Source organism: Pipistrellus hanaki (genome assembly GCF_964339955.1).
Source record: "Pipistrellus hanaki genome assembly, contig: scaffold_24, whole genome shotgun sequence".
Taxonomy (NCBI): Eukaryota; Metazoa; Chordata; class Mammalia; order Chiroptera; family Vespertilionidae; genus Pipistrellus; species Pipistrellus hanaki.
In genome coordinates, this window is record NW_028182302.1 from 5,489,508 (window position 1) to 5,633,686 (window position 144,179).

Below are 144,179 nucleotides of genomic sequence, written 5' to 3' on the forward strand. Positions count from 1 at the left end.
AATTCGAGTTAAGATAACATCAAACACTGTATGAATCCTATATTCATGACTTAAAGGAGACTAGAGTGGTAAATGTGTGTTATACAAGGCAGAATACCATTGAAATAGAGAAATAAACACGTTCGGCAGCTTTGGAAAGCCTTACACTTCACTGAAATGTAGTACTACACTCTATAACACAGTTGAGAGACAATGTTCCTGAGCTGCCTCATTTCATAACAGTGTGTAGGAAGTTGTTTGATAAAGTGGGCAAAGCTTATACTTGGACCAGAAGGCAGAATATAGGAAACTACATGAAAACATGGATAATTCAGAGAAAATGACTGTAAACAGATGACAACTTGTTTAGGACAGCTGTAAGAGATTCTCCACGTCAGTTCTTAGTGTAGAAAAGGTAGCTAAGATCCGGGAAATCCTTAATTTAAGTTAAGATGACATGAAACACTGTATGAATCCTATATTCTTTACTTAAAGGAGACTAGAGTGGTAAATGTGTGTTATACAAGGCAGAATACCATTGAAATAGAGAAAGAAACACGTTCGGCAGCTTTGGAAAGCCTTACACTTCACTGAAATGTAGTACTACACTCTATAACACAGTTGAGAGACAATGTTCCCGAGCTGCCTCAGTTCATAACAATGTGTAGGAAGTTGTTTGATAAAGTGGGCAAAGCTTATACTTGGGCCAGAAAGCAGAATATAGGAAACTACATGAAAACATGAATAATTCAGTGAAAATGACTGTATACAGATGAGAACTTGTTTAAAACAGCTGAAGGAGAATCTCCAAGTCAGTTCTTAGTGTAGAAAAGGTACCTAAGATAAGGGAAATCCTTAATTCTACTTAAGATTACATCAAACACTGTATGAATCCTATATTCATTACTTAAAGGAGACTAGAGTGGTAAATGTGTGTTATACAAGCCAGAATACCATTGAAATAGAGAAAGAAACACGTTCGGCAGCTTTGGAAAGCCTTACACTTCACTGAAATGTAGTACTACACTCTATAACACAGTTGAGAGACAATGTTCCTGAGCTGCCTCAGTTCATAACAGTGTGTAGGAAGGTGTTTGATAAAGAGGGCAAAGCTTATACTTGGGCCAGAAGGCAGAATATAGGAAACTACATGAAAACATGAATAATTCAGTGAAAATGACTGTAAACAGATGAGAACTTGTTTAGAACAGCTGAAAGAGAATCTCCAAGTCAGTTCTTAGTGTAGAAAAGGTAGCTAAGATAAGGAAAATCCTTAATTCCAGTTAAGATCACATGAAACACGGTATGAATCCTATATTCTTTACTTAAAGGAGACTAGACTGGTAAATGTGTGTTATACAAGGCAGAATACCATTGAAATAGATAAAGAAACACGTTCCGCAGCTTTGGAAAGCCTTACACTTCACTGAAATGTAGTACTACACTCTATAACACAGTTGAGAGATAATATTCCCGAGCTGCCTCAGTTCATAACAGTGTGTTGGAAGTTGTTTGATAAAGTTGGCAAAGCTTATACTTGGACCAGAAGGCAGAATATAGGAAACTACATGAAAACATGGATAATTCAGAGAAAATGACTGTAAACAGATGACAACTTGTTTAGAACAGCTGAAAGAGATTCTCCAAGTCAGTTCTTAGTGTAGAAAAGGTAGCTAAGATCCGGGAATTCCTTAATTTAAGTTAAGATGACATGAAACACTGTATGAATCCTATATTCTTTACTTAAAGGAGACTAGAGTGGTAAATGTGTGTTATACAAGGCAGAATACCATTGAAATAGAGAAAGAAACACGTTCGGCAGCTTTGAAAAGCCTTACACTTCACTGAAATGTAGTACTACACTTTGTAACACAGTTGAGAGACAATGTTCCCGAACTGCCTCAGTTCATAACAGTGTGTAGGAAGTTGTTTGATAAAGTGGGCAAAGCTTATACTTGGACCAGAAGGCAGAATATAGGAAACTACATGAAAACATGATTAATTCAGTGAAAATGACTGTAAACAGATGAGAACTTGTTTAGAACAGCTGAAAGAGATTCTCCAAATCAGTTCTCAGTGTAGCAAAGGTAGCTAAGATCCGGGAAATCCTTATTTCGCGTTAAGATCACATGAAACACTGTATTAATCCTATATTCTTTACTTAAAGGAGACTAGAGTGGTAAATGTGTGTTATACAAGGCAGAATACCATTGAAATAGAGAAAGAAACACGTTCGGCAGCTTTGGAAAGCCTTACACTTCACTGAAATGTAGTACTACACTCTATAACACAGTTGAGAGACAATGTTCCCGAGCTGCCTCAGTTCATAACAGTGTGTAGGAAGGTGTTTGATAACGTGGGCAAAGCTTATACTTGGGCCAGAAAGCAGAATATAGGAAACAACATGAAAACATGAATAATTCAGTGAAAATGACTGTATACAGATGAGAACTTGTTTAGAACAGCTGAAAGAGAATCTCCAAGTCAGTTCTTAGTGTAGAAAAGGTAGCTAAGATAAGGGAAATGCTTAATTCGAGTTAAGATAACATCAAACACTGTATGAATCCTATATTCATGACTTAAAGGAGACTAGAGTGGTAAATGTGTGTTATACAAGGCAGAATACCATTGAAATAGAGAAATAAACACGTTCGGCAGCTTTGGAAAGCCTTACACTTCACTGAAATGTAGTACTACACTCTATAACACAGTTGAGAGACAATGTTCCTCAGCTGCCTCATTTCATAACAGTGTGTAGGAAGTTGTTTGATAAAGTGGGCAAAGCTTATACTTGGACCAGAAGGCAGAATATAGGAAACTACATGAAAACATGGATAATTCAGAGAAAATGACTGTAAACAGATGACAACTTGTTTAGAACAGCTGAAAGGGATTCTCCAAGTCAGTTCTTAGTGTAGAAAAGGTAGTTAAGATCCGGGAAATCCTTAATTTAAGTTAAGATGACATGAAACACTGTATGAATCCTATATTCTTTACTTAAAGGAGACTAGAGTGGTAAATGTGTGTTATACAAGCCAGAATACCATTGAAATAGAGAAAGAAACACGTTCGGCAGCTTTGAAAGCCTTACCCGTCACTGAAATGTAGTACTACACTCTATAACACAGTTGAGAGACAATGTTCCCGAGCTGCCTCAGTTCATAACAGTGTGTAGGAAATTGTTTGATAACGTGGGCAAAGCTTATACTTGGGCCAGAAAGCAGAATATAGGAAACTACATGAAAACATGAATAATTCAGTGAAAATGACTGTATACAGATGAGAACTTGTTTAGAACAGCTGAAAGAGAATCTCCAAGTCAGTTCTTAGTGTAGAAAAGGTAGCTAAGATAAGGGAAATCCTTAATTCGAGTTAAGATAACATCAAACACTGTATGAATCCTATATTCATGACTTAAAGGAGACTAGAGTGGTAAATGTGTGTTATACAAGGCAGAATACCATTGAAATAGAGAAAGAAACACGTTCGGCAGCTTTGGAAAGCCTTACACTTCACTGAAATGTAGTACTACACTCTATAACACAGTTGAGAGACAATGTTCCTGAGCTGCCTCATTTCATAACAGTGTGTAGGAAGTTGTTTGATAAAGTGGGCAAAGCTTATACTTGGACCAGAAGGCAGAATATAGGAAACTACATGAAAACATGGATAATTCAGAGAAAATGACTGTAAACAGATGACAACTTGTTTAGAACAGCTGAAAGAGATTCTCCAAGTCAGTTCTTAGTGTAGAAAAGGTAGCTAAGATCCGGGAATTCCTTAATTTAAGATGACATGAAACACTGTATGAATCCTATATTCTTTACTTAAAGGAGACTAGAGTGGTAAATGTGTGTTATACAAGGCAGAATACCATTGAAATAGAGAAAGAAACACGTTCGGCAGCTTTGAAAAGCCTTACACTTCACTGAAATGTAGTACTACACTTTGTAACACAGTTGAGAGACAATTTTCCCGAGCTGCCTCAGTTCATAACAGTGTGTAGGAAGTTGTTTGATAAAGTGGGCAAAGCTTATACTTGGACCAGAAGGCAGAATATAGGAAACTACATGAAAACATGATTAATTCAGTGAAAATGACTGTAAACAGATGAGAACTTGTTTAGAACAGCTGAAAGAGATTCTCCAAATCAGTTCTCAGTGTAGCAAAGGTAGCTAAGATCCGGGAAATCCTTATTTCGCGTTAAGATCACATGAAACACTGTATTAATCCTATATTCTTTACTTAAAGGAGACTAGAGTGGTAAATGTGTGTTATACAAGGCAGAATACCATTGAAATAGAGAAAGAAACACGTTCGGCAGCTTTGGAAAGCCTTACACTTCACTGAAATGTAGTACTACACTCTATAACACAGTTGAGAGACAATGTTCCCGAGCTGCCTCAGTTCATAACAGTGTGTAGGAAGGTGTTTGATAACGTGGGCAAAGCTTATACTTGGGCCAGAAAGCAGAATATAGGAAACAACATGAAAACATGAATAATTCAGTGAAAATGACTGTATACAGATGAGAACTTGTTTAGAACAGCTGAAAGAGAATCTCCAAGTCAGTTCTTAGTGTAGAAAAGGTAGCTAAGATAAGGGAAATCCTTAATTCGAGTTAAGATAACATCAAACACTGTATGAATCCTATATTCATGACTTAAAGGAGACTAGAGTGGTAAATGTGTGTTATACAAGGCAGAATACCATTGAAATAGAGAAATAAACACGTTCGGCAGCTTTGGAAAGCCTTACACTTCACTGAAATGTAGTACTACACTCTATAACACAGTTGAGAGACAATGTTCCTCAGCTGCCTCATTTCATAACAGTGTGTAGGAAGTTGTTTGATAAAGTGGGCAAAGCTTATACTTGGACCAGAAGGCAGAATATAGGAAACTACATGAAAACATGGATAATTCAGAGAAAATGACTGTAAACAGATGACAACTTGTTTAGAACAGCTGAAAGAGATTCTCCAAGTCAGTTCTTAGTGTAGAAAAGGTAGCTAAGATCCGGGAAATCCTTAATTTAAGTTAAGATGACATGAAACACTGTATGAATCCTATATTCTTTACTTAAAGGAGACTAGAGTGGTAAATGTGTGTTATACAAGCCAGAATACCATTGAAATAGAGAAAGAAACACGTTCGGCAGCTTTGAAAGCCTTACCCGTCACTGAAATGTAGTACTACACTCTATAACACAGTTGAGAGACAATGTTCCCGAGCTGCCTCAGTTCATAACAGTGTGTAGGAAGTTGTTTGATAACGTGGGCAAAGCTTATACTTGGGCCAGAAAGCAGAATATAGGAAACTACATGAAAACATGAATAATTCAGTGAAAATGACTGTATACAGATGAGAACTTGTTTAGAACAGCAGAAAGAGAATCTCCAAGTCAGTTCTAAGTGTAGAAAAGGTAGCTAAGATAAGGGAAATCCTTAATTCGAGTTAAGATAACATCAAACACTGTATGAATCCTATATTCATGACTTAAAGGAGACTACAGTGGTAAATGTGTGTTATACAAGGCAGAATACCATTGAAATAGAGAAAGAAACACGTTCGGCAGCTTTGGAAAGCCTTACACTTCACTGAAATGTAGTACTACACTCTATAACACAGTTGAGAGACAATGTTCCCGAGCTGCCTCAGTTCATAACAGTGTGTAGGAAGTTGTTTGATAACGTGGGCAAAGCTTATACTTGGGCCAGAAAGCAGAATATAGGAAACTACATGAAAACATGAATAATTCAGTGAAAATGACTGTATACAGATGAGAACTTGTTTAGAACAGCTGAAAGAGAATCTCCAAGTCAGTTCTTAGTGTAGAAAAGGTAGCTAAGATAAGGGAAATCCTTAATTCGAGTTAAGATAACATCAAACACTGTATGAATCCTATATTCATGACTTAAAGGAGACTAGAGTGGTAAATGTGTGTTATACAAGGCAGAATACCATTGAAATAGAGAAAGAAACACGTTCGGCAGCTTTGGAAAGCCTTACACTTCACTGAAATGTAGTACTACACTCTATAACACAGTTGAGAGACAATGTTCCTGAGCTGCCTCATTTCATAACAGTGTGTAGGAAGTTGTTTGATAAAGTGGGCAAAGCTTATACTTGGACCAGAAGGCAGAATATAGGAAACTACATGAAAACATGGATAATTCAGAGAAAATGACTGTAAACAGATGACAACTTGTTTAGAACAGCTGAAAGACATTCTCCAAGTCAGTTCTTAGTGTAGAAAAGGTAGCTAAGATCCGGGAATTCCTTAATTTAAGTTAAGATGACATGAAACACTGTATGAATCCTATATTCTTTACTTAAAGGAGACTAGAGTGGTAAATGTGTGTTATACAAGGCAGAATACCATTGAAATAGAGAAAGAAACACGTTCGGCAGCTTTGAAAAGCCTTACACTTCACTGAAATGTAGTACTACACTTTGTAACACAGTTGAGAGACAATGTTCCCGAGCTGCCTCAGTTCATAACAGTGTGTAGGAAGTTGTTTGATAAAGTGGGCAAAGCTTATACTTGGACCAGAAGGCAGAATATAGGAAACTACATGAAAACATGATTAATTCAGTGAAAATGACTGTAAACAGATGAGAACTTGTTTAGAACAGCTGAAAGAGATTCTCCAAATCAGTTCTCAGTGTAGCAAAGGTAGCTAAGATCCGGGAAATCCTTATTTCGCGTTAAGATCACATGAAACACTGTATTAATCCTATATTCTTTACTTAAAGGAGACTAGAGTGGTAAATGTGTGTTATACAAGGCAGAATACCATTGAAATAGAGAAAGAAACACGTTCGGCAGCTTTGAAAGCCTTACACTTCACTGAAATGTAGTACTACACTCTATAACACAGTTGAGAGACAATGTTCCCGAGCTGCCTCAGTTCATAACAGTGTGTAGGAAGGTGTTTGATAACGTGGGCAAAGCTTATACTTGGGCCAGAAAGCAGAATATAGGAAACAACATGAAAACATGAATAATTCAGTGAAAATGACTGTATACAGATGAGAACTTGTTTAGAACAGCTGAAAGAGAATCTCCAAGTCAGTTCTTAGTGTAGAAAAGGTAGCTAAGATAAGGGAAATCCTTAATTCGAGTTAAGATAACATCAAACACTGTATGAATCCTATATTCATGACTTAAAGGAGACTAGAGTGGTAAATGTGTGTTATACAAGGCAGAATACCATTGAAATAGAGAAAGAAACACGTTCGGCAGCTTTGAAAGCCTTACACGTCACTGAAATGTAGTACTACACTCTATAACACAGTTGAGAGACAATGTTCCCTGGCTGCCTCAGTTCATAACAGTGTGTAGGAAGTTGTTTGATAACGTGGGCAAAGCTTATACTTGGGCCAGAAGGCAGAATATAGGAAACTACATGAAAACATGAATAATTCAGTGAAAATGACTGTATACAGATGAGAACTTGTTTAGAATAGCTGAAAGAGAATCTCTAAGTCAGTTCTAAGTGTAGAAAAGGTAGCTAAGATAAGGGAAATCCTTAATTCGAGTTAAGATAACATCAAACACTGTATGAATCCTTTATTCATTACTTAAAGGAGACTAGAGTGGTAAATGTGTGTTATACAAGGCAGAATACCATTGAAATAGAGAAAGAAACACGTTCGGCAGCTTTGGAAAGCCTTACACTTCACTGAAATGTAGTACTACACTCTATAACACAGTTGAGAGACAATGTTCCTAAGCTGCGTCATTTCATAACAGTGTGTAGGAAGTTGTTTGATAAAGTGGGCAAAGCTTATACTTGGACCAGAAGGCAGAATATAGGAAACTACATGAAAACATGGATAATTCAGTGAAAATGACTGTATACAGATGAGAACTTGTTTAGAACAGCTGAAAGAGAATCTCCAAGTCAGTTCTAAGTGTAGAAAAGGTAGCTAAGATAAGGGAAATCCTTAATTTAAGTTAAGATGACATGAAACACTGTATGAATCCTATATTCTTTACTTAAAGGAGACTAGAGTGGTAAATGTGTGTTATACAAGCCAGAATACCATTGAAATAGAGAAAGAAACACGTTCAGCAGCTTTGAAAGCCTTACACGTCACTGAAATGTAGTACTACACTCTATAACACAGTTGAGAGACAATGTTCCCCAGCTGCCTCAGTTAATAACAGTTTGTAGGAAGTTGTTTGATAAAGTGGGCAAAGCTTATACTTGGGCCAGAAAGCAGAATATAGGAAACTACATGAAAACATGAATAATTCAGTGAAAATGACTGTATACAGATGAGAACTTGTTTAGAACAGCTGAAAGAGAATCTCCAAGTCAGTTCTAAGTGTAGAAAAGGTAGCTAAGATAAGGGAAATCCTTAATTCGAGTTAAGATAACATCAAACACTGTATGAATCCTATATTCATTACTTAAAGGAGACTAGAGTGGTAAATGTGTGTTATACAAGGCAGAATACCATTGAAATAGAGAAAGAAACACGTTCGGCAGCTTTGAAAAGCCTTACACTTCACTGAAATGTAGTACTACACTCTGTAACACAGTTGAGAGACAATGTTCCCGAGCTGCCTCAGTTCATAACAGTGTGTAGGAAGTTGTTTGATAAAGTGGGCAAAGCTTATACTTGGACCAGAAGGCAGAATATAGGAAACTACATGAAAACATGATTAATTCAGTGAAAATGACTGTAAACAGATGAGAACTTGTTTAGAACAGCTGAAAGACATTCTCCAAATCAGTTCTCAGTGTAGCAAAGGTAGCTAAGATCCGGGAAATCCTTATTTCGCGTTAAGATCACATGAAACACTGTATTAATCCTATATTCTTTACTTAAAGGAGACTAGAGTGGTAAATGTGTGTTATACAAGGCAGAATACCATTGAAATAGAGAAAGAAACACGTTCGGCAGCTTTGGAAAGCCTTACACTTCACTGAAATGTAGTACTACACTCTATAACACAGTTGAGAGACAATGTTCCCGAGCTGCCTCAGTTCATAACAGTGTGTAGGAAGGTGTTTGATAACGTGGGCAAAGCTTATACTTGGGCCAGAAAGCAGAATATAGGAAACAACATGAAAACATGAATAATTCAGTGAAAATGACTGTATACAGATGAGAACTTGTTTAGAACAGCTGAAAGAGAATCTCCAAGTCAGTTCTTAGTGTAGAAAAGGTAGCTAAGATAAGGGAAATCCTTAATTCGAGTTAAGATAACATCAAACACTGTATGAATCCTATATTCATGACTTAAAGGAGACTAGAGTGGTAAATGTGTGTTATACAAGGCAGAATACCATTGAAATAGAGAAATAAACACGTTCGGCAGCTTTGGAAAGCCTTACACTTCACTGAAATGTAGTACTACACTCTATAACACAGTTGAGAGACAATGTTCCTCAGCTGCCTCATTTCATAACAGTGTGTAGGAAGTTGTTTGATAAAGTGGGCAAAGCTTATACTTGGACCAGAAGGCAGAATATAGGAAACTACATGAAAACATGGATAATTCAGAGAAAATGACTGTAAACAGATGACAACTTGTTTAGAACAGCTGAAAGGGATTCTCCAAGTCAGTTCTTAGTGTAGAAAAGGTAGTTAAGATCCGGGAAATCCTTAATTTAAGTTAAGATGACATGAAACACTGTATGAATCCTATATTCTTTACTTAAAGGAGACTAGAGTGGTAAATGTGTGTTATACAAGCCAGAATACCATTGAAATAGAGAAAGAAACACGTTCGGCAGCTTTGAAAGCCTTACCCGTCACTGAAATGTAGTACTACACTCTATAACACAGTTGAGAGACAATGTTCCCGAGCTGCCTCAGTTCATAACAGTGTGTAGGAAATTGTTTGATAACGTGGGCAAAGCTTATACTTGGGCCAGAAAGCAGAATATAGGAAACTACATGAAAACATGAATAATTCAGTGAAAATGACTGTATACAGATGAGAACTTGTTTAGAACAGCTGAAAGAGAATCTCCAAGTCAGTTCTTAGTGTAGAAAATGTAGCTAAGATAAGGGAAATCCTTAATTCGAGTTAAGATAACATCAAACACTGTATGAATCCTATATTCATGACTTAAAGGAGACTAGAGTGGTAAATGTGTGTTATACAAGGCAGAATACCATTGAAATAGAGAAAGAAACACGTTCGGCAGCTTTGGAAAGCCTTACACTTCACTGAAATGTAGTACTACACTCTATAACACAGTTGAGAGACAATGTTCCTGAGCTGCCTCATTTCATAACAGTGTGTAGGAAGTTGTTTGATAAAGTGGGCAAAGCTTATACTTGGACCAGAAGGCAGAATATAGGAAACTACATGAAAACATGGATAATTCAGAGAAAATGACTGTAAACAGATGACAACTTGTTTAGAACAGCTGAAAGAGATTCTCCAAGTCAGTTCTTAGTGTAGAAAAGGTAGCTAAGATCCGGGAATTCCTTAATTTAAGATGACATGAAACACTGTATGAATCCTATATTCTTTACTTAAAGGAGACTAGAGTGGTAAATGTGTGTTATACAAGGCAGAATACCATTGAAATAGAGAAAGAAACACGTTCGGCAGCTTTGAAAAGCCTTACACTTCACTGAAATGTAGTACTACACTTTGTAACACAGTTGAGAGACAATGTTCCCGAGCTGCCTCAGTTCATAACAGTGTGTAGGAAGTTGTTTGATAAAGTGGGCAAAGCTTATACTTGGACCAGAAGGCAGAATATAGGAAACTACATGAAAACATGATTAATTCAGTGAAAATGACTGTAAACAGATGAGAACTTGTTTAGAACAGCTGAAAGAGATTCTCCAAATCAGTTCTCAGTGTAGCAAAGGTAGCTAAGATCCGGGAAATCCTTATTTCGCGTTAAGATCACATGAAACACTGTATTAATCCTATATTCTTTACTTAAAGGAGACTAGAGTGGTAAATGTGTGTTATACAAGGCAGAATACCATTGAAATAGAGAAAGAAACACGTTCGGCAGCTTTGGAAAGCCTTACACTTCACTGAAATGTAGTACTACACTCTATAACACAGTTGAGAGACAATGTTCCCGAGCTGCCTCAGTTCATAACAGTGTGTAGGAAGGTGTTTGATAACGTGGGCAAAGCTTATACTTGGGCCAGAAAGCAGAATATAGGAAACAACATGAAAACATGAATAATTCAGTGAAAATGACTGTATACAGATGAGAACTTGTTTAGAACAGCTGAAAGAGAATCTCCAAGTCAGTTCTTAGTGTAGAAAAGGTAGCTAAGATAAGGGAAATCCTTAATTCGAGTTAAGATAACATCAAACACTGTATGAATCCTATATTCATGACTTAAAGGAGACTAGAGTGGTAAATGTGTGTTATACAAGGCAGAATACCATTGAAATAGAGAAATAAACACGTTCGGCAGCTTTGGAAAGCCTTACACTTCACTGAAATGTAGTACTACACTCTATAACACAGTTGAGAGACAATGTTCCTCAGCTGCCTCATTTCATAACAGTGTGTAGGAAGTTGTTTGATAAAGTGGGCAAAGCTTATACTTGGACCAGAAGGCAGAATATAGGAAACTACATGAAAACATGGATAATTCAGAGAAAATGACTGTAAACAGATGACAACTTGTTTAGAACAGCTGAAAGAGATTCTCCAAGTCAGTTCTTAGTGTAGAAAAGGTAGCTAAGATCTGGGAAATCCTTAATTTAAGTTAAGATGACATGAAACACTGTATGAATCCTATATTCTTTACTTAAAGGAGACTAGAGTGGTAAATGTGTGTTATACAAGCCAGAATACCATTGAAATAGAGAAAGAAACACGTTCGGCAGCTTTGAAAGCCTTACCCGTCACTGAAATGTAGTACTACACTCTATAACACAGTTGAGAGACAATGTTCCCGAGCTGCCTCAGTTCATAACAGTGTGTAGGAAGTTGTTTGATAACGTGGGCAAAGCTTATACTTGGGCCAGAAAGCAGAATATAGGAAACTACATGAAAACATGAATAATTCAGTGAAAATGACTGTATACAGATGAGAACTTGTTTAGAACAGCAGAAAGAGAATCTCCAAGTCAGTTCTAAGTGTAGAAAAGGTAGCTAAGATAAGGGAAATCCTTAATTCGAGTTAAGATAACATCAAACACTGTATGAATCCTATATTCATGACTTAAAGGAGACTACAGTGGTAAATGTGTGTTATACAAGGCAGAATACCATTGAAATAGAGAAAGAAACACGTTCGGCAGCTTTGGAAAGCCTTACACTTCACTGAAATGTAGTACTACACTCTATAACACAGTTGAGAGACAATGTTCCCGAGCTGCCTCAGTTCATAACAGTGTGTAGGAAGTTGTTTGATAACGTGGGCAAAGCTTATACTTGGGCCAGAAAGCAGAATATAGGAAACTACATGAAAACATGAATAATTCAGTGAAAATGACTGTATACAGATGAGAACTTGTTTAGAACAGCTGAAAGAGAATCTCCAAGTCAGTTCTTAGTGTAGAAAAAGTAGCTAAGATAAGGGAAATCCTTAATTCGAGTTAAGATAACATCAAACACTGTATGAATCCTATATTCATGACTTAAAGGAGACTAGAGTGGTAAATGTGTGTTATACAAGGCAGAATACCATTGAAATAGAGAAAGAAACACGTTCGGCAGCTTTGGAAAGCCTTACACTTCACTGAAATGTAGTACTACACTCTATAACACAGTTGAGAGACAATGTTCCTGAGCTGCCTCATTTCATAACAGTGTGTAGGAAGTTGTTTGATAAAGTGGGCAAAGCTTATACTTGGACCAGAAGGCAGAATATAGGAAACTACATGAAAACATGGATAATTCAGAGAAAATGACTGTAAACAGATGACAACTTGTTTAGAACAGCTGAAAGACATTCTCCAAGTCAGTTCTTAGTGTAGAAAAGGTAGCTAAGATCCGGGAATTCCTTAATTTAAGTTAAGATGACATGAAACACTGTATGAATCCTATATTCTTTACTTAAAGGAGACTAGAGTGGTAAATGTGTGTTATACAAGGCAGAATACCATTGAAATAGAGAAAGAAACACGTTCGGCAGCTTTGAAAAGCCTTACACTTCACTGAAATGTAGTACTACACTTTGTAACACAGTTGAGAGACAATGTTCCCGAGCTGCCTCAGTTCATAACAGTGTGTAGGAAGTTGTTTGATAAAGTGGGCAAAGCTTATACTTGGACCAGAAGGCAGAATATAGGAAACTACATGAAAACATGATTAATTCAGTGAAAATGACTGTAAACAGATGAGAACTTGTTTAGAACAGCTGAAAGAGATTCTCCAAATCAGTTCTCAGTGTAGCAAAGGTAGCTAAGATCCGGGAAATCCTTATTTCGCGTTAAGATCACATGAAACACTGTATTAATCCTATATTCTTTACTTAAAGGAGACTAGAGTGGTAAATGTGTGTTATACAAGGCAGAATACCATTGAAATAGAGAAAGAAACACGTTCGGCAGCTTTGAAAGCCTTACACTTCACTGAAATGTAGTACTACACTCTATAACACAGTTGAGAGACAATGTTCCTGAGCTGCCTCAGTTCATAACAGTGTGTAGGAAGGTGTTTGATAACGTGGGCAAAGCTTATACTTGGGCCAGAAAGCAGAATATAGGAAACAACATGAAAACATGAATAATTCAGTGAAAATGACTGTATACAGATGAGAACTTGTTTAGAACAGCTGAAAGAGAATCTCCAAGTCAGTTCTTAGTGTAGAAAAGGTAGCTAAGATAAGGGAAATCCTTAATTCGAGTTAAGATAACATCAAACACTGTATGAATCCTATATTCATGACTTAAAGGAGACTAGAGTGGTAAATGTGTGTTATACAAGGCAGAATACCATTGAAATAGAGAAAGAAACACGTTCGGCAGCTTTGAAAGCCTTACACGTCACTGAAATGTAGTACTACACTCTATAACACAGTTGAGAGACAATGTTCCCTGGCTGCCTCAGTTCATAACAGTGTGTAGGAAGTTGTTTGATAACGTGGGCAAAGCTTATACTTGGGCCAGAAGGCAGAATATAGGAAACTACATGAAAACATGAATAATTCAGTGAAAATGACTGTATACAGATGAGAACTTGTTTAGAATAGCTGAAAGAGAATCTCTAAGTCAGTTCTAAGTGTAGAAAAGGTAGCTAAGATAAGGGAAATCCTTAATTCGAGTTAAGATAACATCAAACACTGTATGAATCCTTTATTCATTACTTAAAGGAGACTAGAGTGGTAAATGTGTGTTATACAAGGCAGAATACCATTGAAATAGAGAAAGAAACACGTTCGGCAGCTTTGGAAAGCCTTACACTTCACTGAAATGTAGTACTACACTCTATAACACAGTTGAGAGACAATGTTCCTAAGCTGCGTCATTTCATAACAGTGTGTAGGAAGTTGTTTGATAAAGTGGGCAAAGCTTATACTTGGACCAGAAGGCAGAATATAGGAAACTACATGAAAACATGGATAATTCAGAGAAAATGACTGTAAACAGATAACAACTTGTTTAGAACAGCTGAAAGAGATTCTACAAGTCAGTTCTTAGTGTAGAAAAGGTAGCTAAGATCCGGGAAATCCTTAATTTAAGTTAAGATGACATGAAACACTGTATGAATCCTATATTCTTTACTTAAAGGAGACTAGAGTGGTAAATGTGTGTTATACAAGCCAGAATACCATTGAAATAGAGAAAGAAACACGTTCAGCAGCTTTGAAAGCCTTACACGTCACTGAAATGTAGTACTACACTCTATAACACAGTTGAGAGACAATGTTCCCCAGCTGCCTCAGTTAATAACAGTTTGTAGGAAGTTGTTTGATAAAGTGGGCAAAGCTTATACTTGGGCCAGAAAGCAGAATATAGGAAACTACATGAAAACATGAATAATTCAGTGAAAATGACTGTATACAGATGAGAACTTGTTTAGAACAGCTGAAAGAGAATCTCCAAGTCAGTTCTAAGTGTAGAAAAGGTAGCTAAGATAAGGGAAATCCTTAATTCGAGTTAAGATAACATCAAACACTGTATGAATCCTATATTCATTACTTAAAGGAGACTAGAGTGGTAAATGTGTGTTATACAAGGCAGAATACCATTGAAATAGAGAAAGAAACACGTTCGGCAGCTTTGAAAAGCCTTACACTTCACTGAAATGTAGTACTACACTCTGTAACACAGTTGAGAGACAATGTTCCCGAGCTGCCTCAGTTCATAACAGTGTGTAGGAAGTTGTTTGATAAAGTGGGCAAAGCTTATACTTGGACCAGAAGGCAGAATATAGGAAACTACATGAAAACATGATTAATTCAGTGAAAATGACTGTAAACAGATGAGAACTTGTTTAGAACAGCTGAAAGAGATTCTCCAAGTCAGTTCTCAATGTAGAAAAGGTAGTTAAGATCCGGGAAATCCTTAATTCGAGTTAAGATCACATGAAACACTGTATGAATCCTATATTCTTTACTTAAAGGAGACGAGAGTGGTAAATGTGTGTTATACAAGGCAGAATACCATTGAAATAGAGAAAGAAACACGTTTGGCAGCTTTGGAAAGCCTTACACTTCACTGAAATGTAGTACTACACTCTATAACAGAGTTGAGAGACAATTTTCCCGAGCTGCCTCAGTTCATAACAGTGTGTAGGAAGTTGTTTGATAACGTGGGCAAAGCTTATACTTGGGCCAGAAAGCAGAATATAGGAAACTACATGAAAACATGAATAATTCAGTGAAAATGACTGTATACAGATGAGAACTTGTTTAGAACAGCTGAAAGAGAATCTCCAAGTCAGTTCTTAGTGTAGAAAAGGTAGCTAAGATAAGGGAAATCCTTAATTCGAGTTAAGATAACATCAAACACTGTATGAATCCTATATTCATGACTTAAAGGAGACTAGAGTGGTAAATGTGTGTTATACAAGGCAGAATACCATTGAAATAGAGAAATAAACACGTTCGGCAGCTTTGGAAAGCCCTACACTTCACTGAAATGTAGTACTATACTCTATAACACAGTTGAGAGACAATGTTCCCGAGCTGCCTCAGTTCATAACAGTGTGTAGGAAGTTGTTTGATAAAGTGGGCAAAGCTTATACTTGGACCAGAAGGCAGAATATAGGAAACTACATGAAAACATGATTAATTCAGTGAAAATGACTGTAAACAGATGAGAACTTGTTTAGAACAGCTGAAAGAGATTCTCCAAGTCAGTTCTCAGTGTAGAAAAGGTAGTTAAGATCCGGGAAATCCTTAATTCGAGTTAAGATCACATGAAACACTGTATGAATCCTATATTCTTTACTTAAAGGAGACGAGAGTGGTAAATGTGTGTTATACAAGGCAGAATACCATTGAAATAGAGAAAGAAACACGTTTGGCAGCTTTGGAAAGCCTTATACTTCACTGAAATGTAGTACTACACTCTATAACAGAGTTGAGAGACAATGTTCCCGAGCTGCCTCAGTTCATAACAGTGTGTAGGAAGTTGTTTGATAAAGTGGGCAAAGCTTATACTTGGACCAGAAGGCAGAATATAGGAAACTACATGAAAACATGGATAATTCAGAGAAAATGACTGTAAACTGATGACAACTTGTTTAGAACAGCTGAAAGAGATTCTCCAAGTCAGTTCTTAGTGTAGAAAAGGTAGCTAAGATCCGGGAAATCCTTAATTTAAGTTAAGATGACATGAAACACTGTATGAATCCTATATTCTTTACTTAAAGGAGACTAGAGTGGTAAATGTGTGTTATACAAGCCAGAATACCATTGAAATAGAGAAAGAAACACGTTCTGCAGCTTTGAAAGCCTTACAGGTCACTGAAATGTAGTACTACACTCTATAACACAGTTGAGAGACAATGTTCCCCAGCTGCCTCAGTTCATAACAGTGTGTAGGAAGTTGTTTGATAACGTGGGCAAAGCTTATACTTGGGCCAGAAAGCAGAATATAGGAAACTACATGAAAACATGAATAATTCAGTGAAAATGACTGTATACAGATGAGAACTTGTTTAGAACAGCTGAAAGAGAATCTCCAAGTCAGTTCTAAGTGTAGAAAAGGTAGCTAAGATAAGGGAAATCCTTAATTCGAGTTAAGATAACATCAAACACTGTATGAATCCTATATTCATTACTTAAAGGAGACTAGAGTGGTAAATGTGTGTTATACAAAGCAGAATACCATTGAAATAGAGAAAGAAACACGTTCGGCAGCTTTGAAAAGCCTTACACTTCACTGAAATGTAGTACTACACTCTGTAACACAGTTGAGAGACAATGTTCCCGAGCTGCCTCAGTTCATAACAGTGTGTAGGAAGTTGTTTGATAAAGTGGGCAAAGCTTATACTTGGACCAGAAGGCAGAATATAGGAAACTACATGAAAACATTATTAATTCAGTGAAAATGACTGTAAACAGATGAGAACTTGTTTAGAACAGCTGAAAGAGATTCTCCAAGTCAGTTCTCAGTGTAGAAAAGGTAGTTAAGATCCGGGAAATCCTTAATTCGAGTTAAGATCACATGAAACACTGTATGAATCCTATATTCTTTACTTAAAGGAGACGAGAGTGGTAAATGTGTGTTATACAAGGCTGAATACCATTGAAATAGAGAAAGAAACACGTTTGGCAGCTTTGGAAAGCCTTACACTTCACTGAAATGTAGTACTACACTCTATAACAGAGTTGAGAGACAATGTTCCCGAGCTGCCTCAGTTCATAACAGTGTGTAGGAAGTTGTTTGATAACGTGGGCAAAGCTTATACTTGGGCCAGAAAGCAGAATATAGGAAACTACATGAAAACATGAATAATTCATTGAAAATGAGTGTATACAGATGAGAACTTGTTTAGAACAGCTGAAAGAGATTCTCCAAGTCAGTTCTCAGTGTAGAAAAGGTAGTTAAGATCCGGGAAATCCTTAATTCGAGTTAAGATCACATGAAACACTGTATGAATCCTATATTCTTTACTTAAAGGAGACGAGAGTGGTAAATGTGTGTTATACAAGGCAGAATACCATTGAAATAGAGAAATAAACACGTTCGGCAGCTTTGGAAAGCCCTACACTTCACTGAAATGTAGTACTATACTCTATAACACAGTTGAGAGACAATGTTCCCGAGCTGCCTCAGTTCATAACAGTGTGTAGGAAGTTGTTTGATAAAGTGGGCAAAGCTTATACTTGGACCAGAAGGCAGAATATAGGAAACTACATGAAAACATGATTAATTCAGTGAAAATGACTGTAAACAGATGAGAACTTGTTTAGAACAGCTGAAAGAGATTCTCCAAGTCAGTTCTCAGTGTAGAAAAGGTAGTTAAGATCCGGGAAATCCTTAATTCGAGTTAAGATCACATGAAACACTGTATGAATCCTATATTCTTTACTTAAAGGAGACGAGAGTGGTAAATGTGTGTTATACAAGGCAGAATACCATTGAAATAGAGAAAGAAACACGTTTGGCAGCTTTGGAAAGCCTTACACTTCACTGAAATGTAGTACTACACTCTATAACAGAGTTGAGAGACAATGTTCCTGAGCTGCCTCAGTTCATAACAGTGTGTAGGAAGTTGTTTGATAACGTGGGCAAAGCTTATACTTGGGCCAGAAAGCAGAATATAGGAAACTACATGAAAACATGAATAATTCAGTGAAAATGACTGTATACAGATGAGAACTTGTTTAGAACAGCTGAAAGAGAATCTCCAAGTCAGTTCTTAGTGTAGAAAAGGTAGCTAAGATAAGGGAAATCCTTAATTCGAGTTAAGATAACATCAAACACTGTATGAATCCTATATTCATGACTTAAAGGAGACTAGAGTGGTAAATGTGTGTTATACAAGGCAGAATACCATTGAAATAGAGAAATAAACACGTTCGGCAGCTTTGGAAAGCCTTACACTTCACTGAAATGTAGTACTATACTCTATAACACAGTTGAGAGACAATGTTCCTCAGCTGCCTCATTTCATAACAGTGTGTAGGAAGTTGTTTGATAAAGTGGGCAAAGCTTATACTTGGACCAGAAGGCAGAATATAGGAAACTACATGAAAACATGGATAATTCAGAGAAAATGACTGTAAACTGATGACAACTTGTTTAGAACAGCTGAAAGAGATTCTCCAAGTCAGTTCTTAGTGTAGAAAAGGTAGCTAAGAATTGGGAAATCCTTAATTTAAGTTAAGATGACATGAAACACTGTATGAATCCTATATTCTTTACTTAAAGGAGACTAGAGTGGTAAATGTGTGTTATACAAGCCAGAATACCATTGAAATAGAGAAAGAAACACGTTCTGCAGCTTTGAAAGCCTTACACGTCACTGAAATGTAGTACTACACTCTATAACACAGTTGAGAGACAATGTTCCCCAGCTGCCTCAGTTCATAACAGTGTGTAGGAAGTTGTTTGATAACGTGGGCAAAGCTTATACTTGGGCCAGAAAGCAGAATATAGGAAACTACATGAAAACATGAATAATTCAGTGAAAATGACTGTATACAGATGAGAACTTGTTTAGAACAGCTGAAAGAGAATCTCCAAGTCAGTTCTAAGTGTAGAAAAGGTAGCTAAGATAAGGGAAATCCTTAATTCGAGTTAAGATAACATCAAACACTGTATGAATCCTATATTCATTACTTAAAGGAGACTAGAGTGGTAAATGTGTGTTATACAAGGCAGAATACCATTGAAATAGAGAAAGAAACACGTTCGGCAGCTTTGAAAAGCCTTACACTTCACTGAAATGTAGTACTACACTCTGTAACACAGTTGAGAGACAATGTTCCCGAGCTGCCTCAGTTCATAACAGTGTGTAGGAAGTTGTTTGATAAAGTGGGCAAAGCTTATACTTGGACCAGAAGGCAGAATATAGGAAACTACATGAAAACATGATTAATTCAGTGAAAATGACTGTAAACAGATGAGAACTTGTTTAGAACAGCTGAAAGAGATTCTCCAAGTCAGTTCTCAGTGTAGAAAAGGTAGTTAAGATCCGGGAAATCCTTAATTGGAGTTAAGATCACATGAAACACTGTATGAATCCTATATTCTTTACTTAAAGGAGACGAGAGTGGTAAATGTGTGTTATACAAGGCAGAATACCATTGAAATAGAGAAATAAACACGTTCGGCAGCTTTGGAAAGCCCTACACTTCACTGAAATGTAGTACTATACTCTATAACACAGTTGAGAGACAATGTTCCCGAGCTGCCTCAGTTCATAACAGTGTGTAGGAAGTTGTTTGATAAAGTGGGCAAAGCTTATACTTGGACCAGAAGGCAGAATATAGGAAACTACATGAAAACATGATTAATTCAGTGAAAATGACTGTAAACAGATGAGAACTTGTTTAGAACAGCTGAAAGAGATTCTCCAAGTCAGTTCTCAGTGTAGAAAAGGTAGTTAAGATCCGGGAAATCCTTAATTCGAGTTAAGATCACATGAAACACTGTATGAATCCTATATTCTTTACTTAAAGGAGACGAGAGTGGTAAATGTGTGTTATACAAGGCAGAATACCATTGAAATAGAGAAAGAAACACGTTTGGCAGCTTTGGAAAGCCTTACACTTCACTGAAATGTAGTACTACACTCTATAACAGAGTTGAGAGACAATGTTCCCGAGCTGCCTCAGTTCATAACAGTGTGTAGGAAGTTGTTTGATAACGTGGGCAAAGCTTATACTTGGGCCAGAAAGCAGAATATAGGAAACTACATGAAAACATGAATAATTCAGTGAAAATGACTGTATACAGATGAGAACTTGTTTAGAACAGCTGAAAGAGAATCTCCAAGTCAGTTCTTAGTGTAGAAAAGGTAGCTAAGATAAGGGAAATCCTTAATTCGAGTTAAGATAACATCAAACACTGTATGAATCCTATATTCATGACTTAAAGGAGACTAGAGTGGTAAATGTGTGTTATACAAGGCAGAATACCATTGAAATAGAGAAATAAACACGTTCGGCAGCTTTGGAAAGCCTTACACTTCACTGAAATGTAGTACTATACTCTATAACACAGTTGAGAGACAATGTTCCTCAGCTGCCTCATTTCATAACAGTGTGTAGGAAGTTGTTTGATAAAGTGGGCAAAGCTTATACTTGGACCAGAAGGCAGAATATAGGAAACTACATGAAAACATGGATAATTCAGAGAAAATGACTGTAAACTGATGACAACTTGTTTAGAACAGCTGAAAGAGATTCTCCAAGTCAGTTCTTAGTGTAGAAAAGGTAGCTAAGAATTGGGAAATCCTTAATTTAAGTTAAGATGACATGAAACACTGTATGAATCCTATATTCTTTACTTAAAGGAGACTAGAGTGGTAAATGTGTGTTATACAAGCCAGAATACCATTGAAATAGAGAAAGAAACACGTTCTGCAGCTTTGAAAGCCTTACACGTCACTGAAATGTAGTACTACACTCTATAACACAGTTGAGAGACAATGTTCCCCAGCTGCCTCAGTTCATAACAGTGTGTAGGAAGTTGTTTGATAACGTGGGCAAAGCTTATACTTGGGCCAGAAAGCAGAATATAGGAAACTACATGAAAACATGAATAATTCAGTGAAAATGACTGTATACAGATGAGAACTTGTTTAGAACAGCTGAAAGAGAATCTCCAAGTCAGTTCTAAGTGTAGAAAAGGTAGCTAAGATAAGGGAAATCCTTAATTCGAGTTAAGATAACATCAAACACTGTATGAATCCTATATTCATTACTTAAAGGAGACTAGAGTGGTAAATGTGTGTTATACAAGGCAGAATACCATTGAAATAGAGAAAGAAACACGTTCGGCAGCTTTGAAAAGCCTTACACTTCACTGAAATGTAGTACTACACTCTGTAACACAGTTGAGAGACAATGTTCCCGAGCTGCCTCAGTTCATAACAGTGTGTAGGAAGTTGTTTGATAAAGTGGGCAAAGCTTATACTTGGACCAGAAGGCAGAATATAGGAAACTACATGAAAACATGATTAATTCAGTGAAAATGACTGTAAACAGATGAGAACTTGTTTAGAACAGCTGAAAGAGATTCTCCAAGTCAGTTCTCAGTGTAGAAAAGGTAGTTAAGATCCGGGAAATCCTTAATTGGAGTTAAGATCACATGAAACACTGTATGAATCCTATATTCTTTACTTAAAGGAGACGAGAGTGGTAAATGTGTGTTATACAAGGCAGAATACCATTGAAATAGAGAAATAAACACGTTCGGCAGCTTTGGAAAGCCCTACACTTCACTGAAATGTAGTACTATACTCTATAACACAGTTGAGAGACAATGTTCCCGAGCTGCCTCAGTTCATAACAGTGTGTAGGAAGTTGTTTGATAAAGTGGGCAAAGCTTATACTTGGACCAGAAGGCAGAATATAGGAAACTACATGAAAACATGATTAATTCAGTGAAAATGACTGTAAACAGATGAGAACTTGTTTAGAACAGCTGAAAGAGATTCTCCAAGTCAGTTCTCAGTGTAGAAAAGGTAGTTAAGATCCGGGAAATCCTTAATTCGAGTTAAGATCACATGAAACACTGTATGAATCCTATATTCTTTACTTAAAGGAGACGAGAGTGGTAAATGTGTGTTATACAAGGCAGAATACCATTGAAATAGAGAAAGAAACACGTTTGGCAGCTTTGGAAAGCCTTACACTTCACTGAAATGTAGTACTACACTCTATAACAGAGTTGAGAGACAATGTTCCCGAGCTGCCTCAGTTCATAACAGTGTGTAGGAAGTTGTTTGATAACGTGGGCAAAGCTTATACTTGGGCCAGAAAGCAGAATATAGGAAACTACATGAAAACATGAATAATTCAGTGAAAATGACTGTATACAGATGAGAACTTGTTTAGAACAGCTGAAAGAGAATCTCCAAGTCAGTTCTTAGTGTAGAAAAGGTAGCTAAGATAAGGGAAATCCTTAATTCGAGTTAAGATAACATCAAACACTGTATGAATCCTATATTCATGACTTAAAGGAGACTAGAGTGGTAAATGTGTGTTATACAAGGCAGAATACCATTGAAATAGAGAAATAAACACGTTCGGCAGCTTTGGAAAGCCTTACACTTCACTGAAATGTAGTACTATACTCTATAACACAGTTGAGAGACAATGTTCCTCAGCTGCCTCATTTCATAACAGTGTGTAGGAAGTTGTTTGATAAAGTGGGCAAAGCTTATACTTGGACCAGAAGGCAGAATATAGGAAACTACATGAAAACATGGATAATTCAGAGAAAATGACTGTAAACTGATGACAACTTGTTTAGAACAGCTGAAAGAGATTCTCCAAGTCAGTTCTTAGTGTAGAAAAGGTAGCTAAGATTTGGGAAATCCTTAATTTAAGTTAAGATGACATGAAACACTGTATGAATCCTATATTCTTTACTTAAAGGAGACTAGAGTGGTAAATGTGTGTTATACAAGCCAGAATACCATTGAAATAGAGAAAGAAACACGTTCTGCAGCTTTGAAAGCCTTACACGTCACTGAAATGTAGTACTACACTCTATAACACAGTTGAGAGACAATGTTCCCCAGCTGCCTCAGTTCATAACAGTGTGTAGGAAGTTGTTTGATAACGTGGGCAAAGCTTATACTTGGGCCAGAAAGCAGAATATAGGAAACTACATGAAAACATGAATAATTCAGTGAAAATGACTGTATACAGATGAGAACTTGTTTAGAACAGCTGAAAGAGAATCTCCAAGTCAGTTCTAAGTGTAGAAAAGGTAGCTAAGATAAGGGAAATCCTTAATTCGAGTTAAGATAACATCAAACACTGTATGAATCCTATATTCATTACTTAAAGGAGACTAGAGTGGTAAATGTGTGTTATACAAGGCAGAATACCATTGAAATAGAGAAAGAAACACGTTTGGCAGCTTTGAAAAGCCTTACACTTCACTGAAATGTAGTACTACACTCTGTAACACAGTTGAGAGACAATGTTCCCGAGCTGCCTCAGTTCATAACAGTGTGTAGGAAGTTGTTTGATAAAGTGGGCAAAGCTTATACTTGGACCAGAAGGCAGAATATAGGAAACTACATGAAAACATGATTAATTCAGTGAAAATGACTGTAAACAGATGAGAACTTGTTTAGAACAGCTGAAAGAGATTCTCCAAGTCAGTTCTCAGTGTAGAAAAGGTAGTTAAGATCCGGGAAATCCTTAATTCGAGTTAAGATCACATGAAACACTGTATGAATCCTATATTCTTTACTTAAAGGAGACGAGAGTGGTAAATGTGTGTTATACAAGGCAGAATACCATTGAAATAGAGAAAGAAACACGTTTGGCAGCTTTGGAAAGCCTTACACTTCACTGAAATGTAGTACTACACTCTATAACAGAGTTGAGAGACAATGTTCCCGAGCTGCCTCAGTTCATAACAGTGTGTAGGAAGTTGTTTGATAACGTGGGCAAAGCTTATACTTAGGCCAGAAAGCAGAATATAGGAAACTACATGAAAACATGAATAATTCAGTGAAAATGACTGTATACAGATGAGAACTTGTTTAGAACAGCTGAAAGAGAATCTCCAAGTCAGTTCTTAGTGTAGAAAAGGTAGCTAAGATAAGGGAAATCCTTAATTCGAGTTAAGATAACATCAAACACTGTATGAATCCTATATTCATGACTTAAAGGAGACTAGAGTGGTAAATGTGTGTTATACAAGGCAGAATACCATTGAAATAGAGAAATAAACACGTTCGGCAGCTTTGGAAAGCCTTACACTTCACTGAAATGTAGTACTATACTCTATAAAACAGTTGAGAGACAATGTTCCTCAGCTGCCTCATTTCATAACAGTGTGTAGGAAGTTGTTTGATAAAGTGGGCAAAGCTTATACTTGGACCAGAAGACAGAATATAGGAAACTACATGAAAACATGGATAATTCAGAGAAAATGACTGTAAACTGATGACAACTTGTTTAGAACAGCTGAAAGAGATTCTCCAAGTCAGTTCTTAGTGTAGAAAAGGTAGCTAAGATCCGGGAAATCCTTAATTTAAGTTAAGATGACATGAAACACTGTATGAATCCTATATTCTTTACTTAAAGGAGACTAGAGTGGTAAATGTGTGTTATACAAGCCAGAATACCATTGAAATAGAGAAAGAAACACGTTCTGCAGCTTTGAAAGCCTTACACGTCACTGAAATGTTGTACTACACTCTATAACACAGTTGAGAGACAATGTTCCCCAGCTGCCTCAGTTCATAACAGTGTGTAGGAAGTTGTTTGATAACGTGGGCAAAGCTTATACTTGGGCCAGAAAGCAGAATATAGGAAACTACATGAAAACATGAATAATTCAGTGAAAATGACTGTATACAGATGAGAACTTGTTTAGAACAGCTGAAAGAGAATCTCCAAGTCAGTTCTAAGTGTAGAAAAGGTAGCTAAGATAAGGGAAATCCTTAATTCGAGTTAAGATAACATCAAACACTGTATGAATCCTATATTCATTACTTAAAGGAGACTAGAGTGGTAAATGTGTGTTATACAAGGCAGAATACCATTGAAATAGAGAAAGAAACACGTTCGGCAGCTTTGAAAAGCCTTACACTTCACTGAAATGTAGTACTACACTCTGTAACACAGTTGAGAGACAATGTTCCCGAGCTGCCTCAGTTCATAACAGTGTGTAGGAAGTTGTTTGATAAAGTGGGCAAAGCTTATACTTGGACCAGAAGGCAGAATATAGGAAACTACATGAAAACATGATTAATTCAGTGAAAATGACTGTAAACAGATGAGAACTTGTTTAGAACAGCTGAAAGAGATTCTCCAAGTCAGTTCTCAGTGTAGAAAAGGTAGTTAAGATCCGGGAAATCCTTAATTCGAGTTAAGATCACATGAAACACTGTATGAATCCTATATTCTTTACTTAAAGGAGACGAGAGTGGTAAATGTGTGTTATACAAGGCAGAATACCATTGAAATAGAGAAAGAAACACGTTTGGCAGCTTTGGAAAGCCTTACACTTCACTGAAATGTAGTACTACACTCTATAACAGAGTTGAGAGACAATGTTCCCGAGCTGCCTCAGTTCATAACAGTGTGTAGGAAGTTGTTTGATAACGTGGGCAAAGCTTATACTTGGGCCAGAAAGCAGAATATAGGAAACTACATGAAAACATGAATAATTCAGTGAAAATGACTGTATACAGATGAGAACTTGTTTAGAACAGCTGAAAGAGAATCTCCAAGTCAGTTCTAAGTGTAGAAAAGGTAGCTAAGATAAGGGAAATCCTTAATTCGAGTTAAGATAACATCAAACACTGTATGAATCCTATATTCATGACTTAAAGGAGACTAGAGTGGTAAATGTGTGTTATACAAGGCAGAATACCATTGAAATAGAGAAAGAAACACGTTCGGCAGCTTTGAAAAGCCTTACACTTCACTGAAATGTAGTACTACAGTCTGTAACACAGTTGAGAGACAATGTTCCCGAGCTGCCTCAGTTCATAACAGTGTGTAGGAAGTTGTTTGATAAAGTGGGCAAAGCTTATACTTGGACCAGAAGGCAGAATATAGGAAACTACATGAAAACATGATTAATTCAGTGAAAATGACTGTAAACAGATGAGAACTTGTTTAGAACAGCTGAAAGAGATTCTCCAAGTCAGTTCTCAGTGTAGAAAAGGTAGTTAAGATCCGGGAAATCCTTAATTCGAGTTAAGATCACATGAAACACTGTATGAATACTATATTTTTTACTTAAAGGAGACGAGAGTGGTAAATGTGTGTTATACAAGGCAGAATACCATTGAAATAGAGAAAGAAACACGTTTGGCAGCTTTGGAAAGCCTTACACTTCACTGAAATGTAGTACTACACTCTATAACAGAGTTGAGAGACAATGTTCCCGAGCTGCCTCAGTTCATAACAGTGTGTAGGAAGTTGTTTGATAACGTGGGCAAAGCTTATACTTGGGCCAGAAAGCAGAATATAGGAAACTACATGAAAACATGAATAATTCAGTGAAAATGACTGTATACAGATGAGAACTTGTTTAGAACAGCTGAAAGAGAATCTCCAAGTCAGTTCTTAGTGTAGAAAAGGTAGCTAAGATAAGGGAAATCCTTAATTCGAGTTAAGATAACATCAAACACTGTATGAATCCTATATTCATGACTTAAAGGAGACTAGAGTGGTAAATGTGTGTTATACAAGGCAGAATACCATTGAAATAGAGAAATAAACACGTTCGGCAGCTTTGGAAAGCCCTACACTTCACTGAAATGTAGTACTATACTCTATAACACAGTTGAGAGACAATGTTCCCGAGCTGCCTCAGTTCATAACAGTGTGTAGGAAGTTGTTTGATAAAGTGGGCAAAGCTTATACTTGGACCAGAAGGCAGAATATAGGAAACTACATGAAAACATGATTAATTCAGTGAAAATGACTGTAAACAGATGAGAACTTGTTTAGAACAGCTGAAAGAGATTCTCCAAGTCAGTTCTCAGTGTAGAAAAGGTAGTTAAGATCCGGGAAATCCTTAATTCGAGTTAAGATCACATGAAACACTGTATGAATCCTATATTCTTTACTTAAAGGAGACGAGAGTGGTAAATGTGTGTTATACAAGGCAGAATACCATTGAAATAGAGAAAGAAACACGTTTGGCTGCTTTGGAAAGCCTTACACTTCACTGAAATGTAGTACTACACTCTATAACAGAGTTGAGAGACAATGTTCCCGAGCTGCCTCAGTTCATAACAGTGTGTAGGAAGTTGTTTGATAACGTGGGCAAAGCTTATACTTGGGCCAGAAAGCAGAATATAGGAAACTACATGAAAACATGAATAATTCAGTGAAAATGACTGTATACGGATGAGAACTTGTTTAGAACAGCTGAAAGAGAATCTCCAAGTCAGTTCTTAGTGTAGAAAAGGTAGCTAAGATAAGGGAAATCCTTAATTCGAGTTAAGATAACATCAAACACTGTATGAATCCTATATTCATGACTTAAAGGAGACTAGAGTGGTAAATGTGTGTTATACAAGGCAGAATACCATTGAAATAGAGAAATAAACACGTTCGGCAGCTTTGGAAAGCCCTACACTTCACTGAAATGTAGTACTATACTCTATAACACAGTTGAGAGACAATGTTCCCGAGCTGCCTCAGTTCATAACAGTGTGTAGGAAGTTGTTTGATAAAGTGGGCAAAGCTTATACTTGGACCAGAAGGCAGAATATAGGAAACTACATGAAAACATGATTAATTCAGTGAAAATGACTGTAAACAGATGAGAACTTGTTTAGAACAGCTGAAAGAGATTCTCCAAGTCAGTTCTCAGTGTAGAAAAGGTAGCTAAGATAAGGGAAATCCTTAATTCGAGTTAAGATAACATCAAACACTGTATGAATCCTATATTCATGACTTAAAGGAGACTAGAGTGGTAAATGTGTGTTATACAAGGCAGAATACCATTGAAATAGAGAAATAAACACGTTCGGCAGCTTTGGAAAGCCTTACACTTCACTGAAATGTAGTACTATACTCTATAACACAGTTGAGAGACAATGTTCCTCAGCTGCCTCATTTCATAACAGTGTGTAGGAAGTTGTTTGATAAAGTGGGCAAAGCTTATACTTGGACCAGAAGGCAGAATATAGGAAACTACATGAAAACATGGATAATTCAGAGAAAATGACTGTAAACTGATGACAACTTGTTTAGAACAGCTGAAAGAGATTCTCCAAGTCAGTTCTTAGTGTAGTAAAGGTAGCTAAGATCCGGGAAATCCTTAATTTAAGTTAAGATGACATGAAACACTGTATGAATCCTATATTCTTTACTTAAAGGAGACTAGAGTGGTAAATGTGTGTTATACAAGCCAGAATACCATTGAAATAGAGAAAGAAACACGTTCTGCAGCTTTGAAAGCCTTACACGTCACTGAAATTTAGTACTACACTCTATAACACAGTTGAGAGACAATGTTCCCCAGCTGCCTCAGTTCATAACAGTGTGTAGGAAGTTGTTTGATAACGTGGGCAAAGCTTATACTTGGGCCAGAAAGCAGAATATAGGAAACTACATGAAAACATGAATAATTCAGTGAAAATGACTGTATACAGATGAGAACTTGTTTAGAACAGCTGAAAGAGAATCTCCAAGTCAGTTCTAAGTGTAGAAAAGGTAGCTAAGATAAGGGAAATCCTTAATTCGAGTTAAGATAACATCAAACACTGTATGAATCCTATATTCATTACTTAAAGGAGACTAGAGTGGTAAATGTGTGTTATACAAGGCAGAATACCATTGAAATAGAGAAAGAAACACGTTCGGCAGCTTTGAAAAGCCTTACACTTCACTGAAATGTAGTACTACACTCTATAACACAGTTGAGAGACAATGTTCCCGAGCTGCCTCAGTTCATAACAGTGTGTAGGAAGTTGTTTGATAAAGTGGGCAAAGCTTATACTTGGACCAGAAGGCAGAATATAGGAAACTACATGAAAACATGATTAATTCAGTGAAAATGACTGTAAACAGATGAGAACTTGTTTAGAACAGCTGAAAGAGATTCTCCAAGTCAGTTCTCAGTGTAGAAAAGGTAGTTAAGATCCGGGAAATCCTTAATTCGAGTTAAGATCACATGAAACACTGTATGAATCCTATATTCTTTACTTAAAGGAGACGAGAGTGGTAAATGTGTGTTATACAAGGCAGAATACCATTGAAATAGAGAAAGAAACACGTTTGGCAGCTTTGGAAAGCCTTACACTTCACTGAAATGTAGTACTACACTCTATAACAGATTTGAGAGACAATGTTCCCGAGCTGCCTCAGTTCATAACAGTGTGTAGGAAGTTGTTTGATAACGTGGGCAAAGCTTATACTTAGGCCAGAAAGCAGAATATAGGAAACTACATGAAAACATGAATAATTCAGTGAAAATGACTGTATACAGATGAGAACTTGTTTAGAACAGCTGAAAGAGAATCTCCAAGTCAGTTCTTAGTGTAGAAAAGGTAGCTAAGATAAGGGAAATCCTTAATTCGAGTTAAGATAACATCAAACACTGTATGAATCCTATATTCATGACTTAAAGGAGACTAGAGTGGTAAATGTGTGTTATACAAGGCAGAATACCATTGAAATAGAGAAATAAACACGTTCGGCAGCTTTGGAAAGCCTTACACTTCACTGAAATGTAGTACTATACTCTATAACACAGTTGAGAGACAATGTTCCTCAGCTGCCTCATTTCATAACAGTGTGTAGGAAGTTGTTTGATAAAGTGGGCAAAGCTTATACTTGGACCAGAAGGCAGAATATAGGAAACTACATGAAAACATGGATAAGTCAGAGAAAATGACTGTAAACTGATGACAACTTGTTTAGAACAGCTGAAAGAGATTCTCCAAGTCAGTTCTTAGTGTAGTAAAGGTAGCTAAGATCCGGGAAATCCTTAATTTAAGTTAAGATGACATGAAACACTGTATGAATCCTATATTCTTTACTTAAAGGAGACTAGAGTGGTAAATGTGTGTTATACAAGCCAGAATACCATTGAAATAGAGAAAGAAACACGTTCTGCAGCTTTGAAAGCCTTACACGTCACTGAAATGTAGTACTACACTCTATAACACAGTTGAGAGACAATGTTCCCCAGCTGCCTCAGTTCATAACAGTGTGTAGGAAGTTGTTTGATAACGTGGGCAAAGCTTATACTTGGGCCAGAAAGCAGAATATAGGAAACTACATGAAAACATGAATAATTCAGTGAAAATGACTGTATACAGATGAGAACTTGTTTAGAACAGCTGAAAGAGAATCTCCAAGTCAGTTCTAAGTGTAGAAAAGGTAGCTAAGATAAGGGAAATCCTTAATTCGAGTTAAGATAACATCAAACACTGTATGAATCCTATATTCATTACTTAAAGGAGACTAGAGTGGTAAATGTGTGTTATACAAGGCAGAATACCATTGAAATAGAGAAAGAAACACGTTTGGCAGCTTTGAAAAGCCTTACACTTCACTGAAATGTAGTACTACACTCTGTAACACAGTTGAGAGACAATGTTCCCGAGCTGCCTCAGTTCATAACAGTGTGTAGGAAGTTGTTTGATAAAGTGGGCAAAGCTTATACTTGGACCAGAAGGCAGAATATAGGAAACTACATGAAAACATGATTAATTCAGTGAAAATGACTGTAAACAGATGAGAACTTGTTTAGAACAGCTGAAAGAGATTCTCCAAGTCAGTTCTCAGTGTAGAAAAGGTAGTTAAGATCCGGGAAATCCTTAATTCGAGTTAAGATCACATGAAACACTGTATGAATCCTATATTCTTTACTTAAAGGAGACGAGAGGGGTAAATGTGTGTTATACAAGGCAGAATACCATTGAAATAGAGAAAGAAACACGTTTGGCAGCTTTGGAAAGCCTTACACTTCACTGAAATGTAGTACTACACTCTATAACAGAGTTGAGAGACAATGTTCCCGAGCTGCCTCAGTTCATAACAGTGTGTAGGAAGTTGTTTGATAACGTGGGCAAAGCTTATACTTGGGCCAGAAAGCAGAATATAGGAAACTACATGAAAACATGAATAATTCAGTGAAAATGACTGTATACAGATGAGAACTTGTTTAGAACAGCTGAAAGAGAATCTCCAAGTCAGTTCTTAGTGTAGAAAAGGTAGCTAAGATAAGGGAAATCCTTAATTCGAGTTAAGATAACATCAAACACTGTATGAATCCTATATTCATGACTTAAAGGAGACTAGAGTGGTAAATGTGTGTTATACAAGGCAGAATACCATTGAAATAGAGAAATAAACACGTTCGGCAGCTTTGGAAAGCCCTACACTTCACTGAAATGTAGTACTATACTCTATAACACAGTTGAGAGACAATGTTCCCGAGCTGCCTCAGTTCATAACAGTGTGTAGGAAGTTGTTTGATAAAGTGGGCAAAGCTTATACTTGGACCAGAAGGCAGAATATAGGAAACTACATGAAAACATGATTAATTCAGTGAAAATGACTGTAAACAGATGAGAACTTGTGTAGAACAGCTGAAAGAGATTCTCCAAGTCAGTTCTCAGTGTAGAAAAGGTAGTTAAGATCCGGGAAATCCTTAATTCGAGTTAAGATCACATGAAACACTGTATGAATCCTATATTCTTTACTTAAAGGAGACGAGAGTGGTAAATGTGTGTTATACAAGGCAGAATACCATTGAAATAGAGAAAGAAACACGTTTGGCAGCTTTGGAAAGCCTTACACTTCACTGAAATGTAGTACTACACTCTATAACAGAGTTGAGAGACAATGTTCCCGAGCTGCCTCAGTTCATAACAGTGTGTAGGAAGTTGTTTGATAACGTGGGCAAAGCTTATACTTGGGCCAGAAAGCAGAATATAGGAAACTACATGAAAACATGAATAATTCAGTGAAAATGACTGTATACAGATGAGAACTTGTTTAGAACAGCTGAAAGAGAATCTCCAAGTCAGTTCTTAGTGTAGAAAAGGTAGCTAAGATAAGGGAAATCCTTAATTCGAGTTAAGATAACATCAAACACTGTATGAATCCTATATTCATGACTTAAAGGAGACTAGAGTGGTAAATGTGTGTTATACAAGGCAGAATACCATTGAAATAGAGAAATAAACACGTTCGGCAGCTTTGGAAAGCCCTACACTTCACTGAAATGTAGTACTATACTCTATAACACAGTTGAGAGACAATGTTCCCGAGCTGCCTCAGTTCATAACAGTGTGTAGGAAGTTGTTTGATAAAGTGGGCAAAGCTTATACTTGGACCAGAAGGCAGAATATAGGAAACTACATGAAAACATGATTAATTTAGTGAAAATGACTGTAAACAGATGAGAACTTGTTTAGAACAGCTGAAAGAGATTCTCCAAGTCAGTTCTCAGTGTAGAAAAGGTAGTTAAGATCCGGGAAATCCTTAATTCGAGTTAAGATCACATGAAACACTGTATGAATCCTATATTCTTTACTTAAAGGAGACGAGAGTGGTAAATGTGTGTTATACAAGGCAGAATACCATTGAAATAGAGAAAGAAACACGTTTGGCAGCTTTGGAAAGCCTTACACTTCACTGAAATGTAGTACTACACTCTATAACAGAGTTGAGAGACAATGTTCCCGAGCTGCCTCAGTTCATAACAGTGTGTAGGAAGTTGTTTGATAACGTGGGCAAAGCTTATACTTAGGCCAGAAAGCAGAATATAGGAAACTACATGAAAACATGAATAATTCAGTGAAAATGACTGTATACAGATGAGAACTTGTTTAGAACAGCTGAAAGAGAATCTCCAAGTCAGTTCTTAGTGTAGAAAAGGTAGCTAAGATAAGGGAAATCCTTAATTCGAGTTAAGATAACATCAAACACTGTATGAATCCTATATTCATGACTTAAAGGAGACTAGAGTGGTAAATGTGTGTTATACAAGGCAGAATACCATTGAAATAGAGAAATAAACACGTTCGGCAGCTTTGGAAAGCCTTACACTTCACTGAAATGTAGTACTATACTCTATAACACAGTTGAGAGACAATGTTCCTCAGCTGCCTCATTTCATAACAGTGTGTAGGAAGTTGTTTGATAAAGTGGGCAAAGCTTATACTTGGACCAGAAGGCAGAATATAGGAAACTACATGAAAACATGGATAATTCAGAGAAAATGACTGTAAACTGATGACAACTTGTTTAGAACAGCTGAAAGAGATTCTCCAAGTCAGTTCTTAGTGTAGTAAAGGTAGCTAAGATCCGGGAAATCCTTAATTTAAGTTAAGATGACATGAAACACTGTATGAATCCTATATTCTTTACTTAAAGGAGACTAGAGTGGTAAATGTGTGTTATACAAGCCAGAATACCATTGAAATAGAGAAAGAAACACGTTCTGCAGCTTTGAAAGCCTTACACGTCACTGAAATTTAGTACTACACTCTATAACACAGTTGAGAGACAATGTTCCCCAGCTGCCTCAGTTCATAACAGTGTGTAGGAAGTTGTTTGATAACGTGGGCAAAGCTTATACTTGGGCCAGAAAGCAGAATATAGGAAACTACATGAAAACATGATTAATTTAGTGAAAATGACTGTAAACAGATGAGAACTTGTTTAGAACAGCTGAAAGAGATTCTCCAAGTCAGTTCTCAGTGTAGAAAAGGTAGTTAAGATCCGGGAAATCCTTAATTCGAGTTAAGATCACATGAAACACTGTATGAATCCTATATTCTTTACTTAAAGGAGACGAGAGTGGTAAATGTGTGTTATACAAGGCAGAATACCATTGAAATAGAGAAAGAAACACGTTTGGCAGCTTTGGAAAGCCTTACACTTCACTGAAATGTAGTACTACACTCTATAACAGAGTTGAGAGACAATGTTCCCGAGCTGCCTCAGTTCATAACAGTGTGTAGGAAGTTGTTTGATAACGTGGGCAAAGCTTATACTTAGGCCAGAAAGCAGAATATAGGAAACTACATGAAAACATGAATAATTCAGTGAAAATGACTGTATACAGATGAGAACTTGTTTAGAACAGCTGAAAGAGAATCTCCAAGTCAGTTCTTAGTGTAGAAAAGGTAGCTAAGATAAGGGAAATCCTTAATTCGAGTTAAGATAACATCAAACACTGTATGAATCCTATATTCATGACTTAAAGGAGACTAGAGTGGTAAATGTGTGTTATACAAGGCAGAATACCATTGAAATAGAGAAATAAACACGTTCGGCAGCTTTGGAAAGCCTTACACTTCACTGAAATGTAGTACTATACTCTATAACACAGTTGAGAGACAATGTTCCTCAGCTGCCTCATTTCATAACAGTGTGTAGGAAGTTGTTTGATAAAGTGGGCAAAGCTTATACTTGGACCAGAAGGCAGAATATAGGAAACTACATGAAAACATGGATAATTCAGAGAAAATGACTGTAAACTGATGACAACTTGTTTAGAACAGCTGAAAGAGATTCTCCAAGTCAGTTCTTAGTGTAGTAAAGGTAGCTAAGATCCGGGAAATCCTTAATTTAAGTTAAGATGACATGAAACACTGTATGAATCCTATATTCTTTACTTAAAGGAGACTAGAGTGGTAAATGTGTGTTATACAAGCCAGAATACCATTGAAATAGAGAAAGAAACACGTTCTGCAGCTTTGAAAGCCTTACACGTCACTGAAATTTAGTACTACACTCTATAACACAGTTGAGAGACAATGTTCCCCAGCTGCCTCAGTTCATAACAGTGTGTAGGAAGTTGTTTGATAACGTGGGCAAAGCTTATACTTGGGCCAGAAAGCAGAATATAGGAAACTACATGAAAACATGAATAATTCAGTGAAAATGACTGTATACAGATGAGAACTTGTTTAGAACAGCTGAAAGAGAATCTCCAAGTCAGTTCTAAATGTAGAAAAGGTAGCTAAGATAAGGGAAATCCTTAATTCGAGTTAAGATAACATCAAACACTGTATGAATCCTATATTCATTACTTAAAGGAGACTAGAGTGGTAAATGTGTGTTATACAAGGCAGAATACCATTGAAATAGAGAAAGAAACACGTTCGGCATCTTTGAAAAGCCTTACACTTCACTGAAATGTAGTACTACACTCTGTAACACAGTTGAGAGACAATGTTCCCGAGCTGCCTCAGTTCATAACAGTGTGTAGGAAGTTGTTTGATAAAGTGGGCAAAGCTTATACTTGGACCAGAAGGCAGAATATAGGAAACTACATGAAAACATGATTAATTCAGTGAAAATGACTGTAAACAGATGAGAACTTGTTTAGAACAGCTGAAAGAGATTCTCCAAGTCAGTTCTCAGTGTAGAAAAGGTAGTTAAGATCCGGGAAATCCTTAATTCGAGTTAAGATCACATGAAACACTGTATGAATCCTATATTCTTTACTTAAAGGAGATGAGAGTGGTAAATGTGTGTTATACAAGGCAGAATACCATTGAAATAGAGAAAGAAACACGTTTGGCAGCTTTGGAAAGCCTTACACTTCACTGAAATGTAGTACTACACTCTATAACAGAGTTGAGAGACAATGTTCCCGAGCTGCCTCAGTTCATAACAGTGTGTAGGAAGTTGTTTGATAACGTGGGCAAAGCTTATACTTGGGCCAGAAAGCAGAATATAGGAAACTACATGAAAACATGAATAATTCAGTGAAAATGACTGTATACAGATGAGAACTTGTTTAGAACAGCTGAAAGAGAATCTCCAAGTCAGTTCTTAGTGTAGAAAAGGTAGCTAAGATAAGGGAAATCCTTAATTCGAGTTAAGATAACATCAAACACTGTATGAATCCTATATTCATGACTTAAAGGACACTAGAGTGGTAAATGTGTGTTATACAAGGCAGAATACCATTGAAATAGAGAAATAAACACGTTCGGCAGCTTTGGAAAGCCCTACACTTCACTGAAATGTAGTACTACACTCTATAACAGAGTTGAGAGACAATGTTCCCGAGCTGCCTCAGTTCATAACAGTGTGTAGGAAGTTGTTTGATAACGTGGGCAAAGCTTATACTTGGGCCAGAAAGCAGAATATAGGAAACTACATGAACACATGAATAATTCAGTGAAAATGACTGTATACAGATGAGAACTTGTTTAGAACAGCTGAAAGAGAATCTCCAAGTCAGTTCTTAGTGTAGAAAAGGTAGCTAAGATAAGGGAAATCCTTAATTCGAGTTAAGATAACATCAAACACTGTATGAATCCTATATTCATGACTTAAAGGAGACTAGAGTGGTAAATGTGTGTTATACAAGGCAGAATACCATTGAAATAGAGAAATAAACACGTTCGGCAGCTTTGGAAAGCCCTACACTTCACTGAAATGTAGTACTATACTCTATAACACAGTTGAGAGACAATGTTCCCGAGCTGCCTCAGTTCATAACAGTGTGTAGGAAGTTGTTTGATAAAGTGGGCAAAGCTTATACTTGGACCAGAAGGCAGAATATAGGAAACTACATGAAAACATGATTAATTCAGTGAAAATGACTGTAAACAGATGAGAACTTGTTTAGAACAGCTGAAAGAGATTCTCCAAGTCAGTTCTCAGTGTAGAAAAGGTAGTTAAGATCCGGGAAATCCTTAATTCGAGTTAAGATCACATGAAACACTGTATGTATCCTATATTCTTTACTTAAAGGAGACGAGAGTGGTAAATGTGTGTTATACAAGGCAGAATACCATTGAAATAGAGAAAGAAACACGTTTGGCAGCTTTGGAAAGCCTTACACTTCACTGAAATGTAGTACTACACTCTATAACAGAGTTGAGAGACAATGTTCCCGAGCTGCCTCAGTTCATAACAGTGTGTAGGAAGTTGTTTGATAACGTGGGCAAAGCTTATACTTAGGCCAGAAAGCAGAATATAGGAAACTACATGAAAACATGAATAATTCAGTGAAAATGACTGTATACAGATGAGAACTTGTTTAGAACAGCTGAAAGAGAATCTCCAAGTCAGTTCTTAGTGTATAAAAGGTAGCTAAGATAAGGGAAATCCTTAATTCGAGTTAAGATAACATCAAACACTGTATGAATCCTATATTCATGACTTAAAGGAGACTAGAGTGGTAAATGTGTGTTATACAAGGCAGAATACCATTGAAATAGAGAAATAAACACGTTCGGCAGCTTTGGAAAGCCTTACACTTCACTGAAATGTAGTACTATACTCTATAACACAGTTGAGAGACAATGTTCCTCAGCTGCCTCATTTCATAACAGTGTGTAGGAAGTTGTTTGATAAAGTGGGCAAAGCTTATACTTGGACCAGAAGGCAGAATATAGGAAACTACATGAAAACATGGATAATTCAGAGAAAATGACTGTAAACTGATGACAACTTGTTTAGAACAGCTGAAAGAGATTCTCCAAGTCAGTTCTTAGTGTATAAAAGGTAGCTAAGATCCTGGAAATCCTTAATTTAAGTTAGGATGACATGAAACACTGTATGAATCCTATATTCTTTACTTAAAGGAGACTAGAGTGGTAAATGTTTGTTATACAACCCAGAATACCATTGAAATAGAGAAAGAAACACGTTCGGCAGCTTTGAAAGCCTTACACGTCACTGAAATGTAGTACTACACTCTATAACACAGTTGAGAGACAATGTTCCCGAGCTGCCTCAGTTCATAACAGTGTGTAGGAATTTGTTTGATAACGTGGGCAAAGCTTATACTTGGGCCAGAAAGCAGAATATAGGAAACTACATGAAAACATGAATAATTCAGTGAAAATGACTGTATACAGATGAGAACTTGTTTAAAAACAGCTGAAAGAGAATCTCCAAGTCAGTTCTTAGTGTAGAAAAAGTAGCTAAGATAAGGGAAATCCTTAATTCGAGTTAAGATAACAGCAAACACTGTATGAATCCTATATTCATTACTTAAAGGAGACTAGAGTGGTAAATGTGTGTTATACAAGGCAGAATACCATTGAAATAGAGTAAGAAACACGTTCGGCAGCTTTGAAAAGCCTTACACTTCACTGAAATGTAGTACTACACTCTGTAACACAGTTGAGAGACAATGTTCCCGAGCTGCCTCAGTTCATAACAGTGTGTAGGAAGTTGTTTGATAAAGTGGGCAAAGCTCATACTTGGACCAGAAGGCAGAATATAGGAAACTACATGAAAACATGATTAATTCAGTGAAAATGACTGTAAACAGATGAGAACTTGTTTAGAACAGCTGAAAGAGATTCTCCAAGTCAGTTCTCAGTGTAGAAAAGGTAGTTAAGATCCGGGAAATCCTTAATTCGAGTTAAGATCACATGAAACACTGTATGAATCCTATATTCTTTACTTAAAGGAGACGAGAGTGGTAAATGTGTGTTATACAAGGCAGAATACCATTGAAATAGAGAAAGAAACACGTTTGGCAGCTTTGGAAAGCCTTACACGTCACTGAAATGTAGTACTACACTCTATAACAGAGTTGAGAGACAATGTTCCCGAGCTGCCTCAGTTCATAACAGTGTGTAGGAAGTTTTTTGATAACGTGGGCAAAGCTTATACTTGGGCCAGAAAGCAGAATATAGGAAACTACATGAAAACATGAATAATTCAGTGAAAATGACTGTATACAGATGAGAACTTGTTTAGAACAGCTGAAAGAGAATCTCCAAGTCAGTTCTTAGTGTAGAAAAGGTAGCTAAGATAAGGGAAATCCTTAATTCGAGTTAAGATAACATCAAACACTGTATGAATCCTATATTCATGACTTAAAGGAGACTAGAGTGGTAAATGTGTGTTATACAAGGCAGAATACCATTGAAATAGAGAAATAAACACGTTCGGCAGCATTGGAAAGCCTTACACTTCACTGAAATGTAGTACTACACTCTATAACACAGTTGAGAGACAATGTTCCTGAGCTGCCTCATTTCATAACAGTGTGTAGGAAGTTGTTTGATAAAGTGGGCAAAGCTTATACTTGGACCAGAAGGCAGAATATAGGAAACTACATGAAAACATGATTAATTCAGTGAAAATGACTGTAAACAGATGAGAACTTGTTTAGAACAGCTGAAAGAGATTCTCCAAGTCAGTTCTCAGTGTAGAAAAGGTAGTTAAGATCCGGGAAATCCTTAATTCGAGTTAAGATCACATGAAACACTGTATGAATCCTATATTCTTTACTTAAAGGAGACGAGAGTGGTAAATGTGTGTTATACAAGGCAGAATACCATTGAAATAGAGAAAGAAACACGTTTGGCAGCTTTGGAAAGCCTTACACGTCACTGAAATGTAGTACTACACTCTATAACAGAGTTGAGAGACAATGTTCCCGAGCTGCCTCAGTTCATAACAGTGTGTAGGAAGTTGTTTGATAACGTGGGCAAAGCTTATACTTGGGCCAGAAAGCAGAATATAGGAAACTACATGAAAACATGAATAATTCAGTGAAAATGACTGTATACAGATGAGAACTTGTTTAGAACAGCTGAAAGAGAATCTCCAAGTCAGTTCTTAGTGTAGAAAAGGTAGCTAAGATAAGGGAAATCCTTAATTCGAGTTAAGATAACATCAAACACTGTATGAATCCTATATTCATGACTTAAAGGAAACTAGAGTGGTAAATGTGTGTTATACAAGGCAGAATACCATTGAAATAGAGAAATAAACACGTTCGGCAGCTTTGGAAAGCCTTACACTTCACTGAAATGTAGTACTACACTCTATAACACAGGTGAGAGACAATGTTCCTCAGCTGCCTCATTTCATAACAGTGTGTAGGAAGTTGTTTGATAAAGTGGGCAAAGCTTATACTTGGACCAGAAGGCAGAATATAGGAAACTACATGAAAACATGGATAATTCAGAGAAAATGACTGTAAACAGATGACAACTTGTTTAGAACAGCTGAAAGAGATTCTCCAAGTCAGTTCATAGTGTAGAAAAGGTAGCTAAGATCCGGGAAATCCTTAATTTAAGTTAAGATGACATGAAACACTGTATGAATCCTATATTCTTTACTTAAAGGAGACTAGAGTGGTAAATGTGTGTTATACAAGCCAGAATACCATTGAAATAGAGAAAGAAACACGTTCTGCAGCTTTGAAAGCCTTACACATCACTGAAATGTAGTACTACACTCTATAACACAGTTGAGAGACAATGTTCCCGAGCTGCCTCAGTTCATAACAGTGTGTAGGAAGTTGTTTGATAACGTGGGCAAAGCTTATCCTTGGGCCAGAAAGCAGAATATAGGAAACTACATGAAAACATGAATAATTCAGTGAAAATGACTGTATACAGATGAGAACTTGTTTAGAACAGCTGAAAGAGAATCTCCAAGTCAGTTCTTAGTGTAGAAAAGGTAGCTAAGATAAGGGAAATCCTTAATTCGAGTTAAGATAACATCAAACACTGTATGAATCCTATATTCATGACTTAAAGGAGACTAGAGTGGTAAATGTGTGTTATACAAGGCAGAATACCATTGAAATAGAGAAATAAACACGTTCGGCAGCATTGGAAAGTCTTACACTTCACTGAAATGTAGTACTACACTCTATAACACAGTTGAGAGACAATGTTCAATAGCTGCCTCAGTTCATAACAGTGTGTAGGAAGTTGTTTGATAAAGTGGGCAAAGCTTATACTTGGACCAGAAGGCAGAATATAGGAAACTACATGAAAACATGGATAATTCAGAGAAAATGACTGTAAACAGATGAGAACTTGTTTAGAACAGCTGAAAGAGATTCTCCAAGTCAGTTCTTAGTGTAGAAAAGGTAGCTAAGATAAGGGAAATCCTTTATTCCAGTTAAGATCACATGAAACACTGTATGAATCCTATATTCTTTACTTAAAGGAGACTAGAGTGGTAAATGTGTGTTATACAAGGCAGAATACCATTGAAATAGAGAAAGAAACACGTTCGGCAGCTTTGGAAAGCCTTACACTTCACTGAAATGTAGTACTACACTCTATAACACAGTTGAGAGACAATGTTCCCAAGCTGCCTCAGTTCATAACAGTGTGTAGGAAGGTGTTTGATAAAGAGGGCAAAGCTTATACTTGGGCCAGAAGGCAGAATATAGGCAACAACATGAAAACATGAATAATTCAGTGAAAATGACTGTAAACAGATGAGAACTTGTTTAGAACAGCTGAAAGAAAATCTCCAAGTCAGTTCTTAGTGTAGAAAAGATAGCTAAGATAAGGGAAATCCTTAATTCCAGTTAAGATCACATGAAACACTGTATGAATCCTATATTGTTTACTTAAAGGAGACTAGAGTGGTAAATGTGTGTTATACAAGGCAGAATACCATTGAAATAGAGAAAGAAACACGTTTGGCAGCTTTGGAAAGCCTTACACTTCACTGAAATGTAGTACTACACTCTATAACACAGGTGAGAGACAATGTTCCTCAGCTGCCTCATTTCATAACAGTGTGTAGGAAGTTGTTTGATAAAGTGGGCAAAGCTTATACTTGGACCAGAAGGCAGAATATAGGAAACTACATGAAAACATGGATAATTCAGAGAAAATGACTGTAAACAGATGACAACTTGTTTAGAACAGCTGAAAGAGATTCTCCAAGTCAGTTCATAGTGTAGAAAAGGTAGCTAAGATCCGGGAAATCCTTAATTTAAGTTAAGATGACATGAAACACTGTATGAATCCTATATTCTTTACTTAAAGGAGACTAGAGTGGTAAATGTGTGTTATACAAGCCAGAATACCATTGAAATAGAGAAAGAAACACGTTCTGCAGCTTTGAAAGCCTTACACATCACTGAAATGTAGTACTACACTCTATAACACAGTTGAGAGACAATGTTCCCGAGCTGCCTCAGTTAATAACAGTGTGTAGGAAGTTGTTTGATAACGTGGGCAAAGCTTATCCTTGGGCCAGAAAGCAGAATATAGGAAACTACATGAAAACATGAATAATTCAGTGAAAATGACTGTATACAGATGAGAACTTGTTTAGAACAGCTGAAAGAGAATCTCCAAGTCAGTTCTTAGTGTAGAAAAGGTAGCTAAGATAAGGGAAATCCTTAATTCGAGTTAAGATAACATCAAACACTGTATGAATCCTATATTCATGACTTAAAGGAGACTAGAGTGGTAAATGTGTGTTATACAAGGCAGAATACCATTGAAATAGAGAAATAAACACGTTCGGCAGCATTGGAAAGTCTTACACTTCACTGAAATGTAGTACTACACTCTATAACACAGTTGAGAGACAATGTTCAATAGCTGCCTCAGTTCATAACAGTGTGTAGGAAGTTGTTTGATAAAGTGGGCAAAGCTTATACTTGGACCAGAAGGCAGAATATAGGAAACTACATGAAAACATGGATAATTCAGAGAAAATGACTGTAAACAGATGAGAACTTGTTTAGAACAGCTGAAAGAGATTCTCCAAGTCAGTTCTTAGTGTAGAAAAGGTAGCTAAGATAAGGGAAATCCTTTATTCCAGTTAAGATCACATGAAACACTGTATGAATCCTATATTCTTTACTTAAAGGAGACTAGAGTGGTAAATGTGTGTTATACAAGGCAGAATACCATTGAAATAGAGAAAGAAACACGTTCGGCAGCTTTGGAAAGCCTTACACTTCACTGAAATGTAGTACTACACTCTATAACACAGTTGAGAGACAATGTTCCCAAGCTGCCTCAGTTCATAACAGTGTGTAGGAAGGTGTTTGATAAAGAGGGCAAAGCTTATACTTGGGCCAGAAGGCAGAATATAGGCAACAACATGAAAACATGAATAATTCAGTGAAAATGACTGTAAACAGATGAGAACTTGTTTAGAACAGCTGAAAGAAAATCTCCAAGTCAGTTCTTAGTGTAGAAAAGATAGCTAAGATAAGGGAAATCCTTAATTCCAGTTAAGATCACATGAAACACTGTATGAATCCTATATTGTTTACTTAAAGGAGACTAGAGTGGTAAATGTGTGTTATACAAGGCAGAATACCATTGAAATAGAGAAAGAAACACGTTTGGCAGCTTTGGAAAGCCTTACACTTCACTGAAATGTAGTACTACACTCTATAACACAGTTGAGAGACAATGTTCCCGAGCTGCCTCAGTTCATAACAGTGTGTAGGAAGTTGTTTGATAAAGTGGGCAAAGCTTATACTTGCGCCAGAAGGCAGAATATAGGAAACTACATGAAAACATGAATAATTCAGTGAAAATGACTGTATACAGATGAGAAATTGTTTAGAACAGCTGAAAGAGAATCTCCAAGTCAGTTATTAGTGTAGAAAAGGTAGCTAAGATAAGGGAAATACTTAATTCGAATTAAGATAACATTAAACACTGTATGAATCCTATATTCATTACTTAAAGGAGACTACAGAGGTAAATGTGTGTTATACAAGGCAGAATACCATTGAAATAGAGAAATAAACACGTTCGGCAGCTTTGGAAAGCCTTACACTTCACTGAAATGTAGTACTACACTCTATAACACAGTTGAGAGACAATGTTCCTGAGCTGCCTCATTTCATAACAGTGTGTAGGAAGTTGTTTGATAAAGTGGGCAAAGCTTATACTTGGACCAGAAGGCAGAATATAGGAAACTACATGAAAACATGGATAATTCAGAGAAAATGACTGTAAACAGATGAGAACTTTTTTAGAACAGCTGAAAGAGATTCTCCAAGTCAGTTCTTAGTGTAGAAAGGTAGCTAAGATAAGGGAAATCCTTAATTCCAGTTAAGATCACATGAAACACTGTATGAATCCTATATTCTTTTCTTAAAGGACACTAGAGTGGTGAATGTGTGTTATACAAGGCAGAATACCATTGAAATAGAGAAAGAAACACGTTCGGCAGCTTTGGAAAGCCTTACACTTCACTGAAATGTAGTACTACACTCTATAACACAGTTGAGAGACAATGTTCAATAGCTGCCTCAGTACTTAACAGTGTGTTGGAAGTTGTTTGATAAAGTGGGCAAAGCTTATACTTGGACCAGAAGGCAGACTATAGGAAACTACATGAAAACATGAATAATTCAGTGAAAGTGACAGTAAACAGATGAGAACTTGTTTAGAACAGCTGAAAGAAAATCTCCAAGTCAGTTCTTAGTGTAGAAAAAATAGCTAAGATAAGGGAAATCCTTAATTCCAGTTAAGATCACATGAAACACTGTATGAATCCTATATTGTTTACTTAAAGGAGACTAGAGTGGTAAATGTGTGTTATACAAGGCAGAATACCATTGAAATAGATAAAGAAACACGTTCGGCAGCTTTGGAAAGCCTTACACTTCACTGAAATGTAGTACAACACTCTATATAACACAGTTGAGAGACAATGTCCCCTAGCTCCCTCAGTTCATAGCAGTGTGTAGGAAGTTGTTTGATAAAGTGGGCAAAGCTTATACTTGGGCTAGAAGGCAGAATATAGGAAACTACATGAAAACATGAATAATTCAGTGAAAATGACTGTAAACAGATGAGAACTTGTTTAGAACAGCTGAAAGAGATTCTCCAAGTCAGTTCTTAGTGTAGAAAAGGTAGCTAAGATCTGGGAAATCCTTAATTAGAGTTAAGATCACATGAAACACTGTATGAATCCTATATTCTTTACTTAAAGGAGACTAGAGTGGTAAATGTGTGTTATACAAGGCAGAATACCATTGAAATAGAGAAAGAAACACGTTCGGCAGCTTTGGAAAGCCTTACACTTCACTGAAATGTAGTACTACACTCTATAACACAGTTGAGAGACAATGTTCAATAGCTGCCTCAGTACTTAACAGTGTGTTGGAAGTTGTTTGATAAAGTGGGCAAAGCTTATACTTGGGCCAGAAGGCAGAATATAGGCAACTACATGAAAACATGAATAATTCAGTGAAAATGACTGTAAACAGATGAGAACTTGTTTAGAACAGCTGAAAGAAAATCTCCAAGTCAGTTCTTAGTGTAGAACAGATAGCTAAGTTAAGGGAAATCCTTAATTCCAGTTAAGATCACATGAAACACTGTATGAATCCTATATTGTTTACTTAAAGGAGACTAGAGTGGTAAATGTGTGTTATACAAGGCAGAATACCATTGAAATAGAGAAAGAAACACGTTCGGCAGCTTTGGAAAGCCTTACACTTCACTGAAATGTAGTACTACACTCTATAACACAGTTGAGAGACAATGTTCCCGAGCTGCCTCAGTTCATAACAGTGTGTAGGAAGTTGTTTGATAAAGTGGGCAAAGCTTATACTTGCGCCAGAAGGCAGAATATAGGAAACTACATGAAAACATGAATAATTCAGTGAAAATGACTGTATACAGATGAGAAATTGTTTAGAACAGCTGAAAGAGAATCTCCAAGTCAGTTATTAGTGTAGAAAAGGTAGCTAACATAAGGGAAATACTTAATTCGAATTAAGATAACATTAAACACTGTATGAATCCTATATTCATTACTTAAAGGAGACTAGAGAGGTAAATGTGTGTTATACAAGGCAGAATACCATTGAAATAGAGAAATAAACACGTTCGGCAGCTTTGGAAAGCCTTACACTTCACTGAAATGTAGTACTACACTCTATAACACAGTTGAGAGACAATGTTCCTGAGCTGCCTCATTTCATAACAGTGTGTAGGAAGTTGTTTGATAAAGTGGGCAAAGCTTATACTTGGACCAGAAGGCAGAATATAGGAAACTACATGAAAACATGGATAATTCAGAGAAAATGACTGTAAACAGATGAGAACTTGTTTAGAACAGCTGAAAGAGATTCTCCAAGTCAGTTCTTAGTGTAGAAAAGGTAGCTAAGATAAGGGAAATCCTTTATTCCAGTTAAGATCACATGAAACACTGTATGAATCCTATATTCTTTACTTAAAGGAGACTAGAGTGGTAAATGTGTGTTATACAAGGCAGAATACCATTGAAATAGAGAAAGAAACACGTTCGGCAGCTTTGGAAAGCCTTACACTTCACTGAAATGTAGTACTACACTCTATAACACAGTTGAGAGACAATGTTCAATAGCTGCCTCAGTACTTAACAGTGTGTTGGAAGTTGTTTGATAAAGTGGGCAAAGCTTATACTTGGACCAGAAGGCAGAATATAGGAAACTACATGAAAACATGAATAATTCAGTGAAAGTGACAGTAAACAGATGAGAACTTGTTTTAGAACAGCCGAAAGAGATCCTCCAAGTCAGTTCTTAGTGTAGAAAAGGTAGCTAAATGCGGAAAATCCTTAATTCCAGTTAAGATCACATGAAACACTGTATGAATCCTATATTCTTTACTTAAAGGAGACTAGAGTGGTAAATGTGTGTTATACAAGGCAGAATACCATTGAAATAGAGAAAGAAACACGTTCGGCAGCTTTGGAAAGCCTTACACTTCACTGAAATGTAGTACTACACTCTATAACACAGTTGAGAGACAATGTTCCCAAGCTGCCTCAGTTCATAACAGTGTGTAGGAAGGTGTTTGATAAAGAGGGCAAAGCTTATACTTGGGCCAGAAGGCAGAATATAGGCAACAACATGAAAACATGAATAATTCAGTGAAAATGACTGTAAACAGATGAGAACTTGTTTAGAACAGCTGAAAGAAAATCTCCAAGTCAGTTCTTAGTGTAGAAAAGATAGCTAAGATAAGGGAAATCCTTAATTCCAGTTAAGATCACATGAAACACTGTATGAATCCTATATTGTTTACTTAAAGGAGACTAGAGTGGTAAATGTGTGTTATACAAGGCAGAATACCATTGAAATAGAGAAAGAAACACGTTTGGCAGCTTTGGAAAGCCTTACACTTCACTGAAATGTAGTACTACACTCTATAACACAGTTGAGAGACAATGTTCCCGAGCTGCCTCAGTTCATAACAGTGTGTAGGAAGTTGCTTGATAAAGTGGGCAAAGCTTATACTTGCGCCAGAAGGCAGAATATAGGAAACTACATGAAAACATGAATAATTCAGTGAAAATGACTGTATACAGATGAGAAATTGTTTAGAACAGCTGAAAGAGAATCTCCAAGTCAGTTATTAGTGTAGAAAAGGTAGCTAAGATAAGGGAAATACTTAATTCGAATTAAGATAACATTAAACACTGTATGAATCCTATATTCATTACTTAAAGGAGACTAGAGAGGTAAATGTGTGTTATACAAGGCAGAATACCATTGAAATAGAGAAATAAACACGTTCGGCAGCTTTGGAAAGCCTTACACTTCACTGAAATGTAGTACTACACTCTATAACACAGTTGAGAGACAATGTTCCTGAGCTGCCTCATTTCATAACAGTGTGTAGGAAGTTGTTTGATAAAGTGGGCAAAGCTTATACTTGGACCAGAAGGCAGAATATAGGAAACTACATGAAAACATGGATAATTCAGAGAAAATGACTGTAAACAGATGAGAACTTGTTTAGAACAGCTGAAAGAGATTCTCCAAGTCAGTTCTTAGTGTAGAAAAGGTAGCTAAGATAAGGGAAATCCTTAATTCCAGTTAAGATCACATGAAACACTGTATGAATCCTATATTCTTTTCTTAAAGGAGACTAGAGTGGTAAATGTGTGTTATACAAGGCAGAATACCATTGAAATAGAGAAAGAAACACGTTCGGCAGCTTTGGAAAGCCTTACACTTCACTGAAATGTAGTACTACACTCTATAACACAGTTGAGAGACAATGTTCAATAGCTGCCTCAGTACTTAACAGTGTGTTGGAAGTTGTTTGATAAAGTGGGCAAAGCTTATACTTGGACCAGAAGGCAGAATATAGGAAACTACATGAAAACATGAATAATTCAGTGAAAATGACTGTAAACAGATGAGAACTTGTTTAGAACAGCTGAAAGAAAATCTCCAAGTCAGTTCTTAGTGTAGAAAAGATAGCTAAGATAAGGGAAATCCTTAATTCCAGTTAAGATCACATGAAACACTGTATGAATCCTATATTGTTTACTTAAAGGAGACTAGAGTGGTAAATGTGTGTTATACAAGGCAGAATACCATTGAAATAGAGAAATAAACAGGTTCGGCAGCTTTGGAAAGCCTTACACTTCACTGAAATGTAGTACAACACTCTATATAACACAGTTGAGAGACAATGTTCCCTAGCTCCCTCAGTTCATAGCAGTGTGTAGGAAGTTGTTTGATAAAGTGGGCAAAGCTTATACTTGGGCCAGAAGGCAGAATATAGGATACTACATGAAAACATGAATAATTCAGTGAAAATGACTGTAAACAGATGAGAACTTGTTTAGAACAGCTGAAAGAGATTCTCCAAGTCAGTTCTTAGTGTAGAAAAGGTAGCTAAGATCTGGGAAATCCTTAATTAGAGTTAAGATTACATGAAACACTGTATGAATCCTATATTCTTTACTTAAAGGAGACTAGAGTGGTAAATGTGTGTTATACAAGGCAGAATACCATTGAAATAGAGAAAGAAACACGTTCAGCAGCTTTGGAAAGCCTTACACTTCACTGAAATGTAGTACTACACTCTATAACACAGTTGAGAGACAATGTTCCTGAGCTGCCTCAGTTCATAACAGTGTGTAGGAAGTTGTTTGATAAAGTGGGCAAAGCTTATACTTGGGCCAGAAGGCAGAATATAGGAAACTACATGAAAACATGAATAATTCAGTGAAAATCACTGTAAACAGATGAGAACTTGTTTAGAACAGCTGAAAGGGAATCTCCAAGTCAGTTCTTAGTGTAGAAAAGGTAGCTAAGATAAGGGAAATCCTTAATTCCAGTTAAGATCACATGAAACACTGTATGAATCCTATATTCTTTACTTAAAGGAGACTAGAGTGGTAAATGTGTGTTATACAAGGCAGATTACCATTGAAATAGAGAAAGAAACACGTTCAGCAGCTTTGGAAAGCCTTACACTTCACTGAAATGTAGTACTACACTCTATAACACAGTTGAGAGACAATGTTCAATAGCTGCCTCAGTACTTAACAGTGTGTTGGAAGTTGTTTGATAAAGTGGGCAAAGCTTATACTTGGACCAGAAGGCAGAATATAGGAAACTACATGAAAACATGAATAATTCAGTGAAAGTGACAGTAAACAGATGAGAACTTGTTTTAGAACAGCTGAAAGAGATCCTCCAAGTCAGTTCTTAGTGTAGAAAAGGTAGCTAAATGCGGAAAATCCTTAATTCCAGTTAAGATCACATGAAACACTGTATGAATCCTATATTCTTTACTTAAAGGAGATTAGAGTGGTAAATGTGTGTTATACAAGGCAGAATACCATTGAAATAGAGAAAGAAACACGTTCGGCAGCTTTGGAAAGCCTTACACTTCACTGAAATGTAGTACTACACTCTATAACACAGTTGAGAGACAATGTTCCCAAGCTGCCTCAGTTCATAACAGTGTGTAGGAAGGTGTTTGATAAAGAGGGCAAAGCTTATACTTGGGCCAGAAGGCAGAATATAGGCAACTACATGAAAACATGAATAATTCAGTGAAAATGACTCTAAACAGATGAGAACTTGTTTAGAACAGGTGAAAGAAAATCTCCAAGTCATTTCTTAGTGTAGAAAAGGTAGCTAAGATAAGGGAAATCCTTAATTCCAGTTAAGATCACATGAAACACTGTATGAATCCTATATTCTTTACTTAAAGGAGACTAGAGTGGTAAATGTGTGTTATACAAGGCAGAATACCATTGAAATAGAGAAAGAAACACGTTCGGCAGCTTTGGAAAGACTTACACTTCACTGAAATGTAGTACTACACTCTATAACACAGTTGAGAGACAATGTTCAATAGCTGCCTCAGTAATTAACAGTGTGTTGGAAGTTGTTTGATAAAGTGGTCAAAGCTTATACTTGGACCAGAAGGCAGAATATAGGAAACTACATGAAAACATGAATAATTCAGTGAAAGTGACAGTAAACAGATGAGAACTTGTTTTAGAACAGCTGAAAGAGATCCTCTAAGTCAGTTCTTAGTGTAGAAAAGGTAGCTAAATGCGGAAAATCCTTAATTCCAGTTAAGATCACATGAAACACTGTATGAATCCTATATTCTTTACTTAAAGGAGACTAGAGTGGTAAATGTGTGTTATACAAGGCAGAATACCATTGAAATAGAGAAAGAAACACGTTCGGCAGCTTTGGAAAGCCTTACACTTCACTGAAATGTAGTACTACACTCTATAACACAGTTGAGAGACAATGTTCCCAAGCTGCCTCAGTTCATAACAGTGTGTAGGAAGGTGTTTGATAAAGTGGGAAAAGCTTATACTTGGGCCCGAAGTCAGAATATAGGCAACTACATGAAAACATGAATAATTCAGTGAAAATGACTGTAAACAGATGAGAACTTGTTTAGAACAGCTGAAAGAAAATCTCCAAGTCAGTTCTTAGTGTAGAAAAGATAGCTAAGATAAGGGAAATCCTTAATTCCAGTTAAGATCACATGAAACACTGTATGAATCCTATATTGTTTACTTAAAGGAGACTAGAGTGGTAAATGTGTGTTATACAAGGCAGAATACCATTGAAATAGATAAAGAAACACGTTCGGCAGCTTTGGAAAGCCTTACACTTCACTGAAATGTAGTACAACACTCTATATAACACAGTTGAGAGACAATGTTCCATAGCTCCCTCAGTTCATAGCAGTGTGTAGGAAGTTGTTTGATAAAGTGGGCAAAGCTTATACTTGGGCCAGAAGGCAGAATATAGGAAACTACATGAAAACATGAATAATTCAGTGAAAATGACTGTAAACAGATGAGAACTTGTTTAGAACAGCTGAAAGAGATTCTCCAAGTCAGTTCTTAGTGTAGAAAAGGTAGCTAAGATCTGGGAAATCCTTAATTAGAGTTAAGATTACATGAAACACTGTATGAATCCTATATTCTTTACTTAAAGGAGACTAGAGTGGTAAATGTGTGTTATACAAGGCAGAATACCATTGAAATAGAGAAAGAAACACGTTCAGCAGCTTTGGAAAGCCTTACACTTCACTGAAATGTAGTACTACACTCTATAACACAGTTGAGAGACAATGTTCCTGAGCTGCCTCAGTTCATAACAGTGTGTAGGAAGTTGTTTGATAAAGTGGGCAAAGCTTATACTTGGGCCAGAAGGCAGAATATAGGAAACTACATGAAAACATGAATAATTCAGTGAAAATCACTGTAAACAGATGAGAACTTGTTTAGAACAGCTGAAAGGGAATCTCCAAGTCAGTTCTTAGTGTAGAAAAGGTAGCTAAGATAAGGGAAGTCTTAATTCGAGTTAAGATAACATCAAACACTGTATGAATCCTATATTCATAACTTAAAGGAGACTAGAGTGGTAAATGTGTGTTATACAAGGCAGAATACCATTGAAATAGAGAAAGAAACACGGTCGGCAGCTTTGGAAAGCCTTACACTTCACTGAAATGTAGTACTACACTCTATAACACAGTTGAGAGACAATGTTCAATAGCTGCCTCAGTACTTAACAGTGTGTTGGAAGTTGTTTGATAAAGTGGGCAAAGCTTATACTTGGACCAGTAGGCAGAATATAGGAAACTACATGAAAACATGAATAATTCAGTGAAAGTGACAGTAAACAGATGAGAACTTGTTTTAGAACAGCTGAAAGAGATCCTCCAAGTCAGTTCTTAGTGTAGAAAAGGTAGCTAAATGCGGAAAATCCTTAATTCCAGGTAAGATCACATGAAACACTGTATGAATCCTATATTCTTTACTTAAAGGAGACTAGAGTGGTAAATGTGTGTTATACAAGGCAGAATACCATTGAAATAGAGAAATAAACACGTTCGGCAGCTTTGGAAAGCCTTACACTTCACTGAAATGGAGTACTACACTCTATAACACAGTTGAGAGACAATGTTCCCAAGCTGCCTCAGTTCATAACAGTGTGTAGGAAGGTGTTTGATAAAGAGGGCAAAGCTTATACTTGGGCCAGAAGGCAGAATATAGGCAACTACATGAAAACATGAATAATTCAGTGAAAATGACTGTAAACAGATGAGAACGTGTTTAGAACAGCTGAAAGAAAATCTCCAAGTCAGTTCTTAGTGTAGAAAAGATAGCTAAGATAAGGGAAATCCTTAATTCGAGTTAAGATCACATGAAACACTGTATGAATCCTATATTGTTTACTTAAAGGAGACTAGAGTGGTAAATGTGTGTTATACAAGGCAGAATACCATTGAAATAGAGAAAGAAACACGTTCGGCAGCTTTTAAAGCCTTACACTTCACTGAAATGTAGTACAACACTCTATATAACACAGTTGAGAGACAATGTTCCCGAGCTGCCTCAGTTCATAACAGTGTGTAGGAAGTTGTTTGATAAAGTGGGCAAAGCTTATACTTGGACCAGAAGGCAGAATATAGGAAACTACATGAAAACATGGATAATTCAGAGAAAATGACTGTAAACAGATGAGAACTTGTTAGAACAGCTGAAAGAGATTCTCCAAGTCAGTTCTTAGTGTAGAAAAGGTAGCTAAGATCCGGGAAATCCTTAATTTAAGTTAAGATGACATGAAACACTGTATGAATCCTATATTCATTACTTAAAGGAGACTAGAGTGGTAAATGTGTGTTATACAAGGCAGAATACCATTGAAATAGAGAAAGAAACACGTTCGGCAGCTTTGGAAAGCCTTACACTTCACTGAAATGTAGTACTACACTCTATAACACAGTTGAGAGACAATGTTCCCGAGCTGCCTCAGTTCATAACAGTGTGTAGGAAGTTGTTTGATAAAGTGGGCAAAGCTTATACTTGGACCAGAAGGCAGAATATAGGAAACTACATGAAAACATGGATAATTCAGAGAAAATGACTGTAAACAGATGAGAACTTGTTAGAACAGCTGAAAGAGATTCTCCAAGTCAGTTCTTAGTGTAGAAAAGGTAGCTAAGATCCGGGAAATCCTTAATTTAAGTTAAGATGACATGAAACACTGTATGAATCCTATATTCATTACTTAAAGGAGACTAGAGTGGTAAATGTGTGTTATACAAGGCAGAATACCATTGAAATAGAGAAAGAAACACGTTCGGCAGCTTTGGAAAGCCTTACACTTCACTGAAATGTAGTACTACACTCTATAACACAGTTGAGAGACAATGTTCCCGAGCTGCCTCAGTTCATAACAGTGTGTAGGAAGTTGTTTGATAACGTGGGCAAAGCTTATACTTGGGCCAGAAAGCAGAATATAGGAAACTACATGAAAACATGAATAATTCAGTGAAAATGACTGTATACAGATGAGAACTTGTTTAGAACAGCTGAAAGAGAATCTCCAAGTCAGTTCTTAGTGTAGAAAAGGTAGCTAAGATAAGGGAAATCCTTAATTTGAGTTAAGATAACATCAAACACTGTATGAATCCTATATTCATTACTTAAAGAAGACTAGAGTGGTAAATGTGTGTTATACAAGGCAGAATACCATTGAAATAGAGAAAGAAACACGTTCGGCAGCTTTGGAAAGCCTCACACTTCACTGAAATGTAGTACTACACTCTATAACACAGTTGAGAGACAATGTTCCCGAGCTGCCTCAGTTCATAACAGTGTGTTGGAAGTTGTTTGATAAAGTGGGCAAAGCTTATACTTGCACCAGAAGGCAGAATATAGGAAACTACATGAAAACATGAATAATTCAGTGAAAATGACTGGATACAGATGAGAACTTGTTTAGAACAGCTGAAAGAGAATCTCCAAGTCAGTTATTAGTGTAGAAAAGGTAGCTAAGATAAGGGAAATCCTTAATTCGAATTAAGATAACATCAAACACTGTATGAATCCTATATTCATTACTTAAAGGAGACTAGAGAGGTAAATGTGTGTTATACAAGGCAGAATACCATTGAAATAGAGAAAGAAACACGTTCGGCAGCTTTGGAAAGCCTTACACTTCACTGAAATGTAGTACTACACTCTATAACACAGTTGACAGACAATGTTCCCGAGCTGCCTCAGTTCATAACAGTGTGTAGGAAGTTGTTTGATAACGTGTGCAAAGCTTATACTTGGGCCAGAAAGCAGAATATAGGAAACTACATGAAAACATGAATAATTCAGTGAAAATGACTGTATACAGATGAGAACTTGTTTAGAACAGCTGAAAGAGAATCTCCAAGTCAGTTCTAAGTGTAGAAAAGGTAGCTAAGATAAGGGAAATCCTTAATTCGAGTTAAGATAACATCAAACACTGTATGAATCCTATATTCATTACTTAAAGAAGACTTGAGTGGTAAATGTGTGTTATACAAGGCAGAATACCATTGAAATAGAGAAAAAATCACGTTCGGCAGCTTTGGAAAGCTTTACACTTCACTGAAATGTAGTACTACACTCTATAACACAGTTGAGAGACAATGTTCCCGAGCTGCCTCAGTTCATAACAGTGTGTAGGAAGTTGTTTGATAAAGTGGGCAAAGCTTATACTTGGACCAGAAGGCAGAATATAGTAAACTACGTGAAAACATGATTAATTCAGTGAAAATGACTAAACAGATGAGAACTTGCTTAGAACAGCTGAAAGAGAATCTCCAAGTCAGTTCTTAGTGTAGAAAAGTTAGCTAAGATAAGGGAAATCCTTAATTCGACTTAAGATTACATGAAACACTGTATGAATCCTATATTCATTACTTAAAGGAGACTAGAGTGGTAAATGTGTGTTATACAAGCCAGAATACCATTGAAATAGAGAAAGAAACACGTTCGGCAGCTTTGGAAAGCCTTACACTTCACTGAAATGTAGTACTACACTGTATAACACAGTTGAGAGACAATGTTCCCGAGCTGCCTCAGTTCATAACAGTGTGTAGGAAGTTGTTTGATAAAGTGGGCAAAGCTTATACTTGGACCAGAAGGCAGAATATAGGAAACTACATGAAAACATGGATAATTCAGAGAAAATGACTGTAAACAGATGAGAACTTGTTAGAACAGCTGAAAGAGATTCTCCAAGTCAGTTCTTAGTGTAGAAAAGGTAGCTAAGATCCGGGAAATCCTTAATTTAAGTTAAGATGACATGAAACACTGTATGAATCCTATATTCTTTACTTAAAGGAGACTAGAGTGGTAAATGTGTGTTATACAAGGCAGAATACCATTGAAATACATAAAGAAACACGTTCGGCAGCTTTGGAAAGCCTTACACTTCACTGAAATGTAGTACTACACTCTATAACACAGTTGAGACACAATGTTCCCTAGCTCCCTCAGTTCATAACAGTGTGTAGGAAGTTGTTTGATAAAGTGGGCAAAGCTTATACTTGGGCCAGAAGGCAGAATATAGGAAACTACATGAAAACATGAATAATTCAGTGAAAATGACTGCAAACAGATGAGAACTTGTTTAGAACAGCTGAAAGAGAATCTCCAAGTCAGTTCTTAGTGTAGAAAAGGTAGCTAAGATAAGGGAAATCCTTAATTCGAGTTAAGATAACATCAAACACTGTATGAATCCTATATTCATTACTTAAAGGAGACTAGAGTGGTAAATGTGTGTTATACAAGGCAGAATACCATTGAAATAGAGAAAGAAACACGTTCGGCAGCTTTGAAAAGCTTACACTTCACTGAAATGTAGTACTACAATGTATAACACAGTTGAGAGACAATGTTCCCGAGCTGCCTCAGTTCATAACAGTGTGTAGGAAGTTGTTTGATAAAGTGGGCAAAGCTTATACTTGGACCAGAAGGCAGAATATTGGAAACTACATGAAAACATGGATAATTCAGAGACAATGACTGTAAACAGATGAGAACTTGTTTAGAACAGCTGAAAGAGAATCTCCAAGTCAGTTCTTAGTGTAGAAAAGGTAGCTAAGATACGGGAAATCCTTAATTCCAGTTAAGATCACATGAAACACTGTATGAATCCTATATTCCTTACTTAAAGGAGACTAGAGTGGTAAATGTGTGTTATCCAAGGCAGAATACCATTGAAATAGAGAAAGAAACACGTGCGGCAGCTTTGGAAAGCCTTACTCTTCACTGAAATGTAGTACTACACTCTATAACACAGTTGAGAGACAATGTTCCGGAGCTGCCTCAGTTCATAACAGTGTGTAGGAAGTTGTTTGATAACGTGGTCAAAGGTTATACTTGGGCAAGAAAGCAGAATATAGGAAACTACATGAAAACATGAATAATTCAGTGAAAATGACTGTATACAGATGAGAACTTGTTTAGAACAGCTGAAAGAGAATCTCCAAGTCAGTTCTTAGTGTAGATAAGGTAGCTAAGATAAGGGAAATCCTTAATTGGAGTTAAGATAACATCAAACACTGTATGAATCCTATATTCATTACTTAAAGGAGACTAGAGTGGTAAATGTGTGTTATACAAGGCAGAATACCATTGAAATAGAGAAAGAAACACGTTCGGCAGCTTTGAAAAGCCTTACACTTCACTGAAATGTAGTACTACACTCTATAACACAGTTGAGAGACAATGTTCCCGAGCTGCCTCAGTTCATAACAGTGTGTAGGAAGTTGTTTGATAACGTGGGCAAAGCTTATACTTGGGCCAGAAAGCAGAATATAGGAAACTACATGAAAACATGAATAATTCAGTGAAAATGACTGTATACAGATGAGAACTTGTTTAGAACAGCTGAAAGAGAATCTCCAAGTCAGTTCTAAGTGTAGAAAAGGTAGCTAAGATAAGGGAAATCCTTAATTCGAGTTAAGATAACATCAAACACTGTATGAATCCTATATTCATTACTTAAAGAAGACTTGAGTGGTAAATGTGTGTTATACAAGGCAGAATACCATTGAAATAGAGAAAAAATCACGTTCGGCAGCTTTGGAAAGCTTTACACTTCACTGAAATGTAGTACTACACTGTATAACACAGTTGAGAGACAATGTTCCCGAGCTGCCTCAGTTCATAACAGTGTGTAGGAAGTTGTTTGATAAAGTGGGCAAAGCTTATACTTGGACCAGAAGGCAGAATATAGGAAACTACATGAAAACATGGATAATTCAGAGAAAATGACTGTAAACAAATGAGAACTTGTTAGAACAGCTGAAAGAGATTCTCCAAGTCAGTTCTTAGTGTAGAAAAGGTAGCTAAGATCCGGGAAATCCTTAATTTAAGTTAAGATGACATGAAACACTGTATGAATCCTATATTCTTTACTTAAAGGAGACTAGAGTGGTAAATGTGTGTTATACAAGGCAGAATACCATTGAAATACATAAAGAAACACGTTCGGCAGCTTTGGAAAGCCTTACACTTCACTGAAATGTAGTACTACACTCTATAACACAGTTGAGACACAATGTTCCCTAGCTCCCTCAGTTCATAACAGTGTGTAGGAAGTTGTTTGATAAAGTGGGCAAAGCTTATACTTGGGCCAGAAGGCAGAATATAGGAAACTACATGAAAACATGAATAATTCAGTGAAAATGACTGCAAACAGATGAGAACTTGTTTAGAACAGCTGAAAGAGAATCTCCAAGTCAGTTCTTAGTGTAGAAAAGGTAGCTAAGATAAGGGAAATCCTTAATTCGAGTTAAGATAACATCAAACACTGTATGAATCCTATATTCATTACTTAAAGGAGACTAGAGTGGTAAATGTGTGTTATACAACGCAGAATACCATTGAAATAGAGAAAGAAACACGTTCGGCAGCTTTGAAAAGCCTTACACTTCACTGAAATGTAGTACTACAATCTATAACACAGTTGAGAGACAATGTTCCCGAGCTGCCTCAGTTCATAACAGTGTGTAGGAAGTTGTTTGATAAAGTGGGCAAAGCTTATACTTGGACCAGAAGGCAGAATTTTGGAAACTACATGAAAACATGGATAATTCAGAGACAATGACTGCAAACAGATGAGAACTTGTTTAGAACAGCTGAAAGAGAATCTCCAAGTCAGTTCTTAGTGTAGAAAAGGTAGCTAAGATACGGGAAATCCTTAATTCCAGTTAAGATCACATGAAACACTGTATGAATCCTATATTCTTTACTTAAAGGAGACTAGAGTGGTAAATGTGTGTTATCCAAGGCAGAATACCATTGAAATAGAGAAAGAAACACGTGCGGCAGCTTTGGAAAGCCTTACTCTTCACTGAAATGTAGTACTACACTCTATAACACAGTTGAGAGACAATGTTCCGGAGCTGCCTCAGTTCATAACAGTGTGTAGGAAGTTGTTTGATAATGTGGTCAAAGGTTATACTTGGGCAAGAAAGCAGAATATAGGAAACTACATGAAAACATGAATAATTCAGTGAAAATGACTGTATACAGATGAGAACTTGTTTAGAACAGCTGAAAGAGAATCTCCAAGTCAGTTCTTAGTGTAGATAAGGTAGCTAAGATAAGGGAAATCCTTAATTCGAGTTAAGATAACATCAAACACTGTATGAATCCTATATTCATTACTTAAAGGAGACTAGAGTGGTAAATGTGTGTTATACAAGGCAGAATACCATTGAAATAGAGAAAGAAACACGTTCGGCAGCTTTGAAAAGCCTTACACTTCACTGAAATGTAGTACTACACTCTATAACACAGTTGAGAGACAATGTTCCCGAGCTGCCTCAGTTCATAACAGTGTGTAGGAAGTTGTTTGATAACGTGGGCAAAGCTTATACTTGGGCCAGAAAGCAGAATATAGGAAACTACATGAAAACATGAATAATTCAGTGAAAATGACTGTATACAGATGAGAACTTGTTTAGAACAGCTGAAAGAGAATCTCCAAGTCAGTTCTTAGTGTAGAAAAGGTAGCTAAGATAAGGGAAATCCTTAATTTGAGTTAAGATAACATCAAACACTGTATGAATCCTATATTCATTACTAAAAGAAGACTATAGTGGTAAATGTGTGTTATACAAGGCAGAATACCATTGAAATAGAGAAAGAAACACGTTCGGCAGCTTTGGAAAGCCTCACACTTCACTGAAATGTAGTACTACACTCTATAACACAGTTGAGAGACAATGTTCCCGAGCTGCCTCAGTTCATAACAGTGTGTAGGAAGTTGTTTGATAAAGTGGGCAAAGCTTATACTTGGACCAGAAGGCAGAATATAGTAAACTACGTGAAAACATGATTAATTCAGTGAAAATGACTAAACAGATGAGAACTTGCTTAGAACAGCTGAAAGAGAATCTCCAAGTCAGTTCTTAGTGTAGAAAAGTTAGCTAAGATAAGGGAAATCCTTAATTCGACTTAAGATTACATGAAACACTGTATGAATCCTATATTCATTACTTAAAGGAGACTAGAGTGGTAAATGTGTGTTATACAAGCCAGAATACCATTGAAATAGAGAAAGAAACACGTTCGGCAGCTTTGGAAAGCCTTACACTTCACTGAAATGTAGTACTACACTGTATAACACAGTTGAGAGACAATGTTCCCGAGCTGCCTCAGTTCATAACAGTGTGTAGGAAGTTGTTTGATAAAGTGGGCAAAGCTTATACTTGGACCAGAAGGCAGAATATAGGAAACTACATGAAAACATGGATAATTCAGAGAAAATGACTGTAAACAGATGAGAACTTATTAGAACAGCTGAAAGAGATTCTCCAAGTCAGTTCTTAGTGTAGAAAAGTTAGCTAAGATCCGGGAAATCCTTAATTTAAGTTAAGATGACATGAAACACTGTATGAATCCTATATTCTTTACTTAAAGGAGACTAGAGTGGTAAATGTGTGTTATACAAGGCAGAATACCATTGAAATAGAGAAAGAAACACGTTCGGCAGCTTTGGAAAGCCTCACACTTCACTGAAATGTAGTACTACACTCTATAACACAGTTGAGAGACAATGTTCCCGAGCTACCTCAGTTCATAACAGTGTGTAGAAAGTTGTTTGATAAAGTGGGCAAAGCTTATACTTGCACCAGAAGGCAGAATATAGGAAACTACATGAAAACATGAATAATTCAGTGAAAATGACTGGATACAGATGAGAACTTGTTTAGAACAGCTGAAAGAGAATCTCCAAGTCAGTTATTAGTGTAGAAAAGGTAGCTAAGATAAGGGAAATCCTTAATTCGAATTAAGATAACATCAAACACTGTATGAATCCTATATTCATTACTTAAAGGAGACTAGAGAGGTAAATGTGTGTTATACAAGGCAGAATACCATTGAAATAGAGAAATAAACACGTTCGGCAGCTTTGGAAAGCCTTACACTTCACTGAAATGTAGTACTACACTCAATAACACAGTTGAGAGACAATGTTCCTGAGCTGCCTCATTTCATAACAGTGTGTAGGAAGTTGTTTGATAAAGTAGGCAAAGCTTATACTTGGACCAGTAGGCAGAATATAGGAAACTACATGAAAACATGGGTAATTCAGAGAAAATGACTGTAAACAGAGGAGAACTTGTTTAGAACAGCTGAAAGAGATTCTCCAAGTCAGTTCTTAGTGTAGAAAAGGTAGCTAAGATCCGGGAAATCCTTAATTTAAGTTAAGATGACATGAAAAACTGTATGAATCCTATATTCTTTACGTTAAGGAGACTAGAGTGGTAAATGTGTGTTATACAAGGCAGAATACCATTGAAATAGAGAAAGAAACACGTTCAGCAGCTTTGGAAAGCCTTACACTTCACTGAAATGTAGTACTACACTCTATAACACAGTTGACAGACAATGTTCCCGAGCTGCCTCAGTTCATAACAGTGTGTAGGAAGTTGTTTGATAACGTGTGCAAAGCTTATACTTGGGCCAGAAAGCAGAATATAGGAAACTACATGAAAACATGAATAATTCAGTGAAAATGACTGTATACAGATGAGAACTTGTTTAGAACAGCTGAAAGAGAATCTCCAAGTCAGTTCTAAGTGTAGAAAAGGTAGCTAAGATAAGGGAAATCCTTAATTCGAGTTAAGATAACATCAAACACTGTATGAATCCTATATTCATTACTTAAAGAAGACTTGAGTGGTAAATGTGTGTTATACAAGGCAGAATACCATTGAAATAGAGAAAAAATCACGTTCGGCAGCTTTGGAAAGCTTTACACTTCACTGAAATGTAGTACTACACTCTATAACACAGTTGAGAGACAATGTTCCCGAGCTGCCTCAGTTCATAACAGTGTGTAGGAAGTTGTTTGATAAAGTGGGCAAAGCTTATACTTGGACCAGAAGGCAGAATATAGTAAACTACGTGAAAACATGATTAATTCAGTGAAAATGACTAAACAGATGAGAACTTGCTTAGAACAGCTGAAAGAGAATCTCCAAGTCAGTTCTTAGTGTAGAAAAGTTAGCTAAGATAAGGGAAATCCTTAATTCGACTTAAGATTACATGAAACACTGTATGAATCCTATATTCATTACTTAAAGGAGACTAGAGTGGTAAATGTGTGTTATACAAGCCAGAATACCATTGAAATAGAGAAAGAAACACGTTCGGCAGCTTTGGAAAGCCTTACACTTCACTGAAATGTAGTACTACACTGTATAACACAGTTGAGAGACAATGTTCCCGAGCTGCCTCAGTTCATAACAGTGTGTAGGAAGTTGTTTGATAAAGTGGGCAAAGCTTATACTTGGACCAGAAGGCAGAATATAGGAAACTACATGAAAACATGGATAATTCAGAGAAAATGACTGTAAACAGATGAGAACTTGTTAGAACAGCTGAAAGAGATTCTCCAAGTCAGTTCTTAGTGTAGAAAAGGTAGCTAAGATCCGGGAAATCTTAATTTAAGTTAAGATGACATGAAACACTGTATGAATCCTATATTCATTACTTAAAGGAGACTAGAGTGGTAAATGTGTGTTATACAAGGCAGAATACCATTGAAATAGAGAAAGAAACACGTTCGGCAGCTTTGGAAAGCCTTACACTTCACTGAAATGTAGTACTACACTCTATAACACAGTTGAGAGACAATGTTCCCGAGCTGCCTCAGTTCATAACAGTGTGTAGGAAGTTGTTTGATAACGTGGGCAAAGCTTATACTTGGGCCAGAAAGCAGAATATAGGAAACTACATGAAAACATGAATAATTCAGTGAAAATGACTGTATACAGATGAGAACTTGTTTAGAACAGCTGAAAGAGAATCTCCAAGTCAGTTCTTAGTGTAGAAAAGGTAGCTAAGATGAGGGAAATCCTTAATTTGAGTTAAGATAACATCAAACACTGTATGAATCCTATATTCATTACTTAAAGAAGACTAGAGTGGTAAATGTGTGTTATACAAGGCAGAATACCATTGAAATAGAGAAAGAAACACGTTCGGCAGCTTTGGAAAGCCTCACACTTCACTGAAATGTAGTACTACACTCTATAACACAGTTGAGAGACAATGTTCCCGAGCTGCCTCAGTTCATAACAGTGTGTTGGAAGTTGTTTGATAAAGTGGGCAAAGCTTACACTTGCACCAGAAGGCAGAATATAGGAAACTACATGAAAACATGAATAATTCAGTGAAAATGACTGGATACAGATGAGAACTTGTTTAGAACAGCTGAAAGAGAATCTCCAAGTCAGTTATTAGTGTAGAAAAGGTAGCTAAGATAAGGGAAATCCTTAATTCGAATTAAGATAACATCAAACACTGTATGAATCCTATATTCATTACTTAAAGGAGACTAGAGAGGTAAATGTGTGTTATACAAGGCAGAATACCATTGAAATAGAGAAAGAAACACGTTCGGCAGCTTTGGAAAACCTTACACTTCACTGAAATGTAGTACTACACTCTATAACACAGTTGACAGACAATGTTCCCGAGCTGCCTCAGTTCATAACAGTGTGTAGGAAGTTGTTTGATAACGTGTGCAAAGCTTATACTTGGGCCAGAAAGCAGAATATAGGAAACTACATGAAAACATGAATAATTCAGTGAAAATGACTGTATACAGATGAGAACTTGTTTAGAACAGCTGAAAGAGAATCTCCAAGTCAGTTCTAAGTGTAGAAAAGGTAGCTAAGATAAGGGAAATCCTTAATTCGAGTTAAGATAACATCAAACACTGTATGAATCCTATATTCATTACTTAAAGAAGACTTGAGTGGTAAATGTGTGTTATACAAGGCAGAATACCATTGAAATAGAGAAAAAATCATGTTCGGCAGCTTTGGAAAGCTTTACACTTCACTGAAATGTAGTACTACACTCTATAACACAGTTGAGAGACAATGTTCCCGAGCTGCCTCAGTTCATAACAGTGTGTAGGAAGTTGTTTGATAAAGTGGGCAAAGCTTATACTTGGACCAGAAGGCAGAATATAGTAAACTACGTGAAAACATGATTAATTCAGTGAAAATGACTAAACAGATGAGAACTTGCTTAGAACAGCTGAAAGAGAATCTCCAAGTCAGTTCTTAGTGTAGAAAAGTTAGCTAAGATAAGGGAAATCCTTAATTCGACTTAAGATTACATGAAACACTGTATGAATCCTATATTCATTACTTAAAGGAGACTAGAGTGGTAAATGTGTGTTATACAAGCCAGAATACCGTTGAAATAGAGAAAGAAACACGTTCGGCAGCTTTGGAAAGCCTTACACTTCACTGTAATGTAGTACTACACTGTATAACACAGTTGAGAGACAATGTTCCCGAGCTGCCTCAGTTCATAACAGTGTGTAGGAAGTTGTTTGATAAAGTGGGCAAAGCTTATACTTGGACCAGAAGGCAGAATATAGGAAACTACATGAAAACATGGAAAATTCAGAGAAAATGACTGTAAACAGATGAGAACTTGTTAGAACAGCTGAAAGAGATTCTCCAAGTCAGTTCTTAGTGTAGAAAAGGTAGCTAAGATCCGGGAAATCCTTAATTTAAGTTAAGATGACATGAAACACTGTATGAATCCTATATTCTTTACTTAAAGGAGACTAGAGTGGTAAATGTGTGTTATACAAGGCAGAATACCATTGAAATACATAAAGAAACACGTTCGGCAGCTTTGGAAAGCCTTACACTTCACTGAAATGTAGTACTACACTCTATAACACAGTTGAGACACAATGTTCCCTAGCTCCCTCAGTTCATAACAGTGTGTAGGAAGTTGTTTGATAAAGTGGGCAAAGCTTATACTTGGGCCAGAAGGCAGAATATAGGAAACTACATGAAAACATGAATAATTCAGTGAAAATGACTGTAAACAGATGAGAACTTGTTTAGAACAGCTGAAAGAGAATCTCCAAGTCAGTTCTTAGTGTAGAAAAGGTAGCTAAGATAAGGGAAATCCTTAATTCGAGTTAAGATAACATCAAACACTGTATGAATCCTATATTCATTACTTAAAGGAGACTAGAGTGGTAAATGTGTGTTATACAAGGCAGAATACCATTGAAATAGAGAAAGAAACACGTTCGGCAGCTTTGAAAAGCCTTACACTTCACTGAAATGTAGTACTACAATCTATAACACAGTTGAGAGACAATGTTCCCGAGCTGCCTCAGTTCATAACAGTGTGTAGGAAGTTGTTTGATAAAGTGGGCAAAGCTTATACTTGGACCAGAAGGCAGAATATTGGAAACTACATGAAAACATGGATAATTCAGAGACAATGACTGTAAACAGATGAGAACTTGTTTAGAACAGCTGAAAGAGAATCTCCAAGTCAGTTCTTAGTGTAGAAAAGGTAGCTAAGATACGGGAAATCCTTAATTCCAGTTAAGATCACATGAAACACTGTATGAATCCTATATTCTTTACTTAAAGGAGACTAGAGTGGTAAATGTGTGTTATCCAAGGCAGAATACCATTGAAATAGAGAAAGAAACACGTGCGGCAGCTTTGGAAAGCCTTACTCTTCACTGAAATGTAGTACTACAATCTATAACACAGTTGAGAGACAATGTTCCCGAGCTGCCTCAGTTCATAACAGTGTGTAGAAAGTTGTTTGATAAAGTGGGCAAAGCTTATACTTGCACCAGAAGGCAGAATATAGGAAACTACATGAAAACATGAATAATTCAGTGAAAATGACTGGATACAGATGAGAACTTGTTTAGAACAGCTGAAAGAGAATCTCCAAGTCAGTTATTAGTGTAGAAAAGGTAGCTAAGATAAGGGAAATCCTTAATTCGAATTAAGATAACATCAAACACTGTATGAATCCTATATTCATTACTTAAAGGAGACTAGAGAGGTAAATGTGTGTTATACAAGGCAGAATACCATTGAAATAGAGAAATAAACACGTTCGGCAGCTTTGGAAAGCCTTACACTTCACTGAAATGTAGTACTACACTCAATAACACAGTTGAGAGACAATGTTCCTGAGCTGCCTCATTTCATAACAGTGTGTAGGAAGTTGTTTGATAAAGTAGGCAAAGCTTATACTTGGACCAGTAGGCAGAATATAGGAAACTACATGAAAACATGGATAATTCAGAGAAAATGACTGTAAACAGAGGAGAACTTGTTTAGAACAGCTGAAAGAGATTCTCCAAGTCAGTTCTTAGTGTAGAAAAGGTAGCTAAGATCCGGGAAATCCTTAATTTAAGTTAAGATGACATGAAACACTGTATGAATCCTATATTCTTTACGTTAAGGAGACTAGAGTGGTAAATGTGTGTTATACAAGGCAGAATACCATTGAAATAGAGAAAGAAACACGTTCGGCAGCTTTGGAAAGCCTTACACTTCACTGAAATGTAGTACTACACTCTATAACACAGTTGAGAGACAATGTTCCCGAGCTGCCTCAGTTCATAACAGTGTGTAGGAAGTTGTTTGATAACGTGTGCAAAGCTTATACTTGGGCCAGAAAGCAGAATATAGGAAACTACATGAAAACATGAATAATTCAGTGAAAATGACTGTATACAGATGAGAACTTGTTTAGAACAGCTGAAAGAGAATCTCCAAGTCAGTTCTAAGTGTAAAAAGGTAGCTAAGATAAGGGAAATCCTTAATTCGAGTTAAGATAACATCAAACACTGTATGAATCCTATATTCATTACTTAAAGAAGACTTGAGTGGTAAATGTGTGTTATACAAGGCAGAATACCATTGAAATAGAGAAAAAAACACGTTCGGCAGCTTTGGAAAGCTTTACACTTCACTGAAATGTAGTACTACACTCTATAACACAGTTGAGAGACAATGTTCCCGAGCTGCCTCAGTTCATAACAGTGTGTAGGAAGTTGTTTGATAAAGTGGGCAAAGCTTATACTTGGACCAGAAGGCAGAATATAGGAAACTACATGAAAACATGATTAATTCAGTGAAAATGACTAAACGGATGAGAACTTGCTTAGAACAGCTGAAAGAGAATCTCCAAGTCAGTTCTTAGTGTAGAAAAGTTAGCTAAGATAAGGGAAATCCTTAATTCAACTTAAGATTACATGAAACACTGTATGAATCCTATATTCATTACTTAAAGGAGACTAGAGTGGTAAATGTGTGTTATACAAGGCAGAATACCATTGAAATAGAGAAAGAAACACGTTCGGCAGCTTTGGAAAGCCTTACACTTCACTGAAATGTAGTACTACACTCTATAACACAGTTGAGAGACAATGTTCCCGAGCTGCCTCAGTTCATAACAGTGTGTAGGAAGTTGTTTGATAACGTGGTCAAAGCTTATACTTGGGCCAGAAAGCAGAATATAGGAAACTACATGAAAACATGAATAATTCAGTGAAAATGACTGTATACAGATGAGAACTTGTTTAGAACAGCTGAAAGAGAATCTCCAAGTCAGTTCTTAGTGTAGAAAAGGTAGCTAAGATAAGGGAAATCCTTAATTCGAGTTAAGATAACATCAAACACTGTATGAATCCTATATTCATTACTTAAGGAAGACTAGAGTGGTAAATGTGTGTTATACAAGGCAGAATACCATTGAAATAGAGAAAGAAACACGTTAGGCAGCTTTGGAAAGACTTACACTTCACTGAAATGTAGTACTACACTCTATAACACAGTTGAGAGACAATGTTCCCGAGCTGCCTCAGTTCATAACAGTGTGTAGGAAGTTGTTTGATAAAGTGGGCAAAGCTTATACTTGCACCAGAAGGCAAAATATAGGAAACTACATGAAAGCATGAATAATTCAGTGAAAATGACTGTATACAGATGAGAACTTGTTTAGAACAGCTGAAAGAGAATCTCCACGTCAGTTATTAGTGTAGTAAAGGTAGCTAAGATAAGGGAAATCCTTAATTCGAATTAAGATAACATCAAACACTGTATGAATCCTATATTCATTACTTAAAGGAGACTAGAGAGGTAAATGTGTGTTATACAAGGCAGAATACCATTGAAATAGAGAAATAAACACGTTCGGCAGCTTTGGAAAGCCTTACACTTCACTGAAATGTAGTACTACACTCTATAACACAGTTGAGAGACAATGTTCCTGAGCTGCCTCATTTCATAACAGTGTGTAGGAAGTTGTTTGATAAAGTAGGCAAAACTTATACTTGGACCAGTAGGCAGAATATAGGAAACTACATGAAAACATGGATAATTCAGAGAAAATGACTGTAAACAGATGAGAACTTGTTTAGAACAGCTGAAAGAGATTCTCCAAGTCAGTTCTTAGTGTAGAAAAGGTAGCTAAGATCCGGGAAATCCTTAATTTAAGTTAAGATGACATGAAACACTGTATGAATCCTATATTCTTTACTTAAAGGAGACTAGAGTGGTAAATGTGTGTTATACAAGGCAGAATACCATTGAAATAGAGAAAGAAACACGTTCGGCAGCTTTGGAAAGCCTTACACTTCACTGAAATGTAGTACTACACTCTATAACACAGTTGACAGACAATGTTCCCGAGCTGCCTCAGTTCATAACAGTGTGTAGGAAGTTGTTTGATAACGTGGGCAAAGCTTATACTTGGGCCAGAAAGCAGAATATAGCAAACTACATGAAAACATGAATAATTCAGTGAAAATGACTGTATACAGATGAGAACTTGTTTAGAACAGCTGAAAGAGAATCTCCAAGTCAGTTCTAAGTGTAGAAAAGGTAGCTAAGATAAGGGAAATCCTTAATTCGAGTTAAGATAACATCAAACACTGTATGAATCCTATATTCATTACTTAAAGAAGACTAGAGTGGTAAATGTGTATTATACAAGGCAGAATACCATTGAAATAGAGAAAAAAACACGTTCGGCAGCTTTGAAAAGCTTTACACTTCACTGAAATGTAGTACTACACTCTATAACACAGTTGAGAGACAATGTTCCCGAGCTGCCTCAGTTCATAACAGTGTGTAGGAAGTTTTTTGATAACGTGGGCAAAGCTTATACTTGGGGCACAAAGCAGAATATAGGAAAATACATGAAAACATGAATAATTCAGTGAAAATGACTAAACAGCTGAGAACTTGTTTAGAACAGCTGAAAGAGATTCTCCAAGTCAGTTCTTAGTGTAGAAAAGGTAGCTAAGATAAGGGAAATCCTTAATTTGAGTTAAGATAACATCAAACACTGTATGAATCCTATATTCATTACTTAAAGAAGACTAGAGTGGTAAATGTGTGTTATACAAGGCAGAATACCATTGAAATAGAGAAAGAAACACGTTCGGCAGCTTTGGAAAGCCTCACACTTCACTGAAATATAGTAATACACTCTATAACACAGTTGAGAGACAATGTTCCCGAGCTGCCTCAATTCATAACAGTGTGTAGAAAGTTGTTTGATAAAGTGGGCAAAGCTTATACTTGCACCAGAAGGCAGAATATAGGAAACTACATGAAAACATGAAAAATTCAGTGAAAATGACTGTATACACATGAGAACTTGTTTAGAACAGCTGAAAGAGAATCTCCAAGTCAGTTATTAGTGTAGAAAAGGTAGCTAAGATAAGGGAAATCCTTAATTCGAATTAAGATAACATCAAACACTGTATGAATCCTATATTCATTACTTAAAGGAGACTAGAGAGGTAAATGTGTGTTATACAAGGCAGAATACCATTGAAATAGAGAAATAAACACGTTCGGCAGCTTTGGAAAGCCTTACACTTCACTGAAATGTAGTACTACACTCTATAACACAGTTGAGAGACAATGTTCCTGAGCTGCCTCATTTCATAACAGTGTGTAGGAAGTTGTTTGATAAAGTAGGCAAAACTTATACTTGGACCAGTAGGCAGAATATAGGAAACTACATGAAAACATGGATAATTCAGAGAAAATGACTGTAAACAGATGAGAACTTGTTTAGAACAGCTGAAAGAGATTCTCCAAGTCAGTTCTTAGTGTAGAAAAGGTAGCTAAGATCCGGGAAATCCTTAATTTAAGTTAAGATGACATGAAACACTGTATGAATCCTATATTCTTTACTTAAAGGAGACTAGAGTGGTAAATGTGTGTTATACAAGGCAGAATACCATTGAAATAGAGAAAGAAACACGTTCGGCAGCTTTGGAAAGCCTTACACTTCACTGAAATGTAGTACTACACTCTATAACACAGTTGACAGACAATGTTCCCGAGCTGCCTCAGTTCATAACAGTGTGTAGGAAGTTGTTTGATAACGTGGGCAAAGCTTATACTTGGGCCAGAAAGCAGAATATAGCAAACTACATGAAAACATGAATAATTCAGTGAAAATGACTGTATACAGATGAGAACTTGTTTAGAACAGCTGAAAGAGAATCTCCAAGTCAGTTCTAAGTGTAGAAAAGGTAGCTAAGATAAGGGAAATCCTTAATTCGAGTTAAGATAACATCAAACACTGTATGAATCCTATATTCATTACTTAAAGAAGACTAGAGTGGTAAATGTGTATTATACAAGGCAGAATACCATTGAAATAGAGAAAAAAACACGTTCGGCAGCTTTGGAAAGCTTTACACTTCACTGAAATGTAGTACTACACTCTATAACACAGTTGAGAGACAATGTTCCCGAGCTGCCTCAGTTCATAACAGTGTGTAGGAAGTTTTTTGATAACGTGGGCAAAGCTTATACTTGGGGCACAAAGCAGAATATAGGAAAATACATGAAAACATGAATAATTCAGTGAAAATGACTAAACAGCTGAGAACTTGTTTAGAACAGCTGAAAGAGATTCTCCAAGTCAGTTCTTAGTGTAGAAAAGGTAGCTAAGATAAGGGAAATCCTTAATTTGAGTTAAGATAACATCAAACACTGTATGAATCCTATATTCATTACTTAAAGAAGACTAGAGTGGTAAATGTGTGTTATACAAGGCAGAATACCATTGAAATAGAGAAAGAAACACGTTCGGCAGCTTTGGAAAGCCTCACACTTCACTGAAATATAGTAATACACTCTATAACACAGTTGAGAGACAATGTTCCCGAGCTGCCTCAATTCATAACAGTGTGTAGAAAGTTGTTTGATAAAGTGGGCAAAGCTTATACTTGCACCAGAAGGCAGAATATAGGAAACTACATGAAAACATGAAAAATTCAGTGAAAATGACTGTATACACATGAGAACTTGTTTAGAACAGCTGAAAGAGAATCTCCAAGTCAGTTATTAGTGTAGAAAAGGTAGCTAAGATAAGGGAAATCCTTAATTCGAATTAAGATAACATCAAACACTGTATGAATCCTATATTCATTACTTAAAGGAGACTAGAGAGGTAAATGTGTGTTATACAAGGCAGAATACCATTGAAATATAGAAATAAACACGTTCGGCAGCTTTGGAAAGCCTTACACTTCACTGAAATGTAGTACTACACTGTATAACACAGTTGAGAGACAATGTTCCCGAGCTGCCTCAGTTCATAACAGTGTGTAGGAAGTTGTTTGATAAAGTGGGCAAAGCTTATACTTGGACCAGAAGGCAGAATATAGGAAACTACATGAAAACATGGAAAATTCAGAGAAAATGACTGTAAACAGATGAGAACTTGTTAGAACAGCTGAAAGAGATTCTCCAAGTCAGTTCTTAGTGTAGAAAAGGTAGCTAAGATCCGGGAAATCCTTAATTTAAGTTAAGATGACATGAAACACTGTATGAATCCTATATTCTTTACTTAAAGGAGACTAGAGTGGTAAATGTGTGTTATACAAGGCAGAATACCATTGAAATACATAAAGAAACACGTTCGGCAGCTTTGGAAAGCCTTACACTTCACTGAAATGTAGTACTACACTCTATAACACAGTTGAGACACAATGTTCCCTAGCTCCCTCAGTTCATAACAGTGTGTAGGAAGTTGTTTGATAAAGTGGGCAAAGCTTATACTTGGGCCAGAAGGCAGAATATAGGAAACTACATGAAAACATGAATAATTCAGTGAAAATGACTGTAAACAGATGAGAACTTGTTTAGAACAGCTGAAAGAGAATCTCCAAGTCAGTTCTTAGTGTAGAAAAGGTAGCTAAGATAAGGGAAATCCTTAATTCGAGTTAAGATAACATCAAACACTGTATGAATCCTATATTCATTACTTAAAGGAGACTAGAGTGGTAAATGTGTGTTATACAAGGCAGAATACCATTGAAATAGAGAAAGAAACACGTTCGGCAGCTTTGAAAAGCCTTACACTTCACTGAAATGTAGTACTACAATCTATAACACAGTTGAGAGACAATGTTCCCGAGCTGCCTCAGTTCATAACAGTGTGTAGGAAGTTGTTTGATAAAGTGGGCAAAGCTTATACTTGGACCAGAAGGCAGAATATTGGAAACTACATGAAAACATGGATAATTCAGAGACAATGACTGTAAACAGATGAGAACTTGTTTAGAACAGCTGAAAGAGAATCTCCAAGTCAGTTCTTAGTGTAGAAAAGGTAGCTAAGATACGGGAAATCCTTAATTCCAGTTAAGATCACATGAAACACTGTATGAATCCTATATTCTTTACTTAAAGGAGACTAGAGTGGTAAATGTGTGTTATCCAAGGCAGAATACCATTGAAATAGAGAAAGAAACACGTGCGGCAGCTTTGGAAAGCCTTACTCTTCACTGAAATGTAGTACTACACTCTATAACACAGTTGAGAGACAATGTTCCGGAGCTGCCTCAGTTCATAACAGTGTGTAGGAAGTTGTTTGATAACGTGGTCAAAGCTTATACTTGGGCAAGAAAGCAGAATATAGGAAACTACATGAAAACATGAATAATTCAGTGAAAATGACTGTATACAGATGAGAACTTGTTTAGAACAGCTGAAAGAGAATCTCCAAGTCAGTTCTTAGTATAGATAAGATAGCTAAGATAAGGGAAATCCTTAATTCGAGTTAAGATAACTTCAAACACTGTATGAATCCTATATTCATTACTTAAAGGAGACTAGAGTGGTAAATGTGTGTTATACAAGGCAGAATACCATTGAAATAGAGAAAGAAACACGTTCGGCAGCTTTGAAAAGCCTTACACTTCACTGAAATGTAGTACTACACTCTATAACACAGTTGAGAGACAATGTTCCCGAGCTGCCTCAGTTCATAACAGTGTGTAGGAAGTTGTTTGATAACGTGGGCAAAGCTTATACTTGGGCCAGAAAGCAGAATATAGGAAACTACATGAAAACATGAATAATTCAGTGAAAATGACTGTATACAGATGAGAACTTGTTTAGAACAGCTGAAAGAGAATCTCCAAGTCAGTTATTAGTTTAGTAAAGGTAGCTAAGATAAGGGAAATCCTTAATTCGAATTAAGATAACATCAAACACTGTATGAATCCTATATTCATTACTTAAAGGAGACTAGAGAGGTAAATGTGTGTTATACAAGGCAGAATACCATTGAAATAGAGAAATAAACACGTTCGGCAGCTTTGGAAAGCCTTACACTTCACTGAAATGTAGTACTACACTCTATAACACAGTTGAGAGACAATGTTCCTGAGCTGCCTCATTTCATAACAGTGTGTAGGAAGTTGTTTGATAAAGTAGGCAAAACTTATACTTGGACCAGTAGGCAGAATATAGGAAACTACATGAAAACATGGATAATTCAGAGAAAATGACTGTAAACAGATGAGAACTTGTTTAGAACAGCTGAAAGAGATTCTCCAAGTCAGTTCTTAGTGTAGAAAAGGTAGCTAAGATCCGGGAAATCCTTAATTTAAGTTAAGATGACATGAAACACTGTATGAATCCTATATTCTTTACTTAAAGGAGACTAGAGTGGTAAATGTGTGTTATACAAGGCAGAATACCATTGAAATAGAGAAAGAAACACGTTCGGCAGCTTTGGAAAGCCTTACACTTCACTGAAATGTAGTACTACACTCTATAACACAGTTGACAGACAATGTTCCCGAGCTGCCTCAGTTCATAACAGTGTGTAGGAAGTTGTTTGATAACGTGGGCAAAGCTTATACTTGGGCCAGAAAGCAGAATATAGCAAACTACATGAAAACATGAATAATTCAGTGAAAATGACTGTATACAGATGAGAACTTGTTTAGAACAGCTGAAAGAGAATCTCCAAGTCAGTTCTAAGTGTAGAAAAGGTAGCTAAGATAAGGGAAATCCTTAATTCGAGTTAAGATAACATCAAACACTGTATGAATCCTATATTCATTACTTAAAGAAGACTAGAGTGGTAAATGTGTATTATACAAGGCAGAATACCATTGAAATAGAGAAAAAAACACGTTCGGCAGCTTTGAAAAGCTTTACACTTCACTGAAATGTAGTACTACACTCTATAACACAGTTGAGAGACAATGTTCCCGAGCTGCCTCAGTTCATAACAGTGTGTAGGAAGTTGTTTGATAAAGTGGGCAAAGCTTATACTTGGACCAGAAGGCAGAATATAGTAAACTACGTGAAAACATGATTAATTCAGTGAAAATGACTAAACAGATGAGAACTTGCTTAGAACAGCTGAAAGAGAATCTCCAAGTCAGTTCTTAGTGTAGAAAAGTTAGCTAAGATAAGGGAAATCCTTAATTCGACTTAAGATTACATGAAACACTGTATGAATCCTATATTCATTACTTAAAGGAGACTAGAGTGGTAAATGTGTGTTATACAAGCCAGAATACCATTGAAATAGAGAAAGAAACACGTTCGGCAGCTTTGGAAAGCCTTACACTTCACTGAAATATAGTACTACACTGTATAACACAGTTGAGAGACAATGTTCCCGAGCTGCCTCAGTTCATAACAGTGTGTAGGAAGTTGTTTGATAAAGTGGGCAAAGCTTATACTTGGACCAGAAGGCAGAATATAGGAAACTACATGAAAACATGGATAATTCAGAGAAAATGACTGTAAACAGATGAGAACTTGTTAGAACAGCTGAAAGAGATTCTCCAAGTCAGTTCTTAGTGTAGAAAAGGTAGCTAAGATCCGGGAAATCCTTAATTTAAGTTAAGATGACATGAAACACTGTATGAATCCTATATTCTTTACTTAAAGGAGACTAGAGTGGTAAATGTGTGTTATACAAGGCAGAATACCATTGAAATACATAAAGAAACACGTTCGGCAGCTTTGGAAAGCCTTACACTTCACTGAAATGTAGTACTACACTCTATAACACAGTTGAGACACAATGTTCCCTAGCTCCCTCAGTTCATAACAGTGTGTAGGAAGTTGTTTGATAACGTGGGCAAAGCTTATTATTGGGCCAGAAAGCAGAATATAGGAAACTACATGAAAACATGATTAATTCAGTGAAAATGACTAAACGGATGAGAACTTGCTTAGAAGAGCTGAAAGAGAATCTCCAAGTCAGTTCTTAGTGTAGAAAAGTTAGCTAAGATAAGGGAAATCCTTAATTCGACTTAAGATTACATGAAACACTGTATGAATCCTATATTCATTACTTAAAGGAGACTAGAGTGGTAAATGTGTGTTATACAAGGCAGAATACCATTGAAATAGAGAAAGAAACACGTTCGGCAGCTTTGGAAAGCCTTACACTTCACTGAAATGTAGTACTACACTCTATAACACAGTTGACAGACAATGTTCCCGAGCTGCCTCAGTTCATAACAGTGTGTAGGAAGTTGTTTGATAACGTGGGCAAAGCTTATACTTGGGCCACAAAGCAGAATATAGGAAACTACATGAAAACATGAATAATTCAGTGAAAATGACTAAACAGATGAGAACTTGTTTAGAACAGCTAAAAGAGAATCTCCAACTCAGTTCTTAGTATAGAAAAGGTAGCTAAGATAAGGGAAATCCTTAATTTGAGTTAAGATAACATCAAACACTGTATGAATCCTATATTCATTACTTAAAGGAGACTAGAGTGGTAAATGTGTGTTATACAAGGCAGAATACCATTGAAATAGAGAAAGAAACACGTTCGGCAGCTTTGAAAAGCCTTACACTTCACTGAAATGTAGTACTACACTCTATAACACAGTTGAGAGACAATGTTCCCGAGCTGCCTCAGTTCATAACAGTGTGTAGGAAGTTGTTTGATAAAGTGGGCAAAGCTTATACTTGGACCAGAAGGCAGAATATAGGAAACTACATGAAAACATGGATAATTCAGAGACAATGACTGTAAACAGATGAGAACTTGTTTAGAACAGCTGAAAGAGAATCTCCAAGTCAGTTCTTAGTGTAGAAAAGGTAGCTAAGATACGGGAAATCCTTAATTCCAGTTAAGATCACATGAAACACTGTATGAATCCTATATTCTTTACTTAAAGGAGACTAGAGTGGTAAATGTGTGTTATCCAAGGCAGAATGCCATTGATATAGAGAAAGAAACACGTGCGGCAGCTTTGGAAAGCCTTACTCTTCACTGAAATGTAGTACTACACTCTATAACACAGTTGAGAGACAATTTTCCCGAGCTGCCTCAGTTCATAACAGTGTGTAGGAAGTTGTTTGATAACGTGGTCAAAGCTTATACTTGGGCCAGAAAGCAGAATATAGGAAACTACATGAAAACATGAATAATTCAGTGAAAATGACTGTATACAGATGAGAACTTGTTTAGAACAGCTGAAAGAGAATCTCCAAGTCAGTTCTTAGTGTAGAAAAGGTAGCTAAGATAAGGGAAATCCTTAATTCGAGTTAAGATAACATCAAACACTGTATGAATCCTATATTCATTACTTAAGGAAGACTAGAGTGGTAAATGTGTGTTATACAAGGCAGAATACCATTGAAATAGAGAAAGAAACACGTTCGGCAGCTTTGGAAAGACTTACACTTCACTGAAATGTAGTACTACACTCTATAACACAGTTGAGAGACAATGTTCCCGAGCTGCCTCAGTTCATAACAGTGTGTAGGAAGTTGTTTGATAAAGTGGGCAAAGCTTATACTTGCACCAGAAGGCAAAATATAGGAAACTACATGAAAACATGAATAATTCAGTGAAAATGACTGTATACAGATGAGAACTTGTTTAGAACAGCTGAAAGAGAATCTCCAAGTCAGTTATTAGTGTAGTAAAGGTAGCTAAGATAAGGGAAATCCTTAATTCGAATTAAGATAACATCAAACACTGTATGAATCCTATATTCATTACTTAAAGGAGACTAGAGAGGTAAATGTGTGTTATACAAGGCAGAATACCATTGAAATAGAGAAATAAACACGTTCGGCAGCTTTGGAAAGCCTTACACTTCACTGAAATGTAGTACTACACTCTATAACACAGTTGAGAGACAATGTTCCTGAGCTGCCTCATTTCATAACAGTGTGTAGGAAGTTGTTTGATAAAGTAGGCAAAACTTATACTTGGACCAGTAGGCAGAATATAGGAAACTACATGAAAACATGGATAATTCAGAGAAAATGACTGTAAACAGATGAGAACTTGTTTAGAACAGCTGAAAGAGATTCTCCAAGTCAGTTCTTAGTGTAGAAAAGGTAGCTAAGATCCGGGAAATCCTTAATTTAAGTTAAGATGACATGAAACACTGTATGAATCCTATATTCTTTACTTAAAGGAGACTAGAGTGGTAAATGTGTGTTATACAAGGCAGAATACCATTGAAATAGAGAAAGAAACACGTTCGGCAGCTTTGGAAAGCCTTACACTTCACTGAAATGTAGTACTACACTCTATAACACAGTTGACAGACAATGTTCCCGAGCTGCCTCAGTTCATAAAAGTGTGTAGGAAGTTGTTTGATAACGTGGGCAAAGCTTATACTTGGGCCAGAAAGCAGAATATAGCAAACTACATGAAAACATGAATAATTCAGTGAAAATGACTGTATACAGATGAGAACTTGTTTAGAACAGCTGAAAGAGAATCTCCAAGTCAGTTCTAAGTGTAGAAAAGGTAGCTAAGATAAGGGAAATCCTTAATTCGAGTTAAGATAACATCAAACACTGTATGAATCCTATATTCATTACTTAAAGAAGACTAGAGTGGTAAATGTGTATTATACAAGGCAGAATACCATTGAAATAGAGAAAAAAACACGTTCGGCAGCTTTGAAAAGCTTTACACTTCACTGAAATGTAGTACTACACTCTATAACACAGTTGAGAGACAATGTTCCCGAGCTGCCTCAGTTCATAACAGTGTGTAGGAAGTTTTTTGATAACGTGGGCAAAGCTTATACTTGGGGCACAAAGCAGAATATAGGAAAATACATGAAAACATGAATAATTCAGTGAAAATGACTAAACAGCTGAGAACTTGTTTAGAACAGCTAAAAGAGAATCTCCAAGTCAGTTCTTAGTATAGATAAGGTAGCTAAGATAAGGGTAATCCTTAATTCGAGTTAAGATAACATCAAACACTGTATGAATCCTATATTCATTACTTAAAGGAGACTAGAGTGGTAAATGTGTGTTATACAAGGCAGAATACCATTGAAATAGAGAAAGAAACACGTTCGGCAGCTTTGAAAAGCCTTACACTTCACTGAAATGTAGTACTACACTATATAACACAGTTGAGAGACAATGTTCCCGAGCTGCCTCAGTTCATAACAGTGTGTAGGAAGTTGTTTGATAAAGTGGGCAAAGCTTATACTTGGACCAGAAGGCAGAATATAGGAAACTACATGAAAACATGGATAATTCAGAGAAAATGACTGTAAACAGATGAGAACTTGTTAGAACAGCTGAAAGAGATTCTCCAAGTCAGTTCTTAGTGTAGAAAAGGTAGCTAAGATAAGGGAAATCCTTAATTTGAGTTAAGATAACATCAAACACTGTATGAATCCTATATTCATTACTTAAAGAAGACTAGAGTGGTAAATGTGTGTTATACAAGGCAGAATACCATTGAAATAGAGAAAGAAACACGTTCGGCAGCTTTGGAAAGCCTCACACTTCACTGAAATATAGTAATACACTCTATAACACAGTTGAGAGACAATGTTCCCGAGCTGCCTCAATTCATAACAGTGTGTAGAAAGTTGTTTGATAAAGTGGGCAAAGCTCATACTTGCACCAGAAGGCAGAATATAGGAAACTACATGAAAACATGAAAAATTCAGTGAAAATGACTGTATACACATGAGAACTTGTTTAGAACAGCTGAAAGAGAATCTCCAAGTCAGTTATTAGTGTAGAAAAGGTAGCTAAGATAAGGGAAATCCTTAATTCGAATTAAGATAACATCAAACACTGTATGAATCCTATATTCATTACTTAAAGGAGACTAGAGAGGTAAATGTGTGTTATACAAGGCAGAATACCATTGAAATATAGAAATAAACACGTTCGGCAGCTTTGGAAAGCCTTACACTTCACTGAAATGTAGTACTACACTCTATAACACAGTTGAGAGACAATGTTCCTGAGCTGCCTCATTTCATAACAGTGTGTAGGAAGTTGTTTGATAAAGTAGGCAAAGCTTATACTTGGACCAGTAGGCAGAATATAGGAAACTACATGAAAACATGGATAATTCAGAGAAAATGACTGTAAACAGATGAGAACTTGTTTAGAACAGCTGAAAGAGATTCTCCAAGTCAGTTCTTAGTGTAGAAAAGGTAGCTAAGATCCGGGAAATCCTTAATTTAAGTTAAGATGACATGAAACACTGTATGAATCCTATATTCTTTACGTTAAGGAGACTAGAGTGGTAAATGTGTGTTATACAAGGCAGAATACCATTGAAATAGAGAAAGAAACACGTTCGGCAGCTTTGGAAAGCCTTACACTTCACTGAAATGTAGTACTACACTCTATAACACAGTTGACAGACAATGTTCCCGAGCTGCCTCAGTTCATAACAGTGTGTAGGAAGTTGTTTGATAACGTGTGCAAAGCTTATACTTGGGCCAGAAAGCAGAATATAGGAAACTACATGAAAACATGAATAATTCAGTGAAAATGACTGTATACAGATGAGAACTTGTTTAGAACAGCTGAAAGAGAATCTCCAAGTCAGTTCTAAGTGTAGAAAAGGTAGCTAAGATAAGGGAAATCCTTAATTCGAGTTAAGATAACATCAAACACTGTATGAATCCTATATTCATTACTTAAAGAAGACTTGAGTGGTAAATGTGTGTTATACAAGGCAGAATACCATTGAAATAGAGAAAAAATCACGTTCGGCAGCTTTGGAAAGCATTACACTTCACTGAAATGTAGTACTACACTCTATAACACAGTTGAGAGACAATGTTCCCGAGCTGCCTCAGTTCATAACAGTGTGTAGGAAGTTGTTTGATAAAGTGGGCAAAGCTTATACTTGGACCAGAAGGCAGAATATAGTAAACTACGTGAAAACATGATTAATTCAGTGAAAATGACTAAACAGATGAGAACTTGCTTAGAACAGCTGAAAGAGAATCTCCAAGTCAGTTCTTAGTGTAGAAAAGTTAGCTAAGATAAGGGAAATCCTTAATTCAACTTAAGATTACATGAAACACTGTATGAATCCTATATTCATTACTTAAAGGAGACTAGAGTGGTAAATGTGTGTTATACAAGGCAGAATACCATTGAAATAGAGAAAGAAACACGTTCGGCAGCTTTGGAAAGCCTTACACTTCACTGAAATGTAGTACTACACTCTATAACACAGTTGAGAGACAATGTTCCCGAGCTGCCTCAGTTCATAACAGTGTGTAGGAAGTTGTTTGATAACGTGGTCAAAGCTTATACTTGGGCCAGAAAGCAGAATATAGGAAACTACATGAAAACATGAATAATTCAGTGAAAATGACTGTATACAGATGAGAACTTGTTTAGAACAGCTGAAAGAGAATCTCCAAGTCAGTTCTTAGTGTAGAAAAGGTAGCTAAGATAAGGGAAATCCTTAATTCGAGTTAAGATAACATCAAACACTGTATGAATCCTATATTCATTACTTAAGGAAGACTAGAGTGGTAAATGTGTGTTATACAAGGCAGAATACCATTGAAATAGAGAAAGAAACACGTTAGGCAGCTTTGGAAAGACTTACACTTCACTGAAATGTAGTACTACACTCTATAACACAGTTGAGAGACAATGTTCCCGAGCTGCCTCAGTTCATAACAGTGTGTAGGAAGTTGTTTGATAAAGTGGGCAAAGCTTATACTTGCACCAGAAGGCAAAATATAGGAAACTACATGAAAGCATGAATAATTCAGTGAAAATGACTGTATACAGATGAGAACTTGTTTAGAACAGCTGAAAGAGAATCTCCACGTCAGTTATTAGTGTAGTAAAGGTAGCTAAGATAAGGGAAATCCTTAATTCGAATTAAGATAACATCAAACACTGTATGAATCCTATATTCATTACTTAAAGGAGACTAGAGAGGTAAATGTGTGTTATACAAGGCAGAATACCATTGAAATAGAGAAATAAACACGTTCGGCAGCTTTGGAAAGCCTTACACTTCACTGAAATGTAGTACTACACTCTATAACACAGTTGAGAGACAATGTTCCTGAGCTGCCTCATTTCATAACAGTGTGTAGGAAGTTGTTTGATAAAGTAGGCAAAACTTATACTTGGACCAGTAGGCAGAATATAGGAAACTACATGAAAACATGGATAATTCAGAGAAAATGACTGTAAACAGATGAGAACTTGTTTAGAACAGCTGAAAGAGATTCTCCAAGTCAGTTCTTAGTGTAGAAAAGGTAGCTAAGATCCGGGAAATCCTTAATTTAAGTTAAGATGACATGAAACACTGTATGAATCCTATATTCTTTACTTAAAGGAGACTAGAGTGGTAAATGTGTGTTATACAAGGCAGAATACCATTGAAATAGAGAAAGAAACACGTTCGGCAGCTTTGGAAAGCCTTACACTTCACTGAAATGTAGTACTACACTCTATAACACAGTTGACAGACAATGTTCCCGAGCTGCCTCAGTTCATAACAGTGTGTAGGAAGTTGTTTGATAACGTGGGCAAAGCTTATACTTGGGCCAGAAAGCAGAATATAGCAAACTACATGAAAACATGAATAATTCAGTGAAAATGACTGTATACAGATGAGAACTTGTTTAGAACAGCTGAAAGAGAATCTCCAAGTCAGTTCTAAGTGTAGAAAAGGTAGCTAAGATAAGGGAAATCCTTAATTCGAGTTAAGATAACATCAAACACTGTATGAATCCTATATTCATTACTTAAAGAAGACTAGAGTGGTAAATGTGTATTATACAAGGCAGAATACCATTGAAATAGAGAAAAAAACACGTTCGGCAGCTTTGAAAAGCTTTACACTTCACTGAAATGTAGTACTACACTCTATAACACAGTTGAGAGACAATGTTCCCGAGCTGCCTCAGTTCATAACAGTGTGTAGGAAGTTTTTTGATAACGTGGGCAAAGCTTATACTTGGGGCACAAAGCAGAATATAGGAAAATACATGAAAACATGAATAATTCAGTGAAAATGACTAAACAGCTGAGAACTTGTTTAGAACAGCTGAAAGAGATTCTCCAAGTCAGTTCTTAGTGTAGAAAAGGTAGCTAAGATAAGGGAAATCCTTAATTTGAGTTAAGATAACATCAAACACTGTATGAATCCTATATTCATTACTTAAAGAAGACTAGAGTGGTAAATGTGTGTTATACAAGGCAGAATACCATTGAAATAGAGAAAGAAACACGTTCGGCAGCTTTGGAAAGCCTCACACTTCACTGAAATATAGTAATACACTCTATAACACAGTTGAGAGACAATGTTCCCGAGCTGCCTCAATTCATAACAGTGTGTAGAAAGTTGTTTGATAAAGTGGGCAAAGCTTATACTTGCACCAGAAGGCAGAATATAGGAAACTACATGAAAACATGAAAAATTCAGTGAAAATGACTGTATACACATGAGAACTTGTTTAGAACAGCTGAAAGAGAATCTCCAAGTCAGTTATTAGTGTAGAAAAGGTAGCTAAGATAAGGGAAATCCTTAATTCGAATTAAGATAACATCAAACACTGTATGAATCCTATATTCATTACTTAAAGGAGACTAGAGAGGTAAATGTGTGTTATACAAGGCAGAATACCATTGAAATAGAGAAATAAACACGTTCGGCAGCTTTGGAAAGCCTTACACTTCACTGAAATGTAGTACTACACTCTATAACACAGTTGAGAGACAATGTTCCTGAGCTGCCTCATTTCATAACAGTGTGTAGGAAGTTGTTTGATAAAGTAGGCAAAACTTATACTTGGACCAGTAGGCAGAATATAGGAAACTACATGAAAACATGGATAATTCAGAGAAAATGACTGTAAACAGATGAGAACTTGTTTAGAACAGCTGAAAGAGATTCTCCAAGTCAGTTCTTAGTGTAGAAAAGGTAGCTAAGATCCGGGAAATCCTTAATTTAAGTTAAGATGACATGAAACACTGTATGAATCCTATATTCTTTACTTAAAGGAGACTAGAGTGGTAAATGTGTGTTATACAAGGCAGAATACCATTGAAATAGAGAAAGAAACACGTTCGGCAGCTTTGGAAAGCCTTACACTTCACTGAAATGTAGTACTACACTCTATAACACAGTTGACAGACAATGTTCCCGAGCTGCCTCAGTTCATAACAGTGTGTAGGAAGTTGTTTGATAACGTGGGCAAAGCTTATACTTGGGCCAGAAAGCAGAATATAGCAAACTACATGAAAACATGAATAATTCAGTGAAAATGACTGTATACAGATGAGAACTTGTTTAGAACAGCTGAAAGAGAATCTCCAAGTCAGTTCTAAGTGTAGAAAAGGTAGCTAAGATAAGGGAAATCCTTAATTCGAGTTAAGATAACATCAAACACTGTATGAATCCTATATTCATTACTTAAAGAAGACTAGAGTGGTAAATGTGTATTATACAAGGCAGAATACCATTGAAATAGAGAAAAAAACACGTTCGGCAGCTTTGGAAAGCTTTACACTTCACTGAAATGTAGTACTACACTCTATAACACAGTTGAGAGACAATGTTCCCGAGCTGCCTCAGTTCATAACAGTGTGTAGGAAGTTTTTTGATAACGTGGGCAAAGCTTATACTTGGGGCACAAAGCAGAATATAGGAAAATACATGAAAACATGAATAATTCAGTGAAAATGACTAAACAGCTGAGAACTTGTTTAGAACAGCTGAAAGAGATTCTCCAAGTCAGTTCTTAGTGTAGAAAAGGTAGCTAAGATAAGGGAAATCCTTAATTTGAGTTAAGATAACATCAAACACTGTATGAATCCTATATTCATTACTTAAAGAAGACTAGAGTGGTAAATGTGTGTTATACAAGGCAGAATACCATTGAAATAGAGAAAGAAACACGTTCGGCAGCTTTGGAAAGCCTCACACTTCACTGAAATATAGTAATACACTCTATAACACAGTTGAGAGACAATGTTCCCGAGCTGCCTCAATTCATAACAGTGTGTAGAAAGTTGTTTGATAAAGTGGGCAAAGCTTATACTTGCACCAGAAGGCAGAATATAGGAAACTACATGAAAACATGAAAAATTCAGTGAAAATGACTGTATACACATGAGAACTTGTTTAGAACAGCTGAAAGAGAATCTCCAAGTCAGTTATTAGTGTAGAAAAGGTAGCTAAGATAAGGGAAATCCTTAATTCGAATTAAGATAACATCAAACACTGTATGAATCCTATATTCATTACTTAAAGGAGACTAGAGAGGTAAATGTGTGTTATACAAGGCAGAATACCATTGAAATATAGAAATAAACACGTTCGGCAGCTTTGGAAAGCCTTACACTTCACTGAAATGTAGTACTACACTGTATAACACAGTTGAGAGACAATGTTCCCGAGCTGCCTCAGTTCATAACAGTGTGTAGGAAGTTGTTTGATAAAGTGGGCAAAGCTTATACTTGGACCAGAAGGCAGAATATAGGAAACTACATGAAAACATGGAAAATTCAGAGAAAATGACTGTAAACAGATGAGAACTTGTTAGAACAGCTGAAAGAGATTCTCCAAGTCAGTTCTTAGTGTAGAAAAGGTAGCTAAGATCCGGGAAATCCTTAATTTAAGTTAAGATGACATGAAACACTGTATGAATCCTATATTCTTTACTTAAAGGAGACTAGAGTGGTAAATGTGTGTTATACAAGGCAGAATACCATTGAAATACATAAAGAAACACGTTCGGCAGCTTTGGAAAGCCTTACACTTCACTGAAATGTAGTACTACACTCTATAACACAGTTGAGACACAATGTTCCCTAGCTCCCTCAGTTCATAACAGTGTGTAGGAAGTTGTTTGATAAAGTGGGCAAAGCTTATACTTGGGCCAGAAGGCAGAATATAGGAAACTACATGAAAACATGAATAATTCAGTGAAAATGACTGTAAACAGATGAGAACTTGTTTAGAACAGCTGAAAGAGAATCTCCAAGTCAGTTCTTAGTGTAGAAAAGGTAGCTAAGATAAGGGAAATCCTTAATTCGAGTTAAGATAACATCAAACACTGTATGAATCCTATATTCATTACTTAAAGGAGACTAGAGTGGTAAATGTGTGTTATACAAGGCAGAATACCATTGAAATAGAGAAAGAAACACGTTCGGCAGCTTTGAAAAGCCTTACACTTCACTGAAATGTAGTACTACAATCTATAACACAGTTGAGAGACAATGTTCCCGAGCTGCCTCAGTTCATAACAGTGTGTAGGAAGTTGTTTGATAAAGTGGGCAAAGCTTATACTTGGACCAGAAGGCAGAATATTGGAAACTACATGAAAACATGGATAATTCAGAGACAATGACTGTAAACAGATGAGAACTTGTTTAGAACAGCTGAAAGAGAATCTCCAAGTCAGTTCTTAGTGTAGAAAAGGTAGCTAAGATACGGGAAATCCTTAATTCCAGTTAAGATCACATGAAACACTGTATGAATCCTATATTCTTTACTTAAAGGAGACTAGAGTGGTAAATGTGTGTTATCCAAGGCAGAATACCATTGAAATAGAGAAAGAAACACGTGCGGCAGCTTTGGAAAGCCTTACTCTTCACTGAAATGTAGTACTACACTCTATAACACAGTTGAGAGACAATGTTCCGGAGCTGCCTCAGTTCATAACAGTGTGTAGGAAGTTGTTTGATAACGTGGTCAAAGCTTATACTTGGGCAAGAAAGCAGAATATAGGAAACTACATGAAAACATGAATAATTCAGTGAAAATGACTGTATACAGATGAGAACTTGTTTAGAACAGCTGAAAGAGAATCTCCAAGTCAGTTCTTAGTATAGATAAGATAGCTAAGATAAGGGAAATCCTTAATTCGAGTTAAGATAACTTCAAACACTGTATGAATCCTATATTCATTACTTAAAGGAGACTAGAGTGGTAAATGTGTGTTATACAAGGCAGAATACCATTGAAATAGAGAAAGAAACACGTTCGGCAGCTTTGAAAAGCCTTACACTTCACTGAAATGTAGTACTACACTATATAACACAGTTGAGAGACAATGTTCCCGAGCTGCCTCAGTTCATAACAGTGTGTAGGAAGTTGTTTGATAAAGTGGGCAAAGCTTATACTTGGACCAGAAGGCAGAATATAGGAAACTACATGAAAACATGGATAATTCAGAGAAAATGACTGTAAACAGATGAGAACTTGTTAGAACAGCTGAAAGAGATTCTCCAAGTCAGTTCTTAGTGTAGAAAAGGTAGCTAAGATAAGGGAAATCCTTAATTTGAGTTAAGATAACATCAAACACTGTATGAATCCTATATTCATTACTTAAAGAAGACTAGAGTGGTAAATGTGTGTTATACAAGGCAGAATACCATTGAAATAGAGAAAGAAACACGTTCGGCAGCTTTGGAAAGCCTCACACTTCACTGAAATATAGTAATACACTCTATAACACAGTTGAGAGACAATGTTCCCGAGCTGCCTCAATTCATAACAGTGTGTAGAAAGTTGTTTGATAAAGTGGGCAAAGCTCATACTTGCACCAGAAGGCAGAATATAGGAAACTACATGAAAACATGAAAAATTCAGTGAAAATGACTGTATACACATGAGAACTTGTTTAGAACAGCTGAAAGAGAATCTCCAAGTCAGTTATTAGTGTAGAAAAGGTAGCTAAGATAAGGGAAATCCTTAATTCGAATTAAGATAACATCAAACACTGTATGAATCCTATATTCATTACTTAAAGGAGACTAGAGAGGTAAATGTGTGTTATACAAGGCAGAATACCATTGAAATATAGAAATAAACACGTTCGGCAGCTTTGGAAAGCCTTACACTTCACTGAAATGTAGTACTACACTCTATAACACAGTTGAGAGACAATGTTCCTGAGCTGCCTCATTTCATAACAGTGTGTAGGAAGTTGTTTGATAAAGTAGGCAAAGCTTATACTTGGACCAGTAGGCAGAATATAGGAAACTACATGAAAACATGGATAATTCAGAGAAAATGACTGTAAACAGATGAGAACTTGTTTAGAACAGCTGAAAGAGATTCTCCAAGTCAGTTCTTAGTGTAGAAAAGGTAGCTAAGATCCGGGAAATCCTTAATTTAAGTTAAGATGACATGAAACACTGTATGAATCCTATATTCTTTACGTTAAGGAGACTAGAGTGGTAAATGTGTGTTATACAAGGCAGAATACCATTGAAATAGAGAAAGAAACACGTTCGGCAGCTTTGGAAAGCCTTACACTTCACTGAAATGTAGTACTACACTCTATAACACAGTTGACAGACAATGTTCCCGAGCTGCCTCAGTTCATAACAGTGTGTAGGAAGTTGTTTGATAACGTGTGCAAAGCTTATACTTGGGCCAGAAAGCAGAATATAGGAAACTACATGAAAACATGAATAATTCAGTGAAAATGACTGTATACAGATGAGAACTTGTTTAGAACAGCTGAAAGAGAATCTCCAAGTCAGTTCTAAGTGTAGAAAAGGTAGCTAAGATAAGGGAAATCCTTAATTCGAGTTAAGATAACATCAAACACTGTATGAATCCTATATTCATTACTTAAAGAAGACTTGAGTGGTAAATGTGTGTTATACAAGGCAGAATACCATTGAAATAGAGAAAAAATCACGTTCGGCAGCTTTGGAAAGCATTACACTTCACTGAAATGTAGTACTACACTCTATAACACAGTTGAGAGACAATGTTCCCGAGCTGCCTCAGTTCATAACAGTGTGTAGGAAGTTGTTTGATAAAGTGGGCAAAGCTTATACTTGGACCAGAAGGCAGAATATAGTAAACTACGTGAAAACATGATTAATTCAGTGAAAATGACTAAACAGATGAGAACTTGCTTAGAACAGCTGAAAGAGAATCTCCAAGTCAGTTCTTAGTGTAGAAAAGTTAGCTAAGATAAGGGAAATCCTTAATTCGACTTAAGATTACATGAAACACTGTATGAATCCTATATTCATTACTTAAAGGAGACTAGAGTGGTAAATGTGTGTTATACAAGCCAGAATACCATTGAAATAGAGAAAGAAACACGTTCGGCAGCTTTGGAAAGACTTACACTTCACTGAAATGTAGTACTACACTCTATAACACAGTTGAGAGACAATGTTCCCGAGCTGCCTCAGTTCATAACAGTGTGTAGGAAGTTGTTTGATAAAGTGGGCAAAGCTTATACTTGCACCAGAAGGCAAAATATAGGAAACTACATGAAAACATGAATAATTCAGTGAAAATGACTGTATACAGATGAGAACTTGTTTAGAACAGCTGAAAGAGAATCTCCAAGTCAGTTATTAGTGTAGTAAAGGTAGCTAAGATAAGGGAAATCCTTAATTCGAATTAAGATAACATCAAACACTGTATGAATCCTATATTCATTACTTAAAGGAGACTAGAGAGGTAAATGTGTGTTATACAAGGCAGAATACCATTGAAATAGAGAAATAAACACGTTCGGCAGCTTTGGAAAGCCTTACACTTCACTGAAATGTAGTACTACAATCTATAACACAGTTGAGAGACAATGTTCCTGAGCTGCCTCATTTCATAACAGTGTGTAGGAAGTTGTTTGATAAAGTAGGCAAAACTTATACTTGGACCAGTAGGCAGAATATAGGAAACTACATGAAAACATGGATAATTCAGAGAAAATGACTGTAAACAGATGAGAACTTGTTTAGAACAGCTGAAAGAGATTCTCCAAGTCAGTTCTTAGTGTAGAAAAGGTAGCTAAGATCCGGGAAATCCTTAATTTAAGTTAAGATGACATGAAACACTGTATGAATCCTATATTCTTTACTTAAAGGAGACTAGAGTGGTAAATGTGTGTTATACAAGGCAGAATACCATTGAAATAGAGAAAGAAACACGTTCGGCAGCTTTGGAAAGCCTTACACTTCACTGAAATGTAGTACTACACTCTATAACACAGTTGACAGACAATGTTCCCGAGCTGCCTCAGTTCATAAAAGTGTGTAGGAAGTTGTTTGATAACGTGGGCAAAGCTTATACTTGGGCCAGAAAGCAGAATATAGCAAACTACATGAAAACATGAATAATTCAGTGAAAATGACTGTATACAGATGAGAACTTGTTTAGAACAGCTGAAAGAGAATCTCCAAGTCAGTTCTAAGTGTAGAAAAGGTAGCTAAGATAAGGGAAATCCTTAATTCGAGTTAAGATAACATCAAACACTGTATGAATCCTATATTCATTACTTAAAGAAGACTAGAGTGGTAAATGTGTATTATACAAGGCAGAATACCATTGAAATAGAGAAAAAAACACGTTCGGCAGCTTTGAAAAGCTTTACACTTCACTGAAATGTAGTACTACACTCTATAACACAGTTGAGAGACAATGTTCCCGAGCTGCCTCAGTTCATAACAGTGTGTAGGAAGTTTTTTGATAACGTGGGCAAAGCTTATACTTGGGGCACAAAGCAGAATATAGGAAAATACATGAAAACATGAATAATTCAGTGAAAATGACTAAACAGCTGAGAACTTGTTTAGAACAGCTAAAAGAGAATCTCCAAGTCAGTTCTTAGTATAGATAAGGTAGCTAAGATAAGGGTAATCCTTAATTCGAGTTAAGATAACATCAAACACTGTATGAATCCTATATTCATTACTTAAAGGAGACTAGAGTGGTAAATGTGTGTTATACAAGGCAGAATACCATTGAAATAGAGAAAGAAACACGTTCGGCAGCTTTGAAAAGCCTTACACTTCACTGAAATGTAGTACTACACTATATAACACAGTTGAGAGACAATGTTCCCGAGCTGCCTCAGTTCATAACAGTGTGTAGGAAGTTGTTTGATAAAGTGGGCAAAGCTTATACTTGGACCAGAAGGCAGAATATAGGAAACTACATGAAAACATGGATAATTCAGAGAAAATGACTGTAAACAGATGAGAACTTGTTAGAACAGCTGAAAGAGATTCTCCAAGTCAGTTCTTAGTGTAGAAAAGGTAGCTAAGATAAGGGAAATCCTTAATTTGAGTTAAGATAACATCAAACACTGTATGAATCCTATATTCATTACTTAAAGAAGACTAGAGTGGTAAATGTGTGTTATACAAGGCAGAATACCATTGAAATAGAGAAAGAAACACGTTCGGCAGCTTTGGAAAGCCTCACACTTCACTGAAATATAGTAATACACTCTATAACACAGTTGAGAGACAATGTTCCCGAGCTGCCTCAATTCATAACAGTGTGTAGAAAGTTGTTTGATAAAGTGGGCAAAGCTTATACTTGCACCAGAAGGCAGAATATAGGAAACTACATGAAAACATGAAAAATTCAGTGAAAATGACTGTATACACATGAGAACTTGTTTAGAACAGCTGAAAGAGAATCTCCAAGTCAGTTATTAGTGTAGAAAAGGTAGCTAAGATAAGGGAAATCCTTAATTCGAATTAAGATAACATCAAACACTGTATGAATCCTATATTCATTACTTAAAGGAGACTAGAGAGGTAAATGTGTGTTATACAAGGCAGAATACCATTGAAATATAGAAATAAACACGTTCGGCAGCTTTGGAAAGCCTTACACTTCACTGAAATGTAGTACTACACTCTATAACACAGTTGAGAGACAATGTTCCTGAGCTGCCTCATTTCATAACAGTGTGTAGGAAGTTGTTTGATAAAGTAGGCAAAGCTTATACTTGGACCAGTAGGCAGAATATAGGAAACTACATGAAAACATGGATAATTCAGAGAAAATGACTGTAAACAGATGAGAACTTGTTTAGAACAGCTGAAAGAGATTCTCCAAGTCAGTTCTTAGTGTAGAAAAGGTAGCTAAGATCCGGGAAATCCTTAATTTAAGTTAAGATGACATGAAACACTGTATGAATCCTATATTCTTTACGTTAAGGAGACTAGAGTGGTAAATGTGTGTTATACAAGGCAGAATACCATTGAAATAGAGAAAGAAACACGTTCGGCAGCTTTGGAAAGCCTTACACTTCACTGAAATGTAGTACTACACTCTATAACACAGTTGACAGACAATGTTCCCGAGCTGCCTCAGTTCATAACAGTGTGTAGGAAGTTGTTTGATAACGTGTGCAAAGCTTATACTTGGGCCAGAAAGCAGAATATAGGAAACTACATGAAAACATGAATAATTCAGTGAAAATGACTGTATACAGATGAGAACTTGTTTAGAACAGCTGAAAGAGAATCTCCAAGTCAGTTCTAAGTGTAGAAAAGGTAGCTAAGATAAGGGAAATCCTTAATTCGAGTTAAGATAACATCAAACACTGTATGAATCCTATATTCATTACTTAAAGAAGACTTGAGTGGTAAATGTGTGTTATACAAGGCAGAATACCATTGAAATAGAGAAAAAATCACGTTCGGCAGCTTTGGAAAGCATTACACTTCACTGAAATGTAGTACTACACTCTATAACACAGTTGAGAGACAATGTTCCCGAGCTGCCTCAGTTCATAACAGTGTGTAGGAAGTTGTTTGATAAAGTGGGCAAAGCTTATACTTGGACCAGAAGGCAGAATATAGTAAACTACGTGAAAACATGATTAATTCAGTGAAAATGACTAAACAGATGAGAACTTGCTTAGAACAGCTGAAAGAGAATCTCCAAGTCAGTTCTTAGTGTAGAAAAGTTAGCTAAGATAAGGGAAATCCTTAATTCGACTTAAGATTACATGAAACACTGTATGAATCCTATATTCATTACTTAAAGGAGACTAGAGTGGTAAATGTGTGTTATACAAGCCAGAATACCATTGAAATAGAGAAAGAAACACGTTCGGCAGCTTTGGAAAGCCTTACACTTCACTGAAATATAGTACTACACTGTATAACACAGTTGAGAGACAATGTTCCCGAGCTGCCTCAGTTCATAACAGTGTGTAGGAAGTTGTTTGATAAAGTGGGCAAAGCTTATACTTGGACCAGAAGGCAGAATATAGGAAACTACATGAAAACATGGATAATTCAGAGAAAATGACTGTAAACAGATGAGAACTTGTTAGAACAGCTGAAAGAGATTCTCCAAGTCAGTTCTTAGTGTAGAAAAGGTAGCTAAGATCCGGGAAATCCTTAATTTAAGTTAAGATGACATGAAACACTGTATGAATCCTATATTCTTTACTTAAAGGAGACTAGAGTGGTAAATGTGTGTTATACAAGGCAGAATACCATTGAAATACATAAAGAAACACGTTCGGCAGCTTTGGAAAGCCTTACACTTCACTGAAATGTAGTACTACACTCTATAACACAGTTGAGACACAATGTTCCCTAGCTCCCTCAGTTCATAACAGTGTGTAGGAAGTTGTTTGATAACGTGGGCAAAGCTTATTCTTGGGCCAGAAAGCAGAATATAGGAAACTACATGAAAACATGATTAATTCAGTGAAAATGACTAAACGGATGAGAACTTGCTTAGAACAGCTGAAAGAGAATCTCCAAGTCAGTTCTTAGTGTAGAAAAGTTAGCTAAGATAAGGGAAATCCTTAATTCGACTTAAGATTACATGAAACACTGTATGAATCCTATATTCATTACTTAAAGGAGACTAGAGTGGTAAATGTGTGTTATACAAGGCAGAATACCATTGAAATAGAGAAAGAAACACGTTCGGCAGCTTTGGAAAGCCTTACACTTCACTGAAATGTAGTACTACACTCTATAACACAGTTGACAGACAATGTTCCCGAGCTGCCTCAGTTCATAACAGTGTGTAGGAAGTTGTTTGATAACGTGGGCAAAGCTTATACTTGGGCCACAAAGCAGAATATAGGAAACTACATGAAAACATGAATAATTCAGTGAAAATGACTAAACAGATGAGAACTTGTTTAGAACAGCTAAAAGAGAATCTCCAACTCAGTTCTTAGTATAGAAAAGGTAGCTAAGATAAGGGAAATCCTTAATTTGAGTTAAGATAACATCAAACACTGTATGAATCCTATATTCATTACTTAAAGGAGACTAGAGTGGTAAATGTGTGTTATACAAGGCAGAATACCATTGAAATAGAGAAAGAAACACGTTCGGCAGCTTTGAAAAGCCTTACACTTCACTGAAATGTAGTACTACACTCTATAACACAGTTGAGAGACAATGTTCCCGAGCTGCCTCAGTTCATAACAGTGTGTAGGAAGTTGTTTGATAAAGTGGGCAAAGCTTATACTTGGACCAGAAGGCAGAATATAGGAAACTACATGAAAACATGGATAATTCAGAGACAATGACTGTAAACAGATGAGAACTTGTTTAGAACAGCTGAAAGAGAATCTCCAAGTCAGTTCTTAGTGTAGAAAAGGTAGCTAAGATACGGGAAATCCTTAATTCCAGTTAAGATCACATGAAACACTGTATGAATCCTATATTCTTTACTTAAAGGAGACTAGAGTGGTAAATGTGTGTTATCCAAGGCAGAATGCCATTGATATAGAGAAAGAAACACGTGCGGCAGCTTTGGAAAGCCTTACTCTTCACTGAAATGTAGTACTACACTCTATAACACAGTTGAGAGACAATTTTCCCGAGCTGCCTCAGTTCATAACAGTGTGTAGGAAGTTGTTTGATAACGTGGTCAAAGCTTATACTTGGGCCAGAAAGCAGAATATAGGAAACTACATGAAAACATGAATAATTCAGTGAAAATGACTGTATACAGATGAGAACTTGTTTAGAACAGCTGAAAGAGAATCTCCAAGTCAGTTCTTAGTGTAGAAAAGGTAGCTAAGATAAGGGAAATCCTTAATTCGAGTTAAGATAACATCAAACACTGTATGAATCCTATATTCATTACTTAAGGAAGACTAGAGTGGTAAATGTGTGTTATACAAGGCAGAATACCATTGAAATAGAGAAAGAAACACGTTCGGCAGCTTTGGAAAGACTTACACTTCACTGAAATGTAGTACTACACTCTATAACACAGTTGAGAGACAATGTTCCCGAGCTGCCTCAGTTCATAACAGTGTGTAGGAAGTTGTTTGATAAAGTGGGCAAAGCTTATACTTGCACCAGAAGGCAAAATATAGGAAACTACATGAAAACATGAATAATTCAGTGAAAATGACTGTATACAGATGAGAACTTGTTTAGAACAGCTGAAAGAGAATCTCCAAGTCAGTTATTAGTGTAGTAAAGGTAGCTAAGATAAGGGAAATCCTTAATTCGAATTAAGATAACATCAAACACTGTATGAATCCTATATTCATTACTTAAAGGAGACTAGAGAGGTAAATGTGTTTTATACAAGGCAGAATACCATTGAAATAGAGAAATAAACACGTTCGGCAGCTTTGGAAAGCCTTACACTTCACTGAAATGTAGTACTACACTCTATAACACAGTTGAGAGACAATGTTCCTGAGCTGCCTCATTTCATAACAGTGTGTAGGAAGTTGTTTGATAAAGTAGGCAAAACTTATACTTGGACCAGTAGGCAGAATATAGGAAACTACATGAAAACATGGATAATTCAGAGAAAATGACTGTAAACAGATGAGAACTTGTTTAGAACAGCTGAAAGAGATTCTCCAAGTCAGTTCTTAGTGTAGAAAAGGTAGCTAAGATCCGGGAAATCCTTAATTTAAGTTAAGATGACATGAAACACTGTATGAATCGTATATTCTTTACTTAAAGGAGACTAGAGTGGGAAATGTGTGTTATACAAGGCAGAATACCATTGAAATAGAGAAAGAAACACGTCCGGCAGCTTTGGAAAGCCTTACACTTCACTGAAATGTAGTACTACACTCTATAACACAGTTGACAGACAATGTTCCCGAGCTGCCTCAGTTCATAACAGTGTGTAGGAAGTTGTTTGATAACGTGGGCAAAGCTTATACTTGGGCCAGAAAGAAGAATATAGGAAACTACATGAAAACATGAATAATTCAGTGAAAATGACTGTATACAGATGAGAACTTGTTTAGAACAGCTGAAAGGGAATCTCCAAGTCAGTTCTAAGTGTAGAAAAGGTAGCTAAGATAAGGGAAATCCTTAATTCGAGTTAAGATAACATCAAACACTGTATGAATCCTATATTCATTACTTAAAGAAGACTAGAGTGGTAAATGTGTATTATACAAGGCAGAATACCATTGAAATAGAGAAAAAAACACATTCGGCAGCTTTGAAAAGCTTTACACTTCACTGAAATGTAGTACTACACTCTATAACACAGTTGAGAGACAATGTTCCCGAGCTGCCTCAGTTCATAACAGTGTGTAGGAAGTTGTTTGATAAAGTGGGCAAAGCTTATACTTGGACCAGAAGGCAGAATATAGGAAACTACATGAAAACATGATTAATTCAGTGAAAATGACTAAACAGATGAGAACTTGCTTAGAACAGCTGAAAGAGAATCTCCAAGTCAGTTCTTAGTGTAGAAAAGGTAGCTAAGATAAGGGAAATCCTTAATTCGACTTAAGATTACATGAAACACTGTATGAATCCTATATTCATTACTTAAAGGAGACTAGAGTGGTAAATGTGTGTTATACAAGCCAGAATACCATTGAAATAGAGAAAGAAACACGTTCGGCAGCTTTGGAAAGCCTTACACTTCACTGAAATGTAGTACTACACTCTATAACACAGTTGAGAGACAATGTTCCCGAGCTGCCTCAGTTCATAACAGTGTGTAGGAAGTTGTTTGATAACGTGGGCAAAGCTTATACTTGGGGCACAAAGCAGAATATAGGAAACTACATGAAAACATGAATAATTCAGTGAAAATGACTAAACAGATGAGAACTTGTTTAGAACAGCTAAAAGAGAATCTCCAAGTCAGTTCTTAGTATAGATAAGGTAGCTAAGATAAGGGAAATCCTTAATTCTAGTTAAGATAACATCAAACACTGTATGAATCCTATATTCATTACTTAAAGGAGACTAGAGTGGTAAATGTGTGTTATACAAGGCAGAATACCATTGAAATAGAGAAAGAAACACGTTCGGCAGCTTTGGAAAGCCTCACACTTCACTGAAATGTAGTACTACACTCTATAACACAGTTGAGAGACAATGTTCCCGAGCTGCCTCAATTCATAACAGTGTGTAGAAAGTTGTTTGATAAAGTGGGCAAAGCTTATACTTGCACCAGAAGGCAGAATATAGGAAACTACATGAAAACATGAAATATTCAGTGAAAATGACTGTATACAGATGAGAACTTGTTTAGAACAGCTGAAAGAGAATCTCCAAGTCAGTTATTAGTGTAGAAAAGGTAGCTAAGATAAGGGAAATCCTTAATTCGAATTAAGATAACATCAAACACTGTATGAATCCTATATTCATTACTTAAAGGAGACTAGAGAGGTAAATGTGTGTTATACAAGGCAGAATACCATTGAAATAGAGAAATAAACACGTTCGGCAGCTTTGGAAAGCCTTACACTTCACTGAAATGTAGTACTACACTCTATAACACAGTTGACAGACAATGTTCCCGAGCTGCCTCAGTTCATAACAGTGTGTAGGAAGTTGTTTGCTAACGTGTGCAAAGCTTATACTTGGGCCAGAAAGCAGAATATAGGAAACTACATGAAAACATGAATAATTCAGTGAAAATGACTGTATACAGATGAGAACTTGTTTAGAACAGCTGAAAGAGAATCTCCAGGTCAGTTCTAAGTGTAGAAAAGGTAGCTAAGATAAGGGAAATCCTTAATTCGAGTTAAGATAACATCAAACACTGTATGAATCCTATATTCATTACTTAAAGAAGACTTGAGTGGTAAATGTGTGTTATACAAGGCAGAATACCATTGAAATAGAGAAAAAATCACGTTCGGCAGCTTTGGAAAGCTTTACACTTCACTGAAATGTAGTACTACACTCTATAACACAGTTGAGAGACAATGTTCCCGAGCTGCCTCAGTTCATAACAGTGTGTAGGAAGTTGTTTGATAAAGTGGGCAAAGCTTATACTTGGACCAGAAGGCAGAATATAGTAAACTACATGAAAACATGATTAATTCAGTGAAAATGACTAAACAGATGAGAACTTGCTTAGAACAGCTGAAAGAGAATCTCCAAGTCAGTTCTTAGTGTAGAAAAGTTACCTAAGATAAGGGAAATCCTTAATTCGACTTAAGATTACATGAAACACTGTATGAATCCTATATTCATTACTTAAAGGAGACTAGAGTGGTAAATGTGTGTTATACAAGCCAGAATACCATTGAAATAGAGAAAGAAACACGTTCGGCAGCTTTGGAAAGCCTTACACTTCACTGAAATGTAGTACTACACTCTATAACACAGTTGAGAGACAATGTTCCCGAGCTGCCTCAGTTCATAACAGTGTGTTGGAAGTTGTTTGATAAAGTGGGCAAAGCTTATACTTGCACCAGAAGGCAGAATATAGGAAACTACATGAAAACATGAATAATTCAGTGAAAATGACTGGATACAGATGAGAACTTGTTTAGAACAGCTGAAAGAGAATCTCCAAGTCAGTTATTAGTGTAGAAAAGGTAGCTAAGATAAGGGAAATCCTTAATTCGAATTAAGATAACATCAAACACTGTATGAATCCTATATTCATTACTTAAAGGAGACTAGAGAGGTAAATGTGTGTTATACAAGGCAGAATACCATTGAAATAGAGAAAGAAACACGTTCGGCAGCTTTGGAAAGCCTTACACTTCACTGAAATATAGTACTACACTCTATAACACAGTTGACAGACAATGTTCCCGAGCTGCCTCAGTTCATAACAGTGTGTAGGAAGTTGTTTGATAACGTGTGCAAAGCTTATACTTGGGCCAGAAAGCAGAATATAGGAAACTACATGAAAACATGAATAATTCAGTGAAAATGACTGTATACAGATGAGAACTTGTTTAGAACAGCTGAAAGAGAATCTCCAAGTCAGTTCTAAGTGTAGAAAAGGTAGCTAAGATAAGGGAAATCCTTAATTCGAGTTAAGATAACATCAAACACTGTATGAATCCTATATTCATTACTTAAAGAAGACTTGAGTGGTAAATGTGTGTTATACAAGGCAGAATACCATTGAAATAGAGAAAAAATCACGTTCGGCAGCTTTGGAAAGCTTTACACTTCACTGAAATGTAGTACTACACTCTATAACACAGTTGAGAGACAATGTTCCCGAGCTGCCTCAGTTCATAACAGTGTGTAGGAAGTTGTTTGATAAAGTGGGCAAAGCTTATACTTGGACCAGAAGGCAGAATATAGTAAACTACGTGAAAACATGATTAATTCAGTGAAAATGACTAAACAGATGAGAACTTGCTTAGAACAGCTGAAAGAGAATCTCCAAGTCAGTTCTTAGTGTAGAAAAGTTAGCTAAGATAAGGGAAATCCTTAATTCCACTTAAGATTACATGAAACACTGTATGAATCGTATATTCATTACTTAAAGGAGACTAGAGTGGTAAATGTGTGTTATACAAGCCAGAATACCATTGAAATAGAGAAAGAAACACGTTCGGCAGCTTTGGAAAGCCTTACACTTCACTGAAATGTAGTACTACACTGTATAACACAGTTGAGAGACAATGTTCCCGAGCTGCCTCAGTTCATAACAGTGTGTAGGAAGTTGTTTGATAAAGTGGGCAAAGCTTATACTTGGACCAGAAGGCAGAATATAGGAAACTACATGAAAACATGGATAATTCAGAGAAAATGACTGTAAACAGATGAGAACTTGTTAGAACAGCTGAAAGAGATTCTCCAAGTCAGTTCTTAGTGTAGAAAAGGTAGCTAAGATCCGGGAAATCCTTAATTTAAGTTAAGATGACATGAAACACTGTATGAATCCTATATTCTTTACTTAAAGGAGACTAGAGTGGTAAATGTGTGTTACACAAGGCAGAATACCATTGAAATACATAAAGAAACACGTTCGGCAGCTTTGGAAAGCCTTACACTTCACTGAAATGTAGTACTACACTCTATAACACAGTTGAGACACAATGTTCCCTAGCTCCCTCAGTTCATAACAGTGTGTAGGAAGTTGTTTGATAAAGTGGGCAAAGCTTATACTTGGGCCAGAAGGCAGAATATAGGAAACTACATGAAAACATGAATAATTCAGTGAAAATGACTGTAAAGAGATGAGAACTTCTTTAGAACAGCTGAAAGAGAATCTCCAAGTCAGTTCTTAGTGTAGAAAAGGTAGCTAAGATAAGGGAAATCCTTAATTCGAGTTAAGATAACATCAAACACTGTATGAATCCTATATTCATTACTTAAAGGAGACTAGAGTGGTAAATGTGTGTTATACAAGGCAGAATACCATTGAAATAGAGAAAGAAACACGTTCGGCAGCTTTGAAAAGCCTTACACTTCACTGAAATGTAGTACTACAATCTATAACACAGTTGAGAGACAATGTTCCCGAGCTGCCTCAGTTCATAACAGTGTGTAGGAAGTTGTTTGATAAAGTGGGCAAAGCTTATACTTGGACCAGAAGGCAGAATATAGAAAACTACATGAAAACATGGATAATTCAGAGACAATGACTGTAAACAGATGAGAACTTGTTTAGAACAGCTGAAAGAGAATCTCCAAGTCAGTTCTTAGTGTAGAAAAGGTAGCTAAGATCCGGGAAATCCTTAATTTAAGTTAAGATGACATGAAACACTGTATGAATCCTATATTCTTTACGTTAAGGAGACTAGAGTGGTAAATGTGTGTTATACAAGGCAGAATACCATTGAAATAGAGAAAGAAACACGTTCGGCAGCTTTGGAAAGCCTTACACTTCACTGAAATGTAGTACTACACTCTATAACACAGTTGACAGACAATGTTCCCGAGCTGCCTCAGTTCATAACAGTGTGTAGGAAGTTGTTTGATAACGTGTGCAAAGCTTATACTTGGGCCAGAAAGCAGAATATAGGAAACTACATGAAAACATGAATAATTCAGTGAAAATGACTGTATACAGATGAGAACTTGTTTAGAACAGCTGAAAGAGAATCTCCAAGTCAGTTCTAAGTGTAGAAAAGGTAGCTAAGATAAGGGAAATCCTTAATTCGAGTTAAGATAACATCAAACACTGTATGAATCCTATATTCATTACTTAAAGAAGACTTGAGTGGTAAATGTTTGTTATACAAGGCAGAATACCATTGAAATAGAGAAAAAAACACGTTCGGCAGCTTTGGAAAGCTTTACACTTCACTGAAATGTAGTACTACACTCTATAACACAGTTGAGAGACAATGTTCCCGAGCTGCCTCAGTTCATAACAGTGTGTAGGAAGTTGTTTGATAAAGTGGGCAAAGCTTATACTTGGACCAGAAGGCAGAATATAGGAAACTACATGAAAACATGATTAATTCAGTGAAAATGACTAAACGGATGAGAACTTGCTTAGAACAGCTGAAAGAGGATCTCCAAGTCAGTTCTTAGTGTAGAAAAGTTAGCTAAGATAAGGGAAATCCTTAATTCGACTTAAGATTACATGAAACACTGTATGAATCCTATATTCATTACTTAAAGGAGACTAGAGTGGTAAATGTGTGTTATACAAGGCAGAATACCATTGAAATAGAGAAAGAAACACGTTCGGCAGCTTTGGAAAGCCTTACACTTCACTGAAATGTAGTACTACACTCTATAACACAGTTGAGAGACAATGTTCCCGAGCTGCCTCAGTTCATAACAGTGTGTAGGAAGTTGTTTGATAAAGTGGGCAAAGCTTATACTTGGACCAGAAGGCAGAATATAGGAAACTACATGAAAACATGGATAATTCAGAGACAATGACTGTAAACAGATGAGAACTTGTTTAGAACAGCTGAAAGAGAATCTCCAAGTCAGTTCTTAGTGTAGAAAAGGTAGCTAAGATACGGGAAATCCTTAATTCCAGTTAAGATCACATGAAACACTGTATGAATCCTATAATCTTTACTTAAAGGAGACTAGAGTGGTAAATGTGTGTTATACAAGGCAGAATACCATTGAAATAGAGAAAAAATCACGTTCGGCAGCTTTGGAAAGCTTTACACTTCACTGAAATGTAGTACTACACTCTATAACACAGTTGAGAGACAATGTTCCCGAGCTGCCTCAGTTCATAACAGTGTGTAGGAAGTTGTTTGATAAAGTGGGCAAAGCTTATACTTGGACCAGAAGGCAGAATATAGTAAACTACGTGAAAACATGATTAATTCAGTGAAAATGACTAAACAGATGAGAACTTGCTTAGAACAGCTGAAAGAGAATCTCCAAGTCAGTTCTTAGTGTAGAAAAGTTAGCTCAGATAAGGGAAATCCTTAATTCGACTTAAGATTACATGAAACACTGTATGAATCCTATATTCATTACTTAAAGGAGACTAGAGTGGTAAATGTGTGTTATACAAGGCAGAATACCATTGAAATAGAGAAAGAAACACGTTCGGCAGCTTTGGAAAGCCTTACACTTCACTGAAATGTAGTACTACACTCTATAACACAGTTGACAGACAATGTTCCCGAGCTGCCTCAGTTCATAACAGTGTGTAGGAAGTTGTTTGATAACGTGGGCAAAGCTTATACTTGGGCCACAAAGCAGAATATAGGAAACTACATGAAAACATGAATAATTCAGTGAAAATGACTAAACAGATGAGAACTTGTTTAGAACAGCTAAAAGAGAATCTCCAACTCAGTTCTTAGTATAGAAAAGGTAGCTAAGATAAGGGAAATCCTTAATTCGAGTTAAGATAACATCAAACACTGTATGAATCCTATATTCATTACTTAAAGGAGACTAGAGTGGTAAATGTGTGTTATACAAGCCAGAATACCATTGAAATAGAGAAAGAAACACGTTCGGCAGCTTTGGAAAGCCTTACACTTCACTGAAATGTAGTACTACACTCTATAACACAGTTGAGACACAATGTTCCCTAGCTCCCTCAGTTCATAACAGTGTGTAGGAAGTTGTTTGATAAAGTGGGCAAAGCTTATACTTGGGCCAGAAGGCAGAATATAGGAAACTACATGAAAACATGAATAATTCAGTGAAAATGACTGTAAACAGATGAGAACTTCTTTAGAACAGCTGAAAGAGAATCTCCAAGTCAGTTCTTAGTGTAGAAAAGGTAGCTAAGATAAGGGAAATCCTTAATTCGAGTTAAGATAACATCAAACACTGTATGAATCCTATATTCATTACTTAAAGGAGACTAGAGTGGTAAATGTGTGTTATACAAGGCAGAATACCATTGAAATAGAGAAAGAAACACGTTCGGCAGCTTTGAAAAGCCTTACACTTCACTGAAATGTAGTACTACAATCTATAACACAGTTGAGAGACAATGTTCCCGAGCTGCCTCAGTTCATAACAGTGTGTAGGAAGTTGTTTGATAAAGTGGGCAAAGCTTATACTTGGACCAGAAGGCAGAATATAGAAAACTACATGAAAACATGGATAATTCAGAGACAATGACTGTAAACAGATGAGAACTTGTTTAGAACAGCTGAAAGAGAATCTCCAAGTCAGTTCTTAGTGTAGAAAAGGTAGCTAAGATACGGGAAATCCTTAATTCCAGTTAAGATCACATGAAACACTGTATGAATCCTATATTCTTTATTTAAAGGAGACTAGAGTGGTAAATGTGTGTTATCCAAGGCAGAATACCATTGAAATAGAGAAAGAAACACGTGCGGCAGCTTTGGAAAGCCTTACTATTCACTGAAATGTAGTACTACACTCTATAACACAGTTGAGAGACAACGTTCCCGAGCTGCCTCAGTTCATAACAGTGTGTAGGAAGTTGTTTGATAACGTGGTCAAAGCTTATACTTGGGCCAGAAAGCAGAATATAGGAAACTACATGAAAACATGAATAATTCAGTGAAAATGACTGTATACAGATGAGAACTTGTTTAGAACAGCTGAAAGAGAATCTCCAAGTCAGTTCTTAGTGTAGAAAAGGTAGCTAAGATAAGGGAAATCCTTAATTTGAGTTAAGATAACATCAAACACTGTATGAATCCTATATTCATTACTTAAAGAAGACTATAGTGGTAAATGTGTGTTATACAAGGCAGAATACCATTGAAATAGAGAAAGAAACACGTTCAGCAGCTTTGGAAAGCCTCACACTTCACTGAAATGTAGTACTACACTCAATAACACAGTTGAGAGACAATGTTCCTGAGCTGCCTCATTTCATAACAGTGTGTAGGAAGTTGTTTGATAAAGTAGGCAAAGCTTATACTTGGACCAGTAGGCAGAATATAGGAAACTACATGAAAACATGGATAATTCAGAGAAAATGACTGTAAACAGAGGAGAACTTGTTTAGAACAGCTGAAAGAGATTCTCCAAGTCAGTTCTTAGTGTAGAAAAGGTAGCTAAGATCCGGGAAATCCTTAATTTAAGTTAAGATGACATGAAACACTGTATGAATCCTATATTCTTTACTTAAAGGAGACTAGAGTGGTAAATGTGTGTTATACAAGGCAGAATACCATTGAAATAGAGAAAAAATCACGTTCGGCAGCTTTGGAAAGCTTTACACTTCACTGAAATGTAGTACTACACTCTATAACACAATTGAGAGACAATGTTCCCGAGCTGCCTCAGTTCATAACAGTGTGTAGGAAGTTGTTTGATAAAGTGGGCAAAGCTTATACTTGGACCAGAAGGCAGAATATAGTAAACTACGTGAAAACATGATTAATTCAGTGAAAATGACTAAACAGATGAGAACTTGCTTAGAACAGCTGAAAGAGAATCTCCAAGTCAGTTCTTAGTGTAGAAAAGTTAGCTCAGATAAGGGAAATCCTTAATTCGACTTAAGATTACATGAAACACTGTATGAATCCTATATTCATTACTTAAAGGAGACTAGAGTGGTAAATGTGTGTTATACAAGGCAGAATACCATTGAAATAGAGAAAGAAACACGTTCGGCAGCTTTGGAAAGCCTTACACTTCACTGAAATGTAGTACTACACTCTATAACACAGTTGACAGACAATGTTCCCGAGCTGCCTCAGTTCATAACAGTGTGTAGGAAGTTGTTTGATAACGTGGGCAAAGCTTATACTTGGGCCACAAAGCAGAATATAGGAAACTACATGAAAACATGAATAATTCAGTGAAAATGACTAAACAGATGAGAACTTGTTTAGAACAGCTAAAAGAGAATCTCCAACTCAGTTCTTAGTATAGAAAAGGTAGCTAAGATAAGGGAAATCCTTAATTCGAGTTAAGATAACATCAAACACTGTATGAATCCTATATTCATTACTTAAAGGAGACTAGAGTGGTATATGTGTGTTATACAAGGCAGAATACCATTGAAATAGAGAAAGAAACACGTTCGGCAGCTTTGAAAAGCCTTACACTTCACTGAAATGTAGTACTACACTCTATAACACAGTTGAGAGACAATGTTCCCGAGCTGCCTCAGTTCATAACAGTGTGTAGGAAGTTGTTTGATAAAGTGGGCAAAGCTTATACTTGGACCAGAAGGCAGAATATAGGAAACTACATGAAAACATGGATAATTCAGAGACAATGACTGTAAACAGATGAGAACTTGTTTAGAACAGCTGAAAGAGAATCTCCAAGTCAGTTCTTAGTGTAGAAAAGGTAGCTAAGATACGGGAAATCCTTAATTCCAGTTAAGATCACATGAAACACTGTATGAATCCTATATTCTTTACTTAAAGGAGACTAGAGTGGTAAATGTGTGTTATACAAGGCAGAATACCATTGAAATAGAGAAAAAATCACGTTCGGCAGCTTTGGAAAGCTTTACACTTCACTGAAATGTAGTACTACACTCTATAACACAGTTGAGAGACAATGTTCCCGAGCTGCCTCAGTTCATAACAGTGTGTAGGAAGTTGTTTGATAAAGTGGGCAAAGCTTATACTTGGACCAGAAGGCAGAATATAGTAAACTACGTGAAAACATGATTAATTCAGTGAAAATGACTAAACAGATGAGAACTTGCTTAGAACAGCTGAAAGAGAATCTCCAAGTCAGTTCTTAGTGTAGAAAAGTTAGCTAAGATAAGGGAAATCCTTAATTCGACTTAAGATTACATGAAACACTGTATGAATCCTATATTCATTACTTAAAGGAGACTAGAGTGGTAAATGTGTGTTATACAAGCCAGAATACCATTGAAATAGAGAAAGAAACACGTTCGGCAGCTTTGGAAAGCCTTACACTTCACTGAAATGTAGTACTACACTCTATAACACAGTTGAGACACAATGTTCCCTAGCTCCCTCAGTTCATAACAGTGTGTAGGAAGTTGTTTGATAAAGTGGGCAAAGCTTATACTTGGGCCAGAAGGCAGAATATAGGAAACTACATGAAAACATGAATAATTCAGTGAAAATGACTGTAAACAGATGAGAACTTGTTTAGAACAGCTGAAAGAGAATCTCCAAGTCAGTTCTTAGTGTAGAAAAGGTAGCTAAGATACGGGAAATCCTTAATTCCAGTTAAGATCACATGAAACACTGTATGAATCCTATATTCTTTATTTAAAGGAGACTAGAGTGGTAAATGTGTGTTATCCAAGGCAGAATACCATTGAAATAGAGAAAGAAACACGTGCGGCAGCTTTGGAAAGCCTTACTATTCACTGAAATGTAGTACTACACTCTATAACACAGTTGAGAGACAACGTTCCCGAGCTGCCTCAGTTCATAACAGTGTGTAGGAAGTTGTTTGATAACGTGGTCAAAGCTTATACTTGGGCCAGAAAGCAGAATATAGGAAACTACATGAAAACATGAATAATTCAGTGAAAATGACTGTATACAGATGAGAACTTGTTTAGAACAGCTGAAAGAGAATCTCCAAGTCAGTTCTTAGTGTAGAAAAGGTAGCTAAGATAAGGGAAATCCTTAATTTGAGTTAAGATAACATCAAACACTGTATGAATCCTATATTCATTACTTAAAGAAGACTATAGTGGTAAATGTGTGTTATACAAGGCAGAATACCATTGAAATAGAGAAAGAAACACGTTCAGCAGCTTTGGAAAGCCTCACACTTCACTGAAATGTAGTACTACACTCAATAACACAGTTGAGAGACAATGTTCCTGAGCTGCCTCATTTCATAACAGTGTGTAGGAAGTTGTTTGATAAAGTAGGCAAAGCTTATACTTGGACCAGTAGGCAGAATATAGGAAACTACATGAAAACATGGATAATTCAGAGAAAATGACTGTAAACAGAGGAGAACTTGTTTAGAACAGCTGAAAGAGATTCTCCAAGTCAGTTCTTAGTGTAGAAAAGGTAGCTAAGATCCGGGAAATCCTTAATTTAAGTTAAGATGACATGAAACACTGTATGAATCCTATATTCTTTACGTTAAGGAGACTAGAGTGGTAAATGTGTGTTATACAAGGCAGAATACCATTGAAATAGAGAAAGAAACACGTTTGGCAGCTTTGGAAAGCCTTACAGTTCACTGAAATGTAGTACTACACTCTATAACACAGTTGACAGACAATGTTCCCGAGCTGCCTCAGTTCATAACAGTGTGTAGGAAGTTGTTTGATAACGTGTGCAAAGCTTATACTTGGGCCAGAAAGCAGAATATAGGAAACTACATGAAAACATGAATAATTCAGTGAAAATGACTGTATACAGATGAGAACTTGTTTAGAACAGCTGAAAGAGAATCTCCAAGTCAGTTCTAAGTGTAGAAAAGGTAGCTAAGATAAGGGAAATCCTTAATTCGAGTTAAGATAACATCAAACACTGTATGAATCCTATATTCATTACTTAAAGAAGACTTGAGTGGTAAATGTGTGTTATACAAGGCAGAATACCATTGAAATAGAGAAAAAAACACGTTCGGCAGCTTTGGAAAGCTTTACACTTCACTGAAATGTAGTACTACACTCTATAACACAGTTGAGAGACAATGTTCCCGAGCTGCCTCAGTTCATAACAGTGTGTAGGAAGTTGTTTGATAAAGTGGGCAAAGCTTATACTTGGACCAGAAGGCAGAATATAGGAAACTACATGAAAACATGATTAATTCAGTGAAAATGACTAAACGGATGAGAACTTGCTTAGAACAGCTGAAAGAGAATCTCCAAGTCAGTTCTTAGTGTAGAAAAGTTAGCTAAGATAAGGGAAATCCTTAATTCGACTTAAGATTACATGAAACACTGTATGAATCCTATATTCATTACTTAAAGGAGACTAGAGTGGTAAATGTGTGTTATACAAGGCAGAATACCATTGAAATAGAGAAAGAAACACGTTCGGCAGCTTTGGAAAGCCTTACACTTCACTGAAATGTAGTACTACACTCTATAACACAGTTGACAGACAATGTTCCCGAGCTGCCTCAGTTCATAACAGTGTGTAGGAAGTTGTTTGATAACGTGGGCAAAGCTTATACTTGGGCCACAAAGCAGAATATAGGAAACTACATGAAAACATGAATAATTCAGTGAAAATGACTAAACAGATGAGAACTTGTTTAGAACAGCTAAAAGAGAATCTCCAACTCAGTTCTTAGTATAGAAAAGGTAGCTAAGATAAGGGAAATCCTTAATTCGAGTTAAGATAACATCAAACACTGTATGAATCCTATATTCATTACTTAAAGGAGACTAGAGTGGTAAATGTGTGTTATACAAGGCAGAATACCATTGAAATAGAGAAAGAAACACGTTCGGCAGCTTTGAAAAGCCTTACACTTCACTGAAATGTAGTACTACACTCTATAACACAGTTGAGAGACAATGTTCCCGAGCTGCCTCAGTTCATAACAGTGTGTAGGAAGTTGTTTGATAAAGTGGGCAGAGCTTATACTTGGACCAGAAGGCAGAATATAGGAAACTACATGAAAACATGGATAATTCAGAGACAATGACTGTAAACAGATGAGAACTTGTTTAGAACAGCTGAAAGAGAATCTCCAAGTCAGTTCTTAGTGTAGAAAAGGTAGCTAAGATACGGGAAATCCTTAATTCCAGTTAAGATCACATGAAACACTGTATGAATCCTATATTCTTTACTTAAAGGAGACTAGAGTGGTAAATGTGTGTTATCCAAGGCAGAATGCCATTGATATAGAGAAAGAAACACGTGCGGCAGCTTTGGAAAGCCTTACTCTTCACTGAAATGTAGTACTACACTCTATAACACAGTTGAGAGACAATTTTCCCGAGCTGCCTCAGTTCATAACAGTGTGTAGGAAGTTGTTTGATAACGTGGTCAAAGCTTATACTTGGGCCAGAAAGCAGAATATAGGAAACTACATGAAAACATGAATAATTCAGTGAAAATGACTGTATACAGATGAGAACTTGTTTAGAACAGCTGAAAGAGAATCTCCAAGTCAGTTCTTAGTGTAGAAAAGGTAGCTAAGATAAGGGAAATCCTTAATTCGAGTTAAGATAACATCAAACACTGTATGAATCCTATATTCATTACTTAAGGAAGACTAGAGTGGTAAATGTGTGTTATACAAGGCAGAATACCATTGAAATAGAGAAAGAAACACGTTCGGCAGCTTTGGAAAGACTTACACTTCACTGAAATGTAGTACTACACTCTATAACACAGTTGAGAGACAATGTTCCCGAGCTGCCTCAGTTCATAACAGTGTGTAGGAAGTTGTTTGATAAAGTGGGCAAAGCTTATACTTGGGCCACAAAGCAGAATATAGGAAACTACATGAAAACATGAATAATTCAGTGAAAATGACTAAACAGATGAGAACTTGTTTAGAACAGCTAAAAGAGAATCTCCAACTCAGTTCTTAGTATAGAAAAGGTAGCTAAGATAAGGGAAATACTTAATTCGAGTTAAGATAACATCAAACACTGTATGAATCCTATATTCATTACTTAAAGGAGACTAGAGTGGTAAATGTGTGTTATACAAGGCAGAATACCATTGAAATAGAGAAAGAAACACGTTCGGCAGCTTTGAAAAGCCTTACACTTCACTGAAATGTAGTACTACAATCTATAACACAGTTGAGAGACAATGTTCCCGAGCTGCCTCAGTTCATAACAGTGTGTAGGAAGTTGTTTGATAAAGTGGGCAAAGCTTATACTTGGACCAGAAGGCAGAATATAGAAAACTACATGAAAACATGGATAATTCAGAGACAATGACTGTAAACAGATGAGAACTTGTTTAGAACAGCTGAAAGAGAATCTCCAAGTCAGTTCTTAGTGTAGAAAAGGTAGCTAAGATACGGGAAATCCTTAATTCCAGTTAAGATCACATGAAACACTGTATGAATCCTATATTCTTTATTTAAAGGAGACTAGAGTGGTAAATGTGTGTTATCCAAGGCAGAATACCATTGAAATAGAGAAAGAAACACGTGCGGCAGCTTTGGAAAGCCTTACTATTCACTGAAATGTAGTACTACACTCTATAACACAGTTGAGAGACAACGTTCCCGAGCTGCCTCAGTTCATAACAGTGTGTAGGAAGTTGTTTGATAACGTGGTCAAAGCTTATACTTGGGCCAGAAAGCAGAATATAGGAAACTACATGAAAACATGAATAATTCAGTGAAAATGACTGTATACAGATGAGAACTTGTTTAGAACAGCTGAAAGAGAATCTCCAAGTCAGTTCTTAGTGTAGAAAAGGTAGCTAAGATAAGGGAAATCCTTAATTTGAGTTAAGATAACATCAAACACTGTATGAATCCTATATTCATTACTTAAAGAAGACTATAGTGGTAAATGTGTGTTATACAAGGCAGAATACCATTGAAATAGAGAAAGAAACACGTTCAGCAGCTTTGGAAAGCCTCACACTTCACTGAAATGTAGTACTACACTCAATAACACAGTTGAGAGACAATGTTCCTGAGCTGCCTCATTTCATAACAGTGTGTAGGAAGTTGTTTGATAAAGTAGGCAAAGCTTATACTTGGACCAGTAGGCAGAATATAGGAAACTACATGAAAACATGGATAATTCAGAGAAAATGACTGTAAACAGAGGAGAACTTGTTTAGAACAGCTGAAAGAGATTCTCCAAGTCAGTTCTTAGTGTAGAAAAGGTAGCTAAGATCCGGGAAATCCTTAATTTAAGTTAAGATGACATGAAACACTGTATGAATCCTATATTCTTTACGTTAAGGAGACTAGAGTGGTAAATGTGTGTTATACAAGGCAGAATACCATTGAAATAGAGAAAGAAACACGTTTGGCAGCTTTGGAAAGCCTTACAGTTCACTGAAATGTAGTACTACACTCTATAACACAGTTGACAGACAATGTTCCCGAGCTGCCTCAGTTCATAACAGTGTGTAGGAAGTTGTTTGATAACGTGTGCAAAGCTTATACTTGGGCCAGAAAGCAGAATATAGGAAACTACATGAAAACATGAATAATTCAGTGAAAATGACTGTATACAGATGAGAACTTGTTTAGAACAGCTGAAAGAGAATCTCCAAGTCAGTTCTAAGTGTAGAAAAGGTAGCTAAGATAAGGGAAATCCTTAATTCGAGTTAAGATAACATCAAACACTGTATGAATCCTATATTCATTACTTAAAGAAGACTTGAGTGGTAAATGTGTGTTATACAAGGCAGAATACCATTGAAATAGAGAAAAAAACACGTTCGGCAGCTTTGGAAAGCTTTACACTTCACTGAAATGTAGTACTACACTCTATAACACAGTTGAGAGACAATGTTCCCGAGCTGCCTCAGTTCATAACAGTGTGTAGGAAGTTGTTTGATAAAGTGGGCAAAGCTTATACTTGGACCAGAAGGCAGAATATAGGAAACTACATGAAAACATGATTAATTCAGTGAAAATGACTAAACGGATGAGAACTTGCTTAGAACAGCTGAAAGAGCATCTCCAAGTCAGTTCTTAGTGTAGAAAAGTTAGATAAGATAAGGGAAATCCTTAATTCGACTTAAGATTACATGAAACACTGTATGAATCCTATATTCATTACTTAAAGGAGACTAGAGTGGTAAATGTGTGTTATACAAGGCAGAATACCATTGAAATAGAGAAAGAAACACGTTCGGCAGCTTTGGAAAGCCTTACACTTCACTGAAATGTAGTACTACACTCTATAACACAGTTGACAGACAATGTTCCCGAGCTGCCTCAGTTCATAACAGTGTGTAGGAAGTTGTTTGATAACGTGGGCAAAGCTTATACTTGGGCCACAAAGCAGAATATAGGAAACTACATGAAAACATGAATAATTCAGTGAAAATGACTAAACAGATGAGAACTTGTTTAGAACAGCTAAAAGAGAATCTCCAACTCAGTTCTTAGTATAGAAAAGGTAGCTAAGATAAGGGAAATCCTTAATTCGAGTTAAGATAACATCAAACACTGTATGAATCCTATATTCATTACTTAAAGGAGACTAGAGTGGTAAATGTGTGTTATACAAGGCAGAATACCATTGAAATAGAGAAAGAAACACGTTCGGCAGCTTTGAAAAGCCTTACACTTCACTGAAATGTAGTACTACACTCTATAACACAGTTGAGAGACAATGTTCCCGAGCTGCCTCAGTTCATAACAGTGTGTAGGAAGTTGTTTGATAAAGTGGGCAGAGCTTATACTTGGACCAGAAGGCAGAATATAGGAAACTACATGAAAACATGGATAATTCAGAGACAATGACTGTAAACAGATGAGAACTTGTTTAGAACAGCTGAAAGAGAATCTCCAAGTCAGTTCTTAGTGTAGAAAAGGTAGCTAAGATACGGGAAATCCTTAATTCCAGTTAAGATCACATGAAACACTGTATGAATCCTATATTCTTTACTTAAAGGAGACTAGAGTGGTAAATGTGTGTTATCCAAGGCAGAATGCCATTGATATAGAGAAAGAAACACGTGCGGCAGCTTTGGAAAGCCTTACTCTTCACTGAAATGTAGTACTACACTCTATAACACAGTTGAGAGACAATTTTCCCGAGCTGCCTCAGTTCATAACAGTGTGTAGGAAGTTGTTTGATAACGTGGTCAAAGCTTATACTTGGGCCAGAAAGCAGAATATAGGAAACTACATGAAAACATGAATAATTCAGTGAAAATGACTGTATACAGATGAGAACTTGTTTAGAACAGCTGAAAGAGAATCTCCAAGTCAGTTCTTAGTGTAGAAAAGGTAGCTAAGATAAGGGAAATCCTTAATTCGAGTTAAGATAACATCAAACACTGTATGAATCCTATATTCATTACTTAAGGAAGACTAGAGTGGTAAATGTGTGTTATACAAGGCAGAATACCATTGAAATAGAGAAAGAAACACGTTCGGCAGCTTTGGAAAGACACTTCACTGAAATGTAGTACTACACTCTATAACACAGTTGAGAGACAATGTTCCCGAGCTGCCTCAGTTCATAACAGTGTGTAGGAAGTTGTTTGATAAAGTGGGCAAAGCTTATACTTGGGCCACAAAGCAGAATATAGGAAACTACATGAAAACATGAATAATTCAGTGAAAATGACTAAACAGATGAGAACTTGTTTAGAACAGCTAAAAGAGAATCTCCAACTCAGTTCTTAGTATAGAAAAGGTAGCTAAGATAAGGGAAATACTTAATTCGAGTTAGGATAACATCAAACACTGTATGAATCCTATATTCATTACTTAAAGGAGACTAGAGTGGTAAATGTGTGTTATACAAGGCAGAATACCATTGAAATAGAGAAAGAAACACGTTCGGCAGCTTTGAAAAGCCTTACACTTCACTGAAATGTAGTACTACACTCTATAACACAGTTGAGAGACAATGTTCCCGAGCTGCCTCAGTTCATAACAGTGTGTAGGAAGTTGTTTGATAAAGTGGGCAGAGCTTATACTTGGACCAGAAGGCAGAATATAGGAAACTACATGAAAACATGGATAATTCAGAGACAATGACTGTAAACAGATGAGAACTTGTTTAGAACAGCTGAAAGAGAATCTCCAAGTCAGTTCTTAGTGTAGAAAAGGTAGCTAAAATACGGGAAATCCTTAATTCCAGTTAAGATCACATGAAACACTGTATGAATCCTATATTCTTTACTTAAAGGAGACTAGAGTGGTAAATGTGTGTTATCCAAGGCAGAATGCCATTGATATAGAGAAAAAAACACGTGCGGCAGCTTTGGAAAGCCTTACTCTTCACTGAAATGTAGTACTACACTCTATAACACAGTTGAGAGACAATTTTCCCGAGCTGCCTCAGTTCATAACAGTGTGTAGGAAGTTGTTTGATAACGTGGTCAAAGCTTTTACTTGGGCCAGAAAGCAGAATATAGGAAACTACATGAAAACATGAATAATTCAGTGAAAATGACTGTATACAGATGAGAACTTGTTTAGAACAGCTGAAAGAGAATCTCCAAGTCAGTTCTTAGTGTAGAAAAGGTAGCTAAGATAAGGGAAATCCTTAATTCGAGTTAAGATAACATCAAACACTGTATGAATCCTATATTCATTACTTAAGGAAGACTAGAGTGGTAAATGTGTGTTATACAAGGCAGAATACCATTGAAATAGAGAAAGAAACACGTTCGGCAGCTTTGGAAAGACTTACACTTCACTGAAATGTAGTACTACACTCTATAACACAGTTGAGAGACAATGTTCCCGAGCTGCCTCAGTTCATAACAGTGTGTAGGAAGTTGTTTGATAAAGTGGGCAAAGCTTATACTTGCACCAGAAGGCAAAATATAGGAAACTACATGAAAACATGAATAATTCAGTGAAAATGACTGTATACAGATCAGAACTTGTTTAGAACAGCTGAAAGAGAATCTCCAAGTCAGTTCTAAGTGTAGAAAAGGTAGCTAAGATAAGGGAAATCCTTAATTCGAGTTAAGATAACATCAAACACTGTATGAATCCTATATTCATTACTTAAAGAAGACTAGAGTGGTAAATGTGTATTATACAAGGCAGAATACCATTGAAATAGAGAAAAAAACACGTTCGGCAGCTTTGAAAAGCTTTACACTTCACTGAAATGTAGTACTACACTCTATAACACAGTTGAGAGACAATGTTCCCGAGCTGCCTCAGTTCATAACAGTGTGTAGGAAGTTGTTTGATAAAGTGGGCAAAGCTTATACTTGGACCAGAAGGCAGAATATAGGAAACTGCATGAAAACATGAAATATTCAGTGAAAATGACTGTATACAGATGAGAACTTGTTTAGAACAGCTGAAAGAGAATCTCCAAGTCAGTTATTAGTGTAGAAAAGGTAGCTAAGATAAGGGAAATCCTTAATTCGAATTAAGATAACATCAAACACTGTATGAATCCTATATTCATTACTTAAAGGAGACTAGAGAGGTAAATGTGTGTTATACAAGGCAGAATACCATTGAAATAGAGAAATAAACACGTTCGGCAGCTTTGGAAAGCCTTACACTTCACTGAAATGTAGTACTACACTCTATAACACAGTTGAGAGACAATGTTCCCGAGCTGCCTCAGTTCATAACAGTGTGTAGGAAGTTGTTTGATAACGTGGGCAAAGCTTATACTTGGGCCACAAAGCAGAATATAGGAAACTACATGAAAACATGAATAATTCAGTGAAAATGACTAAACAGATGAGAACTTGTTTAGAACAGCTAAAAGAGAATCTCCAAGTCAGTTCTTAGTATAGAAAAGGTAGCTAAGATAAGGGAAATCCTTAATTCGAGTTAAGATAACATCAAACACTGTATGAATCCTATATTCATTACTTAAAGGAGACTAGAGTGGTAAATGTGTGTTATACAAGGCAGAATAGCATTGAAATAGAGAAAGAAACACGTTCGGCAGCTTTGAAAAGCCTTACACTTCACTGAAATGTAGTACTACACTCTATAACACAGTTGAGACACAATGTTCCCGAGCTGCCTCAGTTCATAACAGTGTGTTGGAAGTTGTTTGATAAAGTGGGCAAAGCTTATACTTGCACCAGAAGGCAGAATATAGGAAACTACATGAAAACATGAATAATTCAGTGAAAATGACTGGATACAGATGAGAACTTGTTTAGAACAGCTGAAAGAGAATCTCCAAGTCAGTTATTAGTGTAGAAAAGGTAGCTAAGATAAGGGAAATCCTTAATTCGAATTAAGATAACATCAAACACTGTATGAATCCTATATTCATTACTTAAAGGAGACTAGAGTGGTAAATGTGTGTTATACAAGCCAGAATACCATTGAAATAGAGAAAGAAACACGTTCGGCAGCTTTGGAAAGCCTTACACTTCACTGAAATGTAGTACTACACTGTATAACACAGTTGAGAGACAATGTTCCCGAGCTGCCTCAGTTCATAACAGTGTGTAGGAAGTTGTTTGATAAAGTGGGCAAAGCTTATACTTGGACCAGAAGGCAGAATATAGGAAACTACATGAAAACATGGATAATTCAGAGAAAATGACTGTAAACAGATGAGAACTTGTTAGAACAGCTGAAAGAGATTCTCCAAGTCAGTTCTTAGTGTAGAAAAGGTAGCTAAGATCCGGGAAATCCTTAATTTAAGTTAAGATGACATGAAACACTGTATGAATCCTATATTCTTTACTTAAAGGAGACTAGAGTGGTAAATGTGTGTTACACAAGGCAGAATACCATTGAAATACATAAAGAAACACGTTCGGCAGCTTTGGAAAGCCTTACACTTCACTGAAATGTAGTACTACACTCTATAACACAGTTGAGACACAATGTTCCCTAGCTCCCTCAGTTCATAACAGTGTGTAGGAAGTTGTTTGATAAAGTGGGCAAAGCTTATACTTGGGCCAGAAGGCAGAATATAGGAAACTACATGAAAACATGAATAATTCAGTGAAAATGACTGTAAAGAGATGAGAACTTCTTTAGAACAGCTGAAAGAGAATCTCCAAGTCAGTTCTTAGTGTAGAAAAGGTAGCTAAGATACGGGAAATCCTTAATTCCAGTTAAGATCACATGAAACACTGTATGAATCCTATATTCTTTATTTAAAGGAGACTAGAGTGGTAAATGTGTGTTATCCAAGGCAGAATACCATTGAAATAGAGAAAGAAACACGTGCGGCAGCTTTGGAAAGCCTTACACTTCACTGAAATGTAGTACTACACTCTATAACACAGTTGAGAGACAATGTTCCCGAGCTGCCTCAGTTCATAACAGTGTGTAGGAAGTTGTTTGATAACGTGGTCAAAGCTTATACTTGGGCCAGAAAGCAGAATATAGGAAACTACATGAAAACATGAATAATTCAGTGAAAATGACTGTATACAGATGAGAACTTGTTTAGAACAGCTGAAAGAGAATCTCCAAGTCAGTTCTTAGTATAGAAAAGGTAGCTAAGATAAGGGAAATCCTTAATTCGAGTTAAGATAACATCAAACACTGTATGAATCCTATATTCATTACTTAAAGGAGACTAGAGTGGTAAATGTGTGTTATACAAGGCAGAATACCATTGAAATAGAGAAAGAAACACGTTCGGCAGCTTTGAAAAGCCTTACACTTCACTGAAATGTAGTACTACACTCTATAACACAGTTGAGAGACAATGTTCCCGAGCTGCCTCAGTTCATAACAGTGTGTAGGAAGTTGTTTGATAAAGTGGGCAGAGCTTATACTTGGACCAGAAGGCAGAATATAGGAAACTACATGAAAACATGGATAATTCAGAGACAATGACTGTAAACAGATGAGAACTTGTTTAGAACAGCTGAAAGAGAATCTCCAAGTCAGTTCTTAGTGTAGAAAAGGTAGCTAAGATACGGGAAATCCTTAATTCCAGTTAAGATCACATGAAACACTGTATGAATCCTATATTCTTTACTTAAAGGAGACTAGAGTGGTAAATGTGTGTTATCCAAGGCAGAATGCCATTGATATAGAGAAAGAAACACGTGCGGCAGCTTTGGAAAGCCTTACTCTTCACTGAAATGTAGTACTACACTCTATAACACAGTTGAGAGACAATTTTCCCGAGCTGCCTCAGTTCATAACAGTGTGTAGGAAGTTGTTTGATAACGTGGTCAAAGCTTATACTTGGGCCAGAAAGCAGAATATAGGAAACTACATGAAAACATGAATAATTCAGTGAAAATGACTGTATACAGATGAGAACTTGTTTAGAACAGCTGAAAGAGAATCTCCAAGTCAGTTCTTAGTGTAGAAAAGGTAGCTAAGATAAGGGAAATCCTTAATTCGAGTTAAGATAACATCAAACACTGTATGAATCCTATATTCATTACTTAAGGAAGACTAGAGTGGTAAATGTGTGTTATACAAGGCAGAATACCATTGAAATAGAGAAAGAAACACGTTCGGCAGCTTTGGAAAGACACTTCACTGAAATGTAGTACTACACTCTATAACACAGTTGAGAGACAATGTTCCCGAGCTGCCTCAGTTCATAACAGTGTGTAGGAAGTTGTTTGATAAAGTGGGCAAAGCTTATACTTGGGCCACAAAGCAGAATATAGGAAACTACATGAAAACATGAATAATTCAGTGAAAATGACTAAACAGATGAGAACTTGTTTAGAACAGCTAAAAGAGAATCTCCAACTCAGTTCTTAGTATAGAAAAGGTAGCTAAGATAAGGGAAATACTTAATTCGAGTTAGGATAACATCAAACACTGTATGAATCCTATATTCATTACTTAAAGGAGACTAGAGTGGTAAATGTGTGTTATACAAGGCAGAATACCATTGAAATAGAGAAAGAAACACGTTCGGCAGCTTTGAAAAGCCTTACACTTCACTGAAATGTAGTACTACACTCTATAACACAGTTGAGAGACAATGTTCCCGAGCTGCCTCAGTTCATAACAGTGTGTAGGAAGTTGTTTGATAAAGTGGGCAGAGCTTATACTTGGACCAGAAGGCAGAATATAGGAAACTACATGAAAACATGGATAATTCAGAGACAATGACTGTAAACAGATGAGAACTTGTTTAGAACAGCTGAAAGAGAATCTCCAAGTCAGTTCTTAGTGTAGAAAAGGTAGCTAAAATACGGGAAATCCTTAATTCCAGTTAAGATCACATGAAACACTGTATGAATCCTATATTCTTTACTTAAAGGAGACTAGAGTGGTAAATGTGTGTTATCCAAGGCAGAATGCCATTGATATAGAGAAAAAAACACGTGCGGCAGCTTTGGAAAGCCTTACTCTTCACTGAAATGTAGTACTACACTCTATAACACAGTTGAGAGACAATTTTCCCGAGCTGCCTCAGTTCATAACAGTGTGTAGGAAGTTGTTTGATAACGTGGTCAAAGCTTTTACTTGGGCCAGAAAGCAGAATATAGGAAACTACATGAAAACATGAATAATTCAGTGAAAATGACTGTATACAGATGAGAACTTGTTTAGAACAGCTGAAAGAGAATCTCCAAGTCAGTTCTTAGTGTAGAAAAGGTAGCTAAGATAAGGGAAATCCTTAATTCGAGTTAAGATAACATCAAACACTGTATGAATCCTATATTCATTACTTAAGGAAGACTAGAGTGGTAAATGTGTGTTATACAAGGCAGAATACCATTGAAATAGAGAAAGAAACACGTTCGGCAGCTTTGGAAAGACTTACACTTCACTGAAATGTAGTACTACACTCTATAACACAGTTGAGAGACAATGTTCCCGAGCTGCCTCAGTTCATAACAGTGTGTAGGAAGTTGTTTGATAAAGTGGGCAAAGCTTATACTTGCACCAGAAGGCAAAATATAGGAAACTACATGAAAACATGAATAATTCAGTGAAAATGACTGTATACAGATGAGAACTTGTTTAGAACAGCTGAAAGAGAATCTCCAAGTCAGTTCTAAGTGTAGAAAAGGTAGCTAAGATAAGGGAAATCCTTAATTCGAGTTAAGATAACATCAAACACTGTATGAATCCTATATTCATTACTTAAAGAAGACTAGAGTGGTAAATGTGTATTATACAAGGCAGAATACCATTGAAATAGAGAAAAAAACACGTTCGGCAGCTTTGAAAAGCTTTACACTTCACTGAAATGTAGTACTACACTCTATAACACAGTTGAGAGACAATGTTCCCGAGCTGCCTCAGTTCATAACAGTGTGTAGGAAGTTGTTTGATAAAGTGGGCAAAGCTTATACTTGGACCAGAAGGCAGAATATAGGAAACTGCATGAAAACATGAAATATTCAGTGAAAATGACTGTATACAGATGAGAACTTGTTTAGAACAGCTGAAAGAGAATCTCCAAGTCAGTTATTAGTGTAGAAAAGGTAGCTAAGATAAGGGAAATCCTTAATTCGAATTAAGATAACATCAAACACTGTATGAATCCTATATTCATTACTTAAAGGAGACTAGAGAGGTAAATGTGTGTTATACAAGGCAGAATACCATTGAAATAGAGAAATAAACACGTTCGGCAGCTTTGGAAAGCCTTACACTTCACTGAAATGTAGTACTACACTCTATAACACAGTTGAGAGACAATGTTCCCGAGCTGCCTCAGTTCATAACAGTGTGTAGGAAGTTGTTTGATAACGTGGGCAAAGCTTATACTTGGGCCACAAAGCAGAATATAGGAAACTACATGAAAACATGAATAATTCAGTGAAAATGACTAAACAGATGAGAACTTGTTTAGAACAGCTAAAAGAGAATCTCCAAGTCAGTTCTTAGTATAGAAAAGGTAGCTAAGATAAGGGAAATCCTTAATTCGAGTTAAGATAACATCAAACACTGTATGAATCCTATATTCATTACTTAAAGGAGACTAGAGTGGTAAATGTGTGTTATACAAGGCAGAATAGCATTGAAATAGAGAAAGAAACACGTTCGGCAGCTTTGAAAAGCCTTACACTTCACTGAAATGTAGTACTACACTCTATAACACAGTTGAGACACAATGTTCCCGAGCTGCCTCAGTTCATAACAGTGTGTTGGAAGTTGTTTGATAAAGTGGGCAAAGCTTATACTTGCACCAGAAGGCAGAATATAGGAAACTACATGAAAACATGAATAATTCAGTGAAAATGACTGGATACAGATGAGAACTTGTTTAGAACAGCTGAAAGAGAATCTCCAAGTCAGTTATTAGTGTAGAAAAGGTAGCTAAGATAAGGGAAATCCTTAATTCGAATTAAGATAACATCAAACACTGTATGAATCCTATATTCATTACTTAAAGGAGACTAGAGTGGTAAATGTGTGTTATACAAGCCAGAATACCATTGAAATAGAGAAAGAAACACGTTCGGCAGCTTTGGAAAGCCTTACACTTCACTGAAATGTAGTACTACACTGTATAACACAGTTGAGAGACAATGTTCCCGAGCTGCCTCAGTTCATAACAGTGTGTAGGAAGTTGTTTGATAAAGTGGGCAAAGCTTATACTTGGACCAGAAGGCAGAATATAGGAAACTACATGAAAACATGGATAATTCAGAGAAAATGACTGTAAACAGATGAGAACTTGTTAGAACAGCTGAAAGAGATTCTCCAAGTCAGTTCTTAGTGTAGAAAAGGTAGCTAAGATCCGGGAAATCCTTAATTTAAGTTAAGATGACATGAAACACTGTATGAATCCTATATTCTTTACTTAAAGGAGACTAGAGTGGTAAATGTGTGTTACACAAGGCAGAATACCATTGAAATACATAAAGAAACACGTTCGGCAGCTTTGGAAAGCCTTACACTTCACTGAAATGTAGTACTACACTCTATAACACAGTTGAGACACAATGTTCCCTAGCTCCCTCAGTTCATAACAGTGTGTAGGAAGTTGTTTGATAAAGTGGGCAAAGCTTATACTTGGGCCAGAAGGCAGAATATAGGAAACTACATGAAAACATGAATAATTCAGTGAAAATGACTGTAAAGAGATGAGAACTTCTTTAGAACAGCTGAAAGAGAATCTCCAAGTCAGTTCTTAGTGTAGAAAAGGTAGCTAAGATACGGGAAATCCTTAATTCCAGTTAAGATCACATGAAACACTGTATGAATCCTATATTCTTTATTTAAAGGAGACTAGAGTGGTAAATGTGTGTTATCCAAGGCAGAATACCATTGAAATAGAGAAAGAAACACGTGCGGCAGCTTTGGAAAGCCTTACACTTCACTGAAATATAGTACTACACTCTATAACACAGTTGAGAGACAATGTTCCCGAGCTGCCTCAGTTCATAACAGTGTGTAGGAAGTTGTTTGATAACGTGGTCAAAGCTTATACTTGGGCCAGAAAGCAGAATATAGGAAACTACATGAAAACATGAATAATTCAGTGAAAATGACTGTATACAGATGAGAACTTGTTTAGAACAGCTGAAAGAGAATCTCCAAGTCAGTTCTTAGTGTAGAAAAGGTAGCTAAGATAAGGGAAATCCTTAATTTGAGTTAAGATAACATCAAACACTGTATGAATCCTATATTCATTACTTAAAGAAGACTATAGTGGTAAATGTGTGTTATACAAGGCAGAATACCATTGAAATAGAGAAAGAAACACGTTCAGCAGCTTTGGAAAGCCTCACACTTCACTGAAATGTAGTACTACACTCAATAACACAGTTGAGAGACAATGTTCCTGAGCTGCCTCATTTCATAACAGTGTGTAGGAAGTTGTTTGATAAAGTAGGCAAAGCTTATACTTGGACCAGTAGGCAGAATATAGGAAACTACATGAAAACATGGATAATTCAGAGAAAATGACTGTAAACAGAGGAGAACTTGTTTAGAACAGCTGAAAGAGATTCTCCAAGTCAGTTCTTAGTGTAGAAAAGGTAGCTAAGATCCGGGAAATCCTTAATTTAAGTTAAGATGACATGAAACACTGTATGAATCCTATATTCTTTACGTTAAGGAGACTAGAGTGGTAAATGTGTGTTATACAAGGCAGAATACCATTGAAATAGAGAAAGAAACACGTTCGGCAGCTTTGGAAAGCCTTACACTTCACTGAAATGTAGTACTACACTCTATAACACAGTTGAGAGACAATGTTCCCGAGCTGCCTCAGTTCATAACAGTGTGTAGGAAGTTGTTTGATAAAGTGGGCAAAGCTTATACTTGGACCAGAAGGCAGAATATAGGAAACTACATGAAAACATGATTAATTCAGTGAAAATGACTAAACAGATGAGAACTTGCTTAGAACAGCTGAAAGAGAATCTCCAAGTCAGTTCTTAGTGTAGAAAAGGTAGCTAAGATAAGGGAAATCCTTAATTCGACTTAAGATTACATGAAACACTGTATGAATCCTATATTCATTACTTAAAGGAGACTAGAGTGGTAAATGTGTGTTATACAAGCCAGAATACCATTGAAATAGAGAAAGAAACACGTTCGGCAGCTTTGGAAAGCCTTACACTTCACTGAAATGTAGTACTACACTCTATAACACAGTTGAGGGACAATGTTCCCGAGCTGCCTCAGTTCATAACAGTGTGTAGGAAGTTGTTTGATAACGTGGGCAGAGCTTATACTTGGACCAGAAGGCAGAATATAGGAAACTACATGAAAACATGGATAATGCAGAGACAATGACTGTAAACAGATGAGAACTTGTTTAGAACAGCTGAAAGAGAATCTCCAAGTCAGTTCTTAGTGTAGAAAAGGTAGCTAAGATACGGGAAATCCTTAATTCCAGTTAAGATCACATGAAACACTGTATGAATCCTATATTCTTTACTTAAAGGAGACTAGAGTGGTAAATGTGTGTTATCCAAGGCAGAATGCCATTGATATAGAGAAAGAAACAGGTGCGGCAGCTTTGGAAAGCCTTACTCTTCACTGAAATGTAGTACTACACTCTATAACACAGTTGAGAGACAATTTTCCCGAGCTGCCTCAGTTCATAACAGTGTGTAGGAAGTTGTTTGATAACGTGGTCAAAGCTTTTACTTGGGCCAGAAAGCAGAATATAGGAAACTACATGAAAACATGAATAATTCAGTGAAAATGACTGTATACAGATGAGAACTTGTTTAGAACAGCTGAAAGAGAATCTCCAAGTCAGTTCTTAGTGTAGAAAAGGTAGCTAAGATAAGGGAAATCCTTAATTCGAGTTAAGATAACATCAAACACTGTATGAATCCTATATTCATTACTTAAGGAAGACTAGAGTGGTAAATGTGTGTTATACAAGGCAGAATACCATTGAAATAGAGAAAGAAACACGTTCGGCAGCTTTGGAAAGACTTACACTTCACTGAAATGTAGTACTACACTCTATAACACAGTTGAGAGACAATGTTCCCGAGCTGCCTCAGTTCATAACAGTGTGTAGGAAGTTGTTTGATAAAGTGGGCAAAGCTTATACTTGCACCAGAAGGCAAAATATAGGAAACTACATGAAAACATGAATAATTCAGTGAAAATGACTGTATACAGATGAGAACTTGTTTAGAACAGCTGAAAGAGAATCTCCAAGTCAGTTATTAGTGTAGTAAAGGTAGCTAAGATAAGGGAAATCCTTAATTCGAATTAAGATAACATCAAACACTGTATGAATCCTATATTCATTACTTAAAGGAGACTAGAGAGGTAAATGTGTGTTATACAAGGCAGAATACCATTGAAATAGAGAAAGAAACACGTTCGGCAGCTTTGGAAAGCCTTACACTTCACTGAAATGTAGTACTACACTCTATAACACAGTTGAGAGACAATGTTCCTGAGCTGCCTCATTTCATAACAGTGTGTAGGAAGTTGTTTGATAAAGTAGGCAAAACTTATACTTGGACCAGTAGGCAGAATATAGGAAACTACTTGAAAACATGGATAATTCAGAGAAAATGACTGTAAACAGATGAGAACTTGTTTAGAACAGCTGAAAGAGATTCTCCAAGTCAGTTCTTAGTGTAGAAAAGGTAGCTAAGATCCGGGAAATCCTTAATTTAAGTTAAGATGACATGAAACACTGTATGAATCCTATATTCTTTACTTAAAGGAGACTAGAGTGGGAAATGTGTGTTATACAAGGCAGAATACCATTGAAATAGAGAAAGAAACACGTTCGGCAGCTTTGGAAAGCCTTACACTTCACTGAAATGTAGTACTACACTCTATAACACAGTTGACAGACAATGTTCCCGAGCTGCCTCAGTTCATAACAGTGTGTAGGAAGTTGTTTGATAACGTGGGCAAAGCTTATACTTGGGCCAGAAAGCAGAATATAGGAAACTACATGAAAACATGAATAATTCAGTGAAAATGACTGTATACAGATGAGAACTTGTTTAGAACAGCTGAAAGAGAATCTCCAAGTCAGTTCTAAGTGTAGAAAAGGTAGCTAAGATAAGGGAAATCCTTAATTCGAGTTAAGATAACATCAAACACTGTATGAATCCTATATTCATTACTTAAAGAAGACTAGAGTGGTAAATGTGTATTATACAAGGCAGAATACCATTGAAATAGAGAAAAAAACACGTTCGGCAGCTTTGAAAAGCTTTACACTTCACTGAAATGTAGTACTACACTCTATAACACAGTTGAGAGACAATGTTCCCGAGCTGCCTCAGTTCATAACAGTGTGTAGGAAGTTGTTTGATAAAGTGGGCAAAGCTTATACTTGGACCAGAAGGCAGAATATAGGAAACTGCATGAAAACATGAAATATTCAGTGAAAATGACTGTATACAGATGAGAACTTGTTTAGAACAGCTGAAAGAGAATCTCCAAGTCAGTTATTAGTGTAGAAAAGGTAGCTAAGATAAGGGAAATCCTTAATTCGAATTAAGATAACATCAAACACTGTATGAATCCTATATTCATTACTTAAAGGAGACTAGAGAGGTAAATGTGTGTTATACAAGGCAGAATACCATTGAAATAGAGAAATAAACACGTTCGGCAGCTTTGGAAAGCCTTACACTTCACTGAAATGTAGTACTACACTCTATAACACAGTTGAGAGACAATGTTCCCGAGCTGCCTCAGTTCATAACAGTGTGTAGGAAGTTGTTTGATAACGTGGGCAAAGCTTATACTTGGGCCACAAAGCAGAATATAGGAAACTACATGAAAACATGAATAATTCAGTGAAAATGACTAAACAGATGAGAACTTGTTTAGAACAGCTAAAAGAGAATCTCCAAGTCAGTTCTTAGTATAGAAAAGGTAGCTAAGATAAGGGAAATCCTTAATTCGAGTTAAGATAACATCAAACACTGTATGAATCCTATATTCATTACTTAAAGGAGACTAGAGTGGTAAATGTGTGTTATACAAGGCAGAATAGCATTGAAATAGAGAAAGAAACACGTTCGGCAGCTTTGAAAAGCCTTACACTTCACTGAAATGTAGTACTACACTCTATAACACAGTTGAGACACAATGTTCCCGAGCTGCCTCAGTTCATAACAGTGTGTTGGAAGTTGTTTGATAAAGTGGGCAAAGCTTATACTTGCACCAGAAGGCAGAATATAGGAAACTACATGAAAACATGAATAATTCAGTGAAAATGACTGGATACAGATGAGAACTTGTTTAGAACAGCTGAAAGAGAATCTCCAAGTCAGTTATTAGTGTAGAAAAGGTAGCTAAGATAAGGGAAATCCTTAATTCGAATTAAGATAACATCAAACACTGTATGAATCCTATATTCATTACTTAAAGGAGACTAGAGTGGTAAATGTGTGTTATACAAGCCAGAATACCATTGAAATAGAGAAAGAAACACGTTCGGCAGCTTTGGAAAGCCTTACACTTCACTGAAATGTAGTACTACACTGTATAACACAGTTGAGAGACAATGTTCCCGAGCTGCCTCAGTTCATAACAGTGTGTAGGAAGTTGTTTGATAAAGTGGGCAAAGCTTATACTTGGACCAGAAGGCAGAATATAGGAAACTACATGAAAACATGGATAATTCAGAGAAAATGACTGTAAACAGATGAGAACTTGTTAGAACAGCTGAAAGAGATTCTCCAAGTCAGTTCTTAGTGTAGAAAAGGTAGCTAAGATCCGGGAAATCCTTAATTTAAGTTAAGATGACATGAAACACTGTATGAATCCTATATTCTTTACTTAAAGGAGACTAGAGTGGTAAATGTGTGTTACACAAGGCAGAATACCATTGAAATACATAAAGAAACACGTTCGGCAGCTTTGGAAAGCCTTACACTTCACTGAAATGTAGTACTACACTCTATAACACAGTTGAGACACAATCTTCCCTAGCTCCCTCAGTTCATAACAGTGTGTAGGAAGTTGTTTGATAAAGTGGGCAAAGCTTATACTTGGGCCAGAAGGCAGAATATAGGAAACTACATGAAAACATGAATAATTCAGTGAAAATGACTGTAAAGAGATGAGAACTTCTTTAGAACAGCTGAAAGAGAATCTCCAAGTCAGTTCTTAGTGTAGAAAAGGTAGCTAAGATAAGGGAAATCCTTAATTCGAGTTAAGATAACATCAAACACTGTATGAATCCTATATTCATTACTTAAAGGAGACTAGAGTGGTAAATGTGTGTTATACAAGGCAGAATACCATTGAAATAGAGAAAGAAACACGTTCGGCAGCTTTGAAAAGCCTTACACTTCACTGAAATGTAGTACTACAATCTATAACACAGTTGAGAGACAATGTTCCCGAGCTGCCTCAGTTCATAACAGTGTGTAGGAAGTTGTTTGATAAAGTGGGCAAAGCTTATACTTGGACCAGAAGGCAGAATATAGAAAACTACATGAAAACATGGATAATTCAGAGACAATGACTGTAAACAGATGAGAACTTGTTTAGAACAGCTGAAAGAGAATCTCCAAGTCAGTTCTTAGTGTAGAAAAGGTAGCTAAGATAAGGGAAATCCTTAATTCGAATTAAGATAACATCAAACACTGTATGAATCCTATATTCATTACTTAAAGGAGACTAGAGAGGTAAATGTGTGTTATACAAGGCAGAATACCATTGAAATAGAGAAATAAACACGTTCGGCAGCTTTGGAAAGCCTTACACTTCACTGAAATGTAGTACTACACTCTATAACACAGTTGAGAGACAATGTTCCCGAGCTGCCTCAGTTCATAACAGTGTGTAGGAAGTTGTTTGATAACGTGGGCAAAGCTTATACTTGGGCCACAAAGCAGAATATAGGAAACTACATGAAAACATGAATAATTCAGTGAAAATGACTAAACAGATGAGAACTTGTTTAGAACAGCTAAAAGAGAATCTCCAAGTCAGTTCTTAGTATAGAAAAGGTAGCTAAGATAAGGGAAATCCTTAATTCGAGTTAAGATAACATCAAACACTGTATGAATCCTATATTCATTACTTAAAGGAGACTAGAGTGGTAAATGTGTGTTATACAAGGCAGAATAGCATTGAAATAGAGAAAGAAACACGTTCGGCAGCTTTGAAAAGCCTTACACTTCACTGAAATGTAGTACTACACTCTATAACACAGTTGAGACACAATGTTCCCGAGCTGCCTCAGTTCATAACAGTGTGTTGGAAGTTGTTTGATAAAGTGGGCAAAGCTTATACTTGCACCAGAAGGCAGAATATAGGAAACTACATGAAAACATGAATAATTCAGTGAAAATGACTGGATACAGATGAGAACTTGTTTAGAACAGCTGAAAGAGAATCTCCAAGTCAGTTATTAGTGTAGAAAAGGTAGCTAAGATAAGGGAAATCCTTAATTCGAATTAAGATAACATCAAACACTGTATGAATCCTATATTCATTACTTAAAGGAGACTAGAGTGGTAAATGTGTGTTATACAAGCCAGAATACCATTGAAATAGAGAAAGAAACACGTTCGGCAGCTTTGGAAAGCCTTACACTTCACTGAAATGTAGTACTACACTGTATAACACAGTTGAGAGACAATGTTCCCGAGCTGCCTCAGTTCATAACAGTGTGTAGGAAGTTGTTTGATAAAGTGGGCAAAGCTTATACTTGGACCAGAAGGCAGAATATAGGAAACTACATGAAAACATGGATAATTCAGAGAAAATGACTGTAAACAGATGAGAACTTGTTAGAACAGCTGAAAGAGATTCTCCAAGTCAGTTCTTAGTGTAGAAAAGGTAGCTAAGATCCGGGAAATCCTTAATTTAAGTTAAGATGACATGAAACACTGTATGAATCCTATATTCTTTACTTAAAGGAGACTAGAGTGGTAAATGTGTGTTACACAAGGCAGAATACCATTGAAATACATAAAGAAACACGTTCGGCAGCTTTGGAAAGCCTTACACTTCACTGAAATGTAGTACTACACTCTATAACACAGTTGAGACACAATCTTCCCTAGCTCCCTCAGTTCATAACAGTGTGTAGGAAGTTGTTTGATAAAGTGGGCAAAGCTTATACTTGGGCCAGAAGGCAGAATATAGGAAACTACATGAAAACATGAATAATTCAGTGAAAATGACTGTAAAGAGATGAGAACTTCTTTAGAACAGCTGAAAGAGAATCTCCAAGTCAGTTCTTAGTGTAGAAAAGGTAGCTAAGATAAGGGAAATCCTTAATTCGAGTTAAGATAACATCAAACACTGTATGAATCCTATATTCATTACTTAAAGGAGACTAGAGTGGTAAATGTGTGTTATACAAGGCAGAATACCATTGAAATAGAGAAAGAAACACGTTCGGCAGCTTTGAAAAGCCTTACACTTCACTGAAATGTAGTACTACAATCTATAACACAGTTGAGAGACAATGTTCCCGAGCTGCCTCAGTTCATAACAGTGTGTAGGAAGTTGTTTGATAAAGTGGGCAAAGCTTATACTTGGACCAGAAGGCAGAATATAGAAAACTACATGAAAACATGGATAATTCAGAGACAATGACTGTAAACAGATGAGAACTTGTTTAGAACAGCTGAAAGAGAATCTCCAAGTCAGTTCTTAGTGTAGAAAAGGTAGCTAAGATACGGGAAATCCTTAATTCCAGTTAAGATCACATGAAACACTGTATGAATCCTATATTCTTTATTTAAAGGAGACTAGAGTGGTAAATGTGTGTTATCCAAGGCAGAATACCATTGAAATAGAGAAAGAAACACGTGCGGCAGCTTTGGAAAGCCTTACACTTCACTGAAATGTAGTACTACACTCTATAACACAGTTGAGAGACAATGTTCCCGAGCTGCCTCAGTTCATAACAGTGTGTAGGAAGTTGTTTGATAACGTGGTCAAAGCTTATACTTGGGCCAGAAAGCAGAATATAGGAAACTACATGAAAACATGAATAATTCAGTGAAAATGACTGTATACAGATGAGAACTTGTTTAGAACAGCTGAAAGAGAATCTCCAAGTCAGTTCTTAGTGTAGAAAAGGTAGCTAAGATAAGGGAAATCCTTAATTTGAGTTAAGATAACATCAAACACTGTATGAATCCTATATTCATTACTTAAAGAAGACTATAGTGGTAAATGTGTGTTATACAAGGCAGAATACCATTGAAATAGAGAAAGAAACACGTTCAGCAGCTTTGGAAAGCCTCACACTTCACTGAAATGTAGTACTACACTCAATAACACAGTTGAGAGACAATGTTCCCGAGCTGCCTCAGTTCATAACAGTGTGTAGGAAGTTGTTTGATAAAGTGGGCAAAGCTTATACTTGGACCAGAAGGCAGAATATAGGAAACTACATGAAAACATGATTAATTCAGTGAAAATGACTAAACAGATGAGAACTTGCTTAGAACAGCTGAAAGAGAATCTCCAAGTCAGTTCTTAGTGTAGAAAAGGTAGCTAAGATAAGGGAAATCCTTAATTCGACTTAAGATTACATGAAACACTGTATGAATCCTATATTCATTACTTAAAGGAGACTAGAGTGGTAAATGTGTGTTATACAAGCCAGAATACCATTGAAATAGAGAAAGAAACACGTTCGGCAGCTTTGGAAAGCCTTACACTTCACTGAAATGTAGTACTACACTCTATAACACAGTTGAGAGACAATGTTCCCGAGCTGCCTCAGTTCATAACAGTGTGTAGGAAGTTGTTTGATAACGTGGGCAAAGCTTATACTTGGGGCACAAAGCAGAATATAGGAAACTACATGAAAACATGAATAATTCAGTGAAAATGACTAAACAGATGAGAACTTGTTTAGAACAGCTAAAAGAGAATCTCCAAGTCAGTTCTTAGTATAGATAAGGTAGCTAAGATAAGGGAAATCCTTAATTCGAGTTAAGATAACATCAAACACTGTATGAATCCTATATTCATTACTTAAAGGAGACTAGAGTGGTAAATGTGTGTTATACAAGGCAGAATACCATTGAAATAGAGAAAGAAACACTTTCGGCAGCTTTGGAAAGCCTCACACTTCACTGAAATGTAGTACTACACTCTATAACACAGTTGAGAGACAATGTTCCCGAGCTGCCTCAATTCATAACAGTGTGTAGAAAGTTGTTTGATAAAGTGGGCAAAGCTTATACTTGGACCAGAAGGCAGAATATAGTAAACTACATGAAAACATGATTAATTCAGTGAAAATGACTAAACAGATGAGAACTTGCTTAGAACAGCTGAAAGAGAATCTCCAAGTCAGTTCTTAGTGTAGAAAAGTTAGCTAAGATAAGGGAAATCCTTAATTCGACTTAAGATTACATGAAACACTGTATGAATCCTATATTCATTACTTAAAGGAGACTAGAGTGGTAAATGTGTGTTATACAAGGCAGAATAGCATTGAAATAGAGAAAGAAACACGTTCGGCAGCTTTGAAAAGCCTTACACTTCACTGAAATGTAGTACTAGACTGTATAACACAGTTGAGAGACAATGTTCCCGAGCTGCCTCAGTTCATAACAGTGTGTAGGAAGTTGTTTGATAAAGTGGGCAAAGCTTATACTTGGACCAGAAGGCAGAATATAGGAAACTACATGAAAACATGGATAATTCAGAGAAAATGACTGTAAACAGATGAGAACTTGTTAGAACAGCTGAAAGAGATTCTCCAAGTCAGTTCTTAGTGTAGAAAAGGTAGCTAAGATCCGGGAAATCCTTAATTTAAGTTAAGATGACATGAAACACTGTATGAATCCTATATTCTTTACTTAAAGGAGACTAGAGTGGTAAATGTGTGTTATACAAGGCAGAATACCATTGAAATACATAAAGAAACACGTTCGGCAGCTTTGGAAAGCCTTACACTTCACTGAAATGTAGTACTACACTCTATAACACAGTTGAGACACAATGTTCCCTAGCTCCCTCAGTTCATAACAGTGTGTAGGAAGTTGTTTGATAAAGTGGGCAAAGCTTATACTTGGGCCAGAAGGCAGAATATAGGAAACTACATGAAAACATGAATAATTCAGTGAAAATGACTGTAAACAGATGAGAACTTGTTTAGAACAGCTGAAAGAGAATCTCCAAGTCAGTTCTTAGTGTAGAAAAGGTAGCTAAGATAAGGGAAATCCTTAATTCGAGTTAAGATAACATCAAACACTGTATGAATCCTATATTCATTACTTAAAGGAGACTAGAGTGGTAAATGTGTGTTATACAAGGCAGAATACCATTGAAATAGAGAAAGAAACACGTTCGGCAGCTTTGAAAAGCCTTACACTTCACTGAAATGTAGTACTACAATCTATAACACAGTTGAGAGACAATGTTCCCGAGCTGCCTCAGTTCATAACAGTGTGTAGGAAGTTGTTTGATAAAGTGGGCAAAGCTTATACTTGGACCAGAAGGCAGAATATAGGAAACTACATGAAAACATGGATAATTCAGAGACAATGACTGTAAACAGATGAGAACTTGTTTAGAACAGCTGAAAGAGAATCTCCAAGTCAGTTCTTAGTGTAGAAAAGGTAGCTAAGATACGGGAAATCCTTAATTCCAGTTAAGATCACATGAAACACTGTATGAATCCTATATTCTTTACTTAAAGGAGACTAGAGTGGTAAATGTGTGTTATCCAAGGCAGAATACCATTGAAATAGAGAAAGAAACACGTGCGGCAGCTTTGGAAAGCCTTACTCTTCACTGAAATGTAGTACTACACTCTATAACACAGTTGAGAGACAATGTTCCCGAGCTGCCTCAGTTCATAACAGTGTGTAGGAAGTTGTTTGATAACGTGGTCAAAGCTTATACTTGGGCCAGAAAGCAGAATATTGGAAACTACATGAAAACATGAATAATTCAGTGAAAATGACTAAACAGATGAGAACTTGTTTAGAACAGCTAAAAGAGAATCTCCAAGTCAGTTCTTAGTATAGAAAAGGTAGCTAAGATAAGGGCAATCCTTAATTCGAGTTAAGATAACATCAAACACTGTATGAATCCTATATTCATTACTTAAAGGAGACTAGAGTGGTAAATGTGTGTTATACAAGGCAGAATAGCATTGAAATAGAGAAAGAAACACGTTCGGCAGCTTTGAAAAGCCTTACACTTCACTGAAATGTAGTACTACACTCTATAACACAGTTGAGACACAATGTTCCCGAGCTGCCTCAGTTCATAACAGTGTGTTGGAAGTTGTTTGATAAAGTGGGCAAAGCTTATACTTGCACCAGAAGGCAGAATATAGGAAACTACATGAAAACATGAATAATTCAGTGAAAATGACTGGATACAGATGAGAACTTTTTTAGAACAGCTGAAAGAGAATCTCCAAGTCAGTTATTAGTGTAGAAAAGGTAGCTAAGATAAGGGAAATCCTTAATTCGAATTAAGATAACATCAAACACTGTATGAATCCTATATTCATTACTTAAAGGAGACTAGAGTGGTAAATGTGTGTTATACAAGCCAGAATACCATTGAAATAGAGAAAGAAACACGTTCGGCAGCTTTGGAAAGCCTTACACTTCACTGAAATGTAGTACTACACTGTATAACACAGTTGAGAGACAATGTTCCCGAGCTGCCTCAGTTCATAACAGTGTGTAGGAAGTTGTTTGATAAAGTGGGCAAAGCTTATACTTGGACCAGAAGGCAGAATATAGGAAACTACATGAAAACATGGATAATTCAGAGAAAATGACTGTAAACAGATGAGAACTTGTTAGAACAGCTGAAAGAGATTCTCCAAGTCAGTTCTTAGTGTAGAAAAGGTAGCTAAGATCCGGGAAATCCTTAATTTAAGTTAAGATGACATGAAACACTGTATGAATCCTATATTCTTTACTTAAAGGAGACTAGAGTGGTAAATGTGTGTTACACAAGGCAGAATACCATTGAAATACATAAAGAAACACGTTCGGCAGCTTTGGAAAGCCTTACACTTCACTGAAATGTAGTACTACACTCTATAACACAGTTGAGACACAATGTTCCCTAGCTCCCTCAGTTCATAACAGTGTGTAGGAAGTTGTTTGATAAAGTGGGCAAAGCTTATACTTGGGCCAGAAGGCAGAATATAGGAAACTACATGAAAACATGAATAATTCAGTGAAAATGACTGTAAAGAGATGAGAACTTCTTTAGAACAGCTGAAAGAGAATCTCCAAGTCAGTTCTTAGTGTAGAAAAGGTAGCTAAGATAAGGGAAATCCTTAATTCGAGTTAAGATAACATCAAACACTGTATGAATCCTATATTCATTACTTAAAGGAGACTAGAGTGGTAAATGTGTGTTATACAAGGCAGAATACCATTGAAATAGAGAAAGAAACACGTTCGGCAGCTTTGAAAAGCCTTACACTTCACTGAAATGTAGTACTACAATCTATAACACAGTTGAGAGACAATGTTCCCGAGCTGCCTCAGTTCATAACAGTGTGTAGGAAGTTGTTTGATAAAGTGGGCAAAGCTTATACTTGGACCAGAAGGCAGAATATAGAAAACTACATGAAAACATGGATAATTCAGAGACAATGACTGTAAACAGATGAGAACTTGTTTAGAACAGCTGAAAGAGAATCTCCAAGTCAGTTCTTAGTGTAGAAAAGGTAGCTAAGATACGGGAAATCCTTAATTCCAGTTAAGATCACATGAAACACTGTATGAATCCTATATTCTTTATTTAAAGGAGACTAGAGTGGTAAATGTGTGTTATCCAAGGCAGAATACCATTGAAATAGAGAAAGAAACACGTGCGGCAGCTTTGGAAAGCCTTACACTTCACTGAAATGTAGTACTACACTCTATAACACAGTTGAGAGACAATGTTCCCGAGCTGCCTCAGTTCATAACAGTGTGTAGGAAGTTGTTTGATAACGTGGTCAAAGCTTATACTTGGGCCAGAAAGCAGAATATAGGAAACTACATGAAAACATGAATAATTCAGTGAAAATGACTGTATACAGATGAGAACTTTTTTAGAACAGCTGAAAGAGAATCTCCAAGTCAGTTCTTAGTGTAGAAAAGGTAGCTAAGATAAGGGAAATCCTTAATTTGAGTTAAGATAACATCAAACACTGTATGAATCCTATATTCATTACTTAAAGAAGACTATAGTGGTAAATGTGTGTTATACAAGGCAGAATACCATTGAAATAGAGAAAGAAACACGTTCAGCAGCTTTGGAAAGCCTCACACTTCACTGAAATGTAGTACTACACTCAATAACACAGTTGAGAGACAATGTTCCTGAGCTGCCTCATTTCATAACAGTGTGTAGGAAGTTGTTTGATAAAGTAGGCAAAGCTTATACTTGGACCAGTAGGCAGAATATAGGAAACTACATGAAAACATGGATAATTCAGAGAAAATGACTGTAAACAGAGGAGAACTTGTTTAGAACAGCTGAAAGAGATTCTCCAAGTCAGTTCTTAGTGTAGAAAAGGTAGCTAAGATCCGGGAAATCCTTAATTTAAGTTAAGATGACATGAAACACTGTATGAATCCTATATTCTTTACGTTAAGGAGACTAGAGTGGTAAATGTGTGTTATACAAGGCAGAATACCATTGAAATAGAGAAAGAAACACGTTCGGCAGCTTTGGAAAGCCTTACACTTCACTGAAATGTAGTACTACACTCTATAACACAGTTGACAGACAATGTTCCCGAGCTGCCTCAGTTCATAACAGTGTGTAGGAAGTTGTTTGATAACGTGGGCAAAGCTTATACTTGGGCCAGAAAGCAGAATATAGGAAACTACATGAAAACATGAATAATTCAGTGAAAATGACTGTATACAGATGAGAACTTGTTTAGAACAGCTGAAAGAGAATCTCCAAGTCAGTTCTAAGTGTAGAAAAGGTAGCTAAGATAAGGGAAATCCTTAATTCGAGTTAAGATAACATCAAACACTGTATGAATCCTATATTCATTACTTAAAGAAGACTAGAGTGGTAAATGTGTATTATACAAGGCAGAATACCATTGAAATAGAGAAAAAAACACGTTCGGCAGCTTTGAAAAGCTTTACACTTCACTGAAATGTAGTACTACACTCTATAACACAGTTGAGAGACAATGTTCCCGAGCTGCCTCAGTTCATAACAGTGTGTAGGAAGTTGTTTGATAAAGTGGGCAAAGCTTATACTTGGACCAGAAGGCAGAATATAGGAAACTACATGAAAACATGATTAATTCAGTGAAAATGACTAAACAGATGAGAACTTGCTTAGAACAGCTGAAAGAGAATCTCCAAGTCAGTTCTTAGTGTAGAAAAGGTAGCTAAGATAAGGGAAATCCTTAATTCGACTTAAGATTACATGAAACACTGTATGAATCCTATATTCATTACTTAAAGGAGACTAGAGTGGTAAATGTGTGTTATACAAGCCAGAATACCATTGAAATAGAGAAAGAAACACGTTCGGCAGCTTTGGAAAGCCTTACACTTCACTGAAATGTAGTACTACACTCTATAACACAGTTGAGAGACAATGTTCCCGAGCTGCCTCAGTTCATAACAGTGTGTAGGAAGTTGTTTGATAACGTGGGCAGAGCTTATACTTGGACCAGAAGGCAGAATATAGGAAACTACATGAAAACATGGATAATTCAGAGACAATGACTGTAAACAGATGAGAACTTGTTTAGAACAGCTGAAAGAGAATCTCCAAGTCAGTTCTTAGTGTAGAAAAGGTAGCTAAGATACGGGAAATCCTTAATTCCAGTTAAGATCACATGAAACACTGTATGAATCCTATATTCTTTACTTAAAGGAGACTAGAGTGGTAAATGTGTGTTATCCAAGGCAGAATGCCATTGATATAGAGAAAGAAACACGTGCGGCAGCTTTGGAAAGCCTTACTCTTCACTGAAATGTAGTACTACACTCTATAACACAGTTGAGAGACAATTTTCCCGAGCTGCCTCAGTTCATAACAGTGTGTAGGAAGTTGTTTGATAACGTGGTCAAAGCTTTTACTTGGGCCAGAAAGCAGAATATAGGAAACTACATGAAAACATGAATAATTCAGTGAAAATGACTGTATACAGATGAGAACTTGTTTAGAACAGCTGAAAGAGAATCTCCAAGTCAGTTCTTAGTGTAGAAAAGGTAGCTAAGATAAGTGAAATCCTTAATTCGAGTTAAGATAACATCAAACACTGTATGAATCCTATATTCATTACTTAAGGAAGACTAGAGTGGTAAATGTGTGTTATACAAGGCAGAATACCATTGAAATAGAGAAAGAAACACGTTCGGCAGCTTTGGAAAGACTTACACTTCACTGAAATGTAGTACTACACTCTATAACACAGTTGAGAGACAATGTTCCCGAGCTGCCTCAGTTCATAACAGTGTGTAGGAAGTTGTTTGATAAAGTGGGCAAAGCTTATACTTGCACCAGAAGGCAAAATATAGGAAACTACATGAAAACATGAATAATTCAGTGAAAATGACTGTATACAGATGAGAACTTGTTTAGAACAGCTGAAAGAGAATCTCCAAGTCAGTTATTAGTGTAGTAAAGGTAGCTAAGATAAGGGAAATCCTTAATTCGAATTAAGATAACATCAAACACTGTATGAATCCTATATTCATTACTTAAAGGAGACTAGAGAGGTAAATGTGTGTTATACAAGGCAGAATACCATTGAAATAGAGAAATAAACACGTTCGGCAGCTTTGAAAAGCCTTACACTTCACTGAAATGTAGTACTACAATCTATAACACAGTTGAGAGACAATGTTCCCGAGCTGCCTCAGTTCATAACAGTGTGTAGGAAGTTGTTTGATAAAGTGGGCAAAGCTTATACTTGGACCAGAAGGCAGAATATAGGAAACTACATGAAAACATGGATAATTCAGAGAAAATGACTGTAAACAGATGAGAACTTGTTAGAACAGCTGAAAGAGATTCTCCAAGTCAGTTCTTAGTGTAGAAAAGGTAGCTAAGATCCGGGAAATCCTTAATTTAAGTTAAGATGACATGAAACACTGTATGAATCCTATATTCTTTACTTAAAGAAGACTAGAGTGGTAAATGTGTGTTATACAAGGCAGAATACCATTGAAATACATAAAGAAACACGTTCGGCAGCTTTGGAAAGCCTTACACTTCACTGAAATGTAGTACTACACTCTATAACACAGTTGAGACACAATGTTCCCTAGCTCCCTCAGTTCATAACAGTGTGTAGGAAGTTGTTTGATAAAGTGGGCAAAGCTTATACTTGGGCCAGAAGGCAGAATATAGGAAACTACATGAAAACATGAATAATTCAGTGAAAATGACTGTAAACAGATGAGAACTTGTTTAGAACAGCTGAAAGAGAATCTCCAAGTCAGTTCTTAGTGTAGAAAAGGTAGCTAAGATAAGGGAAATCCTTAATTCGAGTTAAGATAACATCAAACACTGTATGAATCCTATATTCATTACTTAAAGGAGACTAGAGTGGTAAATGTGTGTTATACAAGTCAGAATACCATTGAAATAGAGAAAGAAACACGTTCGGCAGCTTTGAAAAGCCTTACACTTCACTGAAATGTAGTACTACAATCTATAACACAGTTGAGAGACAATGTTCCTGAGCTGCCTCAGTTCATAACAGTGTGTAGGAAGTTGTTTGATAAAGTGGGCAAAGCTTATACTTGGACCAGAAGGCAGAATATAGGAAACTACATGAAAACATGGATAATTCAGAGACAATGACTGTAAACAGATGAGAACTTGTTTAGAACAGCTGAAAGAGAATCTCCAAGTCAGTTCTTAGTGTAGAAAAGGTAGCTAAGATACGGGAAATCCTTAATTCCAGTTAAGATCACATGAAACACTGTATGAATCCTATATTCTTTACTTAAAGGAGACTAGAGTGGTAAATGTGTGTTATCCAAGGCAGAATACCATTGAAATAGAGAAAGAAACACGTGCGGCAGCTTTGGAAAGCCTTACACTTCACTGAAATGTAGTACTACACTCTATAACACAGTTGAGAGACAATGTTCCCGAGCTGCCTCAGTTCATAACAGTGTGTAGGAAGTTGTTTGATAACGTGGGCAAAGCTTATACTTGGGCCAGAAAGCAGAATATAGGAAACTACATGAAAACATGAATAATTCAGTGAAAATGACTGTAAACAGATGAGAACTTGTTTAGAACAGCTGAAAGAGAATCTCCAAGTCAGTTCTTAGTGTAGAAAAGGTAGCTAAGATAAGGGAAATCCTTAATTCGAGTTAAGATAACATCAAACACTGTATGAATCCTATATTCATTACTTAAAGGAGACTAGAGTGGTAAATGTGTGTTATACAAGGCAGAATACCATTGAAATAGAGAAAGAAACACGTTCGGCAGCTTTGAAAAGCCTTACACTTCACTGAAATGTAGTACTACAATCTATAACACAGTTGAGAGACAATGTTCCCGAGCTGCCTCAGTTCATAACAGTGTGTAGGAAGTTGTTTGATAAAGTGGGCAAAGCTTATACTTTGACCAGAAGGCAGAATATAGGAAACTACATGAAAACATGGATAATTCAGAGACAATGACTGTAAACAGATGAGAACTTGTTTAGAACAGCTGAAAGAGAATCTCCAAGTCAGTTCTTAGTGTAGAAAAGGTAGCTAAGATACGGGAAATCCTTAATTCCAGTTAAGATGACATGAAACACTGTATGAATCCTATATTCTTTACGTTAAGGAGACTAGAGTGGTAAATGTGTGTTATACAAGGCAGAATACCATTGAAATAGAGAAAGAAACACGTTCGGCAGCTTTGGAAAGCCTTACACTTCACTGAAATGTAGTACTACACTCTATAACACAGTTGACAGACAATGTTCCCGAGCTGCCTCAGTTCATAACAGTGTGTATGAAGTTGTTTGATAACGTGTGCAAAGCTTATACTTGGGCCAGACAGCAGAATATAGGAAACTACATGAAAACATGAATAATTCAGTGAAAATGACTGTATACAGATGAGAACTTGTTTAGAACAGCTGAAAGAGAATCTCCAAGTCAGTTCTAAGTGTAGAAAAGGTAGCTAAGATAAGGGAAATCCTTAATTCGAGTTAAGATAACATCAAACACTGTATGAATCCTATATTCATTACTTAAAGAAGACTTGAGTGGTAAATGTGTGTTATACAAGGCAGAATACCATTGAAATAGAGAAAAAAACACGTTCGGCAGCTTTGGAAAGCTTTACACTTCACTGAAATGTAGTACTACACTCTATAACACAGTTGAGAGACAATGTTCCCGAGCTGCCTCAGTTCATAACAGTGTGTAGGAAGTTGTTTGATAAAGTGGGCAAAGCTTATACTTGGACCAGAAGGCAGAATATAGGAAACTACATGAAAACATGATTAATTCAGTGAAAATGACTAAACAGATGAGAACTTGCTTAGAACAGCTGAAAGAGAATCTCCAAGTCAGTTCTTAGTGTAGAAAAGTTAGCTAAGATAAGGGAAATCCTTAATTCGACTTAAGATTACATGAAACACTGTATGAATCCTATATTCATTACTTAAAGGAGACTAGAGTGGTAAATGTGTGTTATACAAGCCAGAATACCATTGAAATAGAGAAAGAAACACGTTCGGCAGCTTTGGAAAGCCTTACACTTCACTGAAATATAGTACTACACTCTATAACACAGTTGAGAGACAATGTTCCCGAGCTGCCTCAGTTCAGAACAGTGTGTAGGAAGTTGTTTGATAACGTGGTCAAACCTTATACTTGGGCCAGAAAGCAGAATATAGGAAACTACATGAAAACATGAATAATTCAGTGAAAATGACTGTATACAGATGAGAACTTGTTTAGAACAGCTGAAAGAGAATCTCCAAGTCAGTTCTTAGTATAGATAAGGTAGCTAAGATAAGGGAAATCCTTAATTCGAGTTAAGATAACATCAAACACTGTATGAATCCTATATTCATTACTTAAAGTAGACTAGAGTGGTAAATGTTTGTTATACAAGGCAGAATTCCATTGAAATAGAGAAAGAAACACGTTCGGCAGCTTTGAAAAGCCTTACACTTCACGGAAATGTAGTACTACACTCTATAACACAGTTGAGAGACAATGTTCCCGAGCTGCCTCAGTTCATAACAGTGTGTAGGAAGTTGTTTGATAACGTGGGCAAAGCTTATACTTGGGCCAGAAAGCAGAATATAGGAAACTACATGAAAACATGAATAATTCAGTGAAAATGACTGTATACAGATGAGAACTTGTTTAGAACAGCTGAAAGAGAATCTCCAAGTCAGTTCTTAGTGTAGAAAAGGTAGCTAAGATAAGGGAAATCCTTAATTTGAGTTAAGATAACATCAAACACTGTATGAATCCTATATTCATTACTTAAAGAAGACTAGAGTAGTAAATGTGTGTTATACAAGGCAGAATACCATTGAAATACATAAAGAAACACGTTCGGCAGCTTTGGAAAGCCTTACACTTCACTGAAATGTAGTACTACACTCTATAACACAGTTGAGACACAATGTTCCCTAGCTCCCTCAGTTCATAACAGCGTGTAGGAAGTTGTTTGATAAAGTGGGCAAAGCTTATACTTGGGCCAGAAGGCAGAATATAGGAAACTACATGAAAACATGAATAATTCAGTGAAAATGACTGTAAACAGATGAGAACTTGTTTAGAACAGCTGAAAGAGAATCTCCAAGTCAGTTCTTAGTGTAGAAAAGGTAGCTAAGATAAGGGAAATCCTTAATTCGAGTTAAGATAACATCAAACACTGTATGAATCCTATATTCATTACTTAAAGGAGACTAGAGTGGTAAATGTGTGTTATACAAGGCAGAATACCATTGAAATAGAGAAAGAAACACGTTCGGCAGCTTTGAAAAGCCTTACACTTCACTGAAATGTAGTACTACAATCTATAACACAGTTGAGAGACAATGTTCCCGAGCTGCCTCAGTTCATAACAGTGTGTAGGAAGTTGTTTGATAAAGTGGGCAAAGCTTATACTTGGACCAGAAGGCAGAATATAGAAAACTACATGAAAACATGGATAATTCAGAGACAATGACTGTAAACAGATGAGAACTTGTTTAGAACAGCTGAAAGAGAATCTCCAAGTCAGTTCTTAGTGTAGAAAAGGTAGCTAAGATACGGGAAATCCTTAATTCCAGTTAAGATCACATGAAACACTGTATGAATCCTATATTCTTTACTTAAAGGAGACTAGAGTGGTAAATGTGTGTTATCCAAGGCAGAATACCATTGAAATAGAGAAAGAAACACGTGCGGCAGCTTTGGAAAGCCTTACTCTTCACTGAAATGTAGTACTACACTCTATAACACAGTTGAGAGACAATGTTCCCGAGCTGCCTCAGTTCATAACAGTGTGTAGGAAGTTGTTTGATAACGTGGCCAAAGCTTATACTTGGGCCAGAAAGCAGAATATAGGAAACTACATGAAAACATGAATAATTCAGTGAAAATGACTGTATACAGATGAGAACTTGTTTAGAACAGCTGAAAGAGAATCTCCAAGTCAGTTCTTAGTATAGATAAGGTAGCTAAGATAAGGGAAATCCTTAATTCGAGTTAAGATAACATCAAACACTGTATGAATCCTATATTCATTACTTAAAGGAGACTAGAGTGGTAAATGTGTGTTATACAAGGCAGAATACCATTGAAATAGAGAAAGAAACACGTTCGGCAGCTTTGAAAAGCCTTACACTTCACTGAAATGTAGTACTACACTCTATAACACAGTTGAGAGACAATGTTCCCGAGCTGCCTCAGTTCATAACAGTGTGTAGGAAGTTGTTTGATAAAGTGGGCAAAGCTTATACTTGGACCAGAAGGCAGAATATAGGAAACTACATGAAAACATGATTAATTCAGTGAAAATGACTAAACAGATGAGAACTTGCTTAGAACAGCTGAAAGAGAATCTCCAAGTCAGTTCTTAGTGTAGAAAAGTTAGCTAAGATAAGGGAAATCCTTAATTTGACTTAAGATTACATGAAACACTGTATGAATCCTATATTCATTACTTAAAGGAGACTAGAGTGGTAAATGTGTGTTATACAAGCCAGAATACCATTGAAATAGAGAAATAAACACGTTCGGCAGCTTTGGAAAGCCTTACACTTCACTGAAATATAGTACTACACTCTATAACACAGTTGAGAGACAATGTTCCCGAGCTGCCTCAGTTCAGAACAGTGTGTAGGAAGTTGTTTGATAACGTGGTCAAACCTTATACTTGGGCCAGAAAGCAGAATATAGGAAACTACATGAAAACATGAATAATTCAGTGAAAATGACTGTATACAGATGAGAACTTGTTTAGAACAGCTGAAAGAGAATCTCCAAGTCAGTTCTTAGTATAGATAAGGTAGCTAAGATAAGGGAAATCCTTAATTCGAGTTAAGATAACATCAAACACTGTATGAATCCTATATTCATTACTTAAAGTAGACTAGAGTGGTAAATGTGTGTTATACAAGGCAGAATTCCATTGAAATAGAGAAAGAAACACGTTCGGCAGCTTTGAAAAGCCTTACACTTCACGGAAATGTAGTACTACACTCTATAACACAGTTGAGAGACAATGTTCCCGAGCTGCCTCAGTTCATAACAGTGTGTAGGAAGTTGTTTGATAACGTGGGCAAAGCTTATACTTGGGCCAGAAAGCAGAATATAGGAAACTACATGAAAACATGAATAATTCAGTGAAAATGACTGTATACAGATGAGAACTTGTTTAGAACAGCTGAAAGAGAATCTCCAAGTCAGTTCTTAGTGTAGAAAAGGTAGCTAAGATAAGGGAAATCCTTAATTTGAGTTAAGATAACATCAAACACTGTATGAATCCTATATTCATTACTTAAAGAAGACTAGAGTAGTAAATGTGTGTTATACAAGGCAGAATACCATTGAAATACATAAAGAAACACGTTCGGCAGCTTTGGAAAGCCTTACACTTCACTGAAATGTAGTACTACACTCTATAACACAGTTGAGACACAATGTTCCCTAGCTCCCTCAGTTCATAACAGCGTGTAGGAAGTTGTTTGATAAAGTGGGCAAAGCTTATACTTGGGCCAGAAGGCAGAATATAGGAAACTACATGAAAACATGAATAATTCAGTGAAAATGACTGTAAACAGATGAGAACTTGTTTAGAACAGCTGAAAGAGAATCTCCAAGTCAGTTCTTAGTGTAGAAAAGGTAGCTAAGATAAGGGAAATCCTTAATTCGAGTTAAGATAACATCAAACACTGTATGAATCCTATATTCATTACTTAAAGGAGACTAGAGTGGTAAATGTGTGTTATACAAGGCAGAATACCATTGAAATAGAGAAAGAAACACGTTCGGCAGCTTTGAAAAGCCTTACACTTCACTGAAATGTAGTACTACAATCTATAACACAGTTGAGAGACAATGTTCCCGAGCTGCCTCAGTTCATAACAGTGTGTAGGAAGTTGTTTGATAAAGTGGGCAAAGCTTATACTTGGACCAGAAGGCAGAATATAGAAAACTACATGAAAACATGGATAATTCAGAGACAATGACTGTAAACAGATGAGAACTTGTTTAGAACAGCTGAAAGAGAATCTCCAATTCAGTTCTTAGTGTAGAAAAGGTAGCTAAGATACGGGAAATCCTTAATTCCAGTTAAGATCACATGAAACACTGTATGAATCCTATATTCTTTACTTAAAGGAGACTAGAGTGGTAAATGTGTGTTATCCAAGGCAGAATACCATTGAAATAGAGAAAGAAACACGTGC